Raw genomic sequence first — 144,179 nt, 5'->3', positions numbered from 1 at the left:
CTTACCACAAAACGGAAAAGTTATGACAAATCAGACTATAAGGCAAAAAGAAAGTGCAGCTTTATGGTTTCATGGACAAAAGAATTTCTGTGGCTGCAATATGACGAGCTAAATAACCAGGGCTGCACATAAGTGGTCCGCAGGTGCGCATTCGCTGTCAAAATAAAAAACACGCACAAGGGTTAGGGTTAAATTTAAAAACTGTACTTTTGAGTTAAAATATATATTTATAATTTTAATAAATGACAAATTAAAAAGGCATGAACATTTTTTTTGTATCGAAAAAATATCGAACCGTGACACCAAAGTATCGAACCGAACCGAACCGTGAATTTTGTGTATCGTTGCACCCCTAATATATATATATATATATATATATATATATATATATATATATATATATATATATATATATATATATATATATATATATATGTATGTATGTATGTATATATATATGTGTATATATATATATATATATATATATGTATATATATATGTATATATATATATATATATATATATATATAGTGCTATTGCGTTGTATTGTGCTGGCTCACAGAAATGACTCACTAAGACAACTAAATGGAACAGAGCCACTGGTAATGTTATTAGTTCACCTGTGCTCTTCCCTCTATGATAAATCAGAATATCTCCTTTTGAAATGGCCTTTTATTCATTCAGATGAAAACACTTTCACAACAAACACAACCAGAACACCGCCCATAGCTATGACTGATGCAAAACTCAAACTAAAATTATTTCCCAAAACAACAAGAACACAAAAGTCCTCTGAGAATCACTGGTGTGCATGTTTGACAAATGTTCGCTGGCAGCGCTGCAGTCTCGTCCAGCAGCTTGCTGAAGGCTACAGCAGCGTCGTTTCATGGCTCTCTTGTTACTGGGCTGTAAATTCAGCGGATGGCTCCTGTCTCTGAGTATTGATCCGCTCCGTCACCTTGAACCTCGGTATTGACACATGGGGCGACGCTGAGCAGGGAAAAACGGCAATTTACCGACCCTCAATTATGACATTCATAGATGATGTCACAACAGGGGCATGGGGCTTTGAAACTCGCAGACAGAGACACACGCACACATGAATACACAGTTCGTCAAGGGATTGAATCCATTTGTTTGAGCTTTGCGCACCAAAACACACACCAGCCAACCCTTTCTATCCTAAATAGCATTTAATGGCACCCTGTGTGCTTGTGTCTGATTTTATGTGTGTCTGCGCACATGTACACTATCTCTATTAGTGTGTGCATCACCTCTGACAGCCGTTCTAATGTCTGTTGTCCTTTCATTCCCCAGACAGATGGTTCACCGGACCATGTCATTAGCAGAATACAGTTGGCAATATGTCATATATTACATTAATAGTAAGATAGCGTGAGGCAAAACATTCTGTGCTCCCTGCTGACACCTCTACATGCGTCATCCAGACACATCAGGCACAAAACTACAAGTCATGTAATTACTACACAACAGTCAGGCACATTTTTAACGCCCTACATGAACCTTCAATTTTGTATTTGTTTGCAAATAATAATGACATTGTATTGAACTGTAGCCTAGAGCACCGTTAGTCAGATTTGTGACTGGGAAAATCTCTTTAGGGAAAATTAAAGAAGAAATTATGTCAATTTCCACAACAGTAACCATGAACAGGAGCTGCCTTGAGCAGTGATCACCACTGTTGTTCCACTGTGAGCTGAGGGTGCCAGAGTCATTGGAAGCTTATCCCTGATGCTGCAGAAGAAAACTGCAAACACAAAACAATGGCCTGGACTTTACATGAGAAGACAATTTATGAGTAAAATTAAGACTTTTAGAAATCATAGCTGATTGTTATCATAACTTTAAAGCTGTGATATATCAGTTATCAGTGCAAGAGTTGATTGGGACAGCGTCTCAGGAAAAGATAGGACACCCAGCTTATATTTGTTGTGATAGTGGTGATATTAAAGAACAATATTATAATAGTATTACTTGCAGTTTAGAGCTGACAAAGCATTACCAATATATGAGTTGGTTGACAAAAAAAGAACACATGAAACCTCAACATACAAGCTTTAGCATTTAGGCAAATGCAGAATTAGAAGTATAGCACTCACGTATGTGCTTTCAAATGAAAAAAAAAAAAAGAGTGAATTGTTATTTGAGGCCATCCACTTATTATGATCTTTCAGTGACCCAACTTTGGGTCCTGACCCTCACATCAAGTACACCGCTATATTGCATTACAAATGGATTTCAAATTGAAGCCATATCAGATGTCACATATCTGATTCAGTAAGTAGTGGCCAGGGGCTGCCCAGCCATCGTTAATACTGTATTCACAATCCATTGATGAGATCATGAAAAACTGTGTATGTTTTTGTATGTGTGTGTGTGTGTGTGTGTGTGTGTGTGTATAGCTGCCCTCCTAAGACTCACTCCTTCATGTACTGAAACTCATAAACACACACACACACACAAAGAAATAGAGACACGCTCCTCCCCAGGGCCTGAGTGCTCTCTGTGTTGACCGCTGAGGATGTGGGTCAGAATAAGAGGGCAAAAACAGAAAGGGGCTCTTAACAGGACACACAGATGGGCCAGACTCACAAAGACATGCTCACATAAACACACATTCATATATACTCCCTGAGGTCAAGGTTCACCTGCAGAAGCTCTGGTCACTGTCCATCCATCAGTTTTATTACAGAGACAAAAAATGATATGCAGGGTATGAACTGATTTTATTTTTTTGTTTCTCTCCCTCTCAGTGGTACAGCCCACACTAGGTCAGCTAGTGAAAATGATCTATTGTATAAATAACTGTATGAAAAGTGCGGTCACTGTGACTGTTTGCATCTTGTTTGTTTGTTTTCTGAACCTTGAGCGGCCAATGGACAGTGGAGTACTAAGCTGTGATCTGACACTAGCTAGCTTGGATAGCAAGGTGCATTTGTAGTTATATGGGTGGATTACACAGGCACAAATACCTGCTAATTTGTGCTAACATTTATATTCACCAGACTCTTTCTTAGGCACACATTGCTAGTACAGGGTTGGGCCCCCTTTAGCCTTAAGAGCTATCTGAAGTCTTTCATGGCATAGATATGTAAACGTTACTGTACATTCCTCCAAGACTTTGGTGAATATTGGCATGGTAGCATCAAACAGCTGCTGCAGAAATATCAGCAGCACATCCATGATTTGAACCTCCTATTCAGCCTCATCCAAACGGTGCAGTCATCATAAGATGGGTACACTGTAGTCAGAAAGGGATAATGGTCAGCAACAATGCTCAGTGTGCCAAAAAAAAAAACTCCACACAACAATTACACCACCAGTAGCAGCACCACCACTGGAACCACAAAATTTATTCATTATGTTTTCTTTTGCCAAATTCTGAACCTACCACTGTCAGAGTAGAAATCAAAACTCGTCACACCAGACAGCATTTTTCATCTTCTATTGTCTATTTTTGGTGAGCCTGTAAAAATTCAAACTGATTACAGTTTATATGATACAACATCTACAGGTCCTCTTGACCATGTTTTACAGAGTTGCTGGAATGTGATTGGTTGATTAGATAGTGGTGTTGATGAGAAGTTGAGCAGATGTGTCTAATGAAGTGGAAGGTGGGTATACTTACTATACTATACTGACTATACTAACAGAATACTAGGATTTCCCTGCATAGACATCTTGGCATTCTGTTAGTACAATTATTTTATTCAGTAAATTATTCGTTCATTGATTTGTTCATGTTTTTTAGGCAGTAAACATGCTTTCTTCTTCTGTGACGTTGAGTATTTGATCAAAGGTCATCCATGAGGACTAACTCCTTTTTTGAGGCAGCCTCAGATGGCCATTTTAGGAATTTTTGGGAATTCTGTGTTAGCTTCATTTTTCAGTCTCTGAAGTTGCTGCCTGTATGTGTTTGGGTCATTACTCAAAAAAACGTAATGTATTACACATTATTCTTATTCTACGTTACTTAATTACTGGAATTTCTTCCACTACTCTTTTCATTACTCCGTAAAATATTCTGAAACATAATTACCAGTTAGCAGTATAAACCTTGGGCTTCAGTCGCACACACCAACAACCTAATGAGGACACATATGAACACAAAGTTGACAACACAAAGCAAAGATGAAACCCAGTCTAAAGAGATTTCAAAGCAATCACCACAGTGAAGCAGAGGCTTCAAGTTTGCTCATTTGTTACCTGTAAAAGTTCCAGTTCTGGCTGCTGGGCGGGTTCAGCATTCACTCAGCTTTACTATCACTCTGCGTTCTTGGCTAGCTTTGCGTTAGCATGCTGTCCGTGCAGATGTTTGAAAACAGACAAAGCTCTGTTAGCAGTATAACGCCTCTGTTTCTCTCCTGGACGTGTGTTGCACTTTACAGCATGTTCATGTCCTTTTGTGCAATAAAACATTTCCCTTTCTTCTACACATGAACTGTAATTAGCTGACTGTTGCACAAGTACACAGGAAGAAAAAAGGACTGTTTGATTTGCTTTGTCTTTCGATCCAAGCGGCATGCAGATAACTGAAGACCACTGAAGAAATATCAAATTAGTGATTACTGAAGTAAGTACAGTAACATGTTACATTACTGTATTGCTGAAAACTGTAATGAGATTATACATTAACACGTTACTTTGTACTTTGTGCTATTTGTATCCTGTACAAGTTTGTCATTTTCTCCCCAAGGGCATTTACTGCATATCAGAGAGAACTGAGCCTTGTTTCCCCCGCACATAGACCGTATGTAAAATATTTCTGGAGCAACACATGCACAGTCCTCAATAAAGAACGAAATAAGATGAGCGTACAGTCAAAATTGTAACTTTTCACATGACTATCACTTTGCACTTCTGACAGAATTCATGCGCCACAGTTCAGAGCGAAGTCTCTGTGTGTTACTGTGTGTGCGTATGTCTGTCTCCCCTATTTCTCAATGTTTTCCCATGGGAGAATGGCAGCCATTTTGTCCTGTCACTCCTCCATGCTTTTTTTCCCCTCTTTGCCTGTCCAATAATGACAGTTTAATTTGCCAGCCAATTACACCTGAGCGGTATTTAAATGAGCCAATAAGGACCTCTGACAGCATGACTTGTTGCTCTAGTTAGTACTCAGACGCAGAGGTCGATTTACTCTCCGACTCACAGAGTGATCCTGTTTGCACTGTTTGGAGGCTTGCGTTTATCAAATTGATACTGTTTTATTCTTAAAAATGAGATGAATTGCTTTTTTTAAATAAACGTTTTGTTGATTGTTTTGTTTTTACAGTTATGTCATAGTTTTGGTTTGCTGAAAATTAGAGAAGAAAATAGTGTATAGGAAAGAAGCAAGGCACGGTGAAACCAAAAGGCTAAGGGATGGGCAGGGGTTGATCCTAATCCTCTCTTGCCGTGTGTGTAAATAATTTCTAAGCGTCTTATCCTGCTCATTTATATAATGGTGGACTAAAGCCCTGGGTTTGCTTCTGGAGGCCTGAGATATATTCAAACAATCCTGCCTATACCTCTGAGTGATGACCCAATTCTAGGGGTACATTTACACAACATGTGTAATGGTATCTAAATGTGTACCTGTACAATGTGTATCTACCTGGTATACAAGTGACTTTGCAGTCACCACTCTATATGTCTATGTGTGTCTGCACTCCTTGATTAAACAGCTGTTTTAATCTACTTCCTGCCTTCCTTGGGTCCTCCGCCACCCCTGCTGACCATACAATAACTGTAACTGTGCTTTTTAATACCGAGTGATGGTAAGTAAAAATAACCAGAGTCAAATATCTTCAGATTAAATACATCTTTTACAGTCTGCCTTTATCCTGCTGTGGTGCTTTAAGCTGTCCACATATACACACCAACGTGGCCATGAATTCACACACGCCGAGTGCATACACCCATAATCGACTGTGGAAATACCATACTTAAAAATATTAAATGTAGTCAGAAGCCTTTATAAATTGCACTTTTAAATATGTGACCTGACCTGAGAGTCCTTTTGGCACCCTGAAAAAATTACTCTGCTTGATGAGAATGTGACAGCATTAAATGATCAAACTAAAAACAGGGCGAACCTGTTACAGTAATGACTCTATGGTTTTGGCCAAAAGCAAAGGACTACTATTTTGAGAGTTGCAGATTTAATTACCCACAAGATGAGGAGTTTGACTCTTACTTAATATACAGTACAGTGTGCAAAAGCCTTGAGCCACGCCTCCCGTCTTTATGTTTTTCTAGGAAAATTTAAAATGGGTCCAGCAATTTATTGAGATGTGCCAACATACATGGAAATACTGTATAAAAACCAAAAACAGAGTTTGTACAATCTGGAAAGTCAATTTGGTGATGAGGTACTCCCACATTTATTCTTGAATACATCCTGAACTCTCTTAGGCAAGCTTCTTTTTTAATATCTCTAGTCGTCTAAAGTTGTCTTTGGGAATAGTTCTCCAGGCTTCTTAAAGGACATTTAAAGCTCTAACTTGGATGTTATCTGCCTTTAATTCCCTTCTCAGTCAAGAGGATCCATGCTTTCATTGAGGTCTGGGCTGTGTGAAAGAGGTCCACTGTGCGTTTGTGTGTTTTTTCTTTCTCTCCAGGTATACTTTTACTGCGTTGGTGGTTTGTTTGAGATTATTGTCATACTACAAAATGAAGCTGTTACTAATGAAATGCCACCGCTGGCTGACATTCAGCCCCAAACTATTACAGAGCCTCCCAAGCAAACTCACTGTTGTACGTTTCTCTTGACATACAAAAACTTCCAAATTAAGTTCTCACTAAGAACTGTTTCCACTGATTTTAAATAATTTTTAAGACTGTCACCTCTTCTTTTGTTCACTTTGTCCAGTTTCCTCTGTATTTTTTAAGCATGCTGAGATATGCCAAGTTTTTGATTAATAGTCCCTTTGGTATTATGTTATGTTTGTCATTCTGTGATGGGAACAAACTATGCACGTTTGCAACTGGCGTCTAGTAATAAAATGCCTAAAGGTACAACTGAAATCTTTTCTTTTCCAGGTTGTGTGTTAAGTGTAGACTTAGACTTCAACTATTGCTCAAGATCACTTCATAAAATTCTTAGGCTTAGTGTTTGTTGTTTTGAATCATCTAAACTTGAAGCAATCGTAGTAAATTACTCACAGTCTTTAAATTAAAAAAAATGGAGATAAGACGTTAAGAAGCAAATAAAAAATTATAGAAATGGGTAAACAGATGAAAGAGACGGTGGGGAAATCACATGGTTTGTGTTTTATCTGTTTGTTAATTATTTCTCTCGTTAATTTTCTTTTGTATTTAGATCCTTGGTTAATACTGTTCATTTGAGATTCCTGCCAATAAAGGATGGAACGGGCTCAAGAAGTGTGATGAGAGAAAAAGAGCAAGATGAGAAAGAGAGAAAGATTAATTATACAGATGCAGAGGAGAAAAACATGTGAGAATGATACAGGGCGATTTTGGCAGTGGTCCAGTCATCATGCTAGGTAAATGATTTGAGTTGCTTATCAAATTGAGGGTTAAAGACTGGTAGCCATAGAGGAAAGCAGCACGCACAGATTGCTGTTCGGTAATGACATTTAGACAATTCAGATTCAGGAACACAAAAAAAATGAACACAGACACACAGACCCACACACATACCTGGATCAAAGCATGCTGAGCTTTCCCAAGAGCAAGTACAACCCTGCTGTGAAACTGACAGCATCCTTCATTAACTCCATCACACACTTTGTACATGCCCATCCTTCTTTATGTCATAGACACATTTATAGGAAGGGGAAAGGGTGAGAAGAAAGGAGAATTAGTAGACAGGCCAAGATAAAAATGTTAGAGGTGAAGAAATTCATGTGAGAGAAAAGAGGACTATATAAGGATGAGAGGGAAGGGAAGAAGGCAATAAGGGTAACAAGAAAAATTGGATTAGAGGAAAAAACTGAAATGAATACACCAGATTAAAGGGGTGAAGCAAAGAAGTATGGAAAAGTAAGAACAGGTAGTGAGAAAGGAGGAAGCTGCGACAGAGAAACGCCAAAATGAGAAAAATTCATAAGGAATTGAAAATAAAGTAGTTGAAAGGAAAGGGTGAAAAGAAGGGAAAATGTATAATGGAAAGGAGGAAAAGAGATGATGGAAAGATGTGAGACAAAGTGATGAGCTAAGACCAAATAAAAGAAAGGAGGAAAAAAGAAAAAAGAAAGAAATCATGAAAATAGGAGAAGATAATCAATAGAACAGAGGATAACATAAAAACAAAAAAGGAAAAGAAACCAGAGCAGGAAGAAGACTGGCCAATATGAAAGAGTACATCAAACGTCTCTTCATTGTTTGTGCTCCATCTGTGTTGCCATGAACAAAACGGGCATCAGCAGCTCAGTTAGTTAGTTAGTTAGTTAGCAAGGGATTCGGTGAATACTTAGGCCCCAATTATCCACTAAATCTGCCTCTCTCTCTAAATGAGATTATTGCCACATACAGAAGCTGTGGCTCCCATTGGGTTCCATTAACTTTGATTACTTCTCATTATTTACTTACAGCTCTGCCGCTGTTATTGCTTTCACTCTCACACAAATACCAAAAGATGAGGCGAGGGGGGGGCAGCGATGTAAACAGGGAACCACACAGACAGAATTATATGAAAACACATGTAAAGACTGAGGGAGCTGCACTTAATGAAAGCACAAAGAGAAAGTAATGAAGAGTTAAATGACATGGTGTGAAGAGACATAGTGAGAGAAATGCAAAGTTCAGAGGAAAGGCAATGTGCACAAAGAAAAAAAGGCTGCAGAGAAGGAAAAAGAAGGTGAGAAAGAGTCGAAAGACGTGCGTGCCAATGAAAATAAGGTGAGAGAATGAAAATAAAAGGATGAAAGAATAGAATAAATGACACAGAGTTACACAACTGGACAAAGAGAGCCTTCAACACTGTAATAAGCATTTAATTACATTGCATACGCACTGCTAATGCAGTTTTTTGGGAGAATAGCGTCAAACAAAGGAAGAAGTAGTTAAAACATAACAGAGACAATGAAGAGGACGTTAATATCCAGGGAAATGCAAAAGATGGGAAAAGAGGACAAGAGAACAAACAAAAAAGGAGGAAAACAAAGTTCTTTCATAAAAACTGAAAAGTCATTACTCAGTTAGGCCCTAGTCAAACAGGCCTAGCCACTGCTGGCAACCACTGGTCGCTAGGAAGAAATTAGTATTCCCCGTCTGGTTACAAGTTTCCCATCCTGTTTCCCGATAATAATAATTCCCAACTATGACGTTTGTAACTAAGGCACTTAAAACTCCCCATCACTTAACCATAGACAAGACACCAGAGAAAAAATTGCATTATTTGTACAGAAGAGCTCCGTGAGCCGCTCTATATGTGAGTGAAGTTTTTGCCAGATTATTTTATAAGTGAGCTTCTAAGAAAAATCTTCCTTTTTTCCACTTTTTTTTCTCAGTGCTCATGTGGGTTTTTAAAAGAATAATGGCATCTGGAACAGATGCTGCTCATTTGGACTGGAAGGCAGTGAAGAACACTGTGTTTTGTCATTATGTTTAGAGAGGTTGTTGGTAATAAAATGAGAAGGAGAAGTGCATCGCATGCGTGTTCATTTTAGATCAGATTAGATTTGATCAGATTACAATTTAAATGAACTACATTTGATCCCTGTGGGAAAGCAGAATTGGTTGGTAAATGGAGTGGAAGAGAAGAGACAATATGTGCACATTTTATTGTATTATTTGTATAATAATAACAATGTGTCTTGCTGTAATTTGATGATCTCCTGAGTAAAAGGTCTGACTTTTATTTTATTTATATATTTTATTTTACATTTATTCAAGGTGGAGATGGCAGAGAGAATGCAAAAACAAAAGAAAACTGAGAGCGAGGCAGAGAGGAATTTAGTCAAACCCTAAACTGCCCACCCCCCCGTTTTTTGTTTTTTTTTTGACAAGAAAATAACACTCGTGTTTTAAAGAGGAGCCCTCTCTACATAATAACCTCTGCCTCAAACATTTACTGTAGTGGAAAAAGAAGTTTGCGTGGTGGCTGGAGAGCTATTCACTTGTTTTGAGGCCTTGCCCAGCGCTTACGGCACAGTCTAATGTCGTGCACCAAGCTGCTATATAGGCCAAATAACCACAACATGAGTGTATGCAAATGTACTTTGGCGTTGTGAATGTGTGAAGTCTATTGCCACATCAGCATCTTGGGATCACAGCTGTTTTGCCTCTGAACTTTCTGATGGTGAAAAGAGAGAACACTAGATAAAAAGCCAGGAAGGGGCGGGGGAGAAAAAGAGCAAAGAGAGAACTCAGCTCTAAGGCCTAATTTCACCGACATTGTCCCTCGCCTAATTGCAAAATCCCTCTGTCTCTCTTTCCCTCCCTGTCGTGCGGCTCTGTGGCGCTCCAAGGTAAAAAAGAAGTCGGGTTCTAATTTCATTTTGGTTTGTCTTAGGACAACTCTTAGATGTTTAATTCTATCCCAATTTCATGTAATCAGGCGAAAGGCTTCCCCAGAGGGAGGGCATCACAGGCCAAGGCCAGGCATGTGCTATTTGCAAATGTAATTGGTTCACCTTTATTCTGCTCTCTGTGATGTTCGGGCTGCCTTTTCTCTCACTCATTTGTTCCCTATTATCTTCACATCCTCCTTTCTCTTTCCATCTTTTCCAGTAGTCTCGTATTCTCCATTTCTTCCCATCTCCTTCTTTTCCTACCCCCCCCCCCCCCCCCCCCCCCCCCCCCCGTTCCTCCCCTCTAGGCAAACACCAGTGTGGTTGTTATTGTGATTTCATATTTTCTTCTCATCCCTGCCTCTGCAGCCTCTGGACATTGACTACAAAATCCATTATCATTTGTATATTTTAATTATGCAAATGAGGATAGCTCAGCTGGCCTGTTGGAGGCTGCAGGGGAGAAAGCAGGAACTCCATTGCGGGTGATTACAATTCATCCGCTCGTCTCGCTTTAATTGTAACAAGCTAATTACCTTGTTTCCATTTAGTTTGAACAATGCCGAAAAGAAAAGGGAACATTGATAGCTTTGGCTAACTTACTTGGTAAAGCTAGCTGACAGGCGTGGAAAGGCTAGAGAGAGGAAGGGGAAAGAGGAAGCAAAGGAAGACAAAAAGATAGGAAGGAAGACACTGAAACTATTCTTAGCATGTTCTGAAATGTCAAAAAAAGCTGAATTTTTCTGCATTTCTTTGGCAAGCACCAATAATATTTCTACTAATACACACAGGTTTGTGCCCCAATTTTGTACTGTAGAGGGAAATTGTACTAAACTGTTACTAATTAGCAATGCAAAAATACAATCAATGGAGTTTTACAACCAAGCGTGTAAGCATTAGCTACTACCTTTGGACTCCAACCTTTTTTCCAACATCTGGCTTAAACAAAAAAGTCTTTACAGCCAAAATCCTAAAATGACAGTATCAAAATGCCAGTCCTCAAACCAATAGGTGACATCATACTGGATCCCTCTATGGCTGACATAATGGTGTCAGTCTCTGGCCACATGTTAAAGCGATAAGAGGTTTTCTCATCTTAAACAAATAGCCAAATGATGAAAAAAAAGTGATAGCTGATTACTTCTAAACACTATGTTATGAAAGAGTCTTGATTTTCCTAACTGATTAAAATGTACACAGGTAAAAATGATACTAGATGGTAGTACATATGTGTTCAGATATTCTCTTGCTCTTTTATGTTTAGGCATATTTCTTTAAATTGTAAAATGTACACCATCTCACAAAGAAAGCTTGTCTCCTGAGAAAAAGTTGGGTTTTTGTTGTTGTTGTTGTTGTTGTTGTTGTTGTTGTTTTTTAAGTTCCCTCATTACAGATATCAAAGACTATCATCTTGGACTTTCATAGGTTTAAAATCCTTCTGATGCCAAGCTTGCCAGAGGTGCTCAGTTTCGTATTCACTCTGTTCAGAGGTTTGTCACTGAAATGAGTCCAGGGCTTCTGGGGATCAAGACCAGGCCTCAACTGAACAAGATCTCATTATCTCTCCCTCACACAGACCCATGCGTACACATACAAAGGCACAGACTGTAACGCGTTTATGTATTCACACATGCACACACCTTGTCATGCCACACTGAGCAGCATGTCACAGTGAGGGACCATGTATGTATGTCACCGTGAACAAGATACTGAAGTATATCGCATATTTAATTGAGATTATATATTCTGCTAAAGGAGCTCAATTTGTTCTTACACTGTGTCTCTTACACACACAAACACACACACACATTTGCACTACAGGTGAAAATGTAGATTGGTATACTTGCAACCACAAGTAAATGAACCTGAACACACTTATCTGGAGAGACTTGTTTCCTCTAATTACTAATGGGCACTCCCATGCACGAACAACCAGCATGACTCTTAGAGATGTAGGGAAACACCTGTACGTGCACATCCACATCTATACACTCAGTATTCACCTTTTCTGCTGTCTCTACCAGGCACACTGGCATACTCCTCACCGACTCCCACATTCTCCATGCCCACCTACTTTGCAGTGCCATCAGGGAGAGATTTGAAAGGTATTTGAAACTGTCTTCCTTAATCATTTCCCGGATCCCGCAGGACACTGCGTGACGCGATGGAGGAAGGACTAGGAGAAGAGGAGGAAGAACGAGAGGAGAGAAAGTGATGCCAGACATCAGTCAAGCCTTCTCTAAGGGTTCAAGAGGAACGCCCACTGACACAGTTGAGTGATTGAGTGAGTGAGTGAGTCTATTATTGACCAGAAAAATGTAATGTTTTGCACATTTCTAAAGGGAAAGAATTATGAGTTCAAAATATTTTTAACATCAGTCCTAATCCTTTTGCAATGAGAAATAAGCCAGGCCATAAACCCCCTTTCAGCCATCACCTCCATCTCCTCCAGTTCTGTAACACAACTAATTATATTTCAAATAGATAACGCATCCTGTTGTGGGAAGCTGAATTTACTCCATGACCATTAAAAATTTAATAATTCATGCTTTTTGTTCACCTTGGTATACCTCCTCCTGATTTATTGTTCTTCAGGCACATTTCAGCCAAACACTCAAACAGGCCCTCATTGATCCAAAGTAATTATAACACACGCCAAGTGACCTCCCCGTGTAATTTCAAGATTATAAGCTTGAGGAAAAAGTTTTCAAAATGAAGCCCTCCCTTTGTGGTGCATCGTGGTGAGAGTGGAGGAGAATTTGCATCCAGGTGACCATTCGTCCATTTTCTTAACCGCTTCTTCAATTTGTGGGTGCGGGAGAGGTGGAGCGGTCATACACCCTACACAGGTTGCCAGTCTATCACAGGGCTAACACACGGAAAAAGAAATATGTGAAGATATTTAGAATCACCAGTTAATCTAACGTGCATGTCTTTAGACCGTGGGTGGGCAGCACACAGGCACATCAGATAAATTAGAATTTTAATTGTCATTATACAACAAGAACAAGGAAATTGTACGCAGTCCCATTCAGTGAAAAGAAAACAATGTAAATTTCACATTAAACATGTTTTCTAAATAAGGGGAAAAAAGGAAAGAGTTTGAAGCTGGTCAGTAGATTTGAGCCCAGGACATTTCTGCCAAACATCACACCACCCACCATCCCTGTGAGCTTTCAACCTTTATCAAGAGGACTTTTGTTAGGGCCACTTTTGTGGTTCAGAAACTTCATTAAAAACAAACAAAAATAAAGACAGAAAAAAGTATACTGGTACATCCCCAGATGGGTGTCTGGGTGCTTTTTGGCATATGGACTTCGCTGGCACTGAAGGAGCTGTGAATTGGGGTAAAGAAAATTGAATTCTCTATTTACCAACCTTTTCTGAATCTCTCACTTGTTGAGCTTTGGGAAGTCACTAAAGAAATATGATCACTCAGTTGCTCAAGAGCATGGAAAATTACTTTCACAGGATGTCTGGGCCTAGCTTAAGACAGAGTATGAAGCTGGGTCGGCTGATCCAGTGTAATCACAGAGCATGCATTCTTCTTAAATATGTCAGACATTTTGGGCTTGCTTGTTTTATTTTTTATTATTTTTAATGCATTTCCTATATTCTGGGGAAAAAAATGAAGCTTGTAACTATGCTACAACTACTGTTAACAACTGTTTGAAATGAACATACAATGTTTAGAAAATTTATCAGTTGCCAGCAGATGAGCTGAACATGTACTATAATATATGTCACAAAGGGATGAAGCTATAATAGACACCAGGACCAGAGGCGAGGTTAATGGGTTGCTAGACTGAATACTGGTTTCCCCTATTAACTATTTAAACACTGAAAATCAAATACTGCAATCCAAACCTGAACACCATTTATGAACGGAAACTGCCAATTTACTAATCAAATCAAATGTGAAATACCAAACCAGGAAAATATTGCTTCTGTATTTTGTTTTTTTAAATGAAGAGAATAAAGGAGAGATTATTTACATCTTGGAAGATCAGGGAGTATGTTTGACTATAAAACCCTGCATGGTCTATACAAACCTCTGATGCTCTTATGATCCTCAATCACTTCAACATACAGATGTCATACTAAAAGTTAGAGAAGATGTAAATACCAAAAAGTCTGTGCAGAGATGGAAATAGAGAGCATGTATTATCCTTGGCAAACAGAAAGCCATCACAGCCAGTAAAGCAGTTAGTGACTTGATGCCTATTTGACCTGAATAAAAGTTTTAACTGTAAAACACCATATGTCTAAATCTGCTGTCATCTTTAAAAAAAAACCCACATTTACTGACATTTTTCATACACAAGTGTCAGTGCTGTTACAGTGTTTGGACAGTTGTTTGAAAACTACGAGTTATTAATTACACATTATTCACTAGACTGGCTGCTTGTAAAGCAAAATAATACCTTACCCATTTTCTCCACTAATAGAATTGGATTAAGTCATGAGTTCAAACAGAGGACTCGTCTCTGTTTTTAGGCGTGCACTATGCGTGGGTGTTTATAAATTGAGGGCAAAGCACTGTGGGCAGCAAAAACACTTATTAATGAGGCAGTATATTACTCTCAGATATATTAATCAACTGAGAAATAATCAGGAATGAAATCTTTGTCATTTAATTAATAAGGTTTTGATTAGTTGCAGTTAATGTTACAATGCTGCATCAACATATTAACTAGATTCAAGGTGTGATATTATTAGATGCTGGGCTACATTTGCACACTCTGCATAGTGTGCATGATGTGCAACACACATGAAAGTAAAGCTCAGGAAAATATTTGGCCTCTGGCTGAGGATGAACTACAGACTGTACAAGCGTGTCATGTATAAAAAAGACAGGTGCGACAAGAAGGATTTGTCAGTCGTTTGAGGTTGAAAGATGCAGAAAAAAAAGTCGTTGTCATGCAGCAGTTTAGGCATCACTTGGGAAATTATATTTTCTGACAATTCTTTAATGGTTCAGGCTTTAAAGGGTTACATCTAATAAGCAAAGTCATAGATAAAATTGGGATCTTGCGGTGATCAGTGGCTGAGTAGACGAATTGGTTCCTCTAAATATCCCTAATCCAAAGGATAATCTGTAAATCCAACGTGAAACTTTTTGAATGCTCCTCATTTTAGAACTAAGCAAGAAATAAAGACGTGAAGATTGTTTCATTTTCAAAGTTCTGATCTGTGTAAGACTGACATCATTTTGGGATTTACACTTTTCACTTAGAAAAATCAACAATATTGTATTTTCTGACTGTTACATCCAGGTTACCTATTTTATTTTTATAGGCTCATACCAGCATCTCTTCAACTAGAGCACCACAATTGTATAGTTATCAACTCAGAACGCTACTACAGTGAACTACTTACCGTATCAGCATCCCTGTAATGCTTTTAAAGGCTAAACTGAGTGTATGTACTTTAGGTTTCAAGTGACTTTCAAAGGTTTATTGTAGTTAATCTGTGTCTCAATAAGACTGACCATAAGTCTTGTACTTAGCATTCAGCACACATCAGCTTAATAATATTAATTCAGGTTAGATTTATTTATTTATTCAGCTTTATTCAACTTAATAAACAAGTTCAGCGCACAAGGTTCAGCTGGACACTCTCCGGCGAATCTGGTGAACTGAACTGTTGATGCTTCTCAGGATCATACCTAAATATTTTTTTTGTTAATGGACATGGTTTAAAACAACTTTTTGAGCAGCTTAAATACTTAGGCTTTCTTACACACAAATAAATTGCATAAGAATTGCAAAGGGAAGAGCGGCATAGAGTGCATTTAAAGATCTGCTTTTTCTTAAATATCTTATTTGTGGCCTCTGTATTTCAAATACAGCTTAGAGGTTGAGCTTAAAGAGAGAGCAAAGCTGGAATGTAGAAAGAGTGGGAGATATTTTAATCTGTAACATTCACGTAGAGATCAGATATTGAAAGAGGATCAATTTAAAGCCGTGTCTCACATTTCCCTCCTGCACTCTTGGTTGATTATGAAACAAAAGAGTCACCTGAAGTGTCACTTTGCCTTCTTTTTTAAAGTTTTTATTTATTTACTCTATAATGAACAATGCTGCTGCATTATGCAAGTTTTTACATGTGTGCACTGAGCACTAAAAATGTGCCTTTAATGCACCGCATTAACCATCTCATGATTAAAGTTCTGGGCCAATCAGATCAGCAGAAGGCCTGGGATTACAGCAGCAACATCTGGGGGCCATGCTAATGGACTGCATATGTTTTCAATTTTAAGAGTTTGAAGTCAACATGTTGCTCTTGATTTCATGTAAAAGTAGGGGAGCGGGTGAGTGAGGATGGTGGGTGTGGGTGGAGCTGAACGATAACTCTCCCTCACTTTCTTTCTTTTAAAATTTGTCAATCACGACTGAGTGCAGCTGTCATCATTAACCAAAGTACCGTTGATGACAAGAGACCCTCCTAAAGTGTGTGAGTGTCCCTGAGCACTAACAGAAACCCAAATAGCCCCATCTGTCAATTTTACACTCTATGATTTTTACTCAGTGCACACGACTTCTGTAAGAGTAATATGCTGCTGGGATTTTATAAAAAGCAAATACACATGCTGAAGAATATTTATGCTCTCAGCTATGTTTTTTAATCCACATTTTAGAGCGGAAGCAGAGTATTTTAAGAGTCAAACGCAGGTCAGCAGGGCCATTTCAAGGCAACTGGTATTATACTTTTTGATTTGGGGTGAATAGAAAAGTCCAGTTCTTACTAACAATCCACTCTGGTGTGTTTATGAAGCCATGAGATTAAAATTTTAAACAAAGATGGTCTGGCAACTGATAACTTTTTTTCTTTTTTAGAAAGGGATGAAAAATAATGTTTAATTACAGCTGTGTATGCAAAGCTGTGTATAAAATGTTTAGGGGGTATTTCCTTTTCACTTTTGCTCATGCAAATAAATCTTCCGAAGCTGGTGCTGCATAAATGTTCTTAAGTCTTTCTCTGGCTTATTGGTGCACTGAAGGAAGCTGTGCCACAATAATTAGAATTTAAGTTTTATAATAAAGTTAAACAACAAGGTCAAGAGTCACAAACAGAAACGGTTCTCCTTGAAAGTAATAGTTACACATTTTAAAGAACGTCAGCTGCAACAATGAATGATGTGGGACTCAAGTGGGACTGCCGCTAAAATGCTCCAAAATGTGCAAATTTATTCTAAAGGCAAAATGTTTCAGCTTTTCTTAAAACTTGCCATGAGTACACAACAAACAGGCTTCACATTTTACTGGAATACAACCGAGCCAAAATAAATAAATACATTTTAAAAATTTAAGATTTTTTTTAAGTTGATAAACAGGAAATGTCAAACACGGCTATCCATGCATAAAGTCAGCTTTAACCAAATTTCATAAACTCAATATAAAGATGAAAAAAATACAGAAATACATATTATGCTTCAAAACGGTGAATCATCTGTGATATGACTGAGTGGTTTCACAGTCAGACATGGCCCTCCATGTCATATCCAATTTTCTGAAATGAAAACAGCAACAGTGTGAATGCTCAATCTTAGACTTCAGAAATCAGTGGGTGATGACACAGTAGCTACTTCTATACTGTGGATGTTGTACAATTGTTAAATCATGATTTAATGACCTCTTGATGAGAATCTGTTTAACTTTTTAGCAAAACTAAAGCTCAGTGTCCCAAACGCCAAATAGTTCAAGGAAACAATCACACTCAGGTCATAAAAAGCTGATCCTGTTCATCTGGATGTAAAATTTCATCATTTCACCCCCAACCTTATAAACAGCACATTTGCATAATGACTGAAACTAGCACCACTGACTGACAATGATCAATAATATGCAAACTGATCACTGGCCAACTGATCAGTTGTAAATGGCCATTGATCAATGATGTTCAATGATGATCAATGATGAGTTTTTCCTTCCCACTGTCACCAAAGTACTTGCTCATAGGGTATTATTGTAAAGTCTACCTTACAAACACCTTGAGGTGACTGTTGTTGTGATTTGGTGATAAATAAATAAAATTGAATTGAACTGAATTGAATTGATGTCCAGATGAAAAGAATCAACTTTTAGGGATTTCCTTACCTGGATGATTGAGCAACACCAAGATAAATCACTCTCAGGCTGAGTAAGATTTTAGGGTGCCTATTAAGAACTGAAGGACTTTTTTCATGCATAATAACCTACTGCAATGCATGGGGTAATTTCAGGTGCTGCTTTGATTAAGCTTTTCTATGTTTTCAGTATCTTCTTCTAGATTATCTGTATTGAGAACAATTTACCCCTCATCCTACATCTTACCTGTGAGTCTATATTACTCAAATACTGGCACTATATCTAGTGACACAGTGGCAGATCATTATGTAAATGTGACAAATCTTCACTAATCATCTATATGTCACACGTATTTAGGTCCAAGTTTATAGAAGCGTGGAATACTTCAGGCCAGGTGCCAGATTAGCTCACAGGGTGAAGAAGCAGCCAAATGCCCGAAGGCTGAAATGCAGCAGCCTGAGTTTGAGTCAAACCCGAGGCCCATTCCTCTTTCCCCACTCTCTCACCCTCCTGTCAGTTTCCACTATCTAATAAAGGTGAAGGCCCAATAATAATTAAAAATTCGGAATCTGTCAGTAACTGGCATCTTAATCTAACTTACTGCTAACTTCTAATTTTGCACAACCTTGCAAATCCTCTATCATCATTGTCTGGACACTTCTCTTTATTATAATGCCTAGTAGAACAACCACGTTGATCATTTTATTGGTGCTGATCGAATCTGGGTAGTTTTAAACTGTCAGCTGTGCCTCTGCATTTTTGCTTTGGGGAATTGAAAGGGAACTTTGGATGTGGAAATGGCTATGACATCAGACTTAACAATCAGATAACAACATGTTCTCATCCCAGTATGACTAATACTCTTGTTTTATAAGAAGCCACTGCTGCCATCATAGAGATATCCACCAGGCGTCCTTTGGGTCTGGTGCCTTGGTACACTGATGGTATCAAGACTGGATGCAGAGTTTTAAAATGTATGCATAGCAGTGGATTGAATCAAATGTTTGTCTACTAAAAGACTTTGCTGCTTGGATGCCTTCAGGGGTCTCCAATTTTAATTGCTGGTTTTCTTTCTTTATTTTCAAGTTTAACCTACCAAGTTACAATTGGGATCAAAAAGCTCATATACAGCATACAGCACTATACACTGATTAACTCTCCCAAACCTAATCAAAACTTTTGTAAGTCTTGTACTTATGTGACAATAATGAACTACATATGAATGACCCTTAATAGGTGAGAAGTATAGCTGTTTTTATTATCTTCTTTCTGTATAACATCTGTCAGTAGATACTGAAATATCCTAAAGATTATATCAGTGTTTGGGGCAAAATAATCCATCAAAAATAGAGGTGGAAAAACATCTTGTTGGATCTCATGTTTGGCACTGTGTTTTGGGGGATACTTAAGTCAATGAGCATATCATGTGTGTGTGTGTGTGTGTGTGTGTGTGTGTGTGTGTGTGTGTGTGTGTGTGTGTGTGTGTGTGTGTGTGTGTGTGTGTGTGTGTGTGTGTAAATGTGCACATGTGGCACATGAGCTTGTTTGTCATCATCGAAAACAACAAAGGCTTATGTTTCTGTCATCATTAACGCCCTTAACTCTGTCAGATCACTGCCATGCGTCCTTAATGTCTCTCAGTTAATCCCTCAGTTCACACAATGTTGTACAAGGGTATTAGTGCATCGGTGGTACGAGATCAGGCACAATAATAATAACAATAATAGCAAGAAAAACTGTTTTTGATGCTGAGCTTTAATATGGGGGGGATCAGGACATCACAAACAATACAGATGTAAAATTGATCCATATGTGGCACTCTTGATCTCATTTAGGGGGGAGAGAAGAAGTTGTTGGTCTGTCATTAAAAAAACGTGTTTTGATCGAGCAATTAAATGTGAATTTGTCATTTTTAGTGTAGTTGCATATTAGCTATATTATTAGTTGTGCTGAAATCGTCACATTGTTTTACTTTAAATACATTTTCCTTGAAACTAAATTTTGGGACAAGTTAATTAGAAAGTTACCAAAAAGTTATTAAAATATTTGAGCTTGAATAATTTACTTTGTAATAAAGAAAGAGTTTTCAGGAAATAACAGGCTGTACATGTTATTTATTATCTTTAAAACCCACTGTGTGAGTTTTAATCTCTGGCTGCATGTGTACGTACAGTACGTGTGTCACATTGCCCGCCTATCTGTGTCCTGCATATGCGATTCAACTTAAGCCAACCTCTTTCACACACACACACATACAGAGGGAGAGAGAGGGAGAAAGGCAGCTAATATTCATTGTTATTTAAACACCAGAGCAGATAAGCAGCTGAACAATAATTATTTTCTGGAACAATAATTATTACCATTTAATTCTGTTGTTTACCATTTTGCCCAGTGGCCCATCTTTAAAAGCCAGCCTCTATCTATAATGACAAGCCCTTGAGCAGAACTACATTTAACACAAATATCAAATAATTAAAAATCAAATAATTGAAAAGTAAAGGTGTGGCTTTTTTTTTAACATTAATTGTCTAAGAATTTGCAGGCTGGTTCTTCTCAGTAGACTGCTTTTGTTCTTGTTTGTTTTTCCATAATTTGCAGTGCAGTGAGTGCGATGAGCATCGCTGGAATCGCTTTGTGTGAACTCATATTTGTGTTTTGTCAAAAAGTGTATTGTTTGAAAAAAAATCCATAGAAGTTGGATTGTTATTTTAGTAGATGTTTAAGTAAGAGGGCTTATTAAAATGACTTGTATCTGCTCCAAAGTTAGTTGACTGGTTTATATTTTATCTAAGACTTATGGCACTTGATCCATAAGTGCAGACTGATTTATATTTTTAAATTTATTGAGACTTGCTGCATTATGGCCAATTACAAAAAGCTCTTTCTAGCGCATGACTTGACAAAAAAGCAGCAAAACAAAATAAATGAAACTATTATAACTAATAATGTTTGTGATCATGGCTGATTTTGATTTTACTGCCTCAGTTTCAGTCCTCATATTGTGCATTGTGCCTCATTGTCACACTGCTTACTGTGGAGTAGCAAACAAAGCTGAAGCCGTCATTAAAGTATATTTCAAATCCAAAAGAGATGCAGGTAAAACAGCTTGTCGAAAGGAATAAACATTTGTATTTGTGAAGGATTGCTGTATTTGTGCTTTTAGGCCTATCCTGTTTACTTTCTCTTTTTTTTTTTCAATAAAAACAAGAGCAAAATCTGTTGTTTCCACTTTAATCTGTGATGTGAAGTTGTGTTTGTGAGTGCCTATGGATATGATCACCCCTGTACTGTATGTTTGAAAGGATTACAAGCCGGATCAGAGGATTACACAATTAAAGCTTGCCTGGAGTGAGGGAGGCACACGAATGTGATATTATGACAAGACGAACGGAGGTAAACTGACACAAACACATTGGCTTAGAATTATGCATTTGTTTCAAGTCATGCAAACACATGCCATTCCCCAAAAACATACAGTGTAGGTGTGTGGAAACAATAAGTGTCATAAAGACACTGTTAAATGTACCATATGTAAGTGCCACGTAAAGCTAAAAAATATATATCTCTTTTCTTTATGTTTACTATTTGAATGTGTCCCTGACATGCCTGTCCTAACAACATCTTTATCTGATGCACTTTGAACTTTGCCCATCTATTGCATGGGATCTTAGTAAGTGCAGCGCAGAGTTTTTGGTATTTAAAAGTCGTTTCTTTGTGACCTGTTTTCACAAGCTTGGCTGCTGCCATACTTTGTGTGTAGAGTTTGTCTTTGTTTAAACTCAGGCATGTATCTGTATGTGAGGAGCTAGGAGTGAGACCAGGATTGAATGGCACTGTTGAAGCACATATTTGATTTCATTTGACATGCAGTGAGGCAGCTCAGCAAAGGGCGGTATATTCAAGTATATGCAATATTAAGCTAAATGAATTTTGTATTGAATAGCGTTCAAAACAATTATGCAGTGCATGTGAAAAGAAAGTGGGTCAAAACCAAATTGTCAAGGTGTGGCCGTGAGGCAACTTAAAAAGCTTTATTGCTGAGAACCACAAACTCAATCACAAAACAATAAACTTCTGGCGTGGTAACTACGCCGCAAAACATGAAGCACACAGCACATGGGGAAACATGGCGGAAGGACATGAAGACTGGCTACACAGCATAACGAGAGGATGGGCAACAGGTGGAAACACAGCAGGAACAAATCTGACTAACTGAACAGGGGAGGCAAAACAACATAACACACGAGATAGGGTTGAAAATAAAACAGGAAGTGACACCCACTGTGAGACCCAGACAAAGACACGCGAGCTTAACAGTAGGAGAGGGACACAAAGATAGCGAGAGAGAGCGACAGAGGGAGAGAGACACTAAGGAGTGTGTTAAAGACAGAACACAGAGACAATGAACGTGAAATGACAAGACTGACAAACACAGGAAACACTGAGGGAGCTAAACCAGCACCAATAGGGATAAACAAGAAAAACTAATAAATATAAGACATACTAAATATGAGTCTAGAAACACCATAATGATTAGTCAAGAAGTCCATAAACACAAAGCAATTGATTAATGACCCAGAACCATGACAGAAATTGCTTTTAAAATTAATTTTCCTTGTGTTTTTCCATGTGGTATTTTTTTCTCATAAGGAGCTGTTTCAAAGAGGATCAAATGTTTACATTTCTTTCAAAATGACTCTTAATGCATGAAAAAGTCCAACTACACCACAATGGGATGATTTGATCTTTTACTTACAGAGATGACTAAATATTTGTGGGCAAATTCATGCTGATCGAGAACAACGCTGATCGAGGTCAATGATGGCTGTTTCCCTTTATTTTTTCTTTATTTCACTTACTCTGTTTGATTCCCTTCTTTCTTTTCTCGTCTTTTATTTATCCCCTCCATCCTCGTATCCCTCTCTATGTTGTCTGGTGATTAAGAGGTAGTTTAACCTCTAGTCCTCATTAATTATAGACGAATAGAAAAAGCCTGGGTTGTTCCACTTCCTGTCTGTAGCACTAATAGAGCCCTTAACATTCACATTAACATAGCTCTTGTTTACTCAGGGAGATGGACAGACAAGTCAGAAACATGGCCGAGTGGAAAGATGAGACACACAAATGCACCATGTCAATAGCGTAATGCATGCAAACTGCATGAACAAGCCTATGTGGGCACCTGAGTATTACACCCACATGTGTGCGATAACGCATTTAAAAATGCTCCTTACAGCAGCCTCCACTCCTCTACACTTCTGGGATACTGGATGTGACCATGAGCAGACTCCTAATTGTTATCTGTAAGTTGCAGCATATGAGCTAAAAGGAATGTGTAAACACGCCCGCCCACACACACACAAGGCAAAGATAATCATGATGTTAATCATGCCTTTTATTTTTAAATGCACTCATATCATTTTGGAATTAAGCTCTTGTACAAGGTTAAATGAGCAATCTCAATCTAAAAAAAAAAGATCTCCCTCTCTCTGTGTCTTTCTTTCTCAAACACATGCACAAACACGCACACACACACACACACACACCTCTTGCTCTCATGCACGCACAGCAAGAAAATACTGTTTGCAGGCCTTATGGGACGACATTTATGGTAATTCATTCAGAATCCATTTTAACACATTGTGCAGACCTAAGTGCCAATCTTCCTTTTTGGTGAGTTTCCATGATTTTATGTCCCATATAAAACGATGCAGTTTGCTCCACAATGGCCTATTTAAGTTACATTACCGCCGAATATCCCCCAGTAAAGAAAATTAAGCCGTGATACTGAGAGATCATCTTGGTTAGTTATCTTCTCCCCGCCGAGATGTGTCGCTTTGACACCCCACAGAGAGAGCTGAATGATTCTCTTGGACGAGAGATAATAGTCTTGTAGTGCGTTACTTGCCTAAGACCTCTCCTTCTCTTTCCCTCCCTCTCTCTCTCTCTGCTTCTTTTCTACCTTTTAACAAACCTAATCCAAAAGAGTTTTATAATTTGATTTGCATAATGCTGTTATAATAATTATCTAACACATCTATGGGTTACACAAGACAAACAATATCGCAACTTTACATAGTAACCTCTAAGAATCATAAAACAAATTTGTCAGGAGTGTGAAAAAAAAACATGATAATGAAGCTGAGAGAAGTCACCGTTACTTCCTTTTGTCTTTTCTTTTTGTTTTTCCACTTTTAACTTGCACTGCTTAACATCATGAGAAAAATCCCCCAAATGCTCCAGTGTAAAAAAAATTCCACTCAGGAAGGGTGTTTCTAAATCCTGTTTCTGGATTATATTCGTAAACACACACAAACAATCTAAATGTACCATTAGTTCTACTGACTTGCTACTGCTTCAAAAGCAGCCTGCATCGCATCAATCTGAGCTATATTCAGAAGATAAAACATTTAAAGAACAATACCGCTGGTTTTACATGTTTTAGCTCGTTAACCACAAAACGTATTATGAGCACTGTGTTACTGCAGACAGCTTTCTATAGCATAAGTTTTTAATAGATTTCCCAGCTTAGAATGGTATCCACGCTTCCCATGAGGGCGAAAGACTTTTATCAAAACTGTCCCACTTCTCCAGTCCATTATGATGCGATGATAATGCAGCTTTGACCACAAAAATAAAACCAGCTAAACGGCCAATAAAATACATTTCCCATGTCAACAAGCTCTTAAAGTCATCCTTTTGGTGGAAAGTGCACGTACCATTGTGCTCTAGCTTGTGCACAAATGTGTCAAACAAACTGAGAAAACGATAACATCAAGCCTGCAAAGATGGACACACACACACACACCAACACACACTCACACACACACAAGCACGCACGCACACAGCCCAGCCCCTTCTGACCTTGCAGGCTCTCTGCTTGGCTTTAAAGCGCACTGTAGCGCCCAGCAGTCTGCCTGCACTGCAGAGCTAATTGGCTTCAGCTCAGTGTTCACTGTTAACGTCTCATTACTCATTCCACTTAAAATAACTTACACGAGTTTGCTTGTGTTCAGGGGTCATTAAAAGTCAAGCAAGCCTTTAATTATGGATCTGAGTCATTCAGTAAATAAAACTGTATCTTCCTACAGCTCCAAATTGTACAGTATCCTTTTTTTTAGTCCTTCCTAACATACCTGTTCACACAGTGAATGCTCTGAAGGACCAAACATCGGGGAAACTTGAGATGATCATGGAAAAACTGATAAGGCTGATAAGTTGATAAAATATTAAATGAAGGAACTCCAGGTGGGACTTCCACAAACGTACTTCAAAACTTAGGTCACCCTCGCAGATGAGTAAAAGCTAACAAAGAGCAGCGTAACAAATTAACACCAGAAGTGGTCAACTTCTCATAAAACAACCTCTTTTTAAATAAACATACATTCATATGGAGACTCAAATCAGCAACAATTATATTGTGAAAGATTATAGAGAGTATATTTGAACACAGTATGTACTTCCTTAATTAATTAAATTAACAGTGCAAGGGTTGTTTTGTTACAAGCTGTACTTGAACACAATGAGGGCCTCTGCACATATCTGAAGCAAGTAAAACATAGCATTGGATACTTACACCTGCATTTGCCTGAAATGAATCTGTAACTTGAAGGATCAGGTAATTATGCAGATTCATGTCAGGAATAATATTTCTAGGACTTAGAAAGCTACAGTATAGACACACTAAATTAAATTGTGTTTTGGGACTTTCTTTACTTAAACATTTGCACTAAATTTAACACCTTTTTGGGACTAAGTTTTATTGCTATGTCAGAGCAACGTTCACACACACAAATCTCTGCAGAGCAGGTGGGCACACAAAATGTGATCAGATGAATGAGTATAAGGTGGTGAATTTCTAAAAGGTGAAAACAAACCAGCGAGAACGTACATGCGCTTATTTACAAACGATTTAAAAGAGCGATGTGCCTTTTTGCTTGATTAAAAATTATTTTCTGTGAACATTGAGTCACGTGAATTTGGCACAATTATCATTTCTCAATAATTCACTGGCTAATGTTCCAGATCTGCGATGAAATATGGGAACCTTTAGTTGTTGGTCTGTTCTGCTAATTGGTACAAGCGCCTCGGGCAAGCTCACATCTAACAAACTGAGGACAGCATCACTCACAGGGCTGAGTCTTGATACGGGAGCAGTTTAAAAATAGAACCATGACAAATAAAATCTAAATTAGAACAGATGGCACCTGGAGTTGATGATTTACACCCACATATGAGAGCACTTGAAACATTAAGATTCCCACAGAAAAGAGAAAAAAAATCGTGTAATACGTAAAAAGAAAAACTGTTTTTGGCCCACGGCTTTAAATAGGCGTTAAGATTCAGTGTAATAATGTAACCTAATAGGCTGTGACAGGGCAGCACTAATGCTGTAAATAGACCAGCACTGTTTCGGTATTCTTTCATTCTAGTCATTTATTTAAACTGGCAAAAATATAAAAAAGTTAAAAAAGTTAAACAAATTAAAAATATATATATATAGAAAAAAAGATAATGTAATATTAAACTTAATTACTTTTTCGTATTTTTTTAACATGTGTGTTAATTGTAATGCACTTTAAATCTTCACTGCAGAACTCAGTCGAAGGATTCAGTAGAAGACGCGAGGCATTAAGTGAGGATTTAAACTGGGGAGTGCAGGACGAGTGTGCGCCATATTGTAGCCTACATCTGCCTCTAAATCCGCAATAAATTAATATAAGCTCTGGTGAGTTGTTAGAGAACCAACGTGAATATATTTTGTGGTTAAATATCAGTTTTGTTTTAGATGCTGTCTCGTTTAAAAACATAAATAAATACAATATTCGAACAGCTTGAAGTAGGATGATCTGAATGGCAGTTTAAAAATGTATAAAATACATTTTGTTCTTGTTCTGTAAGTTGCATGTGTGCAACTGTTTCAAGAGAATGAGGGTTACTAATAAAATAATGAAAATCAAATCGATGCTGTGGGGTACTTCAGTCTTGATCCAGTGCCTTTTGAAAAAAGGAGGTGATGCATCTGAGTATGGTAATCACTCTCCCGGGGCATGTTTCACTTATTGACAGATTTGATGTTAAATGTCTCAAGATCACTTAGTGTTGTAGCTCTTAATTTATTATGTTTTTGGACGTGCAGCACTCGCTCTCCTTTTTTTTCATCCAGCTTTGACCCTCCGAGGTCACACAAGCATTTTTTTTCCTTTAACCGCAAGATTAATTTCTCAGTAGGGCGACCGACTAATGCATTACGAAAAAAAGTGAAATGTATTCCAACGGGACTAATAGCTCTATTGTATTCCAATACGTCTTTTCCTGCTTCACATGGTTTAGTCATGCTCGGATTTTGATAACATGTCAGAGACATCTCTGTCCTGGAGAAGGAAAGTTAACCCAACAAACGAGTAGCCATTCATTTACTTCATTGCTGTTTATCTGCGCATTATTAGTGAGACCAATATAAAACAAATACATCCAGACATAAAAGTTATTTCATATTCTACATTATTTCACATTCTGCAGCAAATTGCCACATATTTATTTTAAATATCTGGTAACCACGTGGTAAACATAGATAATATAATCATATCTAAATTTTTATTATTTTTAAATAGGCCACTTCTGGGTAGGGTGTTATGTAAGTGTTTGCCAAAACACATTTCTGAAGCAAGATTGGGTATCAGCTCTTGAAGGTAGGCCTACTTTACCTGGTTTTTACACTCTTTTATTCCCCTCGCCCTCTATTGTGACGTCACCAAGCACCATAACTGCGGCCCGTGCGTGACTCCGCTCTTTGCCCCCCTTTCCTACCAGCCCCAACCCACCTCTTGTCCCATTGCAGAGTGTTCCCGTGGCGTCCGTCCGCGAGACAAAAGCACGCGCAGTGACATCCTAAATTGGTTTGAAAAGGAGCAGATGGGGCTCTCGCTCTCCTCTGTGTCGCACACACACACACAGGCGCGCACAGATTTAAAGCAGAGCCTAAAAGCGATTCTGTCATGTTTATCAAGATGCTATTGAGAAAAGATTGGGCGAGAATAAATTACAGGCAATCTCAGTATCCGGCAGCCTTTTAACCAGACTGACAGTTACTCAGACAGATGAATGCGTAATTTGAAATTCGCAAGGAAGAAGTTGGATTAAAAGCGGGCTTTCCAAAACTTTCAGTGTTGATGACTTTTATGAATTATCTGATGGTGTGCAAGGAAATTAATGGGTGACATGAAAGTAAAAATCTAGGGACTGGATGTCTCTCGACTATGTTAAGATATGTCGAACGTTACAACATTTTATGTGTAATTTAGACAAAATAAAATATTAGTCCGCACTGCAGCTTTTATTTATTCAGGCAATTCGGAGCAAATAAAGATCCCTGCGTGTTTTGCCCCCGTGGTAATTGTTTATTTCACCTTCCGACAACTAAGATAATAATAAAAGTGGGGATAAAATTTATTCCAACCTTCGTGTCTTTTCAAAAACATTCTGCTAAAAAGTTCCTTAGAAGTTGAGATACCTCAGTTATAATTTTCAGTTCAGAGACAAACACACCTGTGTTGATGTTTAACGTGTGTGCAGTTTTCTTTCTGAGACTGGTCTCTTTCTTATTCCCTACATAAAGTTTCCATCCTGCCCCACGACGAGCCACAGAAGAATCTGTCCTGAGAGCAACTTTGTTATCAACGTGTCTTAATTAACAAGGACGATCATTATTTGGAACTAGGACTTCCCCATGAGTGCACTCGCATGGAAGAGTTAAACGAGATCATTTTGCGGATAACTTCAGATAAATGTGAGGCCGCTAGTATCTGGGTTATGGACTTCATATTTAGGTCTTCGCTTCACATGTGTAATTTGCCTGCATATTTTTAGTGGAAGGAGTAATTCAGCAGTTGCAAAAACACCTGCTTCGGAGCTTGGAGTAAGGGTTTGGTAACAAATGCTCTGAACCCCTCCCGCGGGAACACTTATCCGATCCCTCTGCTGAAAATTTTTAAGGGCCTTTATCAGGTGAATTGCACCTTTTATAGCATCGTGTGTTAGCTGGGTGCATCGCTGAGCCTCGGTTACAACATATGATATAGTTTGCAGTGTGCTTCCTGCTGCCGTTTAAAAGTCCTGGAAACGACCTGCACATGTTTAGACAGTCATATTTCCAAAAGCCTGCTCAGCGCAGTATCAGCTGCCCTGATAGATATTATTCTGATCCTCAGACTGTCTGCCGGCCTGTCTGTCTGCTGTCTCAGCTTTTATTTTTCCTTTCTTCGGCCCCCACGGCCAAGCTAGTGTTTTACTCCACACCATGTCTGTGTTTAAAAGCCATATTTCCAATTCAAGTCTCTTCGTCGGACCGTGTGTGCTGCCAGCAGTCTCTTTTAACATCAGTTTGGTGGTAATTAATTTGCAACTCGGGGTGTGCGTCCCGCGGACCAACAGCAGACAACCATCTGATGGCAACAGCTTGTAGCGTAGCTATGGTTGGTTCTGTGTGAAAATAACCACTTAAGCTGAAATTAATATTCATTAGGCCGATGATATGGTAAGTAAAATAGCTAAAATTGCGCCCCTCCTATATCCTGGGTTTGTCTTTTTTTAGTGTAGGTGGCTGTTTAAAGTTTGAAGGCGCGCGCTCTGGACTCATTCCGGTGTCGTGCGTATGTTACCCTGGACCTCTGTGGCGTTAATTTGAGTTTTCCAGCGTTTCGCTGACAGTTAGGGAGACGTCATTTTAGCTGTTCACTTGGACAGAGCGGCGCAGTGAGGGAAGGCGGGAGGTGGGAGGTTTGTGTGCGCGCGTGAAGGTGTGCGGGTGTCTGTCCCGGATGGTGGGCTGAGCTCGCGCCACACGCCAATCAAACTCGAGGCAGGTGTGCTGCCGGGTGAGAGAGAGAGCGCGTGAGGGAGAGAGAGAGAGGGAGAGAGAGGAGGGGGGATTAGGACTGCGCGAGGTGTCTCAGAAAAGGGAATAAAGCCGGCGCGAGCGCCGCAGTTTACTCACATCATGAGCAGGCTCTCTCTACAGTTAAAAAGTAAATAAATAAAAAATAGCTTCCACGTGTTTCCCGGATACAAGGTTTCTCGTTTGTTTTTTACGTGATAAAATGAGTCTTTTAAAGCTGCGCAGGATAAATCGATTTCTCTCGTGACCGGGATATTTTTGACGCGTTTTGGGATTTTCCCCAGAAGCCGAAGGTAAGGACTGCTGATCATTCCCGAGCTTACTCTGGTTAAAGTGTTGTAAAAGTGTAGACTGTTATCGATTTGTGTTACATGAACAGTGGGGACAGAAAATGCGATGCATGTATAACTCACAGTCCTCTATTTCCTTGGAATACATTGTTATTATTATTGCTTTTGTTGTTGTTGTTATTATTATTGTTATTATTTTGTTGTTGTTGTTATTGTTTTAATTTTGTTCTACCGAAGTTGAACGTGAAACCCACTTGTGAAAACTTTAATGGAAGCATATGTGTTTTCTGCGAAAAAAAAAAAAGAAAAACAAACAGCATAAAAAAAGAAAAGAAATATGTAAAGAAAAAATTTAATATAGTAAAAATTAAAGACGGGCTGAATTCTTGAGTTAAAGTTCTGGTATGCGGAGTCCTGCGTGTCGTCTTTATGCTGTACCTATGAGTAGTTAAATCAAACAGAAGAAGAAGAAAAACACCGCAGTTGTTTTACATTCTTAGACCCAGTGTCCTTTTTCTGTAATACGCAATGTAATTATTAAATTTCTTAGAATGTATAAATGTATTGTAATTTCTTAGCAACGATCTCTTTAAAATTTTGTGAAATGTTTGTAAAATATTATACCGGTTTTTAAAATATATCACAACTGTGTGTGAATGCAGAACCAACATAAGATGCGCTGTAAGGGATTTATGGAAATTTCTGGCATGCAAATTTGCTGTTTCTAAAAAAAGTGAAAACAATATATTCATAATACATTTACAAAAAATAACTTTTATTCTCAAGAAGCTCATATAAATCTCTTATTTACACTATTCGTTATATTCAGTAATTATCATTATCATACTTAAAATATATGCAAAAATATAAGGTATATTAAAATAAGCACAATAAATAAACACAATAAAAAGTATATGAAGTAACGCACGAATGGGACATCTGAAGTGCCACAGTTCTATTAAAGGCAATAAGATTGGCATCATATAAGCAAAGCCTTGTGAATGGTACAGAAATAATAATAATAACTATATGCAACCTTATTAAAATACCGTATGTGCCATTGGTGGTATTTGCATTATTTTATTTTTAATTTTTTTAAATGATTCTTTTTTTTTAAAGTACACTTCACAGCAGTGCTTATGAAAGAGTGTTTCCTCATCCTCCTGAATCATTTTTCCCATTTGATAATTCAAAAATTCGCAGGAGCCACATCAAGATATACCTCCTGAGCATTTAAAAAATATATTTGCTGTCATCAAAACAAGTAACAGCAATAATATTCCATCTGCACAATTCAGCTTCGATTTCTGTGCCCCTTATGAAATTGCACGAATAGTCAGAAATTAAAATACATTAAAAATATTAAAATAAGCATTTAGCTGTGATGTCAAAATATTTCTAAATTAATTGTTAACTTTCTTAAAAAACAGATTTTGAAAGGGTAATCAGATACATTTAATTAAAATGTTACATTTCACTGGATTTTTTTATTTATTCTCTTTGCTCTCCCTTATCCACTTCTCTGTTATTTATTATTTTGAGGAATATTTATTTGGTCGAAGTGCATATTAGGTAATAAGAAACTCATTTCATATTGCTGATAATACAGGTAGAGAAGCGCTCGTAAACTGTTTTAAAAGGTTATTTATGAATTAATAAATGTTGAACTTTCTTTCTTTCTTTCTTTCTTTCTTTCTTTCTTTCTTTCTTTCTTTCTTTCTTTCTTTCTTTCTTTCTTTCTTTCCAGGTTTTTTTTTTACTTTTTATTCGAGCATGGACAAGACTCATCTTTCAAGCCCTACTGATATCATAATGACAAGCTCAACAGGCCCCTACCAACAGGAACCCCTGACTCCACCCAGGCCCACCCATCACCACTCTTCATCCTCTTCCTTATCGTCACCCTCTCCTTCTTCTTCCTCCTCACCACTCAAACCCAACCAGGTTGGCCAGGTCTTCCTTTATGGCGTTCCCATTGTATCACTGGTCATAGATAATACAGAGAGACTTTGCTTGGCGCAGATTTCCAACACACTCCTCAAGAATTACAGTTATAATGAGATTCACAATCGTCGGGTGGCACTGGGCATCACCTGTGTTCAGTGCACGCCGGTTCAGCTGGAGATACTCCGAAGGGCCGGCGCCATGCCCATCTCGTCACGACGCTGTGGCATGATCACCAAGCGTGAAGCTGAGCGTCTGTGCAAGTCCTTTCTCGGAGAGAACTCGCCACCGAAACTCCCCGACAACTTTGCTTTCGATGTAACACATGAGTGCGCCTGGGGTTGCCGTGGTAACTTCATTCCTGCACGCTACAATAGTTCAAGGGCCAAATGCATCAAGTGTTCCTTCTGCAACATGTACTTCTCCCCAAATAAGTTTATTTTCCATTCCCACCGCTCAACACCAGAAACCAAATATACCCAGCCTGATGCTGCCAACTTTAATTCCTGGCGACGACACCTCAAACTAACCGACAAACATCCACCAGAGGAGTTAATTTATGCGTGGGAAGATGTCAAAGCTATGTTCAATGGAGGCAGCCGAAAGAGAGCCTTGCCCTCGTCTTCCCATTGTTCTGCTATGGGTCCCATGAAGAGTCTGTCAGGTTCAGTGGTGCCTCACGTAATGGGACCTGAGCTGGGTGCTCAGAAAAGAACCCGCTTTGAAGATGAGGATGATCTGGATGGAGGGAGTCTTTCTCCTCGTAAGACACCACGTAGTTACCCTGTCATTCCTGTCCCAAGCAAAGGTTTCGGCATGCTGCAGAAGTTCCCTCCTACATCACTCTTCCCCTCCCCTTATCCCTTTCCAGCATTTGGCCTCTGCCAGCAGAAAAAAGAGGACAGTGATGTGCCAGCTGGACAGAAAGGGGCAGGGTTGTCTGGTCTTTTATGGCCCGGTCGAAAAGACTCTTTTTATCCTCCTTTCTGCATGTTTTGGCCACCAAGAGCAGCAGGAGGAATCCCTGTCCCCACTTACATCCATCCTCAGCCCAGCACCCTCTCCTCCCTGACAGACAACCCCTCACTGAGGCAGGCCTTCCTGGATCTCTCAGACCCCAGTGAATCTGGAGCTGTGAGTGGAAATGGAAGTGGGATCAATGCAACTATGACTCCCAGTGGCGGGCCCACCACACCCAAATCTGGGCTGTTTGACACAGAGTGTACAACAGTTACCACCGACCCTCGCCCTGTCACCTCAGAGGGCTGGCTCAAACTACTGGAGAACCCAACTCTCCAGTCAAGGAAGTCAAGCTATGGCTCTGCGTTCCGACCTGTCATCAAAGATGCAGAAAGCATTGCCAAGCTCCACAGCAATGGCGGAGGGGTCACTGGAGCAACGGATGAAGACTTTGTAGTCACCAGATCAGACCAACACCCGCGGCTATCACCAACTAGCAGTTGCAGCTATGGAAGTGAAAGTGGAGGTGATGGGGAACCGGAGGGAGCAGAAAGCGAGGAGGAGGGGGAAGTGGATGTGGAGTCATCAAAGCAAGATGATGAAGAGGAGGGAAGTTTTACAAACAGACCACCACAGACTCAAACCAACCTGTACCTCTCTGCGCTGAGTGACAATGCTGGAGAGGATAGGGGGAAAGACAGAGGGAGTGGCGCAATGTATCCCGGTACGTCCCCTCGATCCTCCTCAGATCCGATCCAGCAGGAGTCTCCCAGCCTGCCCACCTCCCCTCCTGCCAGCTTACCTCTCTCAAGCTCCACCCCACCTCACCGGGAGGACACAGCTTACAAAAATGTAAATATCCCCACAGGCCACTTTAGCTAATTATTATTTAAATGGTGCCACAGTCAGGCAGTGGTGTGATCTGCATAAGCAGATTGATAGGCTGGTTTCTCCCCGTAGACATGAAAACAGTCACCTCACTCTGATACTAGCTAATAGGCCCAGGTGTGGCTTGTTTAATGGCCACGTTGTGTTCGTTCTCCCTCTGTCACCCCAGCTTGTTAGGGCAACTCTAATCTTTAACCTGTCGACTCCCATGTTAACCAGACCTCCAAGAGGAGGAGGAAGTAGAGGTTCAATTTTGACGATGGTTTTCTTTGGGGGGGTTAAACTATCATCTAGCAACACACTGCAGATTTATCTCAGTATTCATTTTGAGGAATAAAAGCATAGTCTCCAGTATATTGCAGATTAAATTATTAGTAGTATTAGTATTATCAGAATCAGACTGCCCTGCCTCAGTGCATGTTCCAGTTTTTTAAATTTATTGTCTTAAATTAAATATTTATCAACTATATTTGATTTCCAGGTTCACAAAAACAGAGACGAAGGACTTCCTGCATATGCAACCAAAGACAATTCCAGCATTTCCGGTAAGCGCAAACGTTTTAATCTTTTGGAACAGTTTTTCATTTTAAAGTCTCCACAACACAGAACGCGGCATTGCAGAAATCTAATTAAATGCATTCGTTTTGAAACTGAAAAATAGTTGTTGACACAAAAGTTAAAAAGCACATTAAGCATCATCCTTTTTTTCTCCATCAAATTTGCAACAGCAAATAATCTTTCATATATAATCTCCAGAAATCACTATATTGGTTGCATGGTTTGTTGGACGCTACATCTTCCACCCTGCAGTTGTTTTACGATGTCTCAGTTTCATCAAATGTTTTTTACACTGTTTCATCAAATAGCATTACACAATCTATTTCAGCAAACTGTTACTATTTGCTTCATCAGATGTCCGAGTCTGTTGTATTATAGCATCTTTGTTTCATTTATTGTCTGAGTGAGTGGTTTTATAGTGTCCCTGTGTTCCTGTGAGGCTCATATTCCTGTGACGTTTCATTTGCTCCTCTCATCTCCCACTCTGACCCTTTTCCCGGAGAAAATGTCTTCCCCGTGTTTTCTCGCAGTGCGTTGACAAACACACATGCGTACGCTCGACCATAGCTCCCAAATGCATACACACAAAGGAGACGCACACATCATGCGTACACTTAGTTATCTCCATGTGTCCGGATAACCAGCTCAGCCAATGGCCCTTACTGAATCTCTCTTCCTGTCTGTCTTCCTGTCTTTCGCTCTCATCTTTTCTCAGATGAAACAAAAGAACAGAATAGTTTCTTTGTACCAGAGACTGAGACGTCGGCCCCGGACTACTGGAGGGAGAACTCAGGTATAAAAACTCACGTTTTTGTATTTATTCTTTTTTTATAAGTGGTTGCAAAACAGCTACATTCAGATAGAACACAGAAAATAAACTAAAGGCAAAAGTTGAAACTGGCAAATCAGGCACTGAAAGTATAATTATTGGGATGGAATGGATACCGTCTGCTTATATTTGGTGTTTGATGACACTGATTATTATTTATATTAGAAAGTAAACCTACTTGTGATTAAAATGCTGATTAAAAACTGACACTTTATGACTTTATTTGCAAAACGACACTGATTTCTTACACAAATGACATTCAGAACAGTTCAGTCAGTGAGGGAAAGCCTTTGACTCTTAAGCTTTATCCATCTCCATCTCCATGTCCTCTCAGATGGCAAGTTAAGGGATTCATATAAATACACACAGAGATGAAACAGCAGTGCAAAGCTGCCTCTTTCGCCGCTCTGCCACGGCTCCTCTCTTTAGTGGCGTTGTCGCTATGGCTGTTACTCTTAGGGGGGCCGTTATAGTTCAACAAGAAAACATCAGCTCAGAGATAAGCAGCCGCGCTGGCAATCTCCATCCCAGACCCATATCGCCCCCGACATAATTGCCTTTTTTCCCCTTTCTCAGCGCAAAAAAACCTTTCCCGTTTGAAAAAGATCACAGCTTATTACCTTTTTATATCTGTCAGGAAGACATTAAAAGTGCTTTATGACATCTGTGCCAACATTTATATCTACCCCCCATTCCCTCAACCCCTACACGCACACACATCGTAATGATCCCTGTGCATAATGTATAATGTATTTCGAAAAATTACACGAAACAAATTAAATGAGACCACCTTTCCCCTGATTGCCAAACGTCTCCCTGGGCGGTGGGAAGCTCTACGTGATTAGAAGGCCTGATTCCTCCGAGTCCCTCCACCCCCCTCCACTGTCTTTAAACTCTCCCTCTGTTTCTAGGGAGAAAAAATAATCTAATTTTCCATTTATGTAATGCAAACCGCCTTGGCTTTGACTATTCACGGTTAATTGACTGTCAAACGAGGTTGTTATCCTCGGGCACTGTCTGCAAATTTGCTTGTCAAATGAGACAGAGAGAGGAGAGGAAAGGAGAGAGGAGAGGAGGAGAGAGGAGAGCTCTCTCTGTTCTAAATGAGAGAGAGAGAAGCATAGGGAGGCTTAAGGAGCCAGGACATGAAATGACTGGAGGAGGATACACATATCGAGGGTGCTCACTTGCTTCATTAAGGCGTTCAATGCCTCATTGTCACAATTCAGACATTAGCTCAAACACACACATGCATGCTTACCATGGCAGACACTGGAAATCTGAAGGAAAAACACAGCATGTAATGGAGATATTTGTTCTGAGGATGGCAGACTTTTAAAGCAACAAGTAGATTTATCCTCCAGGAGTTAAAAAAAAGACAAAACAGACAGAACATATATTTTATAAAACATTCGCACTATTAACTGTGAGGATGTTTTTTTTAACCATATTTATGGCTTTTAAATCCTGCTTTAGTTTGCAGGAACTACTTGTATTGGTCAAAAAATCTTAACTTTTGTAGTAAAATCAAAACTTTCCACATCTCCGCCCTTCTTCAGCTTTAACAGCCACCAGATGATTGACTCAAATCTCTCTGACTAGATTGGACGAAGCATGATATTACAATAAGAGGCGAGAACAGTAAAGCTCGTCATAGTCTCCGGTCATCATAAGTAGTTTCCATGAACTTGTACTGACACCTAGAGGCCAGAACATGAATTGCAATGCTTCACTTACAGCTGAAGAGAGGAGGAAACTAAATTAGTCCATGACAAAATAAAAACCAAGTAGTTCTGTCCAAATAATGGAGACTGCAGTTAAGTTGTTTTTGCAATACTTCACTTTACACTTACACTTAACTTTGGCTTTCTGCACACAAAGTCAGCTGACTTCTTTTAGTTTCTGAAGGGTTATCACTCTCTTTTTGATCAGTCTTTTGATCAGCAAATTTTATTGTATTTTTCTATTTTTTCTTTGTTATTCATACTAATTTATTAAATGTTTATGGACATTGTTTCTCCTAATTTTTCCTCACACTTTTGCCATCCAGTCTGTTGTTTTTCTTGTTGAGTCTCACCGTGCACATTCTGTTCTCATCCTTATCCTGATCTAACAAACAGACATAACCTCCTTTAGGCGATCAAATGATGCCTGATGCTTTCACTTAACTTCACTTACATTTGTAGCTTTTCTGGTTGCTTTTGAATAACTGATTTCAAGATCATTTATAGTTTATGAGCATGGCCTTAAATTCATTATTTTTATTTGTTTGTTTTGTACTCATTTCCTGTTCGTGGATCAAATCCCAGTTTAGTTAACAATTAATTTCAAAGTTTGAAATTAAGTCTCTTCATGTTTTCAGGCGATCAAAGCCAGGGTGCTGCTTCTCCTGTGCAGCTGAAAAAGGATGTTGAGAGCATGGAGAAAGGTAAGGGCTGTTTGAGCACATCTCAGCTGCACTGACCATAGAAAACTAGTAATCTATACTAGATGGACATTTGTGAGATTGTGAGAGAATATTTTAATGCAACCACTCTCATATTTTCCTTCTGCTTTCTTCTGTCCTTCTGTAGAAGAGCTCCAGAAGGTTCTGCTGGAACAGATCGACTTCAGGAGGAGACTGGAGCAAGAGTTTCACGCTTTGAAGGGCACCTCACCATTTCCTGTCTTCCGTAAGTCAGTTTTTTTCCCCCTTACCCTGATTTCCTTTTAGTTTCCATACTCTGAAGGGCAACTTCTCCTTTTCTGTCTTTCTTACAGTCTCTTACACCTTTACCTTTATCCCCATTTTTACCTTTCAGTTTTTTATTTTCGCCGATTTTTTTTTGCTCAACCCTTTTCTGTCATCGGCTGTCTTTATCACTCCAATTTTCCAAAATGACAATACACGCGCCACCTAATCAAGGTTTGTTTTTATTGTACGCTAATTTCAGACAATTTTCAAGATCAGATGAAACGAGAGCTCGCCTACAGAGAGGAGATGGTCCAACAGTTACAGATGGTAAGACTACTAATGTTAGTGCTTAACACTGATGGAAATATGCTTTTAAATGACAAATTAAACACCCTTTTTTAGATACACAAATTAAAAGAAAATCTTCATGATTGCCTTAAAAATTGTCTGCAAGGATTTTGAGAAAAAATATAATTAAGACTAATTATGCAGTACTTACTAAAATACAGTGACATCACATCAACCGAAACAAAAAAAAATCTAAAACCGATGAGGAAATGTGCCAGTCAATTCTCTGACTACTGCTAGAGATTGTATGCATACTTGGGAAATCCTTGCCATGGGTTAAAACAAAAACAAAAATTAAAGGCTGAATAAATGAAGCCATCACTAGGACTTGACCGGACACATGCGTTTGCTTATTTGTCCATCAAATGACAGAGCCAATCATCTAGTTTGTCTTTCACGGGTGAGAAGTTCCTTTGCAGCCATCTGAGTGTTTCCGTCGACATCAATCACTGGAGCAGCTGGCAGACAGGCTGACAGACGCTGTTTGTCTTTGTTTTCTGACACATGCCACCACTGTACACGCTTGTGTGCACACAGTGGCAAGGCGTGCGCCAAAACGCACACAAGAACATGCATTCATGTAATCACAAAGGCAGGCGATTATGAATATGGGTTCAAGCTAATTTATAAGCCTGTATGTGCACACCAAATGCACATACTCACGTAAACAATTGACAAATGTGTCTAGAACCAGCAGATGGATCTGTCTGAGAGTAATGACACATTAATTTCACACAGACATGCAAATGAACTCCAAAAAATGTTTAATTTGTGTTGACAGACTTTTACTTTCACCAGCTTGGCTAGAGTTTTGGATTTTCATATTTCCACCAATGATAAAATCATAATAGTAAAGTTTACTTTAGAGAACCTTTTTCAGTGTTAAAGGTATTTCTTTAGGAAGAATGTAACGTTTTATGTCGCGTTTTTGCCTTTCAGATTCCCTATGCAAACATCATCAGAAAAGAAAAGATCAGCTCCCATCTCAACAAGTAGCAAAGAGGTGAATATTTTTCAGTAAATTTAAAATGAAGCTTAAAGAAATGTAAAAATAAATAGTTATCACATAAAAAGCTTTTGACAAGCTGCACATTATTAAGCCTCATATTTACATCATAATAGAGATAATGGCAAGACAGTGAAATATACTTAATTTTCATTTGATTGATAATAAACTGTCTTATAGCATTAACACATTTGGCATTACTGGCTACATTTTATTATAATTTTCTGGGGTGATTCTAAACAATCAGTTAAATCAGTATGGAAAAACTCTTACCCTGAATGTAAAACTAATGTAATTTCCCTTTTTTTTAGGATTAGCACACAGAAAACTGACAGAGACCATCACCGACAGAGAGGATGTGAAACTATATCATACATTATATTACTTTTCGCGGGACAGCAATTATTCTGCTGCTTCTTCGATATCACCTCTGTTAGTTGCTCTCTACACACTGCCTGCTAAGAACTCATGTGAGGCTGTGGGACATCATACTGGTAAAAGATTTCTAAAGTTTTTCCTCTTTTTCCCTGGTTCAAGTTCCCTAACTGAACTTAATTGACTGAAACCTGTGACACTGCGAGTGTGTTGGCAGTCACGTTCAAAGCATTAGCCAACCGGGACCAAAGCAACCTCGCCCTTTGAGGACCACCAGGAAGGCAGTTGTAGATGTCAGAAAACTAATTTCCAGGCATAAAAAAAAAGTAAATAAAGATTGGATGTCTTTATCTGCCCGTGGGCTCAACTGTACATTGGCCAAACTCTGGATGAAAAAGGACTAAGATAGGTTGTATTTGTATCACCAAGTGATGGCCCTGAAGAGAAACAAGCACGACAACATTTATCTATTATCAACATTTGATCCCAAAGGGACTTCATCATGTTCAACTCTAATCATTCCCTGTAAACACGAGCCACCACCACCAGTTTGTCAGTGGCTGGACACACACAACCTTGGTTTAGTATGTCAGATGAATTAAAATAAATAAATAAATAAAGCACTGATATTTACAATGGTACTACAACACGGTACCACAAAAAACGTCCACATATATATATATATATATATATATATATATATATATATATATATATATATATATATATATATATATATATATATATATATATATATATATATATATATATGTGGACGTTTTTTGTGGTTGGGAAGATGGCCCCAACTGACCGAGTGCTCAGTGAATACCTCAGGCAGCAGAAACCCAAGAAAGAGGAGGGAGACGAGGAACCATCATGGAAGGACAGGCCCCTGCACGGTATGTACCACCGGCAGATAGAGGAGGTGGCTGATATCCAGAAATCCTACCAGTGGCTGGACAAAGCTGGACTGAAAGACAGCACAGAGGCACTAATCATGGCAGCACAAGAACAAGCTCTGAGCACAAGATCCATAGAGGCTGGGGTCTATCACACCAGGCAAGACCCCAGGTGCAGGCTGTGTAAAGATGCCCCAGAGACAATCCAGCACATAACAGCAGGGTGCAAGATGCTAGCAGGCAAGGCATACATGGAACGCCATAACCAAGTGGCCGGCATAGTGTACAGGAACATCTGTGCCGAGTATAACCTGGAAGTCCCGAGGTCAAAATGGGAGATGCCCCCAAGGGTGGTGGAGAATGACCGAGCTAAGATCCTGTGGGACTTCCAGATACAGACGGACAAAATGGTGGTGGCTAACCAACCGGACATAGTGGTGGTAGACAAACAGAAGAAGACGGCCGTAGTGATCGATGTAGCGGTTCCGAATGACAGCAATATCAGGAAGAAGGAACACGAGAAGCTGGAGAAATACCAAGGGCTCAGAGAAGAGCTCGAGAGGATGTGGAGGGTGAAGGTAACGGTGGTCCCCGTGGTAATCGGAGCACTAGGTGCGGTGACTCCCAAGCTAGGCGAGTGGCTCCAGCAGATCCCGGGAATAACATCGGAGATCTCTGTCCAGAAGAGCGCAGTCCTGGGAACAGCTAAGATACTGCGCAGGACCCTCAAGCTCCCAGGCCTCTGGTAGAGGACCCGAGCTTGAAGGATAAACCGCCCGCAGGGGCGTGCTGGGTGTTTTATATATATATATATATATATATATATATATATATATATATATATATATATATATATATATATATATATATATATATATATATATATAAATTTTGCAGTTTACAACTCTATTAACAGCATTTCAAAACCACCGTTTTTACCTTGTCCTTAATTAATGTCACATCTGATTATATTTAATACTTTATTTATAAAGTCAGAGTTACCTGAAATTATGTCCTGTGTCACATTAACTGCAGACTGTGTACCATATGGAACTGAGCAGCTGTAAGACACAGTGAAGGTTCATTCTCCCACAAGACGTTTTCCTGTCGTAACGTCTTATGATTATCACTAAATAAATATTGCTGCCATCAGCTGCAGAATCTGCCTCGTTGTTTTGGAAATGAAAAACTCTATACACGTGCTTTCTCTCCAGAAAGAGCATCCGAGAGTAAAGGCCTGAAGTTTGTCAGTGTTGTATATTTATATGTAAATTATTTCACCTTATTGTATAAAATGTCATACATGTGAATACTGATCTTCACAGTCATTCTACCTATCTCTGTGTGTGTGTGTGTGCGTTTTGTTTTGTTTTTTTGCTTTTTTTTGTTTATTTATTTGAGTATCAACTCCTGAGACCCCAATTGTGATAATACTATTTATTATAATGTGAAATGAAAAAGAAAGAGACACAGGGGTGGTGGCGATGATGGTGATGTTTGAGCAAAATCAAAAAGAGCAAAAGTGACAACTCACTCATCTTGTTTATAAAATAAATGGAAAAAGTTGTCATTTACTGAGAAAATGTTATCATTAGAAGCTGTTATTGCAGATGTATTTCAGAATGTTCTTGTAGTTTCTCTACTATTTATGTGTAAATTAAAAGTCTATATGAAAAACTGAATGTGGAGGACTAGTTCATGTTTGTGTGGAGGACTAGTTCATGTTTGTGTGGATGGAGTCCCTTTACCCAGAACATGAAGTTCTTTCTGAAACTAAAAGCAGGCTGTTAAGAAGATCCCGGTTATTATATCTAAATGCAAACTTATGTTTTATGGGAAGTGTGGTTCAGAAGATGGAGTGGGCTGTTGACTAGTCAGAAGTAAGTGTTTTTCTATATGTCAAACTGTCCTTCAGCAAAATATTGAATGCTAAGTGCATCCATCAGAGTGTGAGTGTGGGACTGTTAAGTTAAACTTGCTTAGCCATAGAAAAAGGTGCTTGTGTAAATGTATGTGTGAATGAGTGGATCAAGTTTGCAATAAGCAAGCACTTGGGGATCTGCATGCATGCTTGTGTTGCCTCTTAAAGATGCTGTAGAAATTAAAAAAAAGAAAAAAAAAGGTAAGAGTGAAGTCAAACTGATTTATAAGACCAATTCAAAACAACAGCCGAACAGCTAAAATGGCATAAAACAACAGGGCAGGTAAATCAAATGGAAATAGGATGGAAAAACACCAATAAAACAGTATAAGAAAAGAGTAATTGAGTGATGTGGTCACTTAATATTCATTGCGCGTGTGTGTGAATCTGGCTACGTCTGTTGCACGACGTCGGCATGCCTGTTTACGGCAGCAGCATCTCTGGGAGTGGCGGTAGAAGGAGGAGGAGAAGAAGAAGTTGCCAGCATGGCGTTTACTCTTTACTCTCTCATCCAGACCGCTATTCTGTGTACCAATGCAATCGCTGTGTTGCATGAGGAGAGATTTCTCAGCAAGAGTAAGTGTTTTTTATGTCACGTACATCATATGGTGAAATAACTGGTTAAAAGCAGCTAGCTACGCGTATACATTTAGCAGGCTGCCTCTTGGTTAATGGAGAGGCTCTTGTTTGGGATTTATAAGGAAGAATTAAGGGTTGAGCATTACAGAGAAAAAAAATGCAATGTTTTGAATAACATTAAAGCGGGTGGTCTTTTTTTTAAACTGGAAAATAAACACGTATACATGCATCTGCTATCTCATTTACTGGTGTTTCTCATCTTTCTTCCCATCTGTCTCCTGTACTTTCTCTTCTCCTTTATTTCTCCGTGTGTCTGCAGTTGGTTGGGGTGTTGACCAGGGAGTTGGAGGTTTTGGAGATGATCCAGGAATCAAAGCCCAGATTCTCAATCTCATCCGCTCAGTCCGGACTGTCATGAGAGGTCGGTAGGCTGTATTGTTCATAAATCCTTAGCAGATCTTAAAAATAAGTAAATGTACTCTCATATTAACTGTAACTGTGAAGATACAACAGAGTAGAGGTAGTGAAGGCTTGAGGTTAAAAACCTGGGGCAGTGCACAAGAGAGGTGAAGAAGAGAGGAGAGATGGGGTGGAGATAAGTGTTAAGAGTGATTTATGGCAGGAAGAGTGAAGGGGAATGTTTAAAAGACAGCAGTGAGACCTGCTGTTTTATATGGTTTGGAAACAGAGGTGGCACAGTTTAAGCTGAGATTTTCATTGGGAGTGACCAGAGTAGCCAGGATTTATGAGTTTCATGTAGTGAAAGAGGACATTCAGAGGGTTGGTGTGTCAGAGGAGGATGTCACGGATAGGGTGCATGACTTACTTTGGACAGACACAAGACCAAAGTGGAGATTTGGGGTTGTTTTGGTCACAGCCAAAATTGGGTCAATCAGGATGACAATGATCCCAATCCCAGCAGCAAATCTACTACAGAATGGCTGAAAAAGGATAAGAATTCAAATGCTTCAGTGGCCCAGTCGAAGTCCAAAACTCAACTCCAATGAAATGCTGTGGCAGGACCTTAAGAGAACTGTGTGCACATGAATGACCACAAATATCAATGAACTGAAGCAACCCTGAAAAGAAGAGTGGGCCGATCCACAATCACGTTAGAGACTGATGAAAGGTGATTTTACAAGTTAGTGAATCGGATGCAATTAGTTTTTGACACACTGCTTCTGCATTTTGGCTTAGCTTTCATTAAATAACTAATGACACACTGTAATATGTCATATGTAATTATTCATTTGCAGTTGCATTTGCCTATTTTTAAGATCTGCTAAGGATTTTTGTTTAATACACAAAATCTTAAAAATGAAAGAGGGTGGACTTTAAGTTTATCATGACTGTCAACAAACTTATTTTTTTCTGATGTTAACAAAATCAAATAACTTTTTCCTAAATAACCCAGTATTAAGTGAGCTAAATTGCTGGTGTGCTCTTCAATTTTTAATTCACTCTGCAACAGATGTATTTGAGTCAAGAATTAGCAGCTGTAATATTTCTGAGGTTGCTGATGGAATCAGTTTGATTACTTTGTGTTTTGTACTCTTTTGTTTTTACAGTGCCTTTGATAATAGTGAATTCTGCCTGCATCGTCCTGTTGCTGCTGTTTGGTTGATCTTCGCCTACCAAACTTAGGTGGAGGACCACAAACATGCCAATGAAAAGCCACTCGCACAAAATCCTGAACTCTTTGCCATTTAGAGACTTCTGCCACTGTCAGTTATTGGGAGGGCGGAAATGTTTTTCAACTGGCCGGCGCTGAAATAGAAGATCAAGTGCAGATTTTTAAATGCAAAGAAAAGAAGAACTGAAAATTAGCTGGTGCAGACTTCCTGTTGTGTTTCATCACCACTAAAAGGACAAAATTGATGTAATTTTGTCGAGGTCATGACCACACAGGATGATGGTTTCATCTTGATCCCCGATATCATATCATTTGCAAATGTTTTTTTTTAAATCGGTATTTAAATAACCTGTTAGTACAGACAGATTTGTTGACACTTCATACTGTAAAAGGGGCCTGCAAAGTTTTTTTGTTTTTTTTTTTCAAACATTTATGGGGCAACTAACAGCAGGTTCAAAAAGGAACACAATTCACAAATCTCTTCATATATATGTGTTGAATTGATTTGTAATTGGCCCATCTCTGAGAACTGAAAAGGCTAAATGGTATAGATGTAAATTTTAAGCAATGCTGCCAAACGCAGCTCCGACCAATGTATTTTGAACTGTTTACACTTCAGTGCCACAAAAATTGAGATACTGTCTTGAAATAAATGTATCACTCAGTGTTGTGGAATTCCTTATGTTATGTTGCTTTCTGTGTGTGACAGCAGACAAACTTAAACAAATGACATTTCGATAAAACTTCCAGCTGTTTTGTTGATGAATGAAATATTAGATGTGTAGCAAGTAAGGAAAATAAATGTTGCCTGTCCACTCTGTCAGGTTGGTGCCGATTTACATTGGTGACCAATGTGAAACTGAATTTAAAAATACGGTAGTGTATGTTACCTGGTGGCTTTACACATTCACATACAGTACTGTGCAGAAGTCTTGAGACACTTCTTGTTTTGTTTTGGGGTTTTTTTTTTTTGCTGTTTGTTTTTGTTTCTAAAGTGATCTTGAACAATAGTTCTTTGGGAATTCTGAAGGTCTTTAAGTAGCCTGGAGCCTATTGGCTACACTTTATTTGTTTATTTTCAGAAAAATAGTTGTGTTTGTTAAGCCCATCATAAGAAATGTGCCTAACTCAAGCTCTAAATGTTATAAAATAGTACTTGTACCAACAAGGTGATTCCCAAAGAGCAATTAGCCAAAACCTTGGCAAAGAATATTCTGGCACAGCATGCAATGTGTCCTTAAAAGTACTGAGGAAACTGGACAAGGTGGAGGACCTAAGACAGATAAACCGTATCTGAAAGTCATGTCCTTAAGGAACAGGAAAAACATCATCAGAAATTGTCCCAGTGGAAGGGTGGCTGTCAAGAAGCAGTGTTAAGCAAGGAAAACGGTGAGAAAGGACTGAGATATACCAAATTGCACAAGAACTGAACCAAAAAACAGCAGCAATGGGTCTCGTGGAGTGATAGTCCTCAGTATGTTAGGAGGAGGTCAGGAAAGAGGTGAAATGGTGAGTGTTTACAGTCATCTGTAGAACAAATGGAGGTTGGGGGCTTCATTTCAGTCACTGGTTTTGGGGATCTCATCAAAATGGAATTATGAATGCAGAAAATCTTATTTTACGAGTTCCCTTCACACAACTAAATAAACTTAACTCTATTTATTATTTTCTGTGCTCACAGTGGAGATTTGTTAGTTAGTTGTTTACTTAGTTGTGTGAAGGGAACTCACAAAGTTCCCGACTTCCCACCACCACTGTCATGTGTTAAAAAAACATAAATTACTGAACTTCAATAACTTAGTGAAACTTAAAAGAGTGTGTTTAATATATAAAGTCTTACACTCCCTTGCTCCACCACCACTAAAGCAGTTCATTAGGCATAAAGAAAGCTCAGACAGGACCACTCGAGCTACAATCCGAGGAAACTTGTTTATACTCTACAGACGGACAGCATTTGGGCAGAACGTCCTCTCTGTTAAGGGTGGCCATCTGTGGAACAGTCTTCCTCAACCCATTAGAGAATGCTCGACATTCAATTTGTTTAAGGCAAAGGTTAAAAACTGGTTATGGACAAATCAAGTGTGTGATCATGCATGAGTTGTATAGTTTTAATGTTTTATTTGGGAACAGAATGGTGTGTATGTGTGAGTTTGATGATGGAGTTTTTATTATGGATGAATGATGAATTTTTATGAATTATTATGTCTATTTTTTTATGTTTAAGGACAACAGATGGAAATTAGCCCCTGGCTATAATCTGGCATGTTTACATTCATGTAATTTTTTTTTTTTTACATTTATGTTCATTAACATGCACTGTCCTAAATAAATAAATAAATAAAGTAAGAATTTCATTGCAGCATAACTATTTGTGTTTTGCAGTGTATATGACAATAAACGTCTTGAATCTTGAAAAGTACCATAGGATTTTGACTCTCCTTGTAATACCATCTGGAAAGCTGAACAGCAACAGATGTATTTTTCAGTTTTTTCAATGATTCTATGCACTGCCAGTGCAGTAAAAGCATACCTAGAATTAAAATAAATAAATAAATCACTCAGTCATGGATTGCCCTTCCCAGAGCCCAGGAATCTGTATTATTGAAGCAGCCAACATCCAAAGAAGAGCTTTGAATGTCCTTCATGATGCCTGGAGAACTATTCCTGAAGACTATAGAAAGATTAAAAGAAAGCTACAGTATTACATACACATAATAAGGAATTTAAAATTTTGAGTATTTGTATATATCTTAGCTGGATACACTTAATAAATAGCAACTTTGTGTTTGGATTTACTGGGGAACAAAGGTCACATGCATCACTCTTTATTAAAAGTATTTTTAACAAATTTTCCTTTTTTAAAATTTTACTCTCACTTGACCAAAAGCGAGCACTTGTACCTGGATAAAGGATATCACTGTGTAAATATTGACATACACTATTTCTCTCAACTTCCTTTTTCTCTGTCTGACCAGCTCCACATCATTAATAATCTCCATATGCAGTGAATTATCACCATTCTCTATCCAGCTAAGCTCCACTTTTATTAACATTAGATGGAGGAGGGTGCGAAGGCAAAAGGGGATCTGCTGGAATTACAAGCATATGTTTATCAGAGAGATTTGTGCTGTAAAGCCACTTTGACATGTGATTCGTTTAGCTTGGAGGTCAGGAAAAAAACTATAAGCAAGCACGCAATTATATCTGAATATGTGTCTGCAAAACACAGGTCAGGATGTGTGGTGTTTTGATCTGTGGGCCGTTAATAATAAATCACAAAAATATTTTTTGAAAGAATTGTGGTGAGTCGTGCTTACTTTAGAGTTTAATTTGAAAAGTATTCACATTGAATATAATTTACTGTAGCTATAATGGAAAAATACCCATTCTGTGAAACAATACAAAATATATACAACAGAGTTTAAAGAAAAACAAAATACAACACAGATCAAATCACTGATTACAGTTTTTAAAATACATATTAGATGGAAAAAAGTGCAGGGAAGAGAGAAGGCTGCAGGTGTTACAGGTGAAATTATAATTTAATAACAACAGAGCAATAGCAAGAGCCAGAGGAAGTGTAAAAAGAAAGAGCTACTGAAAATAAACCAGAATTAAAATCAGAAACAGATCAACACGTTAAAGTTGTGTTTTTGTTGGAAGGACCTTAAGACATGTGGGATTAGCTTATGTTTTCATTTTTTCCACATCTATCATGTGCGCTTCAAACTATTTATGCAAAAAATAAACCCAGAAAGCTAAAAAAACAACAGTTGTTATTCACTATGTGGAGGTAACATGCAAAGAGGATTTGAATAGCGGCCTCTGGCATCCTGTAGAGAGAAGGTCTTTATCGCTGCGTTAATACCTCCCACCATATTAAATCTATCCGAATGCACTGAGCGACCCACTAATGCAATACATCTGTTACTTGTTAGTGTGATGGGACACATATGTTTTTTATTACTCTAATGAGTGATTAAGTGGTTAAGGATAACCCTCTTAACTGATTACAAATATAGAAATTGAAAAAATATAAGTTATAATAACACGACAAAAAGAGATTGATATTGACAAGAGAGAGTGATATTAAACATATGGTACTAAGATAAATTTTTTTCTCTACAAAAATGTAGAACACAAGTTTTTTTTTCTGTTTTGAAAACATAATCCTGTACTGCATTTGAGCTGCAGGGGTCAGCAGTGACCACATAACAAACCCGTTTTAAATCTACGAAGAAGAAAACGTCAACAGGAAGTAGGAGGGTTGCTGCTGATGCTGTTGAAGGTTAGCTGTACTGGCTCTTTACGCTCTCAGTAGGTCAGTTTGTAGCGCTTTTGTACCTTTTATATAAATGGAAACTTTTATCATTAATTCTCTCATTTGGGAATGAATAATAAAGGTTTTTTAAATTATTGTGTCATGTATATAATTCCGAAAACATTCGAACCATTTTCTGTGTTATCACAATGAGTTTGAAAATAATTCATGCACAAAATACTAAAGCTTATTTATTGTTATTGTGTACATTACATCTCTCCTGATACAGCATGTAAACCCAGTTTTTGAAAGAGTGGTTCAGAAATATTATTTAAAATACTAAATAGCTTTCGAAAAAAACCCTTCCCCCCTTGTGTTTTTGTCTATCTCCCAAGGACCAAACCTGTTTTTGCTTCAGAGTTTTGTCATGAGATGTTTTAATGCGAATTCTATTCAAAGATGTATTAACAGTTGTATGTATGCTTTTATTCGATTCAATTATCATACGGATAGTACACATTAAAGTTGTCAAACAGACAACACATCAGTTTATACACCTTTTCTCAAAAACCAGCCATTACAATGTTTAGTACAATTAGTAAGTGCTGAAAGCTTTAAATATGGAACGACAAATGTGTACGAGCTACAAGTGTGCCAGATATTAAATAAACATACAAAGTGGAGTAATGTTGTACAATACATCAGGCCTGAATGTAAGAGACTGACAGCCTGTTAAGCTACATCTTTAGGTTATGATTTAGTACCTTTACCACACACATAAACCAGATTTATTATTTTTATCCTAGCACTTTCTTGACAGTTCAGTATTTTTTCTGTTGTCTGTAGAGATGACTGCAGATGTTAGATAGGTAGCCTTACACGCTCTGTGTGTGTGTGTGTGTGTGTGTGTGTGTGTGTGTGTGTGTGTGTGTGTGTGTGGTTTTAGGTGGGTATTAAGAGCATTAATTGTACCCTTGCACTGATAACTACACGACGCAAATCCAAGTATGTCTAAATAATAGGGACTCATAGCCTGAAATCAAATACCTACAGATCCATAAATCTGCATTCTCGGCAGAAACCCATAACAGAAACTGGTGAGTAATCCTCTCAGTTTGGCTGGTAATCTGACAGATTCTGCCACCACCACTGTGAATTATGATTATAAACATATAATCTCCAAAATAATAAATTGTTATCAAAGAATAAGCTTTTAAAAAAAAAAAAAACCAACTAAAGCTCCATTTACAGTGGACGATGGTCATATGTAGCGGTTTAGAAATCGTAATCAGATACTGCGTTCCAAACAGGTCTTATCTAATGTGTTATCTAAAATGTTAAGAACATCCTGTATTTGTGCTCTTTCAGATTAGTTCACAACAAGTGAAAACACTGTAAAGAGGATTTTGATCATTAGTTTAAGCAACAACAAAAAGGAAATGTCCCAAATTCCCCAGTTCTGACTTTGTAAATACTACGATTTTTGTCTGTAAATCTGAATAAATGCAGATAAATTTAGATTACAGAATATCATTCACCTTATATTACAATTTTTAGTGTTTCCTTACGAAAATAACAGATTAATTTATTAAGAAAATGACTTCTCGTGACATCATTGCCTTTCTTACCTGTGCAGGCCTCCAGGATGGCAGGCAGGCGAGCGCTGAAGGCTGTGCTCATTGACCTGAGTGGAACTCTGCATATAGAAGACACAGCAGTGCCCGGGGCGCAGGATGCCCTTAACAGGTAAATGGCAGGAGGGAAAAAAATCAGACCTAAAATGGCGCATTGAGAGTCAGGATGTTACTCTATGAATGAAAAGAAAGACTGAAAATTATTTATTTAAATTACTTGAACACTACTCAAAAACCTTTTTCTGTCTTGTGCTTGCTGCATATCTTTATCTTAGATCAGTTCTTTTCCTGTGATAGAGTGCTGTGAATTGTAAACATGGTTTGAATTGCTAGGTGTTTTCTTTTGTGTTTTTGTGCATTATCAGGTTACGGCAGGCGTCTGTAGCTGTCAAGTTTGTGACCAACACAACCAAGGAGAGTAAGAGGATCTTATTTGAAAGGCTGCAACGCCTCAATTTTAACCTCCAGGTGAAATAGCCACACCCTTTCTTATAGCAGAAACTTTTACTGCAGTGCCAAAAGAAATCAAAATGACCTTTAGAAGGGGAACCGCTGTGATCTTGTTTTGTAATGTCTGTTTTTTCCCAAAAGTAAAGTAATGAAAAGAATGTTAGTGCAGAAGTCAAAATTAGGCGAAGAAAAGCAAAACTGGTGATTTACTTAATAAATCAACAAACTGAAAGGACTGTGATGCCATTTTGACCTCGAGAGTGCTGCCTTATGTGATCTTGAAAAATGACCTTTACTGTACAGGAAAATGAGATCTTCACTTCTCTGAGTGCAGCAAGGAGTTTGTTAGAGCAGAAACAACACAGACCCCTGCTGCTGGTGGAAGACAGCGCCCTGGAAGATTTCACTGGTACGAAGTTGAGAGTGTGTGGTGGTGTGTGTGTGTGAGTGACGGAGAGGTAGACCTGAATTTATGTTGTTTTAATTATCATTTGTTTCAGTAACCAAATAAGATAAACTATTTATGTTTAAGACATTATAGCTTTATAAAAAATTCTAATTGTCTACAAGCATTTTGTTAAAAATGAAGCACAAAGAATTCATAAATTGATATCTCTTTAGCAGTTACTATAAAATTATATAGATGAATAATAATTTATTTAAAAAACCTCCAGTTATATATTTTTTCTTCCTTTTGCAGGGATTGAGACGTCAGAGCCGAATGCTGTCGTCATTGGACTTGCTCCTGATCACTTCAACTACTCCACACTCAACAAGGCTTTCAGGTGTTAAACTTGGTCAAGTTTATCAGCTGACATATATATCAGCAAAATCTTCAGTGTGTCTGATATTTTTACTCAAAAATATCAGATACTTTGTATTATTTATTTATTTTTGATATACAGTAGTAGCAAAGCAAGCGTTTTATTTGGGCATATTTGTGCAGTTATGTCTTATTTCTTGAAAAATGAGACCATATAATAAACTTGGTGTTTGTGATTTTGTTTTCTAAAATGTCATTGTTTTAAATGTGTATTCCTTTCAAGAATGATTCTGGATGGAGCTCCTCTCATCGCCATCCATAAGGCTCGCTACTACAAACGTAAGGATGGTTTGGCCCTCGGACCCGGGCCTTTCGTGACGGGACTGGAGTATGCCACCGACTGTAAAGCTACTGTAGTTGGAAAGCCTGAAAAGACATTTTTTACACAGGTGTGGAATTTATTTTGATTTTATTTTTCCTCATATAATAAGACAATTGTTGATTTTATAACAGACATGTCAGATACTTACTTGACATTATAGCATCTATACAATCTTTTTGTGTTTAGTATTTGATTTTTTTTTAATGCTTTTTGGTACTAACAACCATTGAAGCCTCTTCTCATTTCTTCAAATAGGCTCTGTCTGATTTAGGATGTAGCCCCAGTGAAGCTGTCATGATAGGCGATGTAAGTATATTATCATTTTTGACAGAAAGTGAGTTTTTGGCTTTCTCTTGTATACAGTATAACCATTTATTGTAATGTTATTGTTGCTGTTGACAGTTTTAGTACCTCTTACAAGATATACTAATGTTAAAAAATCTTTTTTTTCTTCCTAGTGGTAACATTAAAATAAAATGGTGGTCTTTACACTGAGTGGCCCTGTGATATATATTTCTTCACCAGCCTGTGACTGATTAACACCCTCACAATTTACTAAATTGTAGGTCTGTGCTTTTTTTTTTTTTTTTTTTGTTTGTTTTCTCCAACAGGACGCCAGAGATGATGTAGGCGGGGCTCAAAATTCAGGAATGTTGGGTATTCTTGTCAGAACTGGTGAGCTGAGAAACAGTCAGCTTCTCATTTCATCTTCAGCTTTCTCTTCCACTGTGGTGTCTTTATTAGAAGCTACATTTCTAGCTACTTCATCTATCATAATTTTTTTTTCTTGTTGCTAACCATCTTCTCTCCTGTTATGTTTTAGGTAAATACAGAGAAGACGATGAGAATAAAATAAGCCCAGCTCCCCACCTGATATGTGACAGTTTCCCAGATGCTGTTGAACACATCCTGCAGAATCTGCTTTGAGCGCCAAGTAAAAATAACCTTCTGGTTTCATTTGCACAAGTAACACTGCTAATGTTTCAACAGTGGAGAGACTTAAGATATGAAATTATTTTCCTCAGAACATCCTGATAAATTGAAAACAGTCATGCTATAGTAGTTTGACTCAAAGTACCAGTCACCATAACAAAAGTTTCGTTGTATTAGGTTGTATATTTTTTTTCAGAAAATAAAAAAAGAAAACAAATGATTAAACCAGCATTTTTTTTTTAAATTGTGCTGTTCTAGTGTCAGACAGATTGGTACTCTCTCTCCCAGTCTGTGTATCTGTCTATCAGGTTTCGTGCTGAGTGTTTGGTGTGTTCAATCACATTCAGGAAATCAGCCGTTGTTACAGTTTCCAGTTGGATGGCGGGCATGTCTGTGTCATCTGTAAAAGAGAATCAAAGTAAGACAGAGAAGATGGCTGTTGTAGAGGTCAATCTTGACTTTCAGAATCAGAGAAACTTTATTAATCCCAGAGAGAAATTGAGTTGTCATAGCAGCAAATATACAACAAACAACAAGCACTCATATAAAATGAGTGTAGAAACAGAGATACTGGTAGATAAATATTAAGATAAATATAGAGATATAAGTATAAATATAAAAGGACAAGTATGTTTGCAAATATGTGTCATGTGTACAAAAGTGACAGGGTGCACTGAGGTGTGATTAATTCTGTTCCACATTTGTGGACCTGACCCAAGTGGATGAATTAAAGAGTCTGATTGCAGCGGGAAGGAACGACCTCCTGTAACTTTCCCTCAGACAGCAAGGCTGAAGGAACCTGTTGCTGAAACTGCTCTTCAGATTGTCCAGTGTGTTATGAAGGGGGTGGGAGTCATTGTCCATGATTGCCAGCAGTCTTGCCAGCATTCTTTCACTGATCACCTCCTCCAGGGTGGCAAGCTTCATGCCAGCAGCAGACTCGGCCTCCCTGATGAATTTCTTCAGTCTGTTTGCATCCTTTGCTTTGATGCCTGCACCCCAGCATGCTACAGCAAAAAAGATGGTGCTCGCAGCAAAAGACTGATAAAACATATAGAGCAGCCTGCTGCATACATCTGAGTCTTCGTAGAAAGTGAAGCCAGCTCAGACCCCTTTTGTAGGAAGCATCCTTGCTGGCAGACCACTCCAGCTTGTGATCCAGTTGAACTCCCAGATACTTATAGGATGTGACTATTTCGACATCAGTCCCACCAATGCAGATCTGTTTCTACCACCAGCTCATTTGTTATAGCTACATTCAGCTGCAGGTTGTGTGTGTGTGTGTGTGTGTGTGTTGTCCTACCATCCTGATGTGACTCCAGAGCATCAAAGATTTTTCCAACTGGTCTCATGGCAGCTTCCTTACATGCCATCTTATATCTGAGCCAGAGTAGCCCTCCATCTCCTGGAAATAAAACACAGAAGCATGTGAATGAACACATTTCCTTCTAGATAACATATATAATTTCATGAAATCAAATGGTAATTGAAAAATGTGAAGCATAATGATTAAACGCCTTTGTCAATGCTTCGTACTCCAGTACAGTGCATAGCTCAACGCCTCCTGTGCAGCTGAGAGGAGGCAGCCAGTGAGACATCATGGCTTGGCAAGCTGGTGAAGAGGTAAGACTCATCCATCTGAACCAGTAACTCGGTCTTTATCCTGCGACTCCCCTCGCGCTCGCCTCTGAAAGCAATGAACAGAGTTTTTGTGGACAGCAGCAGTGGCACATCTACATTTTACTGCACTTAGTGGTTAAGGTCACCCCATGCTGCTCTCTGGCCCATCACTGACTCAAGCTCATCCAGGAAGATGGTGGATGGAGCGTGGTACCTGGCCAGCTCAAATAGAACCTGCAGACACATGTATTAAATCATTTACACTACATACACGGTCAACATATTGTACAAAAGTCATGTTACTGAAATAAAATGAGTCATTTCTTATCAGTTTTTATGTACTCAAAACGAATATGACAGTCAAAATGCAAAATTGGCTCTAGTTTATCACGGAATGTATGCCATGTAACCACTACGAAAGCTGTGTTGTACATGTAGCATAGCATATATGCGGAGCCCAAGGCTTGTCTTGATCGCCAATCTTGCATCCAAAGTAAAGACGATATGACTTCTTCACTTGAGAAGTGATACTTTCTTCTGGTTGGCAAATGTCATTTCCCCACAAATATAGCAAAAATTGTCCACAGTATTAACACACTTTTGAGGCATTAGTGTTCTGTATTGTAACTAAATGGATAGAATAATGACAGTTTTATGTAACAGTAGCTTAAGCTGTATCCCATGAAGTCTGAAAGATTTCTCAAATTTTCCAACTAGGCTTTGTATAGTACACTGCTGATGTCAGCTTACTTCAGCAGCTGCCTGGCAGTAGTACTGCATTCCTTCAGGAAATAATGGAATAAACTCTGGATGATGTGTACATGATGGTATTATCCAATGTGATGCAATATTACATCATTCTATGCTTATTTAGGATGTTGTTACAGTCCTGCTGGATAAATGTACACAGTGAAACATAGAAAAAAAAACTATATGAAATATCTTCCAAACGAGAGCAAACACAATATTTTCATGCTCATATTTGTGTTCAACACACCAAGACACTACAGATTAGGACCTTTTTAGGTCAGTAACAATTTCAGTGTTGACCAGTGTAATCAGACCTCAAAAAATGAAACACAAAACACAAAGTATAGTATTCAAACATGTTTTTGTAAAATTCTTCCCATAGCTGACAGCCTACCCTGACCAGTTTCTCAGAGTCTCCCCTCCACTTGCTGACAATGCTGGAAGCTGAGATGTTGAAGAAGGTTGTCTTACACTCTGTAGCTACGGCCTTGGCCAGCAACGTCTTACCTGTACCTGCGTGGGTAAGGGAATGTGAAGTTTTCATAGTGAGACCCTGACATTTTTTAATATCCTGCACTTGAGTCCTTACCCGGGGGACCATAGAGCAGTAAACCCTTCCATGGAGACAGGATGCCTGTAAAGAGTTGGGGATACTGAGGAGGAGAGACTGAGTCAAAGAATGAGGGGGAAACATGAACAAAACAGTATAGATACAACTTGAGTAAATCACATCCTAGCTCAGTATGAGAACACATTGTATTTCCATTTTCAGCACACCAATAGCAAACTGAGCTCTGTGCAAAGAAACCTGATAAGTCTGATTTATAGCTGATCAGTGCTGCAAATACCACACACAACAAATTAATTTAAATTTTAGGTGGCAAACACAGGCTGGCTGAAATGACCAAACTGACCTATAGCTCAGAGAATGAATAATAATGGAAGCAAAAGTTTAGGATTGTGGGAAGGCAGAGAGACGATGTTCAATAAAACAGGCCAGCAGAATATATACAAGGAGATGGACACATCAGTCTTCATCTTCGTCTGTAAATGTCAAGAGGATGCAGACAACCTGATTTGTTGTCATCATATCCATGAGAAAGGTCTGGGCGATGATGACAAAAGTGTGTGCATCTATTTCTGTGTGCGTGCGTGTTTTTATCTATTTGCAGAAGCACAACTTGTGTGATTGTGGCTGTGTATAATAAATTCTACATGGCATGCCACATGTGTCTTCCTATCCATCTCTGTATCTGTGTTACCATAATATCCCAGGTATAGATTTAATGTCACTCTAATAGACTGGCCTGACCCCACTGCCCTCCTTCTCTTTAAGCCCTTTAAAATAGAGGTATTCAGAATCGAAGATGGGCGACCGGAGCTGAAATACCAGCATGCTCGGGTAGCGGCCGCACCTTAATGGGATAAACGACGGCCTCTTTGACTAATCGCTTGGCATCCTCCAGACCGATGATGTCCTCCCATCGCACATTGGGGCTGTGCAAATAGATGTCCTTTGGAAAAGCATACACACACACACACACAACAGAGAGTGAGTGATGCATGTGGAAGACATAAGCCAGAAATTGGCCCCCACACACATCCTGGTTGCGTAAATAGGTGTCTTTTAGAATGAAACATCGGGTAAGGGAAATGGATAGAGCCTGGGCCTTCATTAATACAAAAGATCAATTCATTCAAAACAAAGCCCTCTGCTGCTCTGTAGTGGACACATTCAGCAAGAGTCATATAAAGGATTTTCATATTTTTACATTATATTCCAAGGAACAAATTAAGATAAAATCAGCTTCTCCCCAGGCAAGTTGAGACGAGACCAAGACCGGGACAAAAAAGACTAACTTTTGTGTGCTTTTAAGGGCTGGCATGATGGTACTGACTGGCCCCAAAGTCATCTGACAAAACAGCGATCACCTCCAACAACTGTAAAATATGAAATATGTAACTGGTTTCAGTTATACTTTATATATAGATAAAATTGTAACATCAAACTGAAGATTATAAACTTGAAATTGCATCATGTCCTATTGTAGTAGTACTAGTCAAATTACACTGTATGATATCAACTTCCCTAAAATGGATAAGGCCTGTCAACACAAAGTGATATGCAGATGTTATTTAAAAGTCAATGGTCACATTTATTTAGTCAAACAACACCATTTTAAGTAAAATTCTGTAATCAAACAATATAAAGACATGTGCACACCTCACTGTGTAGACTGGGGAAACGCTCTTTGTTTTTTGACCAAAAGGTGAGTGCATCACAGAGTCATTTATGCTGTCTAGGTACTTGCTTATTTGTGCATCAGTGCTCGAGTCCTGGCTTGTGCTGCGTTGCAACCTAAATGCCTTGTAGCGTGAAAGAAGACGTTGTTTTGGGGGTGGCGCTGAGTCACTATCTGATAATTCTGTGTCTTCTTCTGTTGGTGCTGCAGGTCCGTCTCTGTCTACCTCTGTGATCAAAAGGTCTGGAAAAGGGTGCACACACACACGCACAAAGACAGGATTAGACAGGATGCTTCTAATGATGCTATAAAACCAAAGACAGTGATAATAAGTGGAACAACAAAAACAACAATAACAATAAATTATTATTATTATACAGTCACCTATTAATGACTTTTTAAGGTAATCTCTGAACCTCTTCAGTGCTGGTCCGGTTTCACCATTTTGGACATCTAAATCTACCCAGGTCAGTCCAAACTGGGGGTCAAGCATGGTGGCAAGGAAGTAGATCCGATGGCTAAACGGCTCTTCTGGATCCTTTTCGTCCATGCAAATCTGCCTGAAAATTCCAGAGAACTGTTTCTCTAAGGATCTTTTCAGTGCCCTGACTATAGTTACGGCCTGGGGCATTTGTACTTCCATCTTTATAAGATGATTCTTCAAGTCCAGAACAGTGGGGACCACCATGCTAATAGTCACCTGATGATCACCTTCTGTAAGGTCTGTTGCATCAGAAAAAGGCTCAAGCAAAGCACAAAGATCTTTCAGCTGAGCCCACTCTCGGGTTGAAAACACTAAATTCTCTGTATTGCTGCACATTTCAGTGATGGCCCCGTGGTCAAGTGTGATCAGAGCCTTTAACTGTCTGTAGGTGCTATTCCAGCGGGTGTTGTTTCCTGCTGGGATGGACTTATTGGAGCCAAAGTGTGCCTCAAACAAGTCTTTGTGGTTACTACTGCTGTGCAGCAGGTTTGTAAACTTGCTGGCTTTGGCAATGGCTCTAGCTATTGCCTTTACCTCTTTCATCCCATCACTGATTACAAGTTGCAGCGAGTGGGCGAAGCAAGAAAGACGTTCACCCGTTGACCATGGATCAGAACCTTCTGCATCCTCCCACATTGTTTCATCATCGAGGTCACCACTGCTGTCACCTTCAGGGTGCTCTACTTCTGGCATCCTGACTTTAAAGGCCCGCTTCATATTGGATGCATTATCCGTCAGAATGTAGCTTATTTTATGGCCAATGCCATATTCCTCAACTATTCTGTCAAATGCTGAGCCGATTCGTTCGCCGCAGTGCTTCCCTGTGAAACGCCTACTGTCAAGCAAAAATGATTGTAAACTGTAAGAGTCCTTGTTCTTGCAGGCAGCATGAGCAGTAACTCCCAGGAAAGTACGAAGCCTCCGGTCAGACCAGAGGTCTGTTGTTATTGCTACATTTGGCTGGACTTCCAGGGCTTTGATTATGTCACCCTTCAATTTAGTGACAAGGTGAGGTATCAGCTTCTTTGTCAAGGTGGTTCTAGACACAGGAGTGTATTTGCTATCCAAGACATTCAGGAAGTGTCTAAAATGTGGATTCTCAACGATAGACAGGGGGAGAGAGCATCCAACTATAGGGTCCTGGAGGATGGACTGGGTGATGGCCTGTTGCCTGGGTGAATTTGGGGAAAATAAGTGGATGCTTGGAGCAAACAATGATAATTGAGGCTGTGTGGGATTGACCGCTATCACTGATGTTGCAGATCCTGCTTTGTACTCCAAGTACCTACAAAACAGGGAAATAGGAATCTGTAAAACATCGGTTTCTATTCAACCACAAAAACTACTGTATCTTACAAGCACAGTAATTTTAAACCTATCAATGAGGGCAGACCTTTGCATACAAAAGAACCTAATCTAATCCAGTGTGACACATATAGATCATTAGGCACAACTAGTAATAATGAAAATACTGGAGTGTTCAGGGTTGCAAGACCTTAAATAACAAGAACAGAAAAACAGTTGAATGGAATCTACAAAAGACAAAATGTCTGTGCATTAACTTTGCAGGTTGCATTAAGCCTCCTCCTGCCAGTCAGCTATCAGACACAGCTGTATTGACAAGAAATGAACTACTCAATAAAGTCTGAAGTTACACCAATACAAAATAACTGTGTCTAATAATGCTAAAATAGCCCCTACACACTGGACTGGTTTAGTAGGGCAACATAGTAGAAAACACCTAAGAAAGTCATAGTCAAAGGTCCTTAAGTTCGATTTAAGAACCTTAGGACTCAGTTTTGCGATCCGTGCTATCTGGACCAGAGCCATAGACCGCTCTGATCTGGACTTCACTGTCGAGAACGCCGCTGTTAGCCGAGCAATGTTATAGGGACACTCTTGAAACCCCCCTACGGTGGCCCCTAGAGACAAAGCACGTACAAACTCCAAAACACTTACAAATTCCAAATAGCACGCACAAACTCCAAAACACGTACAAAATCCAAAACACATGCAAAATACAAAACACGTACAAAATACAAAACACGTACAAAATCCAAAACACATGCAAAATCCAAAACACTTACAAACTCCAAAACACATGCAAGCTCCAAAACACTTAAAAAATACAAAACACGTACAAAAAACAAAACACATGCAAGCTCCAAAACACTTACAAAATACAAAACACATGCAAAATACAAAACACTTACAAACTCCAAAACACATGCAAGCTCCAAAACACTTAAAAAATACAAAACACATGCAAAATACAAAACACGTACAAAATACAAAACACATGCAAGCTCCAAAACACTTACAAAATCCAAAACACATGCAAAATACAAAACACGTCCAAAATACAAAACACATGCAAAATCCAAAACACTTACAGAATACAAAACACATGCAAGATACAAAACACATGCAAAATCCAAAACACGTGCAAGCTCCAAAACACTTACAAACTACAAAACACATGCAAAATCCAAAACACTTACAAACTCCAAAACACATGCAAGCTCCAAAACACTTACAAAATACAAAACACATGCAAAATACAAAACACGTACAAAATACAAAACACATGCAAAATACAAAACACGTACAAAATACAAAACATGTGCAAAATCCAAAACACTTACAAAATACAAAACACGTACAAAATACAAAACACTTACAAAATACAAAACACTTACAAAATACAAAATACAAAACACATGCAAGATACAAAACACATGCAAAATCCAAAACACGTGCAAGCTCCAAAACACTTACAAACTACAAAACACATGCAAAATCCAAAACACTTACAAAATACAAAACACATGCAAAATACAAAACACGTACAAAATCCAAAACACTTACAAAATCCAAAACACATGCAAAATACAAAACACGTACAAAATCCAAAACACATGCAAAATACAAAACACGTACAAAATACAAAACACGTGCAAAATACAAAACACTTACAAAATACAAAACACATGCAAAATACAAAACACGTACAAAATACAAAACACATGCAAAATACAAAACACGTACAAGCTCCAAAACACTTACAAAATACAAAACACATGCAAAATACAAAACACATGCAAAATACAAAACACGTACAAAATACAAAACACATGCAAAATACACAACACGTACAAAATCCAAAACACTTACAAAATACAAAACACATGCAAAATCCAAAACACGTACAAAATCCAAAACACATGCAAAATACAAAACACGTACAAAATACAAAACACGTGCAAAATCCAAAACACGTACAAAATACAAAACACTTGCAAAATCCAAAACACATGCATACCCCAAAACACATGCAAATTCCAAAACACAACGGAAGTGCTCCAGGACGCTAGGGGCAGTGTTGAGCTTTTGTTACCTAGTAACTACACAAGCCAGGAAGTACCAATGACCGGATTTGGGGTCTGCAGCCTTAAAGGCCGCATTTTAAGGCCGATTACGTCACAGTGACACGACGAAGACTGTCCCAATTCAAAGGCTGCTCTACATGCGGCCCTCAAATGCGTCCTTAATTTCCCTGAATTTTAAGGATGGGTCGGTGTAGCCTTCATGGCCCAACATATCCCAGACTTCATAGCTCGGCGGTGGTGTGGATAATTTAAAAAACGGCGGAAGCGGAGCGGACGAAGAGTAAACTTTCAGAAGTAAGTACTGAATATTATGTCACTTATTTATGTGCAAATGTTTTTATAATGAAGAACATTAAAACATTACTGTTGGCAACATGTCGGGAAAGTTATGTGACATTAGCGACGTTTGTACTAACTTGGTTTTAAAGCCTTTACTTCAAAATATTTGCCGTTCAATAGCTGAGCTTAATCTTACAGAGAATGTGATGATTTTATGCATAATTAAAGTCAGTCATGTCAGTCAGCTGACGGTTCACTCGTTAAGCTGAAAGAAAGATGCTTTAATCACAGGAGTCACACGTGTCCACTGTACCATCTGGGAATTCTTCTTGTTTAGCACTCGTAATAACACAAACACTAAATCCTCCTTCTCGTGTGCTGTTTTGTAGCAGTGTATACACCTGAGACTGTCACCTGTCTGTCTGTCCTGCACTCTCTCTTTTTTTCTTTCTCTCTGATTGTGGAATAAAAGTATGAACATGTGTTTATAAGTTACACTTGTGTTTGAATCCTGCAGCTTATCACACATTTGATTTCTATGTGTGACAACTGCAAGTGTCCAGAGTGAGGACAGACTGAGGGACCCACTGCTACACATCATCTGTGAGGCTTTGCACCCCTGATGATCCACCAGGACAAACTCAGCAGTATGTGAGGAAGAGGAGGAGGAAGAGCCAGCAGCAGCTGACAGATGGAGAGAATAGACAGACTGTTCCCTGTTTGTGAAGGACTGCTAAGAAAGTTTAACATAACTAATTGTCTGTCCTGAATCAGTCTTATTAGGTAATGTTCAAATAATTTGATCATTCCAGTGTTTTCAGTGTGGGAGAAAGTACCCAGGGCATTCAGGTTACACACTATGAAAGGAAGCAACAAGTTTAATGTTCAGAAAAATAAAGTATGTATCAGCAGCAGAATGGAACTAAAAATAAATGTTTGTTTCAGTTCTATGAAGCTTTGAGTATTTTGGATTAGTAGTACTGCTGTGTTTGTTGCATCATATTGCTGTAATTGTTTATATGCTTTATATATTCTGAGGTAAGTTGATCTATAGTGTTACATCATATTCTATAAGGATGTTACGTGTTTGTATACTTTCTGCCCAGTTTGACCCATTTAGCAGAAGCCAGCCTGTTTAAGGCTCTGATATCTATTCTGTATGACTTAAAGCAGTTATGACATGGTCTGATTTTCTAACCCAATAAAGGAATGTTTAATATATCAGTCTACCCTTCATTCTATCAGAAACAGTTATCACAGCTTGTACATGTTCTTTTTACACATGTATGTAAGCATTGAGCCAAATTTAGTAATGCCAACATACTGAAGGAACAACATTTGTCTCTTATATATGATACACCTATATATGCACTGTCAATATACATTTTGAACCAGCTGCAGATGTCAGAGTAACAACTGACTGACCCCCACATAAAGTGCGTTACAGTAGTCCACAGGGGAAGAAATAAAAGCATGGATCACGGTTTCAAAGTGCTGCCTAGGAAGAAAAGATTTCACTCTTGCCAGTCGCCTTAAATGATAAAAATGGACTGGTTCAACTTAAAACCAAGGGCAGTAACAACAGGTTTAAAATAAACTTCCAGGGGTTCCAAATGAAAAGAAGAGGACTCACAGGAGCCACTGGGTCCAAACACCAACAAATCTGTTTTCTTTTCATTCAAATTTAAAAAGTTTAGAGCCAACCAAGCTTTAATGTCATCTAGGCATGTCAAGAGAGGTTTTATTCAGATGCCATCCTTCTGCTTCAGTGGCAAATAAATTTGGCAGTCATTCCTATATACTTGTCTTTGAGTGAAGATTTAAGGTGGTAAGACATGTACTGTAAATAACTGCAACTTGAATCTGTACTGAAGCTCAGTATTTGACACAGAGTTCATGTTCACTGCTGTAATAGCTAATAATGACTAATATAATAACCATAATATTGGCCATATTATATTTACATTACCAAAGTGATATGACTTTAGTCTCATGAACAACATTAGCTAATTGTTATTTACTAGCTAATCTTAAATGACTGTTCAGTACAGAAATGAAGACCAACAATCATGTTTTACTGTCCTGTGGTCTCAGCCTCAGATACTTATCAAATCACACAAAGCTCTTGTAGAAACAAACAAACAAATGAAAAAAATATGTTCTCCTTCATTTCTGTCAAACAAAGTTGTATGACACGTTTCCAGCTGTTAGTATCATGGTTGCTAGGCAACCTGGGAAGCGCGACGGAGACTAGAGCCCATGTGTTTGCAACATACTTGCCGTTTATTTTGTAAATCGAGCTCAACACTGCCCCTAGCGTCCTGGAGCACTTCCGTTGTGATTTGGAGTTTGCATGTGATTTGGAGTTTGCATGTGTTTTGGATTTTGTACGTGTTTTGGATTTTGCATGTGTTTTGGATTTTGTACGTGTTTTGGAGTTTGCATGTGTTTTGGAGTTTGCATGTGTTTTGGATTTTGCATGTGTTTTGGATTTTGTACGTGTTTTGGATTTTGCATGTGTTTTGTATTTTGTATGTGTTTTGGAGTTTGCATGTGTTTTGAATTTTCTACGTGTTTTAGAGTTTGCATGTGTTTTGAATTTTCTACGTGTTTTGGAGTTTGCATGTGTTTTGGATTTTGCACGTGTTTTGGATTTTGCACGTGTTTTGGAGTTTGCATGTGTTTTGAATTTTCTACGTGTTTTAGAGTTTGCATGTGTTTTGGATTTTGTATGTGTTTTGGAGTTTGCATGTGTTTTGGAGTTTGCACGTGTTTTTAATTTTGTACGTGTTTTGTATTTTGCATGTGTTTTGGATTTTGTACGTGTTTTGGATTTTGCACGTGTTTTGTATTTTGCATGTGTTTTGGATTTTGTACGTGTTTTGGAGTTTGTACGTGTTTTGGAGTTTGCATGTGTTTTGTATTTTGCATGTGTTTTGTATTTTTTAAGTGTTTTGGAGTTTGTACGTGTTTTGGAGTTTGCATGTGTTTTGTATTTTGTATGTGTTTTGGAGTTTGTGCGTGCTATTTGGAATTTGTAAGCGTCTTGGAGTTTGTACATGCTTTGTCTCTATGGGCCACCGTAGAGGTTTGAAGAACACATTATAAATAACAATATTACATAAACATGACCTGGTCATCTGAGGTTGGAAAGGTAGTTAGAAGAGTTTGAAGATGGATAGATGGCTACTGGCTAGCTTACCTTTGAGGGTGTTTGCGCTCCAGGTGCCTGGTGAAGCCCATACGGAAAAGAAATAGTAAAAACTTATATGTGATTACTCATGAAAGTGGCCACTTTCATGAGTAAATCATATAAGGCTTACATGATTTACTCATGAAAGTGGCCACTTTCGCATTACTTTCATACATTGTTTTAGTAAGTATCCAAAACATACAAGTTTCATTATATAATTTTTCAAGGGATCTTATATCTGTTTTCACTCTTATATGCTTTTCATACAAGTTTCACACAAGACAGATACAAACTTTATAAGATTTATATATATCTTTTCCATATGGGAAGGTTGAGGTAGTCCCAGCTGTCTCGGTCAAGGAGACTTTGCAAAACCTGCACTTTGCCGAATGCTTCTTTTTTGCATTTACCAAAAACTCTTTGTGTTCTATGAACGCAAACTTTATGACAGACGAAGTCGCTGACATTTCTGTAACTTACTGACCGGGCATACTGCTCAATCTAACGGGTTGCATTTAGTTGTGTTTGAAGGGCGCGAAAGGCGAAATAATAAAATGCCACAATGTGGAGGGATTTGAGCATGGCTGAGCCACTGTGTGTCGCTGTGTGACAGCTGAGCAGCGAAAGGAAATTAATTGAGGAGCCGGCTCTCGCTCAATGGGAGTCGACTATTCTGATTCACTACAAAGCACTCTCTAAGCACGGCTCTCAGAGCTAAAGCTTTTGCGCATGATACATTATCGAACGTTACGCTGTGTGTCATGGATACTGTTGACTCCAAATCTCCCGACCACTATGTTGACCTCAGACAGCAAGACCGAGACAAAAGTACGTCGAGACCAAGACCACGTAAAAGTGGTCTCGAGACCGGTCTCGAGACATCCAACTCTACTTAGTACACAAAATAGTACATTTCCGAGTACTCTGCTTCCTCAGTCTCAAAGTAAAGTTTAGAGGAAAGGCAATGTGCACAAAGACAAAAACGCTGCATAGAAGGAAAAAAGAAGGTGAGAAAAGAGTCGAAAGACATGCGAGCCAATGAAAATAAGGTGAGAGAATGAAAACAAAAGGAGGAGAGAATAGAATAAATGACACAGAGTTACCCGAAGGAACAATGAGAGCCTCCTACACTGCAATAAGCATTTAATTTCATTGCATACACACTGCTAATGCAGTTTTTTGGGAGAATAGGTTCAAACAAAGGAAGATGCAGTTAAAACATAATAGAGAGACAATTCAAGGTTCAAGGTCCTTTATTTCTCACATGCATAGTTATACAAGTATAACACACAGTGAAATGTAGCCTGACACGCTCCTCGACATGTGCAAAAAATGGGGGGGGGGGGTAGAGGAAGAACATTATATATATATATATATATATATATAGTATATACATTGGGTGAATGTGCAGTAGTAGCAGCAAGCAGGTGAATAGACATCTGACTATTTTACAGAATAGACAATATAAACATATTTAAAATTAAAGGAATTTGGAATGTACATTGTGCCTTGGTTTAGAGCAGGGGTGTCAAACTCAAATACACAGTGGGCCAAAATTCAAATCTGGAACAAAGTCGCGGGCTAACATTAATATTTATTGAAAAAAAAAAAATCTTCCTCCAGATATGAGAATGAATCTTTTCTTATGGACTCAAACACGTTTTGCTGAAAAACTGAATATGGAACAAGCAAAGTTTAATACTAAACAATATATATATTAGCTGTATAATACCAGTAGGCCAGCTCTAATAGTCATTTGGTATGGCTTCGCGTATTTGTATTAGGTTGTATACTTTTTGTTTTCAAATAATAAAAAAGAAAACAAATGATCACTGAACAAATATTTTCTCCATGTCAAAAAGAGTTTTTCAAAGCTCCACAGTTATTAAAATGTACACCGTTCCAACCTGCAGTAGCTTGTCACAAATATCCAAAGTATAGGAAACATTTTACGCTAATATATAGTCATTAGTGTAAATTTTTAGTATAGTGCAGGATATAAATTTGTAACAGTAAAAACGAGTTATCATCACTTTTAGTGGCGTTAGTATGAAAGTCTTTACATTCATGTTATGTGTACTAGTGTCAGACAGATTGGTACTCTCTCTCCCAGGCTGTGTATCTGTCCATCAGGTTTCGTGCTGAGGGTTTGGTGTGTTCAATCACATTCAGGAAATCAGCTGTTGTTACAGTTTCCAGTTGGATGGCGGGCATGTCTGTGTCATCTGTAAAAGAGAATCAAAGTAAGACAGAGAAGATGGCTGTTGTAGGGGTCAATCTTGACATTGTGTGTGTGTGTTGTCCTACCATCCTGATGTGACTCCAGAGCATCAAAGATCTTTCGAACTGGTCTCATGGCAGCTTCCTTACATGCCAATCTTATATCTGAGCCAGAGTAGCCCTCCATCTCCTGGAAATAAAACACACAAATGTACAGATGTACATGAGTGAACACATTTCCTTCCAGATAACATATATGATTTATGAAATATTAATTACAGAAAAATTGTTAAGCATAACGATTAAACACTTGACAAACTCCATACGCACTTTTGCCAGTGCTTCGTAGTCTAGCACAGTGCGTAGCTCCACCCCTCCTGTGCAGCTGAGAGGAGGCAGCCAATGAGAAATCATGGCTTGGCGAGCTGGTGAAGAGGGAAGACTCACTAGAATCCGCTTCTCTAACCTCCTCAGCATTGCGTGGTCCAGTTCCCTGAGAGAAGATTTATTAGAAACAAACAAAGGCAGATTTAACTGTCATAATTTTATAGCTGTATTAGTAGTCATCTTTTTGTATTTATACAGCTGTGACTTTGAAATCATAACATCATAATCTTGTGTTTGTCAAGAAAATGAAGGGTCTTTTTTCAAATGCATTCAATGCAAGAAAAATGAATGAATGTTAAAATCAGGCTGAGATGATGCTGGCAATAAATTTACGAGGAGGGTTGAAACAGCAAAAATAGTGAGTTGCATTTTTCTGTCTTCCTATTTATTTGTATATGCAACAGAAGGCCAATAAGTCCAAATGTGCATGTGATTAATCTACCAAGGTAGGTTGGAGGCAGCAAGTACAAAAACCAGGTCATCTGATCTGGCTAGTCCATCCATCTGAACCAGTAACTCAGTCTTCATCCTGCGACTCCCCTCGTGCTCGCCCCTGAAAGCAGTAAACAGAGGTTTTGTGGACAGCAGCAGTGGCACAGCTACATTTTACTGCACTTCGTGGTTGAGCTCACCCCATGCTGCTTCCTCTCTGGCCCATCACTGACTCAAGCTCATCCAGGAAGATGGTGGATGGAGCGTGGTACCTGGCCAGCTCAAATAGAACCTGCAGACACATGTATTAAATCATTTACACTAATTAGACATCCCCCCCCAGAGAATAGTATTCAAACATGTTTTTGTAAAATTCTTCCTATAGCTGACAGCCTACCCTGACCAGTTTCTCAGAGTCTCCCCTCCACTTGCTGACAATGCTGGAAGCTGAGATGTTGAAGAAGGTTGTCTTACACTCTGTAGCTACGGCCTTGGCCAGCAACGTCTTACCTGTACCTGCGTGGGTAAGGGAATGTGAAGTTTTCATAGTGAGACCCTGACATTTTTTAATATCCTGCACTTGAGTCCTTACCCGGGGGACCATAGAGCAGTAAACCCTTCCATGGAGACAGGATGCCTGTAAAGAGTTGGGGATACTGAGGAGGAGAGACTGAGTCAAAGAATGAGGGGGAAACATGAACAAAACAGTATAGATACAACTTGAGTAAATCACATCCTAGCTCAGTATGAGAACACATTGTATTTCCATTTTCAGCACACCAATAGCAAACTGAGCTCTGTGCAAAGAAACCTGATAAGTCTGATGATGCAGTTTTTATCTATTTGCAGAAGCACAACTTGTGTGACTGTAGCAGTACAATAAATTCTACATGGCATGCCACATGTGTCTTTCTATCCATTTCTGTATCTGTGTTACCATAATATCCCAGGTAAAGATTTAATATTAGTCTAATAGACTGGCCTGACCCCACTGCCCTCCTTCTCTTTAAGCCCGTTAAAAGAGATGTATTCAGAATCGAAGATGGGCGACCGGAGCTGAAATACCAGCATGCTCGGGTAGCGGCCGCACCTTAATGGGATAAACGACGGCCTCTTTGACTAATCGCTTGGCATCCTCCAGACCGATGATGTCCTCCCATCGCACATTGGGGCTGTGCAAATAGATGTCCTTTGGAAAAGCATACACACACACACACACAACAGAGAGTGAGTGATGCATGTGGAAGACATAAGCCAGAAATTGGCCCCCACACACATCCTGGTTGCGTAAATAGGTGTCTTTTAGAATGAAACATCAGGTAAGGGAAGTGGATAGAGCCTGGGCCTTCATTAATACAAAAGATCAATTCATTCAAAACAAAGCCCTCTGCTGCTCTGTAGTCATGTGGAGGATTTTACATCATATTCCAAGGAACAAATTAAGATAAAATCAGCTTCTCCTCAGGCTTATTAAGGTGTGTGTGTGTGTGTGTGTGTGTGTGTGTGTGTGTGTGTGTGTGTGTGTGTGTGTGTGTGTGTGTGTGTGTGTGTGTGTACCCTGCTGACGATCGTAGCTAGTGCCCTCATCTCACCACTCATTCCAGAAAAGCCACTCAGTGGCTTCAGTAGGCGTTCCTGCAACATAGACTTTTTATTATTATCAGTAGACATTTTGTACTTTTTGTTGCCTTCAAATAGTTTTTATTTTGGACAATTCAGACTGTTACCAAAATATATTTTTTACACATTTCACAGTTGTTTGAAGCTTGTCTGAATATTATGACCTTTTTTATAAGTCAGTTTAGTTCAAAGGCTCCAGCATAATTACCATATGGTCTGAATCAATCCCAGCTCCTCTGACAGCATCCTGGATTGCACCTTTGGCATCAGTCATCTGCCCCCAAGATACATAAGAGAACATAATAGGAACAAAAGTGACAGCGGTAATTTTGTTTTAAAAAGGGTGAGGACTTCTATTTTATGTTTTTGCATTTGGCACGGCCAAATCAACCCCAGATCATAAAGGTGCTGGTTTATGTTGTAATGAATTAAACATAAACAATTTTGTTAGCATCCTGCTGCAGCATCATCGTAAAATGAAAACCGTCTCATAAATGTCATACAAGAAAAAAATGTGATTAACTTCAATTGGGACGATGAGGTTTGCTTCTGTTCTCAGAGTATTCACTTCTCCAGTACCTTCCTGTTTGTGGCACACTCTCCAGCTGGTGCATTTTTGATGGAGGATACGCTGAGACCAAAGTCCGATGACTGTGGAGCAAGATAGGTGCCATTCTCCTAGGAAATTAACATAAATGTCAGAATAATTGCTAGCTAGAGTACAGAGTTGTTTTGATTTGACTTCATTTTTCCACATTTGCCCGTACACTAGTGGCTGGCTTCTTTGCTCCAGTTCCTGTGTTTGTGTTCCGGGAAGGGTTGATTTCTGGGAGGGGTTTCACAGCTGAACGGGGACTCCTGGGGACAAATAAAAAACAAAACACATGTATTTTTTTAACTGTCATGCATGGACTAGCAGCATGGCAGACTCACTTATTGTTATATATTCAGGTGGGAATCACCAGACACACCCATGATACAATATTATCACAATACTTCACTCATAATTATTATTGTGATTTTTAATATTTTGTGACATGCTGAGTTTTGCAATAACATATTTGCAATTTATCACCCATTTCAACTACAAATTATCTCCTCAAAGTTCAACTTGTCAATATCTGTTTTATGCAATAAGTTTTTGTTTTTTCTGCCCTAAATGTCGCCATAAGACAGTGTCTGTGTTGCTTTATCGATACAATATTGCCACCGAAAATACTGAGATTCGATGTTGTATCGATTTTTCCCCACCTCTACTGTGAGCATGTATGCACAGCATACTTGGCCCGTGACTGACTCACCTCTTAGTTGCACTACGTGTTGGATATTTTCTTTCACCTGGACAGAAAAAAATATCAGAAAAAAACATGCTAAGACTATAAGTTAGTTTTTAATAATTTTACAGAGCATGAGATATAATTTTCATTGCTTCTCAGTGTTTCAGCAGAGTTCTTGCACCTGCTTCTGCTATTCTTCTGATAAGTTTGGGATACTTCTGGAATTTGACGTAGTGGTAGCTCTCATACTCCATCAACACCATCTCCAGATCGATGTTATCGCTAACCTCGAACCTCCTCACACCTCCATTTGTCTCTTGATCCAAGGCCACTGCTGCAGCTACATAGCTGGTGGACAGACACATTGCAAGGAACAGATTTTTGATGTGCTTGTCTTGATGAATTGCATTTCACTTTTTCTATACAGACATACAAATATGACCTTTTGGTTGGTTTGTTACCACTTATTCAATAATAAACCAGCAATGCCATTTTGCATAATGCCATTCTGTTTTGAAGTAACAAAGAGTGAATTTATGTATTCTACTTGCTCTGATCAAAGAAACTCAGCCACCTGTTTTAAAAGTCCGTATCTAAACCTGATGCTAAAAATGTACTTAAAAGAAAAGTTCATCTTTTTGATCACCACTTGATGCATCCACACACACACAATTTTATACTGACCCTTGCCCCAGCAGGTGGTGATAGATGAGGATGAGGAGACTTTTCTTCCTCATCTCAGTCCTCTGCTCATCCTGTTGGACAGCAACAAGAACAGCAACAACAAGAGGACAAAAGGGGAATTCAAATGGAGCTGTTATATGAGAAAGAACTACCAAATAATATTGTTCAATTTGTCACAGGTGTCATGAAGAACAGATATGGTCTAATAAAGACCAATACAGTCCCCCCAAAAGCAAAATATTTTAGAAGAATATTAGGATTTTTTTAACAGAAGGATATGAAGTGTCACAACTTATGGATAAACAAAACTTTAAAGTGAATCACTGAAATGCAAAGAAATTAGCCACTCCATATACAGGTTATAGCAAGATATAACATTTAACAGTATTATTTTAGGCCATGATGCTATGCATAATAGCAAAAGCATTACACAAGTGAGCCACAGCACTCAACAAATACTGGTTGGAACTCCATTCATTCATCCTTTTACTTCGCCTTATCCAATCAGGGTCACCATTAGGCTGGAGTCTGTACCAGCTGTCATATAGCGAGAGGCATGGTACACCGTGGACATGCTGCCAACCTAACGCAGGGCTAACACATTCCTATCTTATGATCAAGTTAAGAGTCATTGATTAAACTAATGTCCATGTGTTTGAATTGTGGGAGGAAGCCAGAGTAGCTGAAGAGAACCCACACAGACACGAGGAGAACATCCAAACTCCACACAGAGACATGCCAGCTGGCCTGTGGATAGACCTCTTTGGGAGGCAAAACTCTTTACCACTGTGCTACCCACGGGCTTTAACTGTATGCCTAATTTCAGTAAAGATGGAAGTCTCAAGAACTGTACTTCTTTAAGCTTGTGAAAATTCCCACTATTGGTTAAATACCTTGCACCTTCCACCTGCTGTTTTTAGAACTTAAGAAACCTCTCGGGTGAAAGATGAAAAACATCATCAAACTTAAAGAAGTCCAACTGCTTTTTTTTTTTTTTTACAAGTTCTTAAAGACTGCCATGACCTGGATGACTAAGAACCTGCACAGACAATAAAGATGGAAATGACACTCCCTAAAGTATTTATTTATGTCTGTGGTCTAACTAAAAGTAGCCACTAATTATCAACTAACGAGTTAGCCTGTGCTCGTTAATGCTTCAGTTCTCTTCTCTTCCCTGGTTCAAACATGTGGAGGAGGAATATTTTATATTGGGCTGGAAATACAGGGAAAACACAGTTGCCAGCAGAGGGGGCCAGCCAACCACAAACAACAACCAGTTGACGCTGTCTCTAGGCAACCAGTGAGTGCATGCAGAACTTAACGATTAGCTCGACGGCTAACTACCACGCTCGTGAAAGCGACAATATAGAAATCCCATCACATGTGTAAAACAAATCGACCAACACCTGGATACATATGCCTTTAGCTTAACACTGCTTACAGTACCAGACAGTTCAGTGCCCATCTGTTCACTGCCACTGCTAGTTAGTCACAAGCTGATATCTGAAAACAGTTGTGCGTCAAATTTGCGTAAAACAACAAGAAACAAAAGCCCGTGTTCACTCACCGCCTCTCGGGCCTGGTGGGCGACTTTCATTGACTGATAATTGAGCTCCATTACTGCTGTAAAAATTTCGTAAGGTCGGTATTATTCGTTAGGTGATGGTGAAGTTGGTCCACCGCGTAGTTCTGTCGGGTCTTACGTTCCCCTCGGGGCTACCGTACTTAAGAGTATGCCTCTTTTGTGAAGCAGCAACGGTGGTAAAGAAAAGCATCACCTATGCTTACTTTGAGAATTTAGAAAAATCTCAATGACAAAATGTTTCATTGACTTAAAGTTTTGCAAAAATGAGATGTTAAAAGCTCTTTAAAAGCTAGAATGCTAAAGTTTTGGGTTTTTTTTATTGTTAGGTTTCATTAAACCGCAATATCTTAACTGCCTATATTGCACTTTTGTACTCAATCACAAATGTTTTCCAAGTTTGACATGTAGCCTACTACCTTTTACTCTGATGTTATTATCTTTTGAAAGCCTCCTGTAGAGCTCACATTTGATTTCTTTTCAGGTTGAAACTGATCAGTTGATGTATGTCATCCTGATTATCTCCACTAGAGAGCAGAAGAGATCTATATAACATGCAAGTCACAGCGGTACTATCAAAGGACACCATTTTAAGCTACTTTAATTTATCAGAATGTGTGTGAGTGTTTTGTAAATGTGAATATGGGTGATGAATAGATCCGTTTTGGCTGTCTGGTTTTTGAGGGCATGCTTGTGTCCATCCTTAGTAACTATTGTGCTCTAACTCTTTGTGTGCATGTGTGTCTCCAGGGGCAGACATACACACAGAGACATCTATTTGCACAACTCCAGCAACCAGTGGGAGGACATAAACACCCTGGAATAAGCCAAACAATTAGTTAAAGAGAGTGTTGTCTATCCCATTAGGTGCAGCTCCTGCTCAATCACGCTGGTATTTCAACACTGGTTGTCCAGCTTCGATTCTGAATAAATCTCCCCCAAAGAGCTTAAAGAGCAAAACGGTAATGAGGTCAAGCCAGTCTGTTAGGCTGACATTAAACCTATATTTAAGATAACATGGTAACACACACACAATAGACTAGCAGGAATAAGGGAATATTAAAGTATATGCATTTGTTGAAAACTTTAATAGGTACACCTGTTCAGTGATTGGTAGTGCAATTATCTAATCAGACAATGACATGTCAGCAGCTCATGGCATCTAGGCATGTAGATGCCATCAAGATGACATGTCAAGGTCACGAGCAGATGGTAGCCAGAATTTGCAATAAACAACATGAAAGGGTGCCGGTGGTATAAAGTTGCACTCAAAAAAATAATTCATTGGATGAACGTAATTTTATCTTGCCACTTATATTCCATCTAAACAAATCATGTTATATTAATCCATCTTGATTGTGTTGTCTCAACACGATATATGTGTGTAGGTTTAACATAATATTAACATTAACATTCAATTAATTTGACTTTTGTTCAATCAACATGTTTGCACCACGTTAGTCTAATTAAATTTATTTAAATCCATCTTATATTGTTTAAACACTTTGGCACATCAAAAATCAGTCTTGTTACATGAACTAGTAAAATATTTGTTTGTTACACCAATGATAATCTTGTTGAATGAATGAAATGTAACTTATGTCTGTAGTACATGTATTCATATTAAGTAATGTTCAACCAAAAAAAGAAATCAATGGATTTACAGCAACTTCCAATCCACCCATCTTCTTAGCTTTATCTGGGCTGCGGAAGTGATAGGGCAAGAGGGACAGGGTACATCCTGGACAGGTCGCCAGTCAATCATACAGAGACAAACAATCATTTGCACTTTAACACCTTTGGGCAATTTAGAATAACCAGTTACCCTTACAACTGCATGACTTTTAACTGTGGAGGAAACCACAGTACACAGAGAGAACCCACTGCAAACTTCGCCACATTGTGGATTTGAACACAGGATCTTCTTCCTCTGAGGCAACAGCACGAACCACCATGGCATTAATCTGTCAATACAGACTTAACAAAAGTAGGAAAGCTATGCTTGATGATGCTTTATGTTGTTGTTCTTGACAAGTTAAACCACAAGAAATAGTAACAGCATACACGTGGTGTGGTTGTCTTCCTCTTGTAACCCCACTGATTTTCCTGTGGTTTGACATCTAATGTGATCTTGTGAATTTCGTGAGTCGACCCCCAAAATCAAATTGGGTGGTTGTTACATGCATAAGATCCAAACTTGTAATTTGAACTAAATAATTCCATGTTTTTATGGTGAACGTAATTAAATCATTCAGCAACTTAATTTGTTCTTGTTGAGATGACATCATACAATCTAGTAAGAGCGGTTAGTTGCCTGGATCCAGCCACTCTTACTAGATTGTATGATGTCATCTCAACAAGAACAAATTAAGTTGCTGAATTTCATGCAGATGCTACATGATTTAATTACGTTCACCTTAAAAACATGGAATTGTTTAGTTCAAATTACAAGTTTGGATCTTATGCATGTAACAACCACCCAATTTCATTTTTTTGAGTGTGTGTGGGATATTTTCTTGGCACAATTTGGACACTTTAGTACCAACTGAGCGTTGCTGATGCCCATGCCTTTGTGAGTACAGTGTACCCATCTTCTAATGGCTGCTTCCAACAGGATAGCACACCATGTCACAAAGCAGCTCAGATAAAAAAAATTCTTGAACATAACAATCAGTTCACTTTACTAAAATGGACTCTACAGTCACAGGTCTCAATCCAGTAGAGCACCTTTTGGGATATGCTGTGATGGGAGGTTTGTGTCACAGATGTGCACGTAATACATTTGAAGCAACTGTGTGATGCTCTAATGCCAATATTGACCAAAATCACTGAGGAATACTTCAGAAGGCAAATGGGAGTTCAACACAGTACTAGCAAGAAGTACCTAATTGTCTAATGAGTGTATAATATATACAGTATATATAAATAGGTGAACAAGCAACAGCAAGGATATTCTACAGCTTTAAGCAAATGTACAACACAAATGCCTATCACATGTGGTCGCAAATTTTGAAGCCAACCTGATAACCTTCTCCCACCAACGATGTGGAGATCCAACCTCTTTTAGATCCAATTAAAATCAAGACACTCAAAAAGATGCTCTGGAAAAGAGTAGAATTCTTGGAACAGAGTTTAATACACTGAATCATATGAACAGCAGGAAAAATACATACAGACATTTAGCAAGAGAATTACAAAGCAGAAAACAAGCAAAGAAAAACCCCAGGGTGTACAGCCTTAAGCACAGACAGCAGAGCAACACAGAGGCAGACAGAGAGAAACAGCAGAGGGGAAAAAGTGCTGGGGTGTCCTCTGGTCCCCTGATATATAGGGACCAGTATCCCCGCCCCCTGCTGCTGGGTAACTTTCCCACCCGTCCAAACACAGCTGCAGGGTTCAGGTAGCGGCCAAGGTCTTGGCCAGAGGCCAGTCAGGACTCCAGCTACCCTTTGGCTTTGGCTTATCACAATAGGTCATGACACGGTCAAACATCACACATTAATCCTAATTATTAAATCTTGGAAAAAACACTTCAGTGTAGGTTCATAGTGTGTGTGTGTGTGTGTGTGTGTGTGTGTGTGTGTGATTATATCGTATGATATTTTAGTTGTGATGTGTTCAGGATCTCTGTTACAATATTTTTAGGTTTTAGCTTCTGTGAAGGACTTTGTGATTTTTATCTTGAAAGGTGCTATATAAATAAAGTTTTACTTACTTACTTTTACTTATTCTTTTGGTTGTACTTCATGAAAGACATTGAGTGTGTATTAGGGAAGGTTAGTTACCGGAGCTGGAGAGTGAGTTATTTAGGCGAACTCTCAACAGTATTAACTGCCCTGTTACTGTAAAACCTTAATAAACCTCGGTGAAGCAAAATGTCTTGTGCTTAAGACTCTACATGAAAGTTAAAATATGTATGTTCAGTGCACATAGATATATAGTGTATATAGTTACCTAGTTATACATATCACACAAAAATCTACCACACACCTCTGTGTATATGAAACACAACCAGGTTGCCTGAGACATTTACAGACAGAGATGAGGACTGATATATTTGTCTTCTCATCTGATGACCAGATTTATTAAATACCATCTGACCATTGAGTATTTACAATAAAGGATTTGGAGTGTCAAGCTTGAGATTTCACTCATCTTGTGTTTAGCATTGGAGCATCATGGCAAAGGCACTTTTTATGGATTCAATACCATTGCAATGAAATATTAAATGTCATTTCACAATTCTATTATGAATAAGGCAGCCAAGATCAAATATTGACAGCTACTGTTTATATGCCAGTCGTCCTCTCATTGCCTTGATTAAATACACAGTATAGAGAGAAATAAGCAAAACACACTTCTATTAAGTTCAAAGACATTTATTTCTTTTGGCACCGTCAGTTTCATTCTTAACCCCGAGTAAATTGCACATCTGGTACAGTATTACAATTCATCTGAGAATGCACTGCTACTGATGCTGCTTCTAATTAACATCAGTTAGAGTAGTAACAGCACATTTTCACTAGACTAGAAACCCTACATAGCTCTTAGTAAGTTCAGCCATTAGCCTGAAAATAAGGCTGTTTTACATGAAAAGATACAAACTGAGAACACAATCAGCAGCAGTGTAAAACACCACAATTACATTTATCCACAGTGCTACAATAGGATGTAGATATTTAGCCCTCCCAGTCGGCCAGTGCAAAATTCAAGACCAGGAACGGAAGTTGCAGATACTGAAGCCAAGTAGCTTGGTCAGAGTCCAGTATTATTCAAGTTAATTTATAGGCTATTTGAGCTCAGAACATTTTTGACAAAAAAAAAAAAGTAATCAAGTTTACATAATTAAACCATTCTGTAAAATTAGAAAATGACAGAATTACAGGTAAACCTAGCAGAAGTCTGTAGTATGATACAACCGTGTTTTCCCATTTTCTTACCTTAAATGACTTGCACAAACATTTTAAAGAGTTTCTCCAAATAACATCATTGGTGTCCTACCACAGTATGTACAGTATGTGATGTAAATGTTTTGCTTTATTGTTTGAAAGGATTTCAGTTTTCCACCTTAACCTCCACAGTTCTGAGATAAAAAAAAAAAAAAAAAAAATAGTCAAAACCACACACATCTAGTCAGAAAATTTGGTGGTTGCCACAATGATGTAGCTCTGAAGATGAGCTCGAGCAGAGACAGGTTAAAATAAAAATAAAACCACCAAGGTTCGCACAGCTGACAAGACGAGAGCTTTCATTAGCATATCCTCCCAGGTTTTTAACACCTTCAAAAGACACACGGTACACAAAAGGTGAGCTTTGAATCGGTAAATGGTGGCCAATGCCAAGAGAAGCTTTAAAAGCAAAGAACAGAATTTCTCTTTTTTGCATCTTCTCACCGAGAGTAGCTTAGAGAGCCCGAATCCTAATGCAGCTACATTTACAATAGACCTCATCTGCAGAGAATCTGCACAAAGTGGAAATTGGCATCTAATAAGAAAATAGTGACTTTAGCTGTGCATTATATACATTACTGTAGGTTTTACAATCCAGATTAAACATTGCATATTTGTTTTGAAAGATTGGCCTGCAAAAAAACCACTTTGAATATCAGTATTTATTTGTAAAAATCATTGGTTATGAAGAAGTAAACACAACCAAACCTGGTTGCATATATTGCCTTATTTTTATCAAAAGAATGATAAATTTGGCAAAATAAGCTTTAAGGCTTTCATCTTTAAATTGGATCCTAATAATATGGATTTTCTTTCCTTTTATTAGTCATTCTGACTCTGGAGGCAGTCTGAGCTCTCAGTGGAATGTTTAATGACCTGATGCTTAGTTTCACTGTTAAAATCGAGGTAAAGTAAGGAAGGCTGCCATTCAGAATGCAATGTTTGTTTGGGTGATTTGGCTCAGTTTGAAATCTCATGCCAAATGTTACGGTGAAATGGAGTAAGACATTTTCTTTTGCATAGCCTTTATGAGGGTCAAGAGAGTCAATGAAGATGATCAACTGTACCAATGTAAATTTGGATTGTCTACAATTTCATATAAAAATATTAAATGTCAGCACTCTGAATTATCAGCAAGTCTCTCCTCTACCAGATTTTAGTGGTTGGGAAGAAAATGTCACAGCACAAGATTTGATGGTAATGTCCATGTGCAATCATCTAGGACTCTATTTTGCCTTAGAAAACTCCAGCTTCTGTAAGTAGTGTACCAGCCTCAAGTAGCAAACCCTTCATGTAGGCATTAAAAGTGTAGTACATTGTGAGGAAGTCCTGGGTGCTGAAAAAGGTGTCTGCTAAAGCAAAGCCCAGCGTGGAAGGGATGAATCCTCTGCCATACTCCACCATCCAAGTCCCGGCACTCCACTGGACTGACGTAGCCTCTCCTACAGCATGCACAATAGTGTCACCTGTGGGTAAAGAATATGAAAGAACAGGAAAAAAAAATTACTACTACCCAATAATACTACAGGAGTTTAGCTAATAACATACTGTGCTGTGAAAACTTATTTACCAACAGCCTGATTTTTTTCTCTTTTGCATATTGTTACACCTACATGTTTCAGGTACTCAAATTTTAACATTAGACAAAGATAATTAAAGTAAATTAAAATGTGGTTTAAATTATTTTATTTAAAATGGGAAGCTATCCAGAGCTACCTGGCCCGATGTGACAAAAATAAATACCCCCTCTTTAGGGCTGCACGATTAATCGTTAGAAAATCGCGATCTCGATTCATACTTATGTGCGATCTCATTTCCAAATGACAACGATTTAAAAAAAAAAAAAAAAAAAAAAAGAAGAAAAAAAAAAAAAAGGACGACGCCGATTGTGCCGCATTTTGATCCGGGACGTACTCTGCATGAAAACAAGCGCTCACTCTTCGTGCTCAACAAATGACAAGGGCGGAGCCTTATACCACGTGATACAGAAGCTGCGCCGTGTGATGCTAAAATTAGCAGGGAAAAAACAACGGAGAGCACGTCAGGGATGACGAGAAAGTGACAGGAGAAAATCCGTCCCGGTCAACCACCCAAACATCAATAACGAGAACCTTATACAGCGCTTCCCTATACCCGTCGAACTCTCGCAGGCACAAAGAAATTACGGAGGCTATTACTTATCACCTGACCAAAGATATGGCTCCCATCAACACTGTGCAAAACGAGGGATTTAGGAAAATGATCAACACCCTAGACAAACCTCTCTTATGGCGAGAACCTCTCGCCATAAGAACAGTTTCTTCCCCTCCGCTGTTGGACACATGAGCAATAAACGTACGACTGTTCCCACCACTAACACATGACCCTACGCTGTGTTCACTGCATCATTCCATGTTTTGGCACTGATCACCACTTGCACTCATGTATATATCTTTCTACGTAGCACTTTTAATTCTTATTCTTACTTTTATTTTTTCATGTCTATTTAAGCGCAATTTATGACAGTATGTTTGCACTGAAGCACCGCAGCAATTTCCTAATGTTGTAAACCTGCTCAACATTTGGCAATAAAACCCTTTCTGATTCTGATACGCTACACAGTGCCGTCCCGCAACTATTTTTCTATTGTTGCACTACCTGCTCTATACACGCAGCATCGAGCAACGGTGGAGACGGAATTTCAAGCAGTACAACATTTTGCGGCAACAACAAAACGTGAGACATTTGTTGTTTTTATGTTTATTTATTGTTTTTATGTTCAGTCTCAACTGTTATGAAGAGCAGTTAATAAGTGCAATAAATATTTATACTGGAAAAGAAAATCGTGAGAGAATCGTGATCTCAATTCTAAGCCAAAAAAAAAAAAAAAAAAAAAAAAAAAAAAAAATCGTGATTCTCATTTTATGCAAAATCATGCAGCCCTACCCCTCTTGTTAAATCATAAGAGGGTAATTAACCAGTTTAATTTCAGTAGTCACACGCAGGCCTGATTTCTGCCAGACCTGATGAATCAAGAAATCACTTAAACAGAATCTGTTTCACAAAGTGAAGTCCTCTAAAAGATCTCAAAAAGCAACATATCATGCCACAATCTAAAGAAATTCAAGAACAGATGAGAAACAAAGTCATTGACATCTATTAGTGTGGAAAGGGTACAAAGCCGTTTTTAAGACTTTGGAACTCCAAAGAACGAGCCATTATCCATGAATGGAGAAAAATTGAAATCGGAATTTTCCAAGAGTAGGCAGGTTACCAAAATTACTGCAAGATGACTCGTGCCTCAATGACTATTCCCGGAGGTCACAAAAGAACCCAGAACAACATTTGGCAAAAACATCTTGATCCTCAAGCCTTTTGGGAAAATATTTTAGTGAAGTATTGAAGAAGTTTAACATTTTGGAGGGTTTACGTCCCATTACATCTGTTTAAAAAAATAAAATAACATACTGTTTCATAAAAAGAACATCATCCTAACAGTCAAACATGGTGGTGGTACTGTGATGGTCTGGGGCTGCTTTAGGAACTGAACAACTTGCCATATTTAAAATCATCATTCCTGCTCTCTATCAAAAAATCTTGAAAGAAAATGTCCAGCCAATTTGTGCAAAAACAAAACAAAAAACAAACAAACGAAAAAAAATATTATAGTTATTGAGATACATTAAAGTTTCCATTGTGTATAAATGCAAAATTGAATATTGTAATGAGTTAATGCATTACCAGGATAGTATATTTCACTCTTGGTTGTCCCCTCTTTCCACTGTCTGAAGGTTCCAGAAATGATGGTATCAGAAATCTCAGCCCAATAACGACCTGAGAGAAACAGCAAGATGCAAAGAGTCAAAATGATACAATTCAGAGTATTTATAGTTTTCTAAACATACAATTCCAATAGTCTTCTGTAAATCATGTCACAAATCAAATATTATTGTTGGGACTAAGAATGGGACTATATATCAGCATCTCCTAGATTGCAAGGATCAAGTTGTAGCCCACTGTGCAACATTGTAAGGACTTGGACTGGAATGGGGGTGCTTCAGACTGACTTCACTTTAGAGCATAAGAAGGGCAATTCATCCCTTCATATCTGACACCATACTGTAAATAACTCCAGCAGATTTCAACTTTGAGGTCAGAGTATCCTGCTCTAGAGTAACTTGTTCCCCAAAACCATTATGTCTGCAGATGTTTACGTCAACTTACACAAAAAAAACTTTTTTTGGAGCTGATCCATCTATGTACCGTAAATGTCGGGCTATAAGCCGCTACTTTTTGCACAAGCTTTGAACCCTGCGGCTTTTAGTCAGGTGCGGCTTTTCTATGGATTGTCCGTGATTTTTGTCATATCGTAAGACGATTTGTTTTGTTTGTTCCGCTGTTGTACGGCACTACGTTGCCTGGCGGAAGGATCGGGGTTCAAGAGTGGTATGTTAGTCACATGTCCGTCCGCCAGGCAACGTAGTGCCGTACGAAGTAGCGCGAAAAACAAACTTCAAAGTAGCGCTACGCGTTCAGCGGGAGTCGTGGATGATGAGCGGCGATAAACTTGCAAGTTATGCCCAAAAAGCAAGTTATGCCCAACTCCACCGGTGGATTCTGACAGCGTGGAAAAGTGTGAAAACATCCACGATCACCAACGGATTTTGAAGGGCTGGACTGCTGCATGATGGAGAGGAGGACACCGCCACGGCCCTTCTGAGGGTGTTCGACTCTGAAACTGACAATGAGGATTTCTTTGGTTTTGAAAGTGACAACGAAGGAGAGAAGAAGAGTGGATGACGAAGCCATCCCGAGCCTGTTTGTATCTGACACTGGAGAAGAGGACTTTGGTGGTTTTAGTGCGTAGGAAGAAGAGAAAGATGGTGGTGAATGACTGACTTTTCTTCTTGTTAAAGCTGTGTCACTGCACCTCAGCCTAAAAGGTAGGCCGAATCTATTTTTCTGGTGTGCTGTAGGCTACTGTTATGTACTACATGTGCAAATATGTACCCATAACTTGTTTTTCAAAATATTAATAAAAGTGATGTCTCCAAACAGCCATCTCTTTCCTGACAATTCCCTTTGTGCATATTCTCTTACATATGATAAGTCAACATTGAAACACCTGCGGCTTTTGGTCAGGTGCGGCTAATGTATGTACAAAACAGGATTTTCCCCTGATTTTAGCTTGTGCGGCTAATATTTAGGTGCGCTTTGTAGTCCGGGAAATACGGTATCTCTCTTTAACTGCTCTCCTTCCTCACCTGAGTGTCCTCCAGTGTCCACCGCAGTGCCAAACAGTATCAAGTACTCTGTGAGAGAGGCATGGAGGACACACATGGAGCCCATCCAGCCTCCAGCATTCACAAACACCCACTGCAAGTCCTCATCAGGGAGGATGTGTCCAGGATACCTAGTTCAAATATACTTTGTTAGCCATTTATTTAACGTTAAAAAACTGATTAATAATCTGAATACCAAGTGAGAGTTTTCTGTGCAAATTTACCAGTTTTGAGTTTTAGTAGGAAAATCGGAGGAAAGTACCTCAAGGTCAAAGAAATCATTATGGACAACTTTCACTTTGGCTTTATTTTAGACTACACCAATTTTTCATACAGTATTAAAAAATGAAAGTGAATAAGACATCCATACTATACCAAGAAAGAATGAAGTGAAATGAGCACATGCTGAAGAGATAAGTTGCATCATGTTGCAGCTAATAAGTAGCTTAAACAACCTAATAGTGATGGAAATTGTACAGAAGCAACCACAAGCTGCCTGATACATGCAAGCCTGCGTGTAACGGTATCGTTACCTTTTTCTCAGCTCCACCACCACTTTGGAGAAAGCTTGCTCATGGTCCTGTCCTGAGAACAGACACATTTAAAATGCACAGGACATGCAGATATGGCAGTTCAGGCAACCAAAATTAGCTTCGCTTTAAATATAAACGAAATGAAGTGGCAACTTTTTTCACATGCAAACCCAAACTCACCTGCATACTGTTTGGCCAATTTGGCGACGTCTTCTTTGTTGAACACATACTGCTTGCTGGCCAACCAATACCGCAACAACAGCACGGTCAGGACGGTGACTCCGGCGAACACCAGAAGTCTTAAAATGATTTTGAGCAGGGACATGGCTGAACAAAACGCACAGACACACACAGACAGGTTTGGCTACATGCATATAGGGAGGCGGACTGGCGTGGTGCTCCGCTCACAGCCTCTTCCTGGTCAGGTGAGGGAGGGAACTTTACGCTTAGCCAATCATGGGCCGAGTCAGTAGCGTAGGCAGCGCGCGACTCCAGGGTTGCCAGCACAATGCAAAACCGTCTTTTTCTAAAGACATTAAAATATCATATTTAAAAAAAAAACCAGTTGACCAAAGCTAAACATTTCAGGCTGCTGTATTGGGTGGTAACAGTCTAATGACCAATTATCCTTAGTTTGACGTTTTCAGTCTTATTTACTTACTTATTTGTTTAGATTTTTAGAAGTGTGCCATTGCATACCGGCTTGTGCACAGTAGCAACCTTTCGCTTGTCAACAAAACAGGAAGTAGGCCAAGGTTTGTTGTGGACCGTGTTGATTTAGCGTCATACGCTAAAGTCCAGAGAAAGCTCATGGTTCAAAAAAAGAACACCGGGGAGGAGACAGCTGTGAAACAGTGAGTTACCGACATGAGCGGGAAGCAAGACGTCAGTTTTGACCCAAAAGGTACGCATTTTTTTGTGAATTTACAAACGTTAAAAAGCTAATTTCAATCACTCACTATATCCAATGACAGACACTGGATAATGAGTAGGACTTCTTAAATTTGTCAGTTTGCCTTAATGTTTAAGCGTCAAAATGACTTCTATAATTTCCCGAGTTCTTCATTATTGTTTACCAAAAAGGTACTGCACTGGAAACAGTTAAAGCTAAAATGCATTCAGTCATGCTTCGGGGCTTGTTCACTACTCGAATTCACTGGTAGGTTATAGGAGTTTACACAAAGTCTTTAGTTATGTTGTACCCTGCACTTTTTCCCCTGTCGGCCTGACAGACATGCTGACTCTGCCAGCTGTCTTGTGACTGTAGTTCCTGTAGTTCCTGTAGTTCATGTTGTAGCTACAAAACCTGCTCCTGAATGCTTTTTGAGGTGTTTCTTATAAGTAATAGTAAATGTTTAAATCGGGAATGTCAAACTCATTGTACATCGTGGGTAAGATGCACCCAACTTTGATCTGTCACTGTAAAAAAGTTTGATACACAAATTAAACCTTGAGATATTTTAATATAAGAAAAAAGTGCAGTTTCAAATTCAAATTTTATTTGTCACACACACAACCATACACAGTATGACATGAGGTGAAATGCTTGTAGCTGTGCAATGCAATGCCCGACCATTAAATGACAGTGGTTTTACAGTATTTACAATTTACAGGTTATTACAAAATTTACAGATTTAACTTAGAAATTTACAGTAAAAAAATGTGCAAGTAGCAGAAAGAGATTATAAATTATAGGAAGTGTGCATGAAGAAAAACCAGAGTGCGTGTGGTGATGTGATGTGTGTGAGAGTCCAGTCTTATAGTGATGTGATGTGTGTGGGAGAGTCCAGTCCTACACCTGGTTCAGGGCCCGAATAGCCTGGGGGAAGAAGCTCCTCCTCATTCTCTCTGTTTTGGCCTTAAGGGAGCGGAAGCGCTTCCCAGACCTCAACAGTGAGAAGAGTCCATTGTTGGGATAGGAGAGGTCCATCATAATCTTCCTAGCTTTGGTCTTGCACCGCTTGGTGTAGATGGACAGCAGGTCAGGGAGCTCTGGTTGAATGATGCGTTCGGCTGAGCGCACCACTCTTTGCAGATCTCGTCTGTCCTGCTTGGTGCTGTTCCCAAACCAGGTGCAGATGTTTCCCGTCAGGATGCTCTCGATGGTGCAGGAGTAAAAGTTCTTGAGCACCTTCAGTGGCAGATGGAAGTCTCTAAGTCTTCTGAGGAAGAAGAGACGCTGACGGGCTTTCTTAACCAGGGTGTTGATGTGACAGGACCATGACAGGTCCTGAGTGATGTGGACACCCAGGTATCGGAAACTGTCTACTCTCTCTACTGGCGTGCCACTGATGACGAGGGGCTTGTAATTCCTCGCCTGCTTTGTAGTGAAGTCCACGATCAGCTCCTTAGTCTTGCTGACGTTTAGGAGGAGGTTATTCTCCTGGCAAAGGAAATCACCGTTTTTCTACATGGTAAATAACCTTTTCTGTAGTGATTTAAAGAAATTGTAAGAAATAAATGTGTAAAATTACTGAAAAAGTATAAAACACAAAGATTTTTGTTTTGTTTTGTTTTTTTATGGAAAATGTCCTTTTTTGTGTACCCACTGTAAAAAATACCCAGACATTTCTATTGAACAAAAAGGAACTTCCTGTTGTTTAATTTAATTTTCTATCTGTTACCTAATTCCTTTGGTGTAGCATGGCCCATAGGGGAGGTTTTTTGTTATTAAAGCTGTGAAACGTATGAAAATAAAGTTAAAAGTCCAAGATTTATGCCTTCCTTCACACTTTCCAAAACTGTCCAGTAGGTCTGCTCGATTATGGCAAAAATGATAATCACGATTATTTTCACTGAAATTGAGATCTCGATTATTTGACGATATTTATTTAACAACAACAATGTATTGAATAATGACTTTAAAGATTGTCAAAAAATAATAAAATAGTGTGCAAATACTGATAACAGTGCAAATGTTTGCAATATAAAAAATAAATGAAAAATGTAAACATCTATGTTTAGTGAACTTTGCAGTGTTGCTTTGTGGTGCCGCTACAACATTGTAGCAAAGTTTACACACTATGTCTACTTGATCCACGTCTGACTCCGCGAACCCATAATGTTTCCACACCACTGAAGTTTTTATACCTCTCTTTTCAACCAGCGGCAGTCACTCTCCTCTCCAAATAACTTCTGCTTAGCTTTCCGAGCTTCCCTCGGGTCCTCTTAATCAGTGGTCTCCAACCCCCGGGCCTCGGACCGGTACCGGTCCGTGAGTCGTTTGGTACCGGGCCGCGAGAGTTGAGGCTCAGGTGTGAAATGTATAGTTTTCAGGGTTTTTATCGGTTTTCAGCGTTATTTTGTTATCGTTTTTATCGTTTACTCTGTTTTCCTGGGTCTTTTCATGTGTGTTATGAATAATTTTTTTTTTTCTTTAGTTTTATTCTGTTGTATTTATCCGCGACACCTTAAAGGCCGGTCCATGACAATAGTGTCGGGCATAAACTGGTCCGTGGCGCAAAAAGGTTGGAGACCTATGGGCTCAAAATGTGGTCATAAATATTTTGTACTTGTAAATCAGTTTTGTACTTGTAAATCAGGATTTGTGTGTGTAAAAAAGATTTGTGCGTGCGTAAAAAAGATTTGTGTGTGTAAAAAAGATTTGTATGTGTAAAAAAGATTTGTGTGTGCGTAAAAAAGATTTGTGTGTGGACTTAGCCAAAAAAACCCTGCAAGTTACAAGTATGAATTTTGACCCTATTTTTCTTCCTTTCATCTGATTGGTGAATTGGTGGTCAATCACAAATGTAACAATCCAATCAGAGAACAGATGGGTTTGGCTGTCGGAGGGGTGCTTTTTTTGAACTGCAGGTCTTTGAAGGGAATAAATGCCCTTTTACATGCCAACCCAGCGTTTTCCTTCATCACCACGAAGGAAAACAGTCTGTGGTCGTACGAGTTTGGTGATTTTTGTGTCACAGGACTACGTGTTTAATACAGGGACTTCCACAGCCTTTTCAACAGCGCTGCAGACGCAGGGGGGGGGGGGGGGGCAGTGCTTTGGAAATGACAGTCTTCATTACAAAGCTTTCTTTGTTATGAATTAGCATACATGTTTTTTTTTGAACATTTGAAGAACTAGCAAAAAAACCCCACAAACTCTTGTAGTTCACATAAAGTCAGAGGTAAAAACGACAAGGAGCAGGTGCATCTAGTACAGGTAGAGCTGCTGCAAAAACCCACAGAGCTCAGCAGCCAGCAACAAATTCTGGATCCTTTGCTTTTAGTTAGCAATTAGCATTAGCAGCACATCCTGCGTCCGATGTGAAAGGACTTTTATGCTGCGCACTGTGACTCACAGCAATGGTCCCGGGTCAGCCCTGACGTTGTGTTAAACTAATCCTAAAGTAATAATGTATTTCTAACCACTGACATACCACAACATTATCCTTTCAACAGCTGCTGAAAGTAAGGGGACCTAACTGCTATCGGATATTTATATAGAGATTACCCTTCAAGGACCTGCAGTTCAAAAAAGTGCCCCTCCGACAGCCAAACCCATCTGTTCTCTGATTGGATTGTTTAATTTGTGATTGACATGACATTGACCAATCAGCTTAAAGGAAGAAAAATAGGGTCAAAATTCGTACTTGTAACTTGCAGGGTTTTTTTTGGGCTAAGTCCACACACAAATCTTTTTTACACATACAAATCTTTTTTACGCACGCACAAATCTTTTTTACACATACAAATCTTTTTTACGCACGCACAAATCTTTTTTACACATACAAATCTTTTTTACAAGTACAAAACCGATTTACAAGTACAAAATATTTATGACCACATTTTGAGCCCATAGAGACTGCTGCTCTTAATTGTTGTGACACGTGTTCGAAATGCAGAGAGGTGCGCTCGATTTGCCACACGGAGCAGCGCGAGAGTAAAGCACGAGGGAGGGGCTAATAATCGGCTCAGTCATTTTTAATGATCGTTGAAAGCCCAGATCGTAATCGTGATTAAAATCCGATTAATTGATCAGCCCCACTGTCCAGTGGGGCCAGATTGGAGTCTTTGCCAGGCCAATTTTTGCCCCCGGGCCTTATGTTTGAAGCCTGTGGTTTCAATAATGTATGTGTGTTATTACATTGTCTTGTTACATTTTATCACTTGTCTTGTGTAACTTTAGAGCACCAGCACTTGCGTTACAACCCTCTTAGGGACAGCTGGGTTCTTGTGTCCGCCCACCGCATGAAGAGACCTTGGGCAGGTCAAGTTGAAAGACCACCTGAGGAGCACATACCAAGATATGACCCAAATAACCCACTTTGTCCTGGGAACAAAAGGGCAAATGGAAAGGTGAGAAGAGGCATTGAACAGCATTCTTTGGTTCTGATCACAACAAGTAGTAAATCCACAAACAAGGCATCCATTGGAAAACATATTGATAATGTCGTGGATAGTTCATCTATTCTTCTCTCCATTTATTATTGATGTTGTAGACATTAACAATCATACATAATGCTAAATTGCGCTGTAACATTGCCAGCAGTTCCAAATAAGAGGTTTCTTCACTCCTCATTCTGCTTGGGTTTTGAAAGAAAATGTTTTTTGTCTGCTGTTTTCTAATATCTCTCCAACTGTCTGCTTTTCTCCAGGGGAATCCAGATTATGACAGTACCTTTGTGTTTGAGAATGACTTCCCCGCTCTTCAGCCTGACGCTCCAGACCCTGGTGAGTTCTAGTGCAGTCTAAATACTGTAAGGAAAAGGAGAAGTAACTGCAGTACCTTTTTAATAAAATATTTAAGCAAGTAACTGCAATTCTTTCTTTCTTGCAAACTCGACTTTCGTGTAGCTCTTTAGCTATTTGGTTATAATACTTAAATATGATAAAGTATATATTGTTGTTTTGTTCTTCAGGTTCAGACCAAGATCCATTATTTCAGTCTAAAGCTGCAAGAGGTGTCTGGTAAGAACAAATCTTAATATCTCAATCTATATGTGTATGAAATGCAGTGCTCATAATGAAATGTATAATACATAGTATAAATTAATATGCAGTTGGTAAGTTATAATTTAATCTAGGACACGATGCATCTTAATCAGTGTTCCTTTTCAAAATTATGATGCATTCAAATGTATGACTAATTAAATCTAAGCTGATGACTGCAATCAGAGCAGTCATGCTGAGGCAACTCTTAATTCGTTGTTGTCATCATCTTCATCATAATCAGCTATTAGATGACGCTAATTTTGTTCATCAACGCACTGCATGCTTCCTGTTTTCAGGACATCTTGAACTTGAGCAAAACAAAATCACCAAGCCACCGTACATACATTAGAAAGTGATGTTATTTTGTGCAACCAGCAGATGGAGATGTTTTATCAGTACTCTAGTTTGTAGCTCCTTGGTGCATGAGTGATATTTTCCTAAATCCATCCACACTGATAAATAACATGTCCTTCGGTAGCTCAAAATGCCTATTCCTGGGTGTATCTTGTATTCTACAAAGTTCAACTGAAGAATGTTTTACAACAGGAGTCAGCTCAATAAACACTGGCTGCTGGATTTATACATCTCCAGAGAAGCTTAAAAAAGACCTAAATCCTTTGTTAGTGCACACTTCTATAATACAATACACAGCATTTTCTATTTCAAAAATTCACAGATTACATTTTTCCCTCTCTGGGTACTTGGCCACACATGATTCTTGCTATGCTATGAATCAAAGATATATAATTGTCAAATTGGTTTAAGGAGCGCTTTCAGGGTAAAATATTAAAAGATGAACCTAAAACTCCAACAGGTTGTGGCATCTAGGCCTTTATAAGAGACAAAATGAGTGGTTGAAAATTTTTAAGTGGTGTTTTACTAGTAGCAAACTTCAAGGTGAAAGTGGAAAATTCCACAAGTAAAACTCAACCAATAAGAGTGGACAGATGTAAGAGCCCAGAAATCAACAAAATCACCAAAAATTCACCAAAGTCAATTCAAATCAGACAAAAAAGACCACACAGATAATATAAATACATCTTCAAAGGCAAATTAAGTCTATAAGAACAAAGTAAAATTTTTCTTAAAAAATGCATTTTACTACTTTGTTATAAACTTTATTTGCCTTCGAAGGTTAAATCTAACAAGAATAAAGGGATTTAAATTTTATATGAATAGAGAGTGCTTTGGAGTTTTTTGATATTTTTGCATAAATAATATTCAGTCTGAAGGTAACATTCCCAAACAATCCTGTGCTCTGGGAATTCTTGCTTGATTCTGTCTGACAGCAGAGTTGCATAACTACTGAATAATAGATTTAATCAAAAAATATTGTGCTGGTTGAAAACTGAAGACTCTGCTTTTTTTTTTTTTTTTCTAAATCCCATGTGCTGGCAGATGTAGAGGCCGTCAGGTGTTGCTTACCACACTCGCAATGTGATGAAGCACAGAAACAGCAGTGACTGACTTAAAAAATATAGTACATTTTAGGGTACTTTTCTTCCTCTGTCTCAATTTAGGTGAGAGTGTGTGATTTTGCTCGCAGTGTGAGGTTGTATTCATATTTGTTCACACATCCAGCATGCTGCTGCTTTCCTTTTAGTGTATCTGTGATCAGTATATGCTTTTGTGGCCATATTAACAGAATAATAAACGTGAAAAATAAAGTAGATCTTTGTACCCTGCAGCAAAGTTCAGTGCCAATTAGAGGGGAGTGCAGAATTGGAAATGTAATTTAGGGGATCTGGGTCACGGAAGGCAATAGAAAGCTGTAGTGCAACAAAAGAAATAAGAACGTTTTTAACACTTTATCATAGTACCCCTCTCAGCACTGTGGTGACAAAAAATTGGTCTCACTTTATTTTACAGATCTGACAGTGTCTTGTTTTCCTTTCTAGGAAAACTAAGTATAGCTGCCCAGGAATATTTCTAAGAAGGACTTTGAAATTTGCTAAAACTTTTAGTAAAAGCAATGTCAGTTGACACCTTACAATAATTATAGTTATTTAATGGTGTAATTTGCTGTCAGTACAGGTGTCTTTTTGTCTTAAATTTAACTTCAAGCAAAAGGAAGATTCAAGAGATAATTAGGTGTTCTGGTTTTGTTGTTGTGTCAGATTTAAGGTAACTTAAGATTATATTTCTTGAAAAAAATGTCTCTGGAAATCAACAATTTCCATCTAATTACTCATTTACTTTAAAGCTAGCTTGTGTATACAGTAATAAAACAAAAACAAAAAACCCCTCAATTTAGTTTAAGCACAGCTCTGTTAAGGTCATGCTACAGCATTTCATTTGGGTTTTTACTTTGACTGGACCATTACAACCACCTTGAGTCTTGTCTTTCATTTGCTAATGTCCTGTTATGTGACCCCTTTTCGCCCAAGCTTTAGATGTCCGACATATGCCCTCAGATTGGACTCTAGATTGCTCTGATATACAGAGGAGTTCAAGGTTAGCTCAGTGACTGCCATGTACCCGGGTCCTGTGGCTGGAAAGCAAACCGTGCTTGACAGTTGTTGTGTTGATTGTTGGTTTTTACACTTCTATATATTCCTGCTATACTGCTATATTTTTTAAAGAGAAGAGGCTTTCTCATAGCAACCCTTTCTAACAAGCCAGACTTGTTCAGTCTTTTTGTAATTCTGCTGTAATGAACATTTAACATGTAGAGTAGTCTGATAAGTACCCCTTAGGTTTTTTTTTTGCAATTTGTCTCAACATTGCACGGTCTGACCTTAGGGTGAACTTGCTGGAACATCCACTGCTGGGAACATTATTGCATTGTGTTAACAAACACCTGAATGCTTCAGGCCAGCAATCTGCCCAAACATCTGCTTTTACAGAGGTGATTACATTTGCGGAAGATCAATTAATCAAGCGTGTTTTATTAGCAGCACCTGGCTGTTACTCACCCCCTTAATTCCTATAGAAGCAATACGGATGTATTTAATTTTTCACAGGACCTCATGCATTAAAAAAAGTATTTTTGACATTTTACAACAGAGCCCAAAGTAAACTGTTTTAAAAGAGAAAGCTCACAGTTGCTTGATGTTGTGTTAGCTGCGCTACATGGTTTGATGAGCTGGTCAAACTGGTGCACAGTAAAAACTGCTGTTGGAAATATAAATAAAATAGCAAGTGCTGATATCTTCAGTGATCCTCTGACTTTTTGCTTTCTATCAGCTTCATTGTGTCAGATGTTTAATTTGTGCTGTTTGTTTACAAAAGTTGGTTAAAATGCCTAAACAACCCCCCACCCACGACCTGCTTTTTGTTTTTTTTGTTTTTTCTTTTTTTTTCTTAGCTGAATAAACCTTTATTATCGTTAGGAGTCTGGCTCATTAAATGTAACATACGATGTTATAGTTGTGACAGCTATTTTGGTTGCTTAAAAAGGTTGTTTTGTTTGGTTGCACAAAGGAAGACTCTCTAAAAATAACGCAAATAGTTGTTCACAGCTGTCATAGAATTCACATTTTTATATATATATATATATATTTATTTATTTATTTATTTATTTATTTAGAACCGTAGTTTAAATCTAGACTTTAGACTTTATTGCCAGGTGAGGTAGTTTAACTTATATAGTGAACATGAAGAATACACAATTCATTAATGGCACCTTCACTTTCTCACATATCCATCAGCATTTATTTCCATTCTCTTTTTTCCTGCAGACATTTTTTAGGGTTATTACTCTGTGTTCAGTTATTTGGCTCTGTTTTTCATAGACCAATTCCATTCTGTTTCCACTGACTATTTGACTTCACTTTTTTATAATATTACCTCTTAAAAACAAGATTGAACTCAACCAGTAGTTGTAATCCATGTCTGTTTGTGACATTCATCTAAATCTAAAAGGAGCAAAATGTCAGCTTTGCTTTTATGTGCAGTAATTTTTCAACTGAACCCCAGGGCCCTGCCAATGTGAGAGTCAACAGAAAATCTAAAGTAAAGGCTATGTAGCTGTATTTGACAGGCAGTTTATGGGAAGTGCATAGCAATGACTTTTACCTTCCCCCAGATTATCACTTTGCTTTAATTAACCAGGAAATTCAAAAACAGAGCAAGGGTCTGTTTTATACTAAAACAATGACATCATTCAATTCTTATTATTCACAAGAAGAGCAACAGCAACAATGTAATGTGTCTTAAATGAACCTCTAACAACAAAAGGAACACATCACCCCAAATCCCTATAAAAAACTAGTGACATTTCCACCGTCTTATCTGCATTTAATGCTACTGTAAGTGCGTAGACTGTTGCCTGGATAGAAGATCGATTAAGCCACTATGACATTACCCTCTGGTGTGCAGGCTAAAATTTCTGAAGACTCAAATTTGCTGTTATTATAGGCATCGTAATAGGTTTTCTTGTTTTTGTTTTTGTTTTTGTTTTCTTTTTGGTAGTGCAGTGTTAAGTTATTAATGTTAATTAATTTTGAGAAGCTGATCCTGGTTAATTAATTCAGCAAGTGTTAGATTCTGTTTCAGTCTTTTAACACCAATAACCACCTTTCCTTCCTCTTTTTCTCTTTTTTTTCATTTTTAAATGCCTTCCTCAGTAAGGTCATGTGTTTCCATCCCTGGTCAGACGTCACGCTCCCTCTCATGAAAAAAGAAGAGGTTGTAAACGTGATAGACAAGTGGGCGGAGCTTGTTGAGGAACTAGGCACTATTTACCCATGGGTTCAGGTATGCAATATTCTCACTTTCTCTGACACGCACACACACACAAACACAGTCACATTATTGATTTTATTTTTCCCAGGGCTGGATACATCTAAAATTGTAACTGCTAACCTTTTTACCCTGTCACAAATCCTTCAATTTTCTGCCGTCTCTAGTTTTTCACGTTAATATGTATTTTATTGGACCACATAAAATTTTAATGACGCCTCCGGTCAAATTCACAAATTCAAACAGCTGTTTCAAATAAAGCAGGACATGGGCAAGATGTCTAACTTCAAATGTGCCACATGCCAAATATTAAATAATATTTTTGGAAGCTTTTTTTTGTTCATTTGTAGGATGTACACTTATTTGGACCCAACTAAAAAATACACCTTTTGTTTCAGTTCAGCATTTTGTCATAATTCCTTAGATATAGAAATTCATATAACACCTAATACTCAGATACTCATACTTGGTGTCAACCAATCCAGCCCAGAAAATGCATGCTGTTTAGATAAGAACAGCTATCTAAATCCTGTGTTAACTTCTGCTGCTTTGTTGTTGTTGTTGTTGTTGTTGTTGTTGTTGCTGCTGTTGTTTTTAGATCTTCGAGAATAAGGGTGCTATGATGGGTTGTTCAAATCCACATCCTCACTGCCAGGTAAGCGATGCACACATTACCTGATTTGGCATATGCACTGCAGTCATGGTGATGCTTGTTAGAATGCAAATGTCATAATGAGTTGAATCGACCATTAAACTGTCTTTAACCTGCCAGCTTCCTAGCAGAAAGTCTGTGTGATGTCTGATTGTGGCCATGTGAGAATAGTCTGTCCTTCCTTCTGCATGCTCTGCGTTGGCAGCGACCTCACATTTCAGTAGTAATCTCCTCTTGTGTGCGACATGTGAGAAAGGGCAATTAAAACAATGCTGGATCTAATTTCCCACAAACTTTTCATCTTCATTGATAAATGAAATGTCCTCACAGTGAGAATAAGTGCAAGAATATATACATACACTCATTCCAGCTACTTTCATGTTGCAGCATCAAAACCTTAAATTCTCTTATCACACATTTGCAATACAAATCTGTCTCGTTGGTCCAATTTGCACATCTGAGCGACCAGTTTATGACAATGAAGATGAGAAGTGATTTAAAAAAAAAAACCCAACAGCAAAGCTTTCATATAAAAGTTTTTGAGCCAGACAAGCCTCAGCACAGAAGCTGTTAATTGACTTTTCATCCAGAAATTATCAACAATTCTGTATTTGTGTGTCGGTCATTTCTTCCTTTATTACTTTTTCTAAAGACAAATCACACCTTACAGCTTTGCTATTTTCTTGTGCTCATATTTTCCTGCCTTTTAATAAGGCAGAACTAAAACTTGAAATAGGGAGGCATTTCCTGTCAAACTGTCACCTTACTGTGTGATGTTGAGCAAACAACAGAGACAAAATCATAGAGATGTTTTAGCTCTGATAAACACCGCTGGGTTGATTTTCCTATGTTTTTTTAAAAGCATAGTTAAAATAATGTGTTGAAAACAAAGCTGATGTCACCCTCTTAACTCTTAAGCTTTATTAAAAGGATTTCTATTGGCTTAGTTGATTAGTTTCTTCCCTTTTGGCAATCAATGAAAAATAATAAATAAAATCAATAATATGCTCATCACTACACAGATAGAAGCAAAACCATAATAGAATCTGAATCAGCTGCTATTTTCTGAAATATAGAAATGACCAACAGATGGCAGTACGCAACCTCAAAATAACAGGGTTGTAATAGAAATAATCCAAGTTTGTTGAAGATACGTATACTTTCTATACACCAAATTTCTATAATACACTTCCATTACTGTAAATAGATAAAAAGGACACATATGTATTTAGTTTTTCATGTCTGTTATAAAGATCAAGAATCAAACCTGGATCCAGTCTTTGGTGGGGCTTTTTGAAAATGTTTATTATTTATTTATTTAGGATTTTCCTGCAGACTAGATTTCCCTTGCTTTAGACATCAAAGTCCAAGAAAAGAGTGGTTTAAACGTGTGTTCGTCTATGTGTACAGCCAGGCAACCCCTCCAGGCCAACACATACGAAGGGTAGATCTAAGACTTTGAAGAATAATCAACAGAAAATGTTAATCATGTTCTGGAGGCAGCATTGCTTCTGATAACTTTGGTCTCAAAGGAAAAGAGCTTTATGTATTTTTATGTAAGTGGAGGAAGGAAAACATATGCCTCTGGAATAGTGATATAATTTTTTTTATGTAAGCAGTCCAAAGAATATAGAAAATGAATTTTGCAAAGTGCTACGAATTGACCGTGAGGACCAGATATTCATTGAGTTAATATTTATTTCCAGAGTATATATTTTTATTTCAGATGTTATACTTGGAAGCTGAAGTAAAAGCCATGATGATGTTGTTATTTACAGTAAAAGATAATATGTATGTATCTACACGTACCGGGAAGTATGAAGATAAACAGCATGTGCACATTTAATAAAAACACAACAAAGTCTGTTTCTTTCTGCCTTCCCAGGGTAATGCTTGAAAAAGCATGGTGCAGCCTTTAGCCAAAAGCCATTAATATGAACATAAATCTAGTTTCTACAGCAGTGATTGTGGAAAGGGTCTTATCGCAGCTTGAGGCAACATGCCAGGAAACATTAATAACTTCCAGCTGCTTAAAAGTATTACTTTATTGCGTTTGTTTTATTACATGCTAAGCATTATTCATAAATCCAAACCCATGTTAATATGACAACTATTGGGCAAGGTCAGCAGAACTGACTGAAAGGGAAGAAGAAAATCTTGATTATCATCCATCTATTTCCTTCCACATACCCAATTCAGAGTTGTGAGGGCTATGGAGCCTATCCCAGGATCCTATCCAGTCTGTTGCAGGTCTAACACAGAGAGACAGACAAGCATTTGTGCTCACATTCATCCCTACAGTTAATTTAAATCACCAGTTAACCTAACATGCATGTCTTTGAACTGTGGGAGGAAGCTGGAATACTCAGAGAGAAGCCACGTAGGCACCGTGAGAACATGAAAGCTCCAGCCTGCACTCAGTAGGAACCATTTTGCATTTCCACCTAAAATTTCTGTATTCAAAGCAGGAAAGGTTGACAGGTTCAAATCTGTCACTGTGTTATCCCTGCACTACAGTATGGGTAAAAAAAGAAAAAAAGTCTGAAATCAGAAAGGAATCTCCAACACAGTGTAAAGCGGTGGTGTTTAAAGCATCAGAGGATGCCTCCGGTTATTACTCTGTTCATCATATAGTGGAATGATTTAACTGGAAAATCTACTCCTGATGCCTGACACAAATATGCTATTTTCGATTTCAGAACACTATGGAAGACCTAAAAGATTCCAATAAAATTGACAAATATTAAAAAAGACATCCCACTAGAAAGCAAGATCACCGTAGTAGAAAGAAATACCTTAAAAGAACAGACGTATGCACACAAAGCAGCCACATACCTAATCAATATTCTGGTGAAGTTTTCAGTCTTTAGAGGATGAATATACAATGCATTGTCTACTCTGCATCCACACTAATGAGCACAAGTATATGTAGGGAGGCAGTGATGTTCTTAACAAACCCCAAATTAAATACAGTGCCTCATTCAAAACCTCAGTAACAGTTGTCTTAGGCAATCATTTAACGTGCACTGTCAAGTTGAGTTATTTGGCACTGCTTTTACAGCCATTAAAATCCTATATTTTGCATGGGTAATGCAAATGTCTGGTCTGATGCTCACTATTATCCATATAAAGCTTCCCAGAATGCAGCTGAACTATAGTGTGAAACCAAAAAAATACTTTTGTTTCATAAATTTGCATGAATATGTTGCAGCATCATTTTCTCCAGGGATGCTCACTTTCTCAATCAGAGATAATACCATTGTTTCATTTAGAGTAAACATAGCCTGGTGGGGAATGCCAGTTGGTGGTTGATGAGAGCAAAGTTTGAACAATTTGTTTGTCTCTGTTAACGATCAAGACAGTTGTTTTATTTTATTTTTCTTGCCAGGTGCAATTATCACAAGAATTTAATTTTGTGTGTACAAAGCAAAAAAAAAAAGGTTTCACAGGACTGTGAAACCTTACTGCAAGTACACCCTTACTGCTTCCATAGGAATTAACAGAGTTATCAGCCTCCAAGTACAGATAATCAAATACTCTTGATTAATTGATCATCAGCAAGTGTGATCATGTCTAGAAAATTAAATTATTATATTCGGTATTATTTATGTAGCACCAAATCACAATAACAGTCAGCTCATTGTGCTTTGTATTGCAAGGTAAACACCCCACAAAAATAGAAAGAAACCCCAACAATCAAATGATCCTCTATGAGCAAGCACTTGGAAACATTGGAAAGGAAAACTCCCTTTGAATAGGAAGACACCTCTGGGAGAACCAGTATTGGGTTTGGCTGGTCTGGAACATTAAAACAATGCCTCAATTTTCCCAGGAATGGATGTCAGATGTCAGACTGTGCAGTGCCCAGTGAAAAATTAAAAGCTACATTTCAAACTCATCTACAGGCTTCAGTTAGCATGTTAAATATTAAAATTCCCAAGGGCACAAATAGAAAAGTACCAAGCAAGCATGGCTTGTTTGGAAGACAAACAAGCCATGCTTGTTCTTAAAATAACATGACAGCACATCTTAGATTTGCAAAGTTGCATTTGTACAAACCACAAAACTTTAGATTTTTCAGTCATTGAGTTGACCACAAACTCTTCTGTATTCCAAAATATTCATGAGTCAAATGTGAGGCTGTCTGAGAGCTAAGGCTTGCCCAAAACTGGGTAATGTAACAGGGCAGTGATCCCAAGCACAGTAGAGTAGACAAAAAAAAAAATGCAGGTGTCGCAATGACAGAGATTTGTCATTTTTGCTAACTTTAAATTATTTTCCTGGAGTATTTTCACTATGTGTTTCCTTATAATTCACTTTCTTATTTACTTCCTTACTCACTAGAGAGTTTATTCACATACATCTTAAACCTTAGAGCTCCAATTCTTGATTGGTAGTTGTCGACAAATTAAGCAAAAAGCCCAACAAATGTCAATAGATTATAATTATAAGCATTTGGCACCATATTTGAAACACAGCCTTGGTCCATTTGATTAGTTGCGTGTGATGAGCTTAGACAGTAGCAGAACAGCAGATTTCTAATGTGTAACAACTGTTTCAACTTCAGTAGATAATTTTGAGCCCATGTGCAATAGGATCTTATGACTTGCAAGTAATTCTTTTCCAACAGAAACTTTCTAGACCCACTGAGTGCCTCAGATGAAGACCCAGGTGTCGGCCAGATTTCATTAAGAATAGACAAGAACTTTATTGGAGGCAGAGAGAAGGGTGTCACAATAGTCCAAATCTATTTTTGTGAACCAAACCGGGTTCACAAAAGGTTCTGACTGGGGAGCACATCAAGAAAATACATTCTCAGGGCCAGTCAGTGCTTTTCACATTGATAAAGTACCTGTCTTAATTAAGTTTTAGTGTATGGGAACTGATTTTTACTTTGTATTGAAATAAATGAAAGCCTGTGGCTGCAGGGGAAAACCCATTTATCAATATGAGAAGCCTGAAAGAAAAGAAAGTGTTTTGAAAGCTTGAATTCTGCATCTGTAAAACATTTATTGATTGAGTGATATTGATAAATCACCCTATTAAATAGCAAATGTAATGTGGTCATTTGGAATCAGGGCAGTGGGGAAAAAGTGGGTAGATTCACTTAATAACCCTTTGATTATCTAAACACACTGTAGTGTAACCGCATGCGCGCACACACACACACACACACACACACACACACACACACACACACACACACACATATATATTAAGTTATTCTAGATTCTATGTTTTTCCATCTGTCATCTCCATCATCATCATCATGATCATAATCAGCGTTCTGCTTTCATATAGGTGTGGGCCAGCAACTTTCTTCCTAATGAGCCGGCCCTGTCAGACCGCTGTCAGAGAGCATACTATCAGAAACACGGAGAGCCAATGCTGCTGCAATATGCCAAACGGGAGGCTGAGAAAAAGGTACGGCTCACACATAAACACATTGTTTTGGTAACCTTTAAAACACGTGAACATTTTTGAAATAGTAATTTGTAATCTGTAATTTAATACATTTTAATTCACAAAATAAACAAACAAAATATATAATAATTAATTAATGATAATTAATAATGTTTCTGAATGATTAGTTACGCCATCAGTTGTTTATTCAATAATTACATTTGGGTAATTTAAAATAATTATATTATTTATTGTATATGGAATTATAACAGCAAGACTTTCTTTTGCCGTGTGTCTAAAACTGTTGGACACAGAGATGGATGAAGGTGTACTGTGGTATCTGTGCCATGGCAGGACCCCATTTTAATACAGTATGCACCCTTTAAGCAAAATTCTCCATTGTCCAGTTTTAAGGTTGTGGATGAGTAGATTTTAAGCATGGTTTGTTAAATCCTACACTGTAGTTTTGGTGCATAAACCGAACTCATTCCATTGTGTAATTTTGTAATTATCTTTTAAGAGAAGTTTAATTACCTGTCAAGTTCCTATTTAATAACAGTAGCTATTATAAAGTGTTCCCAAAGCTTGTATTTTACTCTTCCTGTGAGGTCAGGTTATTATCAGATTCAAAATTTCTAAAGTCATGAATTATGGAAAGTGTATCCAGTGTATTATCCAGAAATTGATGTCTAATGTGTGCTCCACAAGGAGACGTACAAGAGATGTGGTCTCCCAGGTCAAATATGCAACTCAAACCATAATACATGATTCCGAAGGCCTGTTTAATCAAATGATTTTCTTAATATATTACTTCAGTTATTTTTTTGATATAATGTTGATGGAAATTCCTCTGCCGTAGTGTTTTTCTCACCATGACTGCTCTCTTTATCTGTCTACTTTACTACACTTTTCTGCCATGCTGCTCTTTTCCTCTCTCTTACTTATACCTCACCATTCTCTTTTGATTTCCCATCCACATCATCTGCCTGTCTCTTGGTCAGTGAAGCGTGTGATTGGACAGCAGAGATGCTCATTAACATAATGCTGCAGCATCAATCTTCAACCTGCCAGAAGAACAGGAAAACTCAGTGTGGGTGTATTTGAGTGATCTTTCAGTCATGTGTACAGCATCAGCAGCAGTAACCACTGAAGACAGCACTGAGTACATTTAGCAGGTTGGCAAATGTCTTATTAGTGAGCATACACTTAGCAGAAACCCAGAACGAATTGGGAGTGAATTTTTACATCTCTATCTGAAACCATGGAGAACTGGCTTACTTATGCCACTTTAATATACTTAACCTCAGGTTATATTCACAGCTAAAACCCTTTTTTTGTAAACCTGCTTCACTTTTGTTTATCCACCCATAAGCTACCCAAATACCGTATTTTTTGGACCATAAGGCACACCGGATTATAAGGTGCATTAAACGAAAAAAAAAAATCAGATTAAATTTTACTCAACTCATTCTTCTTGCTTCCTCCACTTCCGTACCATTGATTAATCAATGTTGAATTCTCTCGCAGCTCCTCCATTCCTGTGTTGTTGCAGTATATTAATGACTAACCTTGTATTGTGGATTAATTATCTCAATTCTCCTGACTGAAGTTTGGTCTGTTTACAGCATTGGGAACTTTTATCGAGTGGAAAAAAGTTAGCGTTCGTCCTCCAGCTTCACTGTTTATGTTATGCTAACATAGCTGTGTCGCTAGCAATCACGTAGCACATCATTATATACCAGCTAGCCGAACTTCAGTAACCCTACAAACGTCACTGCTGTTTACTTTCCTTTCTACATTTATGTTGGAAGTGATAGCTGAGCTGTACGTTTTAATTTTTTCAGAAATCTCTCAGTCAGAACATGCTATATAATGTTTAGGTAGAAACTAGTGAGCTAACTTCCTGCTAACTTAATTCCGTTAAATTTAATAAATTCTGTTTTCATGGATGCCTGGATGTTAAATTTAGTTGTTACACCTGGTAAAGCAGCAACGCTGATCATTTTATTAAAGATGAAAGAATTTAGACAGTGTTTAATTCTGAGTGATGCCGCAGTGTTCGTTTGACTTTGGGACCTGAAGTTGACGGAGTTTTGGACCCAGATTACTCCACGAGGCTCCTGACTACGGTAGCCGTAATGCTCTGACAATCCATTAAGCGGTGCAGCTTCGTAGCTTACCAAAGTCATACTAAAACATTTCTTGACAGATTTTTGAGCGCCGTGTACCACATAAAATCGGTTCGAGGTCAGTAAGCACAACCAGAATTCATACATAAGGCACACCGGATTATAAGGCGCACTGTTGATTTTTGACAAAATTAAGGGATTTTAAGTGCGCCTTATAGTGCGGAAAATACAGTATGCTACCAGTTGATCTTGTTGTAATGATATTACCTAGCTGTGCCTTCAGTTTTAGACTTCCACCTGTAAGATGTTCTTGTAGTTTGATGTAAATTTACTGGGGCAACTATTCCCAATTAAAGTAATGATATCACATTACTAATATCACAAACTATATTTTCTACCAAGATGACAAGAATGACTACATTTTCATGTCTACATTAAACCTGATATTAAAACCTACAGACAATAAAGTCAGAATTCTGACTTTTTTCATAATTCTGAGAAAGAAGACAGAAAATCAGGACTTTCTAAATAAATGTCTTTCTTTGGTTAATTCCTGCCTGCATCCTGTGTAAGGATCTTGGGCCCTCTTCATCACATTTCTCACACTATGTATAACCTACACACCATGACAGTTAATTGCCTTGACTTCACTTTTTTCTATATATTAAAGAGGGGAAGCGCACAACAATAAATATACAACATTATTAAATAGTGATGATCATGGTAGTTAGTTTTTGTTTTTTTTGTTTTTTTTTTTACCAGAGAGTAGCCAGAGTAGCTCTTCCTTTTAAAAAGCAATGTTTGGGCAAAGTCAGACTGATGAGCACCACCTGCATACTTAATGTAAAGGCCTTGAAAGACTGATACCAATCATTTTATATAAATATTTGCAAGAAAGGAAATCATTTTTTATCCATAATGTTGAACTTTTTTATTTTACTTTTTAGTTAGGATGATTCATCAGTTAACATTTATGAACACACACATACACACGTGCACATGCACGCATAGACTCAAATAAGCCTTTTAAATATAAAAAGACCCTTAACTTCTTTTCTGTTAGTTGCTAAAGTTTCACTTTTGGTTTGTAAACTGTTCATTTTCCTGCTCATTTACCGTAAATTGTGGTCATTATTATTTTGATTAGATATTAAAAATGCAGCTGAAAATCACATACAACTAGACAGTGATATTTTTCTACTTGTAGCCTACTCTTGAATTGAAAGCGTTTTTGGTTTTTTTGTAGTTGTTTTTTTTTTTATGCCAAAAAAGTATTTCAAGTTTAAGAATGGGTGAAGAGCGTTTCAGATTAACTGCAAGGAGTAAAGTAAGACGAAGGCAGAGAAGCAAGTAGATGGAACGAGAGACAGAAAGAACAAAAGAAGCTTGCAGGAGTCGAGTGGAGATAGAGAGAGAGGAGTGAAGGCACAAACAGAGATGCAAAGTCACAAAGAGAGAAAGACATGCAGGTGAGAGGAAAAAAGAAAAAACCAGACAGCCTCTGATTCATTCAGGGAATGAGCTGACCTGTTCTACTGGGAGTGTGTGTCTGTGTGTGAGGGAGATAGAGAGGATAGCATTAAGGCTTTGAGAAGAGCAGAGTAGACACTTGAATCTCCTAGACAGGTACTCATGGGGACTGACCTTTATAAAATCAGTGTGAAAGTAGAAGTGTGTGTGTGCAAAAAAGCCTTGTCATCTTCTAACGTCTCTCTCCTTCTCTCCCTCTCGCTGGCTCCTTGCTCCTGTCTCTCTGACCTCGTGGTTAGGACCTTAAATTGGCACACTGCCGTGTTTAGAGGACTCTGAATTGGTCTTCGGCTCCCAGGTGACACTCTTGACTTTGAAACAAAAACTTTCTAAGCTAATTGAATAAAACTCCTTGGGATTTGCTGTCCGTGAAGTGTCTGTTTTACGCCACCCTTCGCTTCCTCTCTGTCATTTAATAGCACCTCCTCTTCAATCTTTCCTCACCATTCTGGCTCTCAGTTTTCCATCTTCATTGTGTTTCTCTGTAATTCTGTTGAAAGTACTGAAGACAAAAGAACTTGAGTAGGCTTGAGGATAAAGAATAAAAAAAACTGAGTGTTAATAGAACAAAAATAGAAGAAACTATGTAGATATATGTAGCGTAAGTGCTTTTAGGTTAAAAAAAATTTTATGGTTAAAAGCATAAAATGTGAGTCATGGTGATTTGATTAAATAATTTGCATTAAAATATTATACAGTTTTCTTTACAGTGTTGCGCTACATCATCCCTTTTAAAAGATAAATAAATAAAGCGTATGTGGTGAAACAGAAGCCATGGTCTCTGTGGTATTACTCCAGGCACTAAGTAGAATTCTATACAGCAAATTCACTTGATTAGGAGAACTGAACATTTTGTGATTCTGTTAGATTACTTTGTGTTTTCCCCCCACAGTTATTTAACAGCACATTATTCCCTGTAGATCCATTAATTATGCACTAATGCCTTTCTGGGCAAGCTTGTTCAAACCTGTGGAAGAATTATAGCTCCGACTCTTATCTGGCTAGAAGTGTGATTACTGATAATTAGGTTTATAGTAGTATTGTACAACAACTCTAGTTCTGGGGTTAGAAACACAGTGATGGGAAATGACAGAATGAGTCACAATACATTATTTTCTGTTGGTGTGGGGGATGTCTTGAATACCTGGAGGAAATCCAGGGTCCAAAATTCGGCAATCACCGCACAGAAGGTGCAACAAGGGTGAACAACATGCTGGTAGAAACATGTTCAGTATTTAAACCTTTGAACTATTGTTAATTGTTTTCTGTTAGTCTAACTCCCTTTGCTCAGGTTGGATTGTAGGTATGTTGCTAGACTCTGATAAGTTATGATTTCTGATGTGCAAATGGTTGCAAATAAAAAGAGTGAAGGAAATCAAAAATCAGGCAAACTAGGTGTACACTGAATAATTAAAGCACCTTTCAAAAACAGAATTTGCACAGTGCTTTCAGAGGCAAGTACAAGTAGAAATTTGAAAAGAAAGCCAGAGGTTATGGCCAGAAATAAAACTGTAAAATTAAACTGAGGTTAAGAGACAGAAAAACACTGCATACAAAATACACAAGACAGTCAAAAAAGATACACAAATAACAACAAAATAAAGAACAAGAAAGAGAGCGCAAACATCACATAAAAGCAAGTTTATGAAAATGTGTTTTTTGGAATTAATTTGAGACAAGTCACAGATTTTCCAAGACTTATATACTCAGGTGGGTTATTCAAAAGGGTATTCTAAGCCTTGACTTTGGAAACACCAGGAGGGCAGCACTTGAGGATCTAAGGCTGTAAGATGGCTGATATCGGGGTAACACATCTGCTATGTAGCCTGGAGCCAGATCAAAACATGCTTTAAAAGTGATAAGTAAAATTTAAAAACAATCTCAAAATTACAAGAAGCCAGTATAGAGAAGGTATGTGTATTTATTTCCTTTGACAATGCATTGTGTTGAGTTGTTGATCTGTGTATTATTTTATTCTTGTCTCTTACAAACCTTATGATTATACACAGCACACTATAAAATCATTTTAGTACCATTTTGAGAGATGTGATTCACTGAGTGCTCCATTCAGCATTATCAATTTAACACAAACTTTACTTTTGCAGTTAGGCTCTGGTAAATCCTTTCTTCTATCAGTGATCCTTGGATTGTTTCTGCTCGTTGACTTGAATTCAACTTGTTCTTTTTAGGCAAGCGAAATCACACATCATACAAGCCTGTGTGCAGTGTGTCAATTAGGTGCTATGGATGATGGAAACCAAGAAGTGCAGTTGTATAGCTGATGATTTTGGCTTTCTGCCACAGTTCTTTTCAGTCTCAATACACTCACAGATCAGATTTCAGATTTCCAGCTTTTATAAATTCACTCTTCATCTGGCAGTACTAAGCAACAGACAGGCATCTTAGCTTCATATCTTTGGTTAAAGAACCCTTTGAGGTGTTAATTTATCAGGTCTGTGCTTTGATAACAATAAGCAGTGAGTTCTGTTAGGAAATACATGCAAACAAACAGAACCTGGAAGTAAAATGCAAAGAGGAAAAACGATTGCATGTATTCTGTTGGGATTACTAGCCAAGTTGCATCAGATTCATGCTAGTGATTTAACACACACACAAGCATGTGCACACACTTATCTATTTTTGATGGATTGTAATAGCAAGGTCAGGGCTTGTTTGTGCCCATTCATCAGCTTGTTAATTCTTGGCTTCAGACACATTTTGCATATAAACAATTTATGATAATTAGGCTACTTGCTGCGAACAGCCAAACCTGACTGACTCATTATATTACCATTTTGAACCCACTTTGTTACAACATGCTCTTTTCTTTTTTTTAACTTTATGGCTCCTTTTTCTAGTGTAATAAGCTAAAGGGATCAAATTACTACTTTCAACATGTGTAGGGTAATTTTAGTTTAGCAAACATAAGTGTGAATGTTCCTGTGTAGCATCGGGTATATCTTTATGTATCATGGAAATTTTCTTTTCTCTTTTTTTTCTGTTTGCATAATATAAGACAGCAAAACCCTATACAGGTATACAGTATCTGTATGACACATACCATAAAAGGTATAATTACAGTATACAATAATGTGGAAAGTTTTTTTTTGTTAGGAAAATGGGAAATGGGTGCGGCGCAAAACATGAAACAAATGGAGATGCACAATACAAGGCAAAAACTAAGTTTGTACAATTTAATGGGCTTGAAAAATCAACATTTGGTATGATCTCCTTTTATTATCCAACATAGCATGAACTGTCTTCATAGCTTCTTGAAGGACTATTGCCTGAAATGCAGCCCCAAACCATGACAGAGCCTCTATTGTATTTTACAGTCAGCTGCAGACTTTTACTGTTTACCTTTCTCAAATTTCAAATTTGGATTTATCACTCCATAAGACCTGTTGCCACTGATCTTTCTTGTCAGTTCTTGTGTAATTTGGCAAACCTCAATTTTTGTCTCCTTGTTTTTCTTGCTTACAAATAGCTTCTTGACAACCAATCTTCCAATGAGACCATTTCGATGAGGTATCAGTAGATGGGTCAGATGCACCTCTCAGGTCCTGTGTCAGGTCTTTGCTGCACGTTTTCCTATTTCTTAAGGAAATGACTTTCAGATACTGTTTATCTGTTGTAGGTCAATTTTGTAGCCCTGTTCCTTTTTTTGTCGTCTATTTGTTTGATTTCCTCAAAATTCTTAAGGACACACTTAACATCCTGGTGAGATATCCCAAGCTTTTTGATAACAGCTCTTTGGGAATCACCTTGTTGATATGAAAATACTATGTTATGCCTGTCAAAGTGTTATCTTTGGCTTTTTCATAAATTCAAGGAAAGCACGTGACCAAAAATACCTAAAGATACAATTAAATGTTGCTTCTTTGCTTTGTTCTCTGTTAGGTGTACACGGGACACTGTTGAGTCATCCCTTGAGTCAGGTGTCTTTTTTATGCTTGAATGATTCATAGGTTAGTGTTAGGTGTCTCAATAAATAAACACACATTCCTATGAAAATGGTCGGGTACAAGGACTGGAGTGAAAATGAATGTAAATCAGCCAATGTACAAAGAAAAGCTTTGGAAGTTATTCAGAAAGGCTGAAGAAACTATTGCTAAGGCAACTTTAAAAATATAAAAAAAAGTCTGGCTTATTAGAACTGAGATTTAAATAAAACCTTGGAGGCTAAAGACTTTTGCACAGCAGAAGTAATTTTGGTTTGTAAAAATGGTAATGTGATGACCTCATGAAGTATCTGGGAAGCCACTTTAGCTTTGTATCAGCAATTTAGGCTTTATATTATTGATATTTACCATTTACCATTTTCTTTGCACACTTTAAAACATGTTAATGTGTATCCTCTTAGGAACGTGTTGTGGTGGAGAGTTCTGATTGGCTGGCAGTGGTTCCATATTGGGCAACTTGGCCCTATCAGACATTGTTGTTACCAAGACGACATGTCCTCCGAATCAGTGACTTGACAACAGAGGAAAGAGAGGGTAAGTGTGTGTTTTAAGACTGTCTGTGTGTAAGGATACTTACAGAGTTAGTGACTGAGAGAGTGATACGGCAATTTAGAGTTCTCTGAGGTGAAACTGTGATTGAGTGAAGAACCTGCAGCTTTGATTTCTGATATGTATCATCTTCAAAGTAGAAAAAGTATATAATTTTAGACCCTTTTACACACTTTAAGTTCAAAAAGTGTTTTCTAAGCTGTTTAAGTACTATGTAACTACAGAAGAGTATTACCTTTTAATACATTTGTCAAATCCTCCACTATGTGAAATTGTTGTAACTGATTACTTAATTTTTTGTTATTGTTTTGTTTTTGCAATTTCTTTTTGTAAAATAATGATTAACTTTATCTTTCGGTTTTCGTGTTAACACTATTCCAAATAATTAATCACTGTTAAAGTATGGTTTAGTGGTTTACATGCATTTAAGGTTAAAGACATTATAGACATTATATACTTGATTAAAATTGCAAATACATCACCTTTTCTCCAACATATACAGTGGGGCAAAAAAGTATTTAGTCAGCCACCGATTGTGCAAGTTCCCCCACCTAAAATGATGACAGAGGTCATTAATTTGCACCAGAGGTACACTTCAACTGTGAGAGACAGAATGTGAAAAAAAAATCCATGAATTCACATGGTAGGATTTGTAAAGAATTTATTCATAAATTAGGGTGGAAAATAAGTATTTGGTCACCTCAAACAAGGAAAATCTCTGGCTCTCACAGACCTGTAACGTCTTCTGTAAGAAGCTTTTCTGTCCCCCACTCGTTACCTGTATGAATGGCACCTGTTTGAACTCATCATCTGTATAAAAGACACCTGTCCACAGCCTCAAACAGTCAGACTCCAAACTCTGCCATGGCCATGACCAAAGAGGTTTCGAAGTACACCAGGAAAAGTATTGTAGACCTGCACCAGACTGGGAAGAGTGAATCTACAATAGGCAAGCAGCTTGGTGTGAAAAAATCAACTGTGGGAGCAATCATCAGAAAATGGAAGACATACAAGACCACTGATAATCTCCCTCGATCTGGGGCTCCATGCAAGATCTCATCCCGTGGGGTCAAAATGATCATGAGAACGGTGAGCAAAGATCCCAGAACCACACGGGGGGACCTGGTGAATGACCTGCAGAGAGCTGGGGCCAAAGTAACAAAGGTCACCATCAGTAACACACTACAACGGCAGGGAATCAAATCCCGCAGTGCCAGACGTGTTCCGCTGCTGAAGCCAGTGCATGTCCAGGCCCGTCTGAAGTTTGCCAGAGAGCACATGGATGATACAGCAGAGGATTGGGAGAATGTCATGTGGTCAGATGAAACCAAAGTAGAACTTTTTGGTATAAACTCAACTCGTCGTGTTTGGAGGAAGAAGAATACTGAGTTGCATCCCAAGAACACCATACCTACTGTGAAGCATGGGGGTGGAAACATCATGCTATGGGGCTGTTTTTCTGCCAAGGGGACAGGACGACTGATCCGTGTTAAGGACAGAATGAATGGGGCCATGTATCGTGAGATTTTGAGCCAAAACCTCCTTCCATCAGTGAGAACTTTGAAGATGAAACGAGGCTGGGTCTCCCAACATGACAATGATCCAAAACACACCGCCCGGGCAACAAAGGAGTGGCTCCGTAAGAAGCATTTGAAAGTCCTGGAGTGGCCTAGCCAGTCTCCAGACCTCAACCCCATAGAAAATCTGTGGCGGGAGTTGAAAGTCCGTGTTGCTCGGCGACAGCCCCAAAACATCACTGCTCTCGAGAAGATCTGCATGGAGGAATGGGCCAAAATACCAGCTACTGTGTGTGCAAACCTGGTAAAGACCTATAGTAAACGTTTGACCTCTGTTATTGCCAACAAAGGTTATGTTACAAAGTATTGAGTTGTATTTTTGTTATTGACCAAATACTTATTTTCCACCCTGATTTACAAATAAATTCTTTACAAATCCTACCATGTGGATTCATGGATTTTTTTTTCACATTCTGTCTCTCACAGTTGAAGTGTACCTCTGGTGCAAATTACTGACCTCTGTCATCATTTTAAGTGGGGGAACTTGCACAATCGGTGGCTGACTAAATACTTTTTTGCCCCACTGTAAGCCAATGACAGAATGTTTTTGAACTGTGTGTTACAAATATTTTAGCTCTCAAAGATAAAGATAGATAAAGATAAAATTAAAGAAGAGATCATATTTTAGATATTAGAAGTGAAACTACTGATTAATTGTGACAGATTACTTTGAATATTTTTTTATTTATCTGTCGTGTGTGTGTGTGTGTGTGTGTGTGTGTGTGTGTGTGTGTGTGTGTGTGTGTGTGTAATTGTTTGTATACTAATAATTCTGGACTTTTTTCTTTTATATTCCAGTTTCCCTCCAAAATACTGATTTTTTTATTTTTAAATTTTTCAGTTCAAAGCTTTTTTGCTTGCATTTGTTTCTCATTTCACATTTAAAGTTTTTTTTTTCACTCTTACACCCTTGCTTCAGCTTCCCTTCCTCATGTAGTTAATTTTTAACTATGCGCACAGGTATATAAGTATATGTAAATGTGTTCATGCTCCCTATTTCCCACACTATTTGCCTTTAGTCATTATATCTATGTCTGTGTTACTGTTTGTCAGGTCTGGCTGCCATTATGAAGCGACTACTGACCAAATATGACAATCTGTTCGAAGTCTCTTTTCCATACTCCATGGGCTGGCATGGTAAGACAAAAAGTGGCATGGTCGGGGGGGGAATTAAAAAGAAACAGTCATATTTTTATGATATTTTAAGAGAGTGAAAGAAATATGAGAGACAGGTGGCAGAAAACTTTCAAGATACTTTTAGTTTAAATAAATAGATGGATGTATCACATGTAGACTACTACAAAATATTGTAATATATCCATATAATAATATAAAATGACACAGATTGTATATCTTTTCTTCTGTGAACTGTCACAGTGGATTTTAAATCAGTCAATCAAGGTGTGATTGAAGTGCAGACTCTCAGTTTTAAATCAAGAGGTTTACTAAACGTATTGCCTTAACTGTTCAGCAATTATAGCCATTTTTATACAATGCCTCATTTTCAAAATTAACTGAACAAACTAACAATTTTAAATATTAGGAGGTTTTCACTACTTTGCATTCAGTTACTGCCTGACATCTAGAACCCCAAATGATGCATTTTCTCCTTTGAGATGCTTTGCTAGGCCTTTACTGCAATCACTTGGCTTTTGCTTTGTCCATCTCTAGTTCTTTGGTTTTGTCTTTAGCAACTGAAGTGCATGCTCTATTGGTTGAGATCAGGTGAGTGACTTGGCCGTTGAAGGATGTCCAATTCCTTTTCCTTGAGAACCTCTTTGTTCGCTTTTGCACTGTGCTTTGGGTCATTATCAGTTTATACTGTAAAGTTCCATCTAATCAATTTTGCATGATTTGACTGAATCTGAGTGATCAGCTAGTGCAGTTATTATAGAATAATCTATAAAAATGTGTGTTTTCAAGTGTTTTCATAGTCAGTATTTAAATGATTTCTCATACCACACCAAATTGGCACCAATGAGAAGTCATATGGAAGGAGGGTGATTAAAATTCTGTCACACCTTATGTTTTTGACAGCCCCGCAGATTTTTAATACTGAAAATCCACCCCACTTTGACCTCATATGCATTATATTTTCTGCAACACAAGATTAAAGATGCCACTTCTTGCCTTTTTCCTTACATCCTCTGGTTTTTCTTTGAGCTTTCAATTGCTTTTCTCCACCTCTTGTTATATTTAATTATTTGTGCCACCCTTTCTCCATTAAGTCAACGTTCACCCTGTGACATGCTTTTTAATAATGGCAGATCGGCATAATTAACATGCAGAGGACTTCTCATCCCCAGTCTTCCACCTATCTCCTTGATCGGTCTTTTCTCCCCAACATAATTTTGCAAAGGCACTTCATCATACACAACACAAAATGAACATATGAATATTGATCAGCTCGTCCAATGTCACTGGAAAGATATATGTTCGTTAAGGTGCAACACACGTTTTCTGATGTTTAGATAGCTCTTGCTGCAATTGCATCATCTCTGCCGTAATAAATTGGTTGATAAAGTCTCAGCTTTGACATCAGCCACTTACTGTGTTACCACTTTAGTGTGCACTCAGACACATTGAAATATTTACATTTTTAAAACTTCTACAAAAGATACAACCTTTTTGTCTCTTATGTAAAACAGGAGATCTTAGGCTACGTTCACACTGCAGGTCTTAATGCTTAATTCCGATTTTTTGATCAAATCCATTTTTTTTGTCTGCTCATTCACACTACAAATAAATTGTGACAGCAAACGCGCTCTAGTGTGAACCCTCAAAGCGGCCCGCATGCGCAAAAGAAGACATCACACACAACGCGCTCTGTTTAGACCCAGACCAAACAGTATTATTTGACTGTTTCAGACTTTACGTTTCCCAATTTTGCCTTAAGTTATAAAGTTATTTTGTTATTTACATATGGAGTAATAATGATCCTTATTGCTGTTTTAGAGAGGAGCCATGCTTCAAAGGATGCAGATTTCTGTCAGAATCTGCAGATTATACAGTACAAATAAAAATGTTCCTCTACACCGGATGGCCAGGAAGCGTTAACGATGTCTTCTCGGGCGCTTCTCCGGCGCTGATAATTGGTGTCTGTTTTGTGTCAGTGACGTAAAAGACGGATTTAATGCGACATGACCGTTCAAACAGCAGACACTTTCTAAAACAGATATGTATCGGATTCAGTACCACATATGAAAGTGACCCAGATCGGACTTGAAAATGTCGGATTTGTGCTGTTCACACTGTCATACCATAATTGGATATGGGTCGAAGTGTTCTCTTTGGATTAATTGTGCATCTAGGGCTGCAGTTTTAATCTTAATCATGATTTTGGCTTCTTACAATTAAATGACGATGATCGAGTGATGTTTAAATTGCCCACTCCACCAACAGAACATGAAGCAAAAGCAAATAAAGTGTCCTCTAAATATTCACTGCCTGAATATTTCCCTGAGTATACCAGCCAGTTTTTTTCTGTGCCATGCAGCTTGAAGTTTCCTGCACCAGTCTAGAAAAGTAACAATACATTAAAAAGAAAAAGATGTACAACAAAGTTCAAATGTCTGCCACAGCAGAAGTTTAAGAACTTTCCCTTGAAGTGGATCAACATCCATTATTTATAAGTGCTTTGGATTGAGCAAAAGTGATGTTAACCAAGAGCGAATCATATGCAAAGAGTTCACTGCAAAGTTACACAACTGCCTGGAAACACAAATGACAAAACTACAGTATAACTAATGCTTGAAGGCCAAGAAAAGCAAAGCAGCTGCTGCTAATATAAATTGTCCAGCATTAACAATCCATCCAAATCAAAAAGATCCACTGAAGATGTGAAAATAGTGTTCTGTTTACAGATGCAATGAACAAATTCTGTCAGTAAAATCAATGAATAGTCATGACAAATAATCATGATCTCAATATTGATCAAAAATAATCACGACAATCCTTGACTAAGCAACCCTTGTGTCAGCTATAACGTTTGGCAGAGGAGGGATGCTATTTTGTTTGGGTTTTTTGTTTTTTTTTATGTTCTGGGTTGGGCTGTGCTCCTAAATTCCAGTGAAGGTAAATCTCTAAACTTTAGTTTACAATTTTAGACAATTCTGTGCTTCCAAATTTGGATGAAACATGGTTGAATGTCTTTGGTGAGAAAGAACTTTGCTGGCTTACAAAGAGCCCTGACCTTAACCACACAGAACACCTTTGGGATAAATTGGAACAGAGATTGTTGTTGGACGGTAGGATCTCGCTTGCAGTGACTGACCTCATCAGTTGTTTTCCTGGATGAATGGGCAAAGATTCCCATAAACATACTCTAAAATATTGTGTAATTCCTTCCCAAAAGAGTGGAAGCAGTCAAATCAATAGACTTAGAATGAGATATCATAAAAGCCCCTTTAGGTGTAGGAGGCCCATTACTTATTTATTTATTTTTTCATCCATGTAATGTCTTTATAGCATTTTTTGCTAAAAAAAAAAAAAAGAAAGAAAAAAAATGCGTGAAGTCAGAAAAGGTATTTGAATTTACATTTCAGGTTGAACCGATCAAGTCATATCCTCTGAGGAAAGCTGAATTTGTTGTTGAGTTACAAGTCATTGCGAATTGAATATATGACAGTGGTTTGGCATGGAACTGAAGACACGTTTTGCCTTTGTGATGAAATAAATTTACATATTTATAAAATGCTGCAGGTGGCTCTTCTAAATGTTTTGCTGCTCTTTTGTATTTTCAGTTTAACAAATGTTTATTTGCCGTCATGTATTTCAATGCTGCGCCCATTTTTCTTGTACCTCCCCGTAATTTATAACTCATAAGGGAAATGAAAGAACAGCAAAGTGAAAAAGCAAATAAACTTGTGGGAACTGTAGAAAAATATCACTTTTGCAATTTATATTGGATATCAAATATCAGCCCAAAATAAGTTTTCTGAGGTGAAGAAGCAACTTGTACACAAAAGCAAGATTTCAAACTTTATCCAGAAAGTTCTCTGCTTTTTACAGAGGTGCTTCGTGAATGTACTGGCTGATAGTAACCTGTGCTTTAGAAAGTAAAGGAAATACATTACATACTGTGAGTCAAGCCACAGAAATGTCCTTGCATTGTGTTCAAGCTGGGGCAGAGGTTAGCAGAGTGCAGTGATGCGATGAGGTGATGAATGGCAGAAAGGACTGTAGCGCTATCATGGCTGAGTGGACAGAGTGATCCTTGTATAAGCTAAAGGTTGTTGGTTCAATCCTTGCAGCACCTGTGCCCTGTGAGTTGTTTTACTGAAAGGAAATCTCACTGCTCACTGACTGTATGTAAGAAGGCAAAATCAATATTTTATTAATGATGACCAAAACTACTGTATTCCCATCAGTCTCATCTGGTCTTTGCATTTAGTAAGTAACCAAGTAACACATTAAATTAATACTGAGACACAGTACCTGTCAGACATCAGTTTTCCTTTCTCAATACATGAAATTATAAAGTTAGCATTGTCCTTGTGAGCATATCAGTATGCTACATTTATCATTTAGCTTAAAGGTCAACTCTACTGCTATTTGGTCTGTTGTAATTCCCCATTTTTAAAATTTTTGTTGTGACTTGTGTCTTCTTCCATTAGCATCCTCAGACCAGGGAAGGGTTTGATAGCAATCTGACTGGAAATAATAAACACAAGGTTAAAATGTATTATTTTGATTAGTCAAGAAAGAATTCAGAAATCTGTTATGTTCCAGAGAGCCAGTTTTTGGTCCATAAATATCTCTTGACAGATCAGTTTCAGAAAATGAAATCCTGTATTTTTAAGACCTACCACCTGAGTTGTCATGTTATCATTTTTTTCTAAAGGAGATCACTAGGAACAAGGCAGCCCACATGAAAGATAGTTTTAAAAGGCGAGATGAAACACTCCCACCCAAACTGCAGTGTGGTGAAAAGGACAGAGGGCACCAGAGGACACAGTCATCGAATCACTTTCTTCTTTTTATTTTATTTGATATCAAATCTTTGAAGCACTCTAAAGTTGCCTATGGTGAAAGATCCCACAGATCTTGTGTTAAGTTTTGACTTTAATCTTCTAGTCTGTTTCATTTCTTAGAGTCTAAAAGACTCAGGTCAAGTTAAAGCAATGTGTTGAAGGTTGTAAGCAGGGACTCAGTAGCTGCACCTTTATTTTTTAGCAAACAGAATGACTTTGATACATTGGAGAGTTGTCTCAGTTTAACAATTAAGACACAGTATTTCAAAATTAGGCCTTTAAATATTAGAATATTAAGCTAATACATATTTTGTTCGGTTTTGTAGTGTGCACTTAGCCAAAAACCTATAGCCAGGTTTTTATTTACATATTCTGTACTTGCAGACAATTAGGGGATTAAATGCCTGCCTGTTTCCTGCTATGTTTTGTATCTCTTGAAAGATTTCAGAGAGTTATGAATGCTTTATCAACATGGTGCATTGTACTTTTTTCCACATGGCATTCACATCAGCATACTTTTAACTTTTGTTCTATGCAAAATTGCTTCAGTTTACACATATTTAAAATAGACAGCTCATTTCAGATCAATGACATTTCAATTGAATTTAAACCTGGACTTTCCCCCCCCCCCCCCCCCCCTTACCCTCAATTTTTTATGTTTGTGCAGTTCTTTGGTGGATTATTTTAAGCATTATATGATTTTAAACATATAGTTAAATCACTGACCCCAAGCTTTCTAGTCCCGTAGGCAACAACTTTACTTTAAACTTTGTTTACTTTAAACACACTGACCTCTCACTCTATATATACAGCACATAGCTTACAGTATATCAGTTTATAGCTGTTTCTTTATTTTAGTTAATTTGGCAGAAGCCAGCTCTTATTATTTAGTGCTGGGCTTATTAGTGTCAGAGTGGTGACACAGAAAGATGGAGGACTGGGTGGATTCTGTTTGATTCACCTGGGAAATAATACATTATATTAAACTACCTTTCTGTTCCTTCAGGAGGCTTGCAGAGAGATGTGCAGCGCATCACAGACAATATTACCAGGCTGAGTAAAGGACTTGAACACAGATTGAGGCAGACACAGTATGCAGGGTAACAGTGATGTATGGTAGTCGTAAAACATCTGTCAGATATATAGTGTTATTGCTTGTCTTTGAAAATTACACTGCTAACTGTTCTGATTTGTGGCCCCATATCCAGGAATATCTGTAACTTTGTTAACTGTGAAATAATGCACCCAGTAATATACTGAAACGCATGCCAGCAGAGCAAACACACCCAAAGACGATTTAAAACTAGGTAATTGTCTTCTAATAGGAACATCTGTCTCTATTCATTCTTTATCTGACTGCTTCAGGCTTTTCTTTGTTCCTCCTTTTTTTTCTCCCCCATCCATTAGTTTTCTTTATGTCGCCCTCCTGTCATCTGTATCTGTGTCTGATCAGACCCCGTTGTCAGGAAACTCACTCAAAAGGAGAAGCTTTCCTTGCGAATACAATGTCCCAAGGGATATTTCATACTTCTTTTGCAAAGATATGTGCCACTGCATTTTTTTCTTCCCTGATCACTTAATTAGCTTGCAGTAAGATACAAAAAATTATTTAAATGCTTCACTCATAAATCAGTGAGTATGTATTGTTGGTCTTGGCACTTAGGGGATTTAGAGACTCGATGTAATAACCCAAATGTTTTTGGAATTTTCTGCAAGTTTTATGAATTTACATATGCGGATGGTAGCAAATTAAAGGCAAAAGGCAGAATTAAATGGCAGACAAACATGATGAGTGCAAATGATTGAATGATCATGAAAGTTATGGTAATTACAGGCTATTGCTTTTGTGAGTCACCAGATCTCAAGCCAGCTGAACAGCAACAGGAGGCACATTTGCACACTTTTTTCTTTAAATCAGAAAGCATGTCCTCACAAAAGCCCAAGTTGGAGGGAAGTTTTTGTTTCTGTTACACTACATCATGGGTTATTCTTTAATTTACCATGTTAGTTAACTGATTGTTAAGCTTGTTGTGAGCTGGCTGTGCATATTTTTACCTTTTAGTGTTCTTGATTGTGCTCTTGTCAATTTGTGAGTGTGCTTGTGTATTTATTTGTTTCGTAGTTTCACAGGCACACTGAGGAAATAAATAATACGGTACACATGATCCACTGGTGGTCTGTTTCAGAAACTCATGATCTCCTGGGATTTTTCCACACAACCATCTCTAGAGGTTACAGAGAATGGTATGAAATAGAGAAAATATCTAAACAAAAACGCCAAATGAAATGACCAAACTGGCTGCTCATCCGGTCGGCTAAGAACAGAACACTAATGCTACATTTTGCACAGGCTCATTAAATTAGATGGTGGGAAATTGGAAAAATGGTCACTGGTCAAATGAGTCTCGATTTTTGCTGCACCATTTGTATATTAGGGTCTTAGGAATTTGGTATGAACAACATGAAAGCATAGATCCACCCATCTTGTATCAATTGTTCAGGCTGTTGGTGTTGATAGACTGCTTTCAATAACACATCATGTCACAAAGCTCATCGTTACTGGTTTTTATGACAACAACAATGAGTTCAGTGTACTCACATGGCCTCCACAGTCACCAAATCTGAAACCAATGCAGTACTTTTGGTACGTCCTGGACTCAGACATTCACATAACGGACCAAAATACTTGAGGATCGTGTGGAATCAGTGCCACAGACGCAGTCCTGAAGGGAGGGGGTCCAACCCCTACTAACAAGTTGTACATAACAAAGAGGCCAGTGAATGTATTTTAACATGCAGTGTCATACTGTCCTTTGAAAATTACAGTTCTTAGACTTGAAACATGGTGTCTTAACATGAAAATATGAAGGAGCAGGCATTCATGACTCTTCCACCAAGCCCTTGATGTGATATGTCAGATATATTTTTCATGGCTGCTTAGCATAGGCATCCTTTTTGTACTTTGATTTGCCTTCTTGATTTTCCATGCCACTGCTAGACCAGACTGGCTCTCACAGAAACGAGCATAAACAATTTCACCACAACAGACCAACAGTTTAACATTATATTGTCACTGAAAACTCAGCTCCCATTTGTAGCTTTTATTCTTATTCTTCAGATTGATCCTACACAAGGTTCTTCAGGATCTGTGGACCTATCAATATGAAAGCATCAGTATGCATATATAGAAAGTCTCGGGTCTCTAGGGTTGTGGAAAAAGTTGAACATTATCAACCTTAATCTTTCTGAATAATCTGTAGTCTCAATCTGTAGCAGGGGTGTGGTCTCTGGCTCCGCTGCTGTGGAGGGGTGGTGCAGTGGGCTCGAGGGTCAGTGCCACTGTGGTTGGCAGGGCAGCTGCTGCCACTCTGTAATCAGTTTTTCCCTATTTCAGTGATGCAGGGGCTCGAGAGGGGAGCTGAGTCTGGAGTGGAGAAGCAGCTGAAAAGCTGAGCTCCCACCTGAGGCTGCGCGGGGTCCATTCATTTCACACAATGCAACTCAAGATTCTCTTCTGTCTTCTTTTTTTCCAGGAGCGCCTACTGGCCCATATTTAAAAGAAGATAACTCCCATTGGCAGCTTCATGCTCACTACTACCCACCTCTGCTGCGTTCAGCAACAGTTAAGAAGTTTATGGTGGGTTATGAGATGCTTGCCCAGGAGCAAAGAGATCTCACCCCTGAACAGGTGATACATTTATGCACATGCGTTCATACCGAGCAGAGAACATGAACTTTTGATTTTTCTCATCTCCATTGAGCTTATCCAGACTACAGTCAAATGTCATAGTAACTATTTTTTACTCAAAGCTTCCTATAGTGAGTAACTACTGCAAGGAGAAGCTCAGCATCATAAACTGAATGATATTCAATTAAAAGTCAAAGTTGTGACTGCTAATATGGGACTGACACCTTAATTTTTGATTTACAAATGTTTACAAATATTAATTTTGGAGATAAAAAGCTAATGTCTTTAAATCAAAAGAAGAAAAAACATGAGTACAGGATTCCACTGATTCATGCTGTTGCTTTGAAAATGCATAGAACTCCATAAAATCGCATAAAAACTATGTCAAACTGCATAATAACTTTGTGTTTGTTGCCCTAGGCTGCCGAGAAGCTAAGAAACCTGCCAGAAGAGCACTATAAAACCAGATAGATCCATGAAAACCAGAGCAAGAAAGGCACTGAATTGTAACAAACTGTGTGAAGGTTGGAAGAGGTGTATTTAAAAGATTTGTTATTTAAAAAAAACAAAAGGCATTTGCAAGAGACAAAAACCCCGTCTCAGAGTTACATGTTTAAGTACCATTTCCGACACAGGGCCGAAAGCTTTTTCTACATGCACCGATCAAAGGAATATGTGAATATTTTCTATTTTCAGTACATATGCACAAAATTTGGTACTGGATTTCTGACTGTAATAAAGGACTTTAAATAAAATGTGTGTGAAACCTCTCCAAACAGTATTCTCCCCTTCCTCACATCCCTTCTGTTAAATACTTACAAACATTTGTTTGGTTATTTTGGAAAGTGTTCAGCCACAAAGGCATTTCCAATATAACCAAACACAGTGTTTTGTTAGTAGTATTGAAAAACTGGGCTAGGTCTAAGACTGTGCTACTCTTATTTTCATTATAATTATTATTTTTATTTTTTCAAATCATAACGTCTTAACATTCAACACTGAAAAGTTATCCTTTTTTCTGATACTAAATCTATGGTCAGTGGTGATGTGGGACAAATTTCCATTGAGCTATTAGAGGACTCGTGAAATAAAATGTTCTACCTGCTACTGAATGAAACACAACAGTAAGTACTGTACTCTTCACATGTTAAATGAGGTGTGCTCTCACTATGATAACAGTAGATGGTACTGTTGTTTAAAAAGTAAGGGGGGTGATTTGGTTTAGGCTGAGACTTTGACAAGGCTTTAGTTAAAAACCATTACCTTCCCAGTCTCTTTTTCTGGTTTTGATGTAGCCAAAACCTTTACAGTAGTGAACATTGCCATTCTCCTTAGAGAATTTATCAACAGTGAGTATGACTTTGCTAAAGTCCTTCTTTGATCCCGTTTTATTATTAATGATTGATTGAAAATGGGGGCTGTAGGTCTTTTTCAGTTGTGGAGAAAAATGAATGGCACAGTGTGTAGCTACAGAACATTAGAGCAGGGTATTTGTATTCATACCATAGTGCTGCACACGATAATTCCCATTGCAGACATTCATTATTCAGCTTCTTAAAAAATTACTGCAGTGTCACAACGGGACTTGCTCATCTTTACTTCCTAAACACGTTTCTTTTTATTGGGATAATCAGCGTTGCCTTAAAACAGAGCCAAATAGCTGATAATTAGCAGAAAACCACACAAATTGCCACATGCTGTGTTCTGGGGAAAGTGTTGTTTCATGATCATGCCGCGTTCCCCCTTCATTATGCAGTAAGCAAGCGGAGTTTGTCTGTGCCTGCAAATCCACAAGAGGTTGAACCCAACAGTGTCAGAAAGCATTGCCGGTACTCATAGGAGTTTAAATAATTGTTTTTCCCTAGTAAATGTAAATCTTTTTAGGTGTTATCTGGTGCTTAGAACTGATTAGATATTAAACTAGTGTGGTGGAAAATCAGTATATTTTAATTAAGATATTTAGCATCATAGATAAAACAATTCTTTATCTGTTTAAAGTCACTTTAGCAAATGTATCAGTTTCACTAAAACTTAGCATGCAATCATGTTGTATTCCTCGACAGCAACTATGAAAATCCAACAGCATGAAACTGTAACAGCATGAAAATCCAAGAAAAATATGGTTTGACAGAATGAATCTTTCAAAGCAAGACAAAAGGGGTCATACTTGCTTAACAAGTTGCACAAACATTTAAAACCTGCAGAAGCACAGCAAACTGCAACACATGGTGGATCGCTGTTTTCCTTTGTTTTTTAAGCTCCTCAAACTCATTTACTTTAATTAGAATGTACCATGTACCTAGGTGAGCACACGTTGTACTAAACACATAGGGGAACATTAGCCAAGAGTTCTCAAAGCCTGCTGGAATCCAAATTTGGCTACAGAAACACAAACATACACTTTAAAGCATCAACACAGGAGTAAATAAACTTGCTTCAAAACAGTTTTCCTTCCTTCCCCCACTTGTCAGCAGTCAACAAGTGACTTCCTGTCACTTGCTGCTAAGAAAAACTGATGATGTGCAACTGTTTTCATCATGGCTGAGTGAAGCAAAAGCAAATATCATCACACATTACCAGAGTGGTACCTTTAAGGACATCATAACCTGTTAATGTTATGTTAATGAGTTACTTATCTCCTTTTCCACACACTGTGCAGCATTTTTGTCTGTAGGCTGGCAGCCGGAATATGCTGTTGCATTTAAGAGGAAACATCAAACATGAATCCAGCAATGTCAGTGTCAATTAGATAAAATAAAATCATCTTTCCATCAGCTTTTCTTTCCATCCATACAGCAGCTACTTCCCCCTCAATCAAGCATAGAAGTGGATTTCAGGCATGCACAAAAACATTGGCTATATTTGCACACGCAATGTCAAATAAGCAATATCAGCTACAGACACACATCACTTTCATTATTTGTACTGCTTCCACTCAACCTCAGCTTCAGTTTTTCTATAAATATTAATGTCGATTCCAGGTTTTCTTAAATTTTATGGTTGAGCAGTAGAGATGTAGGTGTAGTTTATAAACAGAGAGGTTCTTTGGAGTCATGGTTGCTGGTGAGCTTGTGTGTGAGTGTATAACCCTTTTTATGTACTGTGACAGACCTCATTCATTCAGGTCAATATTTATCCAGTCCTCCAGGCTCACCATGGATCCCCTTCTCATCTCTTTCATCACTCCTATGAGACTCTCTGAGTGTGTGTGTGTGTTTGTTGACAATATATATTTTCTATCTCCACACACAAAGAGGAGTCTGTGTTTGTGTCTTACCCTTGTGAATCTCCTTACTGGCAGAGGAAAGAGGATAGGTTGGCTTCTGTGCCAAATTGTTGTCGCTTGTCTTTTGCAGGCGTTCTGGTAGAGAATTGTTCTCCCAGTGCTAGCTATTGATGCCAAACGAAATCTGGTTAGTAGGCTGTAATTTGCATGGCCCTGTTGTATCAACAATTTTGTGTGTTTTTAAAAAATTAAGCAGTAGGCAAAATAATTATTGATTAAAAGACTGGATGTGATATCAGGAAGATGTGCATGACTTCCCAGTAGAATACAGTGAAACGGCATTCATAGTTTACACAGAACTGTGTTGATTTGGTTTAAGGTTCAAGGTTCTTTATTCGTCACATGCATGTCAAGTTTGTGATGCTTGCAGTCAATCGGGTGCATGTCTTTACCAGATTTTTAGGAAAATTACAAAAATGTCAAGCCGTTAGCACTAAAGGGGTCACCAACTCAACAAAATTCATCTCATGGAAATAAAAAATGTGTGTGCAACTGGTCACAGGTTGATAGTCCAACAAAAAGAGCTCGTGAACAGATCCAGCTATCATATTTGGCATTCTAATGTGATCCCGCTTTCCTTTGGCTAAAGCACCAGTCAATTTAGGATGCAAATTCAGGTTGGCAAAAGAGTTTATTTCAAAAGATTTTATTGAAGAATTTGGAACCCACTCCCCACTCATCTGCTGGCTGACCAGAGAGAGTGAAATAAATCCAGACATCGCTAACAGCTCAGCAGACTCCAATTAGAGGGCAGCGTGAGCAGGTCTCTCACCTGCTAATCTGTCACCTCACTGGGTGCTGTAGATCCTGAGATGAAACAGAAGAAGGGGATGCAGGGGGATAGAAAGGTAAGGAGGAGAGCACACACACACAAAACATATGAAGGATGAGGAGGAGGTTGTGGCAACAGTTTCTGAGGACACCGCAGAGTCACTTAATTAGATTTTGAAAAAATAAAACTAAAAATTCACTTCCCACAGGCCACAGCCTAAAAAAAATATCACAATTTCAATTTATTGTTACATAAGGTTGTTCATTTTTATTGGCTATTGAATTTGATTTTGTTATATTGCAGGATGTTCCTGCAATTTGTTCCATTTTATAGTCTGAGTCCCTTTTTTTCTTTTATGGGGCTCTGACATGTCACCCTCCCACTCATCTGTGCCTGACCACATCAGCTGTGTTTCCTTTGCACTTAGCTCAGCACAGCTCTGACATATTATTGCCTTATAAATGTGCTTTCATTATAACAAACAGTTTCCTGCATGACCAGCAAACACTGGGATTCATTTGGAGTGATGTTTCTGCAAGCAGTTTCTACGTTCCTGTGGGATGCTTGTTGCTAACATGGTCTCAGCTGGGTTGTGGAGCTCAAGGAGTACAATGTAAAGGTTATTAAACCAAAATGATAGTACTACCTACAGTATGTATCACCACTGATGGGAGGGAGGGGGGGTCTACACTGTTTTTTGATTCACTGGTAGTTGTATGAGTTGAACTTAAGTCATGTGGAAATTATTTGTTGATGCCTTTGCACAGCTTTTTATTCTTGCGGCTTGTGGCAGCAGCAGCAGCTTGTGGCGTTTCTGACTGACCGTGCAAATTAATTTTGAGAATTAACACCAGTGACACTTGTTAGTTATCCTTTTTTAAAGCTCCTGCAGTGCCAGAGGAGACAAATGATAAAACGTGGTAGTCTTTTGCGCCCATAAACTACAAGAATAAAAGATAAATCTCTCAAAGACAAAATGGACTTTGGTTTTAGCAGTTTTGACAAAGCTGGGAAAGTGGTCAAACTTGGGCACCTTGGATAAATATGGATCCTCTTTTTCATGCTTTTCATCACTTTGTTGAGTCTTTTGTTGTGCATATTTCTGTATTACAGATGTATTAAAAGGTCGCCCTTACTGCACTACCGAGAAGCTTTTGTTTTAGATAAAGGAAAGTCAAGACATAAGGGACATGTCTGTTAACTGAAAAGGAATTTCTTATAATTACATTTTTCATTGTATTTTCACCTTTATTTATTTATTTATTGTTCCTTAAAGCTTAATTTTAAATCAGGTCAAACAAAGCTGAGAACTCTCACGGTTCCTAAACCCATGCAGTTCTTCTTTATTTATTGCCTAAGATTTGCAGTGTTAAAAAAAAATGCTATTTGAATAAATATGATGAAAAGAAACATGGGAAAGATCACAACAGAAAGACTGTTGTGTGTCCATCTCATTTAAGTTTCTTAATATTAATTCTGAATTAATAATTCTAGCTAATTCTGCTCTGTCAAAGTTTTTCAGACATACAGTGACTTATCTCTGCCTTAGAGGTCTTAAAAATACAGAAATGAATAAATAAATAAACGATTAACTAAATGAAATAAATACATAGATCAGACCAGCAACAGAATTCGAACAGAGCTGAAAACTTTCACAGTTGGGTCCCGGAGCCATGCAGAGCTGCCATAATGAAAATGAACAAAAAGTGATGGCTTCTACAGCATGCAGGGAGTTTTTAGTGTGACAATGAAAACACTGCTTTGAAAAGATGCAGCAGAATCAGTGTACAAAAGTACATAAATAAATAAAATAAACAAACAAGAGAGACGGGAGTTGTGACAGAAAAGTCAATCAGCTGATCGTTGATCAGTTTCATGATTGAAGTAGCAACAGGAGAGGGAGGGAGAGAGAAGAAGCAGTCGCTCCATATATTGGTTGTTAAGCTTAATGTGGAAATGCTTTACGAACATTCAGAGATGAACTTACACACTTGCTTTACTTCTCTTGGATAGCTTTCTCCGAGATGAAATGCTGGTTTGGAAGCACGTAGCGAGATCACAGCTGCTTATCTCAGATTAGATCTGAGACTTTTTGAATGGAAAAATGTTGTTATAACTCTGGATGATACCCAGTGTGGTCTTCTGCTGCTGTAGCCCAACCTCAGGAAATCACATGATAGGGTGGGGCTTTGGCTGATTGTGACCTACACCCATTTTAACACCTTGGCTCGTCTGATTAGGTAGAGGATCATTAGGGGGTCCATGGCCCTCTTGGGAGGGCACTCCACCATTTGACCCTAGAACTGAAGAAGTTTCTCAGATGAGAGGTGAAACGTCTTCAAGCAACTTAAAGAAGTCCAGACGTTTTTCTTTCCAATCCAAGCTCCTTTGACTCCTTAGACCAGCGGTCCCCAACTTTTTTTGCGCCACAGACCGGTTGATGCCTGACAACATTTTCACGGACCGGCTTTTAAGGTGTCGTGGATAAATACAACAAAATAAAACTAGTACCGGTACAGAAAAAAATACGATTTATTCATAACACACGTGAAAAGACAGAGGAAAACTGAGTTAACGATAAAAACGATAACAAAATAACGCTAAAAACCCTGAAAACCATACATTTCACACCCGGTACCGGTCCGTGGCCCGGGGGTTGGAGACCGCTGCCTTAGACTACCTGGATGACTGAGAACCTTCACAGACTGCAGCCCATCTGCTTAAAGGTTTGACATGTTGTGCATTCAGAGATGCTCTTCCACATTTTTCCACATTCTTGCTTGTAACAAGAGGTTATTTATTTGCTGTAGCCTTCCTATCAGCAATCTGTCCATTCTCCTCTGACCTCAACAAGGTGTTATTTTCCCCAGAAAACTGGCTCTGACTGACTGTGTAGGAAAATCCCAAATGATCAAAAGTGTCTGAAGTACTCAGACAAACCCCCTTAACAACCATGCCACATTCAAAAGGACTTTCCATTGCACGAAGTAATTTTGGGCAGTCCAAATTGTATAGACATTGTATAGATATACAGAATTGGTCGTGGACCAGCGGACCCAACGGTCTGATCTGCACGTCTATCCGACATCCAGTGTTTAGTGGGTTACATCACCTTTCTTGTTTGGTTTAAACTTTAGCTTTCCCCTGTCTATATGCCTAAATATGGCCATTTGGCTGATTATATATATGAATTAACAAGCACTTGAACAGTTGCACCTAATAAAGTAACCAGTGAGTGCACTTGCACTTTATTTTTTTAGCTTTATTGGACAGTGGAGAGAAGATAGGAAAACAGGGAAGAAGAAGATACACCAAGAGGCCTTGGAGAAGATTCCAATTACAGGCTCTGCATTAGCTTTTTTGGCATTTGGTGAGCTACCTGCACCCAGTTACTTTGCATTTTATTTTACAAACTGATGATGATTCAGCCTTTGGTTGCATTCACAATAGTAAACTACTGGAAAACACCATTAATTACTTTTTAGGCTGAATCTAAAGGTGTTACATAACGTTTTAATTTTTATTTTACTTATTCATATATTGATTTTTTTTAATATATGACCACAATACGGGGCAACATTAGCACTGTTGCCTCATAGGAAGAAAGTCCAGAGTCCACTCCTGAGCACTTCTGGCTGGAGTTTGCATGTTCACGTCGCGTCTGCATGGGTTCTCTCTGGGTGCTCCGGCTTCCTTCCACAGTGTTAGCTTTGTAATAGACTGGTGGCCTGTTCAGTTCAATTAAGTTTAATTTATATAGCACCAAATAATCACAACAACAGTTGCGTCAAGGATCTAGGAGTACTCTGCCTCTCGCCCACTGGCATCTGGGATAGGCTCTAGTACCCCCTTGGACCCTGAATTTGATAAGTGGAACGAAATGGATGGATGGATGTCAACGATATACTATAGCCTTATTATTAAAGGTTATTGTGGGTGGTGTTATAAAAGTCACAAGTCTCATTTGTTCTCTTTCCAGTTAGTTTTGCTTTTTCTTCCCTAACTTTAGACTTTTCACTTTCTTTCTTTCATTTTCCTTGATCATCACCTTCATCCTTTTATCCTCCTTTTCTTTATACTTGCCTTTGTCCTTTCCTCCCACACACATAGATAATTCATCTGTATGAGAGCTGACTAAGCAGCTGTTTGTGTTATTGTTGGTTTTTTTTTTTTTTTTTTTTTCTTTCTTTCTAAATGACATCAGAAACAGCAGTATGAGACATTACGTGATGGCAGAGCTTCAGTTCATCCTTTGTCATTTTTTTTTTTTTTTTTTTTTTTTTTAATAAATAGGACAGGGGGAATGAATGAGAGAAAGAGGGGGAGAGAAAGAAAGAAAACCAAAGGGGAGAAGAGACGGTGAGAAGGGGGGGGAAGAGAGAGAAAAAAAAAAAAAGAACTCCTGGGTCACCTGTATGGAGAAAAAAAAAAAAAACAAACAAAAAAAACAAACAGAGGAGACAGCAAACAACAAAGAGCAACATAATAATAGAGAAAACAAAGCACCATCACAATAAACTAGCTAGTCATAGATATCAATATTTACTAAATAATAAACGATATTGTGCAGCACGCAAGATAGACAGCGCACAGTGTGCTTTGAGGCAGCAGCCAAGAAAGCTTTAGTCCGCGTCTGTGAATACCCATGTGTGCATACCTGTGTGGATCAGCATGCTTGCATTCCAAAGGTTTCTCCATGTAATGATCTGCTAGGGAGTGTGGGGGGGCCACAGCCCCGTCCTCCAGGGTGTGAAGCGGGTATGGAGGAGATCAAAACTCCAGACATCCAGAGGCCCCCAGAACACAAGAGACCATGGAAGACCAACAGAGGGGCAGCTGCGCCACTGTCCCAGTAAGAGCTGAGGAGAGTCCCAGATGAGGGCTCGCCCAGCAGCCGCGGAGCAGAAGTCAGGGGGAGTTGCAGTGACGCGCCCGTGAGCTCCGCCGGCCCCCAGCTGTGCCTGAGTGACCGAGCCCCAGGCCGAGAGGCCGGGGGCACCCCACCTCCAAAGGGGCCCGAGCGAGCCCCAGGCCCCAGGCCCCGACAAGCGGCCGCCAAGGAGTGAGCCGGTGTGTACCCGGACGCCCACCCCCAGACACAAAGAACCACCAACACACCGACACCTGAGGGAGTCCGCCACCGGCAGGGGAAGTGGTGGTGGGTGGAGATAGGCCTCCAAACCTTGGAGGGCCTGAGGTGTCCCCAGAGAGGTGGCGTCTGATACCCAACCTGACATATAGACACAGACATACAGGCACACACAGACACAAACATCCATTCCCACCCTCATGCTCTCATATGCACTCACTCCACACTCAACCAACGTGGAGACAGACATAAAGAGACGTTGTACACACGATCACACTCCCCAAGCGTACTCTACAAACCGGGTCTAGGTACCCTTGCCCCTGGAGGGGGGAATTGCACCCAGACCCAGGTGGTGTTACCCTTTTCCCTGCGGTGGGGAGAGGCAGACCACCCCGACTCCGCAGCAGCAGGGAGGCCCCACACCCCAGACCGCAGTCGGACGGCCAACTCCTCCTACTAGCCCTCCCGCTCCAGCAGGCCGCAGAGAATGGGGGTGGGAGAAGACTCCAAACCTCCCTCCACCCGCTCATTGTAGTGTTGATGCATATGTGTTCTAAGGTGCAATTAAAACCCAGGAGGGCATGGAGCTACCTGCCAAGGAGCAGCAGGTAAGCGCATAGTCCCTCCTGCTAGCCCTCAATGACTAAGTGTATTTAAAATTGAGAGGTGGGCAACGACGTCAGGGGTGAGGTATACACCCTGATGGTGATTTGGACTCCGTGATTGTGCCCACCCCCAAGATCCTATATGTATGTGTAATGAGAGTGTGAATAATGTGAATGTCTAAGTTGTGGGATAAAATTGAGGCAGAGGCAGCCAGAAGGGGACGGGGGGGGGGGGGGGGGTAGCCTCCTCTGCACCCTGGTGACATACCCCCACTCCAAGGCCCTGCATGTGTGGGTGGTTGTGGAGGAGTGGGAAGAGGGAGGCAGCTGGAGATGGGGAGGGAAGGAAGGGAGGGGCAGGTAACCCCTCCCTGGGGCCAGCTCCCCCGCTGACCCCAGTAGGCACTCCCACCCTCCGCGACCCGCCAGGGAAGGGGGGCCCAGGCCCATCAGACCGGGGCCCAGTGCAGTAGCGCCCCCCGGCTCCACAGAGCCCTGGACAGTCCACCCAACCCCACCACAGAGAAAACTGCACCCACCCCACCATCCACTCATCTTCCAGACTACATAAGACGGTAAACGCCCAGGCTGAGATCTTCCTCCACCTCTCCTGTATCTCCCCCTCCTGCAGAGAGTTCCTGAAGAGAAGAAAGCTCCTGCAGGATGTGACCATCCCCCCCACCAGTTGAAGAGCCCCCCAGGCGGCTCGACGCACCGGCGGCACCCTGCTCCAGGGCCGGGCCCCCATGCACCCACCCGCCCACAACCCCGGCAACACACCAACCAGGACCCAAGCCCCCGAGGCCCGGCCCGGGCCCCAGCCCAGAGACGGAGCGCCCCCAGAACCTCACGCCCATCCCGGACCCACCCAGGGGCAGCCAGGTTGCCAGGTCAGTAACCCACGTCCGTCAGCACAGACCCTCCCCTAGCCCCGCTGCACGCAGCCGCGAGGAAACAGTCACCTGAGAGCCAACAGAGCCCCCAACCGGACGTGACCGCTACCCCGGGTTGAGCTCCCCAAGGAAGATGCCTCCGGGGAACCCCCCGACGCCCTAAGCCTGTCCCTACCCCCTCACCAATCACAACAGTGAAGGCGGGACCAAACTATGACCCCCCACCCCCACTAGGTGATGGAGCTGATAAAAGGGGCCCAGAGCAATTGATCTAATGTGGTGGCAGAGGCTGTATCAAGACTAATGTAATCTAATAGATAATTTCTATATTGGTTAGAATTAAGATTATTTTTATTTTTCCAGTTCATGAGGACTGTTTTCTTGGCTATGCATAGGGCAGTGAAGATCATATGGGCTATATTCTTTTCTGAAGTGACATTATCTAAGCTGCCCAGTAGACACACTAAGGGGGAAGTTGGGATGTTACATTTCAGACACTTTGATTTTTGGTTTTTTTATTTTAACATTGACAAGAGAAACAGATACGATCAATAGCCCCACTTGGCTCTGGAGGAGTTTCATAGCTGCCATGAGAATTAACAAGCAGATGGATTTCAGAAACTGAATATTAGCTGCTGCAGCTCAGCACAGACCCAGTCTCCCTTAACTCCACTTCATAAAGCCATAGAGATGGGCGTTGGATTATAAAGTTCATTTGTGTGTTTGCAAGATTAACTGGATTAATCCACTACTATATTCCTAAATCTTTACACTCACTTTAAATATGTGGGTAGAATAAGGGCTAATGTACACAGACTTTCTGACCATCTCTAGGGACCCCAAAACATGAAGCAGAAAAAACAATGTGGCATTATTAAGAACAAATTGATCGACGAAGTGATAAATAAAACTGGAACGATAGATAAAACAAACAAAAAAAAAAACACCTGTGAGATATGGCAAAAACATATACCACTAGGGGGGTAGGAGGTGGGCAATGGAGGGTTGGTTAGATCTAAAGAGGAGGCAGATATGCCTCCTCCAACATCAGATCCTACAAAAAAGTTACTTTAATAGATAATGAAACACAAACACACTGAGAGGCTGCAAGTAATAACCTGAGCTCTAGTTAAATCAAGATAGGAAATATTGAACGCTGTATGACTTCTTGTATCCGCCTCTGTGCCTCTGAGCTACAAGAAAACAAAACAAACTAAGTATTTTATCCTGGTGTTTCAAGCACTGTTAAACAAATACTTGTTGACCTGTGTTGCCCACTGCTGCTACAGTTTGTGGATGTTATCTCACTGGCCACTCCATGTTGTTTATTGTCTCGTTTATTGTCTTGTAGAGTTTGTTTTATTACCAAAGCGAGTTACTGAAATCTAATTTAAGCCTCTCTAGGGGGCTGATTTACTTCCTAAATACAAATCAGTTCTCACTATCAGCTCTGGAAAGTTTGTGAAAAGATCTGACCTTCTTACATTGTAGGAGGATGGGCTGTCCTGTGTCTCTATGTTGCTCACACTTTAATCTTTGAAGTGTAGTGAAGCATGTTTCCACCTAATATCTAGCCTTCACTATGTGAAATTGTCACTGGGATATTAGGCAAACATTTGACCTGCTGAATAATGTCAACACAGTATTTTCACACAGCCACAGATGGTGTTAGAGAGAAAAACACATCTGTGCACATGGTGATCTTCACCTTGATACCTTCCTAATGTTATTATTTTTCATAACTTATCAGAGATGTACAAGATAGAGAGATGAAGTATGATGGTCTTGTGAAGTGAAAAAGTGAAGAAGATTCACCCTGAAACAATTTAACACCCCTGTTTATTGCCGGTATTTTGATATTCCAGTGATCCCAGTCAAATTCAGAATGTGTGACATTATGTCGCCAATTACTGATTTTAATAGAACTACCTATTTCTGCTTTATACAACAGCATTAAATGTCAAATTCTCGTGTGACTTGCATTAAAATCAAATAATTGTTGTTTTCTGTCTAGACAGACCAACACCAGTACAGGGTGACACTAATTGGAGGAGAGGCAAGTATATTTCATCTAAAAGCTTTACAGGACTAATTCTGATTGTTTTTTGAGTGTATTTAAGAAAAAAAAAATGAAAGTAATGCAATAACTGATCTACCTGCAGGTATGAAGGACATTTATTTAAAATGTAAGAGATTTATATATCTTAATATATAGTAAATATTATACTTATTATAGTATAGTATGAAGAAGAAACAGATACAACTTTGTGTACTTTATTTAGAGGCTGTTTGAAAGATGGTCCATATGTGAGCCCCCCCCCCAAACAGAGAAAACAGAGCAGGCAATTACAACAAGGTGAAGCTTTATATGCCAGAGAATGTGGAGGAGAACAGACAGAAGAACAAAGGGACGGAAACTAAAAAGAAAATTAGGAGAACAGAGAAGGAAGAGCAGGAAGAAGGACAGAAAGGGAACTACAGCAACAAAGAGGGTGAATAGACATCAGTGATTAGTACAGGACAGAGTGGCAGACCTTGGGGACTGTGTATGCCTGTGCATTCGCCTCCGAACAAAGCATCAACACAGCTGCAGCATTAGAAACATCCAATGCTGCCACAAAGATGCACGCACACACACTTTTACAATAACATTTTACCATTGTTGTAAATTGCCAGTTCTTTTCATGCTTTCAGCTTTTTTTTTCTTCCTTTCAGCTTCTCCATTTAGGGGTCGCCACAGTGGATCATCTGCCTCCATCTCATGTCTTGCATCCTTTTCTGTTACACCAACCTTCTGCATGCTAGCAGATAATTATTTAAGCTAAATTCTGACACTAATAATGTATAATAGTTAACATTTTCACATCTTAATAGTATTTGAAAACATTTCCATTTGCTGAAAATAAAGCAAAGCTGAGTCTGATTAAAATGTGATTAGGTTTGTTTGATCATAACCCAAAAAAGCCTTAGATCAACTGACGTTTTGACCAGACGATGGCTCTGTGACACATCAAGGAAAAAATGACTGCCAAATGATTTTTAGCATCATCTGCCTCAGCATTGACCAGGCCCTTCTTTTTCAAGCACATTTCATATGCAAACTGTTGTTGGAATCCAGATCCACAGCATCTTCATCTGCTCGCTTCATATCACTGACTACTGGCAGACTTTGAGTGTGTACTTGCCTTAAAACCTAAAGACTACTCTGAGTATGCAAGTTATCCTTAGCCAAATTGTGATTTCACTTCACAGAAGAGAAACTAAGTTGCCCGACAGAGTGAAGCTGCAGCTTCCAGTGATTCAGCCAGGTGCTGCTCTAGTTGCCGTGGATGCTGCTGCTACTTTAGCTGGCTCAAGTCCAATCTCTCTGCCCCAGCACTCTTCTGTTTGTTTTCTGGTGTCATTGTCATTGCCCATTGGATGGATATGATCACAAATATACTGAAAACTGAGGTAACCATGTCCTGTACTCTGCAGTAATTACAACAGACAGACTGTGGTCAATAGATACAGTTAATGTTAACATTTTCAACCTCTGAAGTCTGGATTGGACTTCTTTATGTTAATGTTTCTGGCTTATCAAACATTAACATCAGCACTGCAACAGCTACTTTTTTGCCACAAATGCACAGCAGCTCATTCAGAATATGATTTGCTGAATTATTTAATAATAAAAATTCCTATGTTTACTGTGTGTGTTACCATGGGAAATTAATGGAGATATTTAGTAAACATCTACAGGATAATTTAGAGTGTCCTCATCAATCTTGTAGTAAAAGTTATGATAATGTTGCCTTCATGTCTGCAGTTTATCTCTACTATTATTTTTCTGCTTCTCATCAAATGTAACTTAATGCTATGACACCTGAATGTAATTATTTTTTTTGTTAAAAATGAGCCTTGAGTGAACATAGTTTCTATATTTTGTATTGACACAATCCCAACAAGTTAGTGTGCAGAGGTGGCCATGAAACAACTTATTTTCCAGGGTCTGACTCTGACTTTTGCACAACCAGTACAATCCCTCAACAGAAGAACAAGCCAATCAATGTTCTAGGAGCAAGTCTGCGTCCACAGCAGCCTGGCAACAGCAGGTAACTAGCCACATAGTCAGACAGTAGCTGATGGCTGCACAGAGAGTCAGCCAACAGCCAGTTAGCAGCCATCTGGCCTGCCAGCAGCTTGTAACTAACTATTGAACTCCATCAGGCTGTTACCAATCAATCACAAGCCAACTGGAAAAAGCCATAAGATAAGGTTCACAAAAACAACCTCACTGAGTCAGAGGTGAGGAAAATTGAAGCATTACAGTAGCTAAGTAGTTTAAGTCACCGTATGTTGTTCATAACTGATCATGATCTTCATCTGGCTCATTCTTTGAGCCTATTTATGGTCTCACCAAAAAGCCAGAGGCTGAGAACAACATGCATAAAGAGAGAATTTGCTAAGATTTCAAACTGTAAATCATTGTTACTTGGGAAAGTTTGCATATACGGCTGTTCGATATAACGATATATATCGGATGACGATATAAAAACATCTACCGTTTCATTTTACGCTATCGTTTGTTTCGTGGTGTCGCAAAATAAACGTTTCCAGTAATATTTTTTCATTGTTTTGATGGTCACTGTAGTGGTTATATTCATTTCTTAAAGTTCTTTCTTTCTCTTATATTTAATATAACCACACTTCGGACAGACAAGCGCCTGTTTTTATGCATTGTGGTTAGCAACAACGACGGTAAAACCATCGCTGTTCGCTTGTTTATTTTCCACATAAACCTTTCACAATAAAACTCAAGAACCTGTTGAGACTTTTCAAAATAAACTGAATCACATGAAATAGTATGCAGTATTTACGGATGAGAAGAAAAAAAGAGCCGTCAGGTGCTAAAATAATAAATCTTAGACTCAAATGTTAGAACATGCTTTTCCCCGCAGCACGCCATGTAATAAATACTCAAAAAGAAAACGGTGGCCTTTACAACTTATGTCGAAAAATATATAGTTTCATGCATCGGTTAAAGCACTCGACTCCAGCTACATGACGCACAGCTGGAAACACTTCATGCAAGTCGAGCTGGCCGAGATTCACAGAATTTACAGAAAATGTTACATTTTTGTGATTTATAACGTTATCGGACAATAGATATCTTATATCGGGATATGAGATTTTGGTCATATCGCACAGCCCTATTTGCATATGTGCAAGCGTGTTATGTAATATGGGGCTGGAGTTTGGTGTTCTAGATACAATTTCATGGAAGCAAAAATAAGTTCATAAATATGTTCCTTTCAGTGGCCAAAATGAAGCAAAAAAAAAAAAAAAATCATACAAATGACAAAAGAAAAACAAAAAACAACTAAGCAATGGCCAGTGAATTAATCCTTAATGTGAATAGTTTGTTAGACTGATCTGACTTCAAAAGAAGTTACTGGACTCAACTTTGATGCATGCATTAATCATATCCTTAAGTACATCATATTCATTGCACAGATACAATTTTGTACATGTTTCACGGTACAATCACAGACATAACCCCCACATCCAATGCATCCAGCACAGTTAACAGGTTATTGCCTGTAAAATGACAAATATCACCTAAATGCTGAATGAGCTAAAAGAAAAATAAATAAATAAACAGGCTACAGTTTTACATTACTGATATTTTACTGCATATTTTTATGGTTTCACATTGCAACTTCACCTTTGTTGGAGGTTAAGTGCTGTGCAAAGTCCAAACAGAAATTAAAATTTAGATGCCTTGTAAAAAACACGTTTTTATATATCAGTAAAAAGTGGTTGAAAAACCAAAACAGACAAACATGACCTTTAGTCTGTTCAGTAGTGTCTCACACCAGACTTCACATTGTATCTTTGTGGACTGTATATGACACCGCTAGCTAACATTTATCCCAGACAGCTGAAAAAAAAAATGGCAGCCTGTATATCTTTTTTCATATCAATAGTGGACTGTGCCAGGGAAAATGTCCACAGATAATAGGCATGCTTGGTAGTAGTGATACTGTACATGGCACATAGCACAGAAATACTAAGTAATATTGCCTGGCACAGCACTCTAAATCTCCATGCAGTGCATGTCTGAATTTTCTCTTTGACAATATAATCCAATCATAGACCAGCCATCTGTTGACAATGCTGTAAAAATTAGCACTTGAGTTTACATGTAATTTAATCTTGGCAGTAAGATTGAACATTTCAACAGAAATAAAAGAATAGCTTAATAAAACTGATTAAAATCAATAAAAATGATTTCCCCCCCACAGAGAAACTGTTAATGTTATTCCTTCTGGTACAACACATGTAAACACACTGTGGACCTCTTTGATTTGGTCTTCAGCAGTATTCCTTTAGATTTTTGTTTAAAACACTGAGGAAGAATCACTTACAGTATATAAAAGCAGCCCATACTCTGTCACCTGATGCCCCGGTTCCACTTTTATAGACCTCTAGAGAGCTTGTTACTATATTTCTCAGTCTGTGGGAAAATGGGTTTTATCTAATAAAACTGTTCACCTAAGAAAGCATGACTGCAAACCACTTACTGCACATGCTACACATGGATTTAAAGAACAAGAAAAACACAGAGGAAACACAGGTATCATTTGCTGAAACAGCTTCCTGCTGCAAAACTAATATGGTTAGTGAGAGTGTTTAAAAGCCACATTTCCCATTTTGTAATATTTTGTACGGTAAGTTCAGTTATTCAAGTGCAGCTGTGCTGCACTTCTATCTATCTATCTATCTATCTATCTATCTATCTATCTATCTATCTATCTATCTGTCTGTCTGTCTGTCTGTCTGTCTGTCTATCTATGCATTAGTTTTTTTTTTAAAGCTTTTAAAGCTCAACAAATACATCTGTGTTTTATTTTTTTATATGATATGTCTGGATTTACATGATATAGCGGATGGCCCATGACATATAGTGTGAGAGTTATATGTCAATGTGACTGGAGACACTAATGTCAACTCAAAACTGGAAAGTTTTGAGATCTGCTTACATCTATCTATGATAAGCTCTTTGTCTTTCAGATGACAGAAGCAACTTTTGAGTTTATCACCACCTTTTTTCTGGAATAAATTCCAAATATCGAGCTGTCAGCCCTAAAACGCTCAATCTTTACAGTAGCGGTTAAGGGATTTTGAAGCCGGGATATTACCACCCTGATGTCCAAGATAATCAACCACCAACTGCTGGTAACCACAATCTTCCATAGATTTCATAGGCAATTTTAAAGGTGCCTTTGGTAGAGCTGAGGAATAATGCACACCAGAAACCCAGTAAGATCTGTATTAATATTCTCAAAGTAAGAGAATATTACTATAAACTGTTAAAGTGCTCTATATAAGATATAAGCAACGCTTTGTAAAATATTTATTATTTGACTGAATTAATCTAATACATAGTGATAATAATAGCTCAGAAAGAAGGACAATTAAAAGCTATGCACATTGTAATATAGTACCCACAAGTTACCCCATTTACTTTAACTTCACAGTAATGGCACTTCACAGAATGTGCTATGAGTGTACATGTCTTACAACAATGTAAATCATACAAATCAGTTTTTACCTGGTATTTTCAAGAATTACTCATTTACAGTAGCTACTGATGCTGATACCAATTTACAAATTTACAGTAAAATTTACAATAATATTTAAAATATTAAAAATATCAAAATATTATTTAGAGTAACTTCATATAGCCTACCAAAAACTGATAGGTGGAACTTTTAGTTGAAATAACATTTCTCAGTTTGATCTTCTGTACACAGCACAGGACCATGTTAAGTATCTTTAAAAAACCTTAAAAAAAAACGTGTTACTTTACAGATATGTGCATACATAGTCCTGCTAGTGTGACCACCTATATAAAAACATGCTGGTCAATAACACTGCCAAGGAGGAAAGACATCACCACTGGTCTTGAAGCTCATTATTCTACATTGAGAAAGACTATTCGCAAGTGGAAAACAGTTGCTAACCTTTCCATCCTAAGGTCAGACTATGCATTGCTTACAAAAACTGGAAAACAAACAGACAAAAAAACATCTCAGATGCTACAGTCCTCATTCAATGCATATTCAATGCTGAAGTTCGTGACAGTGCAATTAGAAAACGACTGAACAAGTGTGGCTTGTTTGGAAGGGTTGCCAGGAAAAAACAGCATGGCTTAGGTATGCAAAGTTGCATCTGAACAAACAACAAGACTTTTGGAACAATGTCCTTTGGACAGACTAGGCTAAAGGCTTTAGCAGTCTAGCTGCTGTTGTTTTGAAATTCTAGCACCGATGTCATTCTTTTCCTTCATGGCCCACCAGTATTGTGGAGCTGTTGTACTAAGTTTGCAGGTGTGTATGATCAAATCTGAAGTGGGGCTCCTGGCAGCTGACAGATACCTCTTATTAGCAAGACGCAATTTACATTGAACTGCTTTTTTTCTGTTCTATTTTGTGTTGTTTTGTTACTGCAAACTGTAGAGGGTAATAAAGAAGAATAAAAAAAATCTAAATAAAATGCAGAACAAAACAACAAGTACCCTGCAATGCATACCATATTTCGATGACTTACAGTTTATGGTGTTTGATTCCTTTTTAATTACTCCAGTAATAAAATGCTGAAATGAAGAATGTGGTGGGTCAAAAATGTAAAAAAGAAAAAGAAAGAGTTAAGCTTGAAGTTTACATTAGATTTGTTGTGCTTCAGTGTGTAAGCATCAGCGCTGTTAGACACAATAGACCCAAAAGGTAATACACTGCCTGAAAACATGGCTATCAATCATTGGCTCTGTGGAAAACAAGACCATAGTTGCTTATAATAAGCAGACAGGGGAAATATAAGGATGGGAGCAAAACAAAAGTAGCAGATTGAGGTGAAAAAAATGATGGAGTGGATACGAGGGGTGAAGGCAGAGGAGAGTGGAAAACTGACAGAAAGAGTGGTGAGAAGAGAATTATAACTACTGTATGTAATTACTGCAATAACAACCTATTTACCCTGTGTGACCAATTTTAGTTGGTCGATATGACAAGGGGGAAAGACGGTAATTGGTGTCCTAAGAACAAAGCAGATTGAAAAAAAAGAAGATGAGCCCATCAACTTAGATGAAGGCAAAGCGCGTGTATGTGTTTCTGTTTAATTGGGTGCTCATTACAAAGACTCTGCAGAGAGTCAAGGAAAAGGTGTGTGTATTCATAACAAGCTATATTAGCGTGTTCTAGAAAGTTAAGTTCTGTGTGTTTAGAGTGGCAGTATTTTGTTTATATATTTAGGTTCTTTTGTGTGTGTGTGTGTGTGTGTGTGTGTGTGTGTGTGTGTGTGTGTGTGTGTGTGTCTTGTAGATGACAGAAAATGACAGCTGCTGGGTTATATTGGATCTCACAGCTTGGTGAACACTGACCGAGGATAATGAAGTAAGGCTGCTTGCTGTTCATACTGTCTCACTTTATGAACACTCACTATGCCAGCTTCTGTTAGAATTTCTAATCATTTCTACTCCACTTATTTTCAGGCTTTTGTCCAAAGTTGTTTTATTGGTGCTGATCATCACAAGTTGAAACCATGGGCAAGTGTTTGTGTGTGAGTAAGTACCAGCTCTTGTACGTTTATTTTTGTGCAGACCAATTTGAATTTTTATCAGTTTTAGAAAGACAAACCCCCCCCAAAACATTTTGCTTATAACACTGTTAGATAAGGGGAGGTGGAGAAATTAGGTTTATGACTAGATTTAGGTTATCTTAGGGTTATATGGCGTTCAAGTGGATAAACACAGTAAATGAACAAAATCTGAAAAAGGCTGTAATTAAATGTAATTAATTAATTTCATTCTGAATTATGTTGTTTGTGGCAACAAGGACAATTAAAAAATGCATATTGAATGAATATGGCCCCGCATGTGGTTATTCCAAAAAGTCATTAGCAGTGTTGGGTAAGTTACTTTAAAATAGTAACTTAGTTAGATTACTAGTTACTTCTCTCAAAAGTAACTCAGTTACTTCAAGTTACTCGTTACTTTCAAAGTAACTAGTTACTAGGGAAAGTAACTTTGGTTTTACTCAGAATTCTCTTGTTAATGTGTTTCTTCCATAACTTTGCCGGTCTTCTAGCTTGTTTACTTGCCACAAGTGCACTGTGCCACCTACCAATAGAAAGGAAAATATAATGTATAATGCATATTTCCACGAGAGAAATCCCATGCCTGGACCGTCATTGACTGCTGCCATGATTCTAGCCTACGTCACAGAGTCATGTGCGCCTTTTACATCCAACACAAAAACTGCAGTCGTGGTGCTTTCGATTGTACTCAGAACTCAGAAATTCTGTCTTCTGAATAGGAAGATGTAGGCAACACCAGACTGCAGATGAGCTGCATACAGGGCTGGACTGGGACAGAAAATTGGCCCGGGCATTTTGACTAGAGACCGGCCCGCCATTATAGGAAAAATCATAAAGCCTTTGAATGAAAATAAACACTGTTGTGACAGTGATGTACACTGTTTTGATGGTATATATGCATCAATCTATCAATCGTTTGTCGTAAGATTCAGATAATTATTTTTTAAAAGCGAGACACTTTAAATGAGAATAAGAAAGAAAAGTATTTCTTTGTGCCCCCCATTCCCTGTTAATGCCCTACCTGCCCCCCTGGCAACACTTTGCTAGATTCACACCTGCACAGTTACCAGCTGTCAGCTACCTAAAAAAGGATCCTGGTGTTATTTGTCTCTCAGAAACAGTTCATAACTTCCCTTCAACTCATTCATGTCACCTAAAAGGTAAACCTGTTTCTCCATCACCTGCTCAGCTCTCATGATCCAGTAAGGACATCTCCTGGTTTCATCTTCAGAATCAGAATCAGAATCAGAAACTTTATTGTCATTGTCATGAGAACAACGAAATTAAGAATGGTCCCCGATCATTGCATCATCCCTAGCAATATCAAAATATAAATAAAACAATAAAATTCAATAAATAAAATAGATAGAATACTTAAAATACTAATAAGATATAACAGTAAAACATTCACATACATTCCCACACACATGCTTCAGACCGTGCATAGATTAACACAAGAGTGGCGTGATGGACATTTTTTTGTAGTATTCAGATGTGTTATTGCAGTTGGATAACAGCTGTGTTTGAGTCTATTAGTCCTTGCTCTGATTGCCCTGTACCGTCTGCCTGAGGGCAACAGTTCGAACAGGGAGTGGCCAGGATGTGAGGTGTCTTTTATGATGTTTTGGGCCTTTTTAAAACAGTGGGCGTTGTGTAGAACTTCCAGTGTGGGGAGAGGGCAGCCAGTGATCTTTTGGGCGGTGTTAATGATCCCTTGGAGTGCTTTCCTCTGAGCCCCTGTGCAGCTAGTGTACCAGATGCATATGCAGTAAGTTAGAACACTCTCAATGGTGGCTCTGTAGAAGGACACCAGCAGTCTCTGTGTGATGTTATTCCTCCTGAGAATTCTCAGGAAGTACAGTCTCTGTTGGGCCTTTTTCAGCAGCTCGGAGGTGTTCACACTCCAGGAAAGGTTCTCCTCTATATTGACTCCCAGGAAGCGGAAGCTTGCCACCCTTTCTACATAGTCCCCATTTATGAATAGTGGTTGGATCTCTGCCTTTTTCCTTCTGAAGTCTATTATGAGTTCTTTGGTTTTTGAAGTGTTGAGGAGGAGGTTATTGGCCTTACACCATGACGTCAGCTGCTCCACCTCGTCTCTGTACGTAGACTCGTCTCCCTTGGAAATGAGCCCCACCACTGTGGTGTCATCTGCAAATTTCACAAAGATGTTGCTGTGGTGGCGAGGAGTGCAGTCGTGTGTGTAGAGAGAGTAGAGCAGTGGACTGAGCACACAGCCCTGGGGTGAGCCAGTGCTGAGACTCAGGGCTGAGGATGTGTGATGGCCAACTCTGACTCTCTGTCTACGGCCCGAGAGGAAGCTATTGATCCACATGCAGGTGCTGTATGGAAGCCCCAGGTCTTGTAGCTTGGCCACCAGTTTGTGTGGAAGGATGGTGTTAAAAGCTGAGCAGTAATCCACGAAGAGCATCCGCACATAGCTACCATGCTCTTCCAGGTGAGTTAATGCAGCATGGAGTGCTGTGGCTACAGCGTCTTCCGTGGATCGGTTCGCTCTGTAGGCAAACTGGTGTGGATCCAGGCTGCGGGGCAGGGCTGCTGTGATGTGTCTGCGGACCAGCTTCTCAAAGCATTTCATTACCACTGGGGTGAGTGCCACCGGTCTGTAGTCATTCAGGCCGGTGATGTGGGGCTTCTTAGGCAAGGGGACTATGGTGGAGGACTTCAGGCAGAGTGGGACAGTCGCCTGTGCGAAGGATTTGTTGAAAATCCTGGTGAAGATCCCAGCCAGCTGTCCTGCACAATCCCTCAATATTCGACCTGGCACACCATCAGGATCCGCCGCCTTCCTCGGGTTAACAGCCTGCAGCATGCGCCTCACCTCGTGCTCTTCCAGGGTGAGGGTGGTGCTGCTATGGGTGGCGTGTTGCTGCTGTGGCTCCAATACCTCCGGTACCCTGGTCTCAAAGCGGGCAAAGAAGATATTCAGCTCCTCTGCCAGCTCCAGGTCACCGTCCGCAGCTCCGAGATTGATCTTATAGTTGGTTAGGTGCTGGATGCCTTGCCACACCTGCCGGCTGGTATTACTCTTCAAATGGTCCTCGATCCTCCTCCTATAGTCCCCCTTTGCCTCTCTGATGCCTCTCTTCAGGTTGGATCGGGCTGTGGTGTAGTAATCCCTG

The 144,179-nt window shown here is 38.8% G+C and overlaps 7 protein-coding genes across 11 annotated transcripts; 4 read left to right on the top strand and 3 right to left on the bottom strand.

Annotated features, from left to right (window-relative positions):
• Positions 1-30,329: 30,329 nt before the first annotated feature.
• On the top strand, positions 30,330-41,010 carry skor2 (SKI family transcriptional corepressor 2). The gene is made up of 9 exons (XM_085411226.1): positions 30,330-30,736; positions 32,481-34,489; positions 35,007-35,070; positions 35,799-35,876; positions 38,275-38,340; positions 38,486-38,584; positions 38,846-38,913; positions 39,874-39,937; positions 40,252-41,010. Exons 2-8 carry the CDS (start codon positions 32,507-32,509, stop codon positions 39,928-39,930), a joined length of 2,415 nt encoding a protein of 804 aa, XP_085267352.1. The 5' UTR covers positions 30,330-30,736; positions 32,481-32,506; the 3' UTR covers positions 39,931-39,937; positions 40,252-41,010.
• A 2,557-nt stretch (positions 41,011-43,567) lies between these two features.
• On the top strand, positions 43,568-46,022 carry ier3ip1 (immediate early response 3 interacting protein 1). The gene is made up of 3 exons (XM_085413614.1): positions 43,568-43,711; positions 44,034-44,135; positions 45,283-46,022. The coding sequence occupies exons 1-3, from the start codon at positions 43,621-43,623 to the stop codon at positions 45,336-45,338; spliced, it is 249 nt and encodes an 82-aa protein (XP_085269740.1). The 5' UTR covers positions 43,568-43,620; the 3' UTR covers positions 45,339-46,022.
• A 3,564-nt stretch (positions 46,023-49,586) lies between these two features.
• On the top strand, positions 49,587-53,938 carry hdhd2 (haloacid dehalogenase-like hydrolase domain containing 2). 2 transcript variants are annotated; one of them, XM_085413609.1, is made up of 9 exons: positions 49,587-49,668; positions 51,245-51,354; positions 51,608-51,710; positions 51,996-52,101; positions 52,393-52,477; positions 52,739-52,904; positions 53,093-53,143; positions 53,449-53,512; positions 53,661-53,935. In XM_085413609.1, the coding sequence occupies exons 2-9, from the start codon at positions 51,254-51,256 to the stop codon at positions 53,762-53,764; spliced, it is 780 nt and encodes a 259-aa protein (XP_085269735.1). In that variant the 5' UTR covers positions 49,587-49,668; positions 51,245-51,253; the 3' UTR covers positions 53,765-53,935. The 2 variants fall into 2 exon arrangements, with proteins under 2 accessions (XP_085269735.1, XP_085269734.1); XM_085413608.1 differs by having other exon boundaries at positions 49,595-49,635; positions 53,661-53,938.
• A 95-nt stretch (positions 53,939-54,033) lies between these two features.
• On the bottom strand, positions 54,034-57,983 carry LOC146665837 (katanin p60 ATPase-containing subunit A-like 2). 4 transcript variants are annotated; one of them, XM_085413612.1, is made up of 7 exons: positions 57,556-57,983; positions 56,730-56,793; positions 56,535-56,653; positions 55,537-55,624; positions 55,307-55,457; positions 55,074-55,175; positions 54,034-54,170 (listed from the first exon to the last, which is right to left on the bottom strand). In XM_085413612.1, exons 1-5 carry the CDS (start codon positions 57,814-57,816, stop codon positions 55,429-55,431), a joined length of 561 nt encoding a protein of 186 aa, XP_085269738.1. In that variant the 5' UTR covers positions 57,817-57,983; the 3' UTR covers positions 54,034-54,170; positions 55,074-55,175; positions 55,307-55,428. The 4 variants fall into 4 exon arrangements, with proteins under 4 accessions (XP_085269738.1, XP_085269737.1, XP_085269736.1 ...); XM_085413611.1 differs by having other exon boundaries at positions 55,566-55,624; XM_085413610.1 differs by having other exon boundaries at positions 55,074-55,457; positions 55,566-55,624.
• An 8,987-nt stretch (positions 57,984-66,970) lies between these two features.
• Positions 66,971-74,056, bottom strand: LOC146665836 (katanin p60 ATPase-containing subunit A-like 2). The gene is made up of 16 exons (XM_085413607.1): positions 73,916-74,056; positions 72,349-72,419; positions 71,846-72,012; positions 71,689-71,725; positions 71,155-71,245; positions 70,967-71,065; positions 70,596-70,661; positions 70,325-70,402; positions 69,858-69,956; positions 69,360-69,423; positions 69,165-69,283; positions 68,968-69,059; positions 68,778-68,888; positions 68,279-68,441; positions 68,036-68,138; positions 66,971-67,953 (listed from the first exon to the last, which is right to left on the bottom strand). The coding sequence occupies exons 1-16, from the start codon at positions 73,964-73,966 to the stop codon at positions 67,814-67,816; spliced, it is 1,551 nt and encodes a 516-aa protein (XP_085269733.1). The 5' UTR covers positions 73,967-74,056; the 3' UTR covers positions 66,971-67,813.
• A 4,232-nt stretch (positions 74,057-78,288) lies between these two features.
• sigmar1 (sigma non-opioid intracellular receptor 1) lies at positions 78,289-85,085 on the bottom strand. Its single transcript, XM_085413606.1, has 5 exons — positions 84,854-85,085; positions 84,674-84,725; positions 84,123-84,271; positions 82,600-82,692; positions 78,289-80,345 (listed from the first exon to the last, which is right to left on the bottom strand). The coding sequence occupies exons 1-5, from the start codon at positions 84,996-84,998 to the stop codon at positions 80,116-80,118; spliced, it is 669 nt and encodes a 222-aa protein (XP_085269732.1). The 5' UTR covers positions 84,999-85,085; the 3' UTR covers positions 78,289-80,115.
• A 79-nt stretch (positions 85,086-85,164) lies between these two features.
• galt (galactose-1-phosphate uridylyltransferase) lies at positions 85,165-121,522 on the top strand. Its single transcript, XM_085413605.1, has 11 exons — positions 85,165-85,577; positions 89,802-89,971; positions 90,271-90,346; positions 90,535-90,583; positions 95,176-95,305; positions 95,889-95,945; positions 101,244-101,366; positions 109,368-109,500; positions 112,146-112,229; positions 120,598-120,752; positions 121,173-121,522. The coding sequence occupies exons 1-11, from the start codon at positions 85,541-85,543 to the stop codon at positions 121,221-121,223; spliced, it is 1,065 nt and encodes a 354-aa protein (XP_085269731.1). The 5' UTR covers positions 85,165-85,540; the 3' UTR covers positions 121,224-121,522.
• The last annotated feature ends 22,657 nt before the right edge of the window (positions 121,523-144,179 follow it).

The sequence above is a fragment of the Rhamphochromis longiceps genome, linkage group LG7 (assembly GCF_057381845.1).
Source record: "Rhamphochromis longiceps isolate RC_006_pf linkage group LG7, R_longiceps_female_GT1.1, whole genome shotgun sequence".
Lineage (NCBI taxonomy): Eukaryota > Metazoa > Chordata > Actinopteri > Cichliformes > Cichlidae > Rhamphochromis > Rhamphochromis longiceps.
The sequence above is the reverse complement of the archived record's forward strand: the minus strand, read 5'-3'. Positions and strand labels throughout refer to the sequence as shown.

Excerpts from the sequence above, each read along its gene's own strand:
- LOC146665836 (XM_085413607.1), bottom strand. The coding sequence starts at position 73,966 with ATGGAGCTCAATTATCAGTCAATGAAAGTCGCCCACCAGGCCCGAGAG. Across the intron at positions 71,726-71,845 it reads CAGAAGAATAGCAGAAGCAG|GTGAAAGAAAATATCCAACA; the intron begins GTGCAAGAACTC and ends TTTTCTGTCCAG. Across the intron at positions 70,403-70,595 it reads GGATTGATTCAGACCATATG|GAACGCCTACTGAAGCCACT; the intron begins GTAATTATGCTG and ends TCTATGTTGCAG.
- galt (XM_085413605.1), top strand. The coding sequence starts at position 85,541 with ATGAGCGGGAAGCAAGACGTCAGTTTTGACCCAAAAG. Across the intron at positions 109,501-112,145 it reads GACAACAGAGGAAAGAGAGG|GTCTGGCTGCCATTATGAAG; the intron begins GTAAGTGTGTGT and ends ACTGTTTGTCAG. Across the intron at positions 120,753-121,172 it reads GAGATCTCACCCCTGAACAG|GCTGCCGAGAAGCTAAGAAA; the intron begins GTGATACATTTA and ends TTGTTGCCCTAG.
- LOC146665837 (XM_085413610.1), bottom strand. The coding sequence starts at position 57,816 with ATGAAGGCCCAGGCTCTATCCATTTCCCTTACCCGATGTTTCATTCTA. Across the intron at positions 56,654-56,729 it reads ACTGCTCTATGGTCCCCCGG|GTACAGGTAAGACGTTGCTG; the intron begins GTAAGGACTCAA and ends TTACCCACGCAG. Across the intron at positions 55,458-55,565 it reads ATCTTCCTGGATGAGCTTGA|AGGCGAGCGCGAGGGGAGTC; the intron begins GTCAGTGATGGG and ends CATTGCTTTCAG.
- sigmar1 (XM_085413606.1), bottom strand. The coding sequence starts at position 84,998 with ATGTCCCTGCTCAAAATCATTTTAAGACTTCTGGTGTTCGCCGGAGTC. Across the intron at positions 84,726-84,853 it reads ATTGGCCAAACAGTATGCAG|GACAGGACCATGAGCAAGCT; the intron begins GTGAGTTTGGGT and ends GTCTGTTCTCAG. Across the intron at positions 80,346-82,599 it reads GAGTGAAATATACTATCCTG|GTGACACTATTGTGCATGCT; the intron begins GTAATGCATTAA and ends CTTTACCCACAG.
- skor2 (XM_085411226.1), top strand. The coding sequence starts at position 32,507 with ATGGACAAGACTCATCTTTCAAGCCCTACTGATATCATAATGACAAGC. Across the intron at positions 34,490-35,006 it reads AGGACACAGCTTACAAAAAT|GTTCACAAAAACAGAGACGA; the intron begins GTAAATATCCCC and ends TTTGATTTCCAG. Across the intron at positions 38,585-38,845 it reads CTCACCATTTCCTGTCTTCC|ACAATTTTCAAGATCAGATG; the intron begins GTAAGTCAGTTT and ends CGCTAATTTCAG.
- hdhd2 (XM_085413608.1), top strand. Across the intron at positions 52,102-52,392 it reads CGCCCTGGAAGATTTCACTG|GGATTGAGACGTCAGAGCCG; the intron begins GTACGAAGTTGA and ends TTCCTTTTGCAG. Across the intron at positions 52,478-52,738 it reads ACACTCAACAAGGCTTTCAG|AATGATTCTGGATGGAGCTC; the intron begins GTGTTAAACTTG and ends ATTCCTTTCAAG.
- ier3ip1 (XM_085413614.1), top strand. The coding sequence starts at position 43,621 with ATGGCGTTTACTCTTTACTCTCTCATCCAGACCGCTATTCTGTGTACC. Across the intron at positions 43,712-44,033 it reads GGAGAGATTTCTCAGCAAGA|TTGGTTGGGGTGTTGACCAG; the intron begins GTAAGTGTTTTT and ends GTGTGTCTGCAG. Across the intron at positions 44,136-45,282 it reads AGTCCGGACTGTCATGAGAG|TGCCTTTGATAATAGTGAAT; the intron begins GTCGGTAGGCTG and ends TTGTTTTTACAG.